General features: G+C 32.1%; 3 protein-coding genes across 11 annotated transcripts; 2 read left to right on the plus strand and 1 right to left on the minus strand.

Moving 5' to 3' along the window:
- Nucleotides 1–4,754: 4,754 nt before the first annotated feature.
- On the minus strand, nt 4,755–85,309 carry 14-3-3zeta (tyrosine 3-monooxygenase/tryptophan 5-monooxygenase activation protein zeta). 8 transcript variants are annotated; one of them, XM_075382047.1, is made up of 6 exons: nt 85,157–85,262; nt 52,516–52,565; nt 30,489–30,811; nt 18,222–18,345; nt 13,436–13,599; nt 4,755–7,328 (listed from the first exon to the last, which is right to left on the minus strand). In XM_075382047.1, exons 3-6 carry the CDS (start codon nt 30,786–30,788, stop codon nt 7,173–7,175), a joined length of 744 nt encoding a protein of 247 aa, XP_075238162.1. In that variant the 5' UTR covers nt 30,789–30,811; nt 52,516–52,565; nt 85,157–85,262; the 3' UTR covers nt 4,755–7,172. The 8 variants fall into 8 exon arrangements, with proteins under 8 accessions (XP_075238162.1, XP_075238172.1, XP_075238136.1 ...); XM_075382057.1 differs by having other exon boundaries at nt 85,152–85,252; XM_075382021.1 differs by lacking the exon at nt 52,516–52,565 and having other exon boundaries at nt 85,157–85,309.
- Nucleotides 85,310–85,766: 457 nt separating this feature from the next.
- RpLP0-like (ribosomal protein LP0-like) lies at nt 85,767–111,692 on the plus strand. 2 transcript variants are annotated; one of them, XM_075382095.1, is made up of 5 exons: nt 85,767–85,924; nt 95,499–95,661; nt 97,245–97,394; nt 105,460–105,688; nt 111,427–111,692. In XM_075382095.1, the coding sequence occupies exons 2-5, from the start codon at nt 95,612–95,614 to the stop codon at nt 111,583–111,585; spliced, it is 588 nt and encodes a 195-aa protein (XP_075238210.1). In that variant the 5' UTR covers nt 85,767–85,924; nt 95,499–95,611; the 3' UTR covers nt 111,586–111,692. The 2 variants fall into 2 exon arrangements, with proteins under 2 accessions (XP_075238210.1, XP_075238200.1); XM_075382085.1 differs by lacking the exon at nt 85,767–85,924 and adding an exon at nt 86,199–86,390.
- A 1,022-nt stretch (nt 111,693–112,714) lies between these two features.
- Nucleotides 112,715–113,218, plus strand: LOC142317454 (zinc finger BED domain-containing protein 5-like). The gene has a single exon (XM_075354020.1). It carries the CDS (start codon nt 112,715–112,717, stop codon nt 113,216–113,218), a length of 504 nt encoding a protein of 167 aa, XP_075210135.1.
- Nucleotides 113,219–144,179: the final 30,961 nt, after the last annotated feature.

Genomic DNA, 144,179 nt, shown 5'->3' on the forward strand with positions numbered 1-144,179 from the left:
ATGACATCACTCCTTGCCATAATATATGAGAAACAATATCAGGGCCACAAAAATATCATTGATGCATACCATTACTTGAGGCAAAACCAAATAAAGAAATTTTTTTTTAATCTCTAGTTGAAGTTTAGAAAAACCAGGAAAAGGTATGGCCTGTATTTCTGATTACAGTCAGTTAAATGTAAATGGATTCAACCCAGATGAAATTGATCTGGATCTTATTTCTTAATCCACATTTTTTTGGATTTGTATACCCAAACTTGGAAAAACTATTACAGCTAAAGTTCAATTCAATTTTGTTGCAGAATTACCAAAACCTTCATGTCATGAGTCAATACATTTATCAATATTAACACTTAATAAATGCGTTTTCAAATTCATTTTTTACATACAGTTCTAAAAAAATTGTTTTATTTCAAATGTTAAAGCAAAAATAAAAGATGTGAACACAACATTTTTAACAGCAACACTAATATCTACAATATTCTTAAGTCATTCATTTCAATTAAAAAAAAATTAATGCTACCCAATTTTAGAGAACACTTCTCAAAAGATAACAATTCACTTTCTTAATTTTCTAATCAGCCTAGATACAATTTATGCTTGAACTGATTGGTTCCACAAAAAATTATCGACTTTTCTTACAAGAAAAGAAAGCAAAATGAGTTGAATTTCCTGGTGATTAAAGAATACACAAAACTATAGTTGAAGATTTATTCTGAACAAATTTTGAGAAAATTTACAGCTTGTATAACAGACAGTATAATCAGATCTCTCGATTTCAGAGCCACAATTATTTCTTCTAAACTTCTCTTATAAAACAAATTCTTTTCCAGAAAAAATGCGCCCACATTAAACAAAAAACAACCCACCCAGTAATGCAAAAGTTACTTTTCATATGCAGGCAAAATGAATAAATTCAAAAATTTTAAATTACAAATTCATTTTGCAGTTCAACAATAGAAAATTTAAAATTACCTTACAGATACTTCAGAGGACATGCAAGTGTATAGTCTCAGTTCAACCATTCCTGGTTGTGTGGTAAATTGAAACCCAACCACTAAGGAACACCAGTACAATCTAGTATTCAGACCCGTGTAAGAATAACATGTTACACATAGTGTTGCCAAATGGCATTCACACAATTCTGTTCTTTACAAGCCTTAATTTCAGATGTGCTGTTAAGATTTTGTTTTGCAACAGAGGGTACAACTGTTACAATTTTGAATACACCAGTACACCAAATAAAATTTCAGTCAATTTTTTTTCCACCCCAATGTCTTACCTTTGTTAGTGATCCTAAAAATCATTTTCACAAAATGGTGGTTCAGGTCTCTGTGAATGAAATATTGATGATACGGGAAGATGAAGTTCTTATTCATTATTTATTGAACCACCTGTTCCAACAGTATATTCAGATGAAGACAATGAGGGACTGATTAACTTTAGCAAACATCAGCTACTCATTGAAGCTGAAGTAGTTTTTGATTCACAAAGAATTGGAGCCAATTAGTCTTTGTGCTTACAAATTTTAAAATGATGCATTATCCTGCCTTCCTAGTACGCCATATAGCACAAACAAAAAATGCTTCGAACATTGAAAATGACAATCAGAGCACAACATAAGGTTTTTCACAAATTACATGAAACACCTGTGCGATATTTTCAAAATGTATTTGTAACGTGTGCAATACAGTAATTTCAGCTCATTACACAGTAGGTAAAATGATGTCAAGTAGAATCTGCTTGTCATCAATTTTCATGCTAATTTTTACATACAGCTTTAATAAATGTGGCATTATTTTTGTAGTAAAAATAAAAAAAAGTTCTGGGATAAATGGCAGTACAACAGTAAAACTCATTTATTCCATTTTGCTCAAAGCCTAGCTTTTATTTTCCATTACGCATTATGGCACACAGGGATTAACCAAAAACAATCTGTCATTAATGGTCTTCTTCTAAGGGAAATAAAATGAATTCATTAGTAAATGAGATAAAATTTATTAAACTTCTGTTACGTCACTTCAATTCAAGCAATCTTGTTACACACTTACATTCCATATACTTACAAAGGTCAGATTTGGATTTCTTTTATAATGCTAAAAGTGCCTATTGTTGTCGCCGAACAAATTGTCCAAAGGGCAAAAGCTGAACTTTGTGAAAGCAATTTCATGTTTAAGCATCTATAGCCTAAGGCTGACATGGTAAACACAATCAACAATGAAATATTTCCCATGGCAATTTGAATACTTCGGCAGTAAACTTATGAATAACCAACATTTCCCAAACTGTATTAATTTAGCAAAGACACCAGATATGCTTATGCTGCAAACAAAATACACAAAGAATATTTCTGTTCTGTGCTGAGAAGCAAAGTGTTAGGTTTCATCCTTTTTGAAATTGGCAAGCAAAGTATTTTTTTTACAAACTTTAAAAGCATTAAAACTTTTAAATATATAGTTGTACAAATTCAAATTTCACTAATTTTAAGCACCTTTCTACCACTAAAAGGACTAAATTTTGACTCTAGGATTATATATAGATAGTTCAACCATTGAACTTCTGTGCTTCCCAAAATTGATTTTGTAATATATGCGTTTTAGTCACCAAAATTTAATTTAAATGTGTAACACTTCCAATAACGCTACTGTTCCATTAGTTTTATTCTTTTTCTATCAACATTACTGTATATTCAAAACTAATAACATTTCAGTTATGAAATATGAAATAAAAAACCATGTCATTGAACACTAGGTCAAAACAAAACAGTTGTCCCACTACTTTGCATACAGGCACAGTATTTTAAAAAATCTACATATTGATGTATATATTAAGCAATCATTTCTTTTCGTCAACAATTTGAGACAAACTTTTTTATTAATCATGAAGTATAAACAAAATTTACAATGAAATTTTTCAGTCAATTTTTAGACTCCTTTAGATATCCTTTCACAACAACTAAGCAGACTGAAAAACTGATTTGACAACTTAAAATTTTTATTTTATGCCAGAATTAAAGTACTACCATTAATAAAACTTCAGGAAAGTTGGTCAGAACTTATCAATTTATCTTCCTTTTACGACAAAGTATCAAAATCCAAATATAGAAAACAATGCTGCTGAATCTGATTTGAAAACTCTGAAAAGCCACTAAAGAAAACCATGTTTCCATTTTTTTGTATTTTATTTCATTTTATCTAAAATTAGAAAACTCATATTTCTAAAACTAAGATCCCAAATTTATTGTACCTCCTTTACTTTACTTGAAAATTAAAAGTGTAACACCAGCTAAGACACATTCAGCTCAAAATAACTGCTAATAGATCAGACAGACTGTATTACTAATGTAAATCCTTGATTAAAATTTTTTCCAAAACAGATATGGCCTCCAATCTCTGGACCCCAGGATAGTTTAGATATGATGTGTAAGTGTAATTACATAGGATTGCAAATATACTTTTATAGCATGCCTTCAATATTATCCATTTGGATAGAATCCCTCCCTTCTTTCACACTTGATATTAACAGTACTTGTCATAAAAGTTTGCTAAACACCAGCAAAGACAACGTCAAACTTTTAACATATAACATTTTCTAATATCAATGCATGCCAACAAGCCAAATGTTGCCAGTAATGCACACATCATAAATTTTTAATATGAAGTCTGATGGATGTTACCAGTACACAAGAAAGTACCAGTAGTACAAGAAAACAAAAGAGCTAATGCCATGACAACTAGTTGAAATGTTACTGCTGTGAAAGATTAACAAGCAAAATACTTTTAGAAAAATGACATATAGGGTAGAGGTTTTTATAATGCTGATGTAAAGGGTCACTTAGAAAATAGTAAATAATAAAGAGAAACAGCTTCCAGTGAAACAAACACTAGACCAGGTGCAGAACCCAAGAAGCTCTATGGCAAAAGAACTCACATTCCACCAGTGATCTGACAACAGCAAGGAATAAAATTGTGTAAAGATTGAGTTAGTAAGAGTCCAGAGATTTGTTAAACAGATGTGCTTAAATGCACAAATTGATATGGTGATAATAAACAAAAATTTTGTGAATTTGATTTATAAACCAAAATATATACACCAGAAAAAATAAAATTTAAACAAGCATTACTGCTATTTTGTTTTCTACAAAATATTTAAAAAAAAGAAACTTGAGTATACCTTCAATACTTTAAAAACATTTTAAACCATCTGGGATCAATATTTAGACAGTGATTAAAAAATTAATTGCTGCATAGCAAACAGAAAACGTGTAATAAACAAGGATTCCTGAAAAATGTATGGTTCAATTTTTTTTTCAATTTCAACTAAGTAACTTCCTAGATAAAGGAATTAACAACCATTTAATTTAAGTTTCAGAAACTTTTACGTAAACAAATTAACTTATTATAACAATCTCTTTCATAATGAAAATGTTAACAGTTTCACACTATATTCAATTTAGTGTGAACATTAACACATAATCAGTGTATTTTATTATAAGAAAAACAAATTTTAAAAAGACCCACTCAAGTATTCCAGCAGTGATTTATATCAAATTAGTTTAAAGATATACATACACATAATTAATATGCAAATTATTGAAATTGAAATCCAATTCACATATCGTTTTCTCTGTTTTTTAACTACATAAATGGAAATGTACAAAGTAAATGGCAATTACCAATAGATACTTCTTATTTAATTTTTTTTTAAACATGCAAAAAAATTGAAGGAGTAGTTCAGTAAATGTAAATAGAAAATACAAAAACCAATATTGGAAAGCAAGCTTCCCATTTACTTGTTAAACAGATAGATTACATCATTCTGTTATGAATTTTTTAAAAAACTTACACAAGCCGTAACGTTTTGCTATTAACATTTTTACGAGTATTTGGCATTTAAACAATACATTTTTTAAATTCATTATACGGTATATAAACAGTAATAATAATAATGGATGTCAAAAAAATTACATTAGTTAGATGACACGTCTTCATAACAACTGTTAATAACAGTCACGATGTTTTTATCATAATACTTTATTATATAAATACATGATCAATGTTTTTTTTGTTGTTTTTTTTTCTTTTTTTAATTTACCTTATTTATGTCAATTAATTTATATATAAAAAAGTGAAGGAGACAGTATAGAAGAAAATTTATGTAATTAATTATAAAAAAATTAAAAACAAATTTGTAATATGGATTTTTTTAAAGAAGAATTTCTTTTAACAGCGTTACAAAACATTTAATAATCTGATTTTGAGCAACATGCATTTAATGACTGTGGCATACAAACAGTGTTTCTTGTTCAAAGATAATCAAAATTTAAAGAATGCTAATCCTTGGAAAAAAATTATAAGCTTTACATTTATAAAAAAGAAATACTTCTTTAAAAAGACAAAATAATTCCATACATATTTAAAAATAGATAGCAAGTTGAGAGTAGGACAGTGACAAGGAAACAAATATATTATATCCATGTCCACAACAATTAAATATGAGAACAATTCACATTTGGCGTACCACGTAATAGTTATTACAACAACAATCGGTTGAGGACTGAAACACCGATCATATATTTTGGTGGTTTTGTTCTTTTTTTATAATAATTATAAATATATACATCAAACAATCAAATAGTAGTTACATATCATGCTGAGATCCAAAATTGGTTTAATGAAGTTGTTAACATAAATGTGATTTTAAGATTAACTGTTGTTAGATGAGAACAAAACCAGTTCACGTTGTCATCGTTAACGTACGGCAGCACAGTACGTAATGTACTGTTTGTTACATGCTTAACTGCATGAACACAAATTAGTAGAAAGCGTCTACTGGTCATTCACATCTTTTGGTTATAAATTTTTAACATATTTCTGCATCATATATATATAAAAATTAAATACTCTAAAATATTTATATTAATACAATTTTCATTTAAATATATTTTTTTTTTATAAAAAAAAGAAAAAAAGTTATGTACAAAAGATACATAATACAATAAGATCAAATTTGGTTGCATCAATGACTACAATAAAAATGGTTCTCCCTAACGAAATCAGAAAACAAAGCTAATAAGTTTTGCTTTTAATACTTAAAATTTTCTTATAAATTAGAAAAAAGACACTGTTTGGAAAATAACCTTTTAAAAATATATAAGTTAATAAATGAAGCTGTTATTTCTATGGATTAATTTTTTTTTAAATTATAGAACATAGTTTTAACAGTCATAAGAAGCAACATCAAAATAAATTATAAACATGACATATATTACATATGACATGACTTAACATACATCGCGAATATTTTTGCTCATACATTCTTGACAACCTGTTAGTTTTAATTAACAGGATTATTAATTTTTTTTTTTTAAATTAATATACAAATTCACAAAAATATAATAAAAAGAGCCACTGAGAAACACCCTGATGAAGTTCCATATTCACAACACAACCACTTTAAACATTTACCAATTGTTCCGTCATAAATATGTCATAATACGTAATTATCAAAGACTATAATAATAATAATAATAATAATATAATTAATCATAATTACAAAGTGTACGTACGTGTGTGTACTCTCGCGCAAAGTGAATTGGTTTGTGTTAAAAATTCAGTTTTGTTTTGTTTGTGTACGAGACAAATATTTTAATATTAATCAATAAGTTTTAAATAATTTCAATTACCGATGGCAAGCTGGAACATTGGGAGATAGTATTCAATTATAACAGGCGTTTTTTTCTTCAAGCAAGTATTAACAAAGCTATGCCATATTAAAGGGTCTCTGGAAATAATGCAACAACTTTTTATTAATAAAACACTTTATTATTTCATATTTAGACATTATCAATAAATAAATTTTTGATCAACATTATAATAGTAAATGTTCATTTCTTTAAACAAAACAGTAAAAATATATTTTGTACAATAATAATATAATTAGGTGTTAGAAGATTACTTCAAACATAAAAATAACATAAAAGTAAACAAAGAGAAAGTAATCTAAAAGTTTTATATAATTACGTTTTGATGGCATAGCTTTGGATAATTGCTAACATTTATGTGTGTAAGTAGAACGGTGTATGCAAGTGAGTACAAGATTTTTACAAGGGAGGGTAAAAGAAGGAAGGGGAAGGAAGAGGGAAGGGTGGTCGGAGAAGGAACAGGAGGAAATCAGTTGTCGCCACCCTCCTGTGGCTCGTCTCCGTCGCCTTGTGTGTCTGAAGTCCACAGCGTGAGGTTATCTCGCAGCAACTGCATAATTAATGTAGAGTCTTTATAGCTGTCTTCATTTAATGTGTCAAGCTCTGCTATTGCATCATCGAATGCCTATAAACAAACAAATTATAATTATTTGATTTCTTACCAATTTGAGTTTATGTAATACTGTAAACTAAAACTGAATTGAATTGCATGTGATTGACAGCAATCTTCATTATCACAATACAGGACAAATGTCTTAATATCTACATCATTGACAAAAATTAAGATAAATCAAAGCTAATAAAAATATGATTATACAGTATAATAAAAAAATGTTTATAGTATACAGATAAAATTAATTTACAGATTAGAAGAATGGCTTGCACATCTGCTTTTTACTTGTTGTCTAACAAAATCATATAAGCTGTGACATCCAATCTACCTACACACATAATTGCAGGTTAGGTTCAGATCAGGATCTTGAAATATCAATGTTTTCACATGTAATTTCCTTTACAAAAAAGTATGCCAGCTTTACATATAACTATACTAAAAGTAGGAAGCAATGTATGATAGATATACATGTACTCTTTGAAATTGTATTAAAAAAGAAGTTATATTAATTTAAAAAAAAACCAATGATTTTTACATTTTACGGGCATGAACTTTTTTTAAGAATTCATGCTTAAATTTTTATTTCTTATAATGAGTATCTACGATTTCCTTTACACATGAAAACAGTTTCTCTGGATTCAAAATAAAATTAAAGATTTATACAAATACAGAAATCTGTATTATTAAATAGTCCAGGTGTAAAGTGAATAACATACACTTGTGAATGTGTACAGAAAATCCAAACATAAAAATAATTTCAAAATGTTTACTTTCTCTCTTTCTGTTTTGGCCTCTGGAACCACTGGATTATTATATTATTACTTCAGAGGATAAGTGAGGATTATATGTATCAATGTAAATGAAGTGGTCTCAGGTTGACCATTCCTAATGTGTGGTTAATTAAAACCAAACCACCAGAAAACTCCAGTATCCATAATCTAGAGTATTTAAATCCTTATAAAAGTAACTAAACATCTAATTTAAGTATACTGTTAGCACCTAAGTTTCTATAATCATTTTAGTAAAGGAACAAAATTCTTATTTTCATATAAAATAATGCTAAACTACTCAGGAAATTTTATTATCAAACATATAACCACCATCAATGGATCATAACAGAAGCTTTAAAACAAGGAATTATAATTTTAATTACAAGCTTAATAGTTTTAAATATACGTTATATATATATATATATATATATAAACAAGAATTTTTATATAATAAGAATTTGGTACTTATGAAAATAAAATATTCATTAAAGAAATCAACAAGGAACATGCATTATCTTCATTAACAATAAAAAAAAATAGTCAAAAACATGTTTTTTACACATCATTAATAAAGGAAAACATTCCTGGAAAAATATACTATTATTGACACATTACTTTGTAAGAAAAAAACTACAAAAGATGAGTTGTTGGCGAGTGACTTGTCCTGAGGGTCTTCCAACACAGAATATTTAAATGCTAGTAACAAACAAAACACATATATGTAGCTTTTAGCAGAAGTAAAAAAAAAAGGTTGTTCATAACACACAGCAATTTTACATCATACATTTGTTTAAACACATAAAATTCATGGTGTAAATAATAGCAAACCAAATTCTTTGAAGATATTTTGTTACACTATACAAAAAAAAAAATTTAGGCAATTTTATCTATGCGACAGCAAGTAATGATATTGCATTTAAACGCAACAAAATGTCAGTAATACAAAATAAGTATTCTTATAAAATGAAGTTCAAACAAAAGAATCTTTTGCTTTTTTACATAAAATTTATACTCATTTTAATTCTTGAATTCACCTCAATTTTTTTCTGCTCATAATTTCATGCACATTATAATTTACTTCTTATTACGCTACAAGCGAAATCACTATAATAACAAAAGTTAATGATTTTTGCAATATAATAGCATGTTTGTAAAAATGTTATTTAGGTTTATATTACAAATCTAGAATTAATATTGCAATTAATCAATTAATAGTGAAGAGGCATAATCCCCAATGAATAAGTAGTACTATTGGTATGGTTAACTTGAAAGCTAGAAACTTTTATTGCTTATTAAAAAAATATGAGGAGTTTCTAAAGATAATACAGTTTTGAAATTTCACTGCTGCTATGCTGTGGTTGGCAAGCACATGCGTAATGTGTACCTACATCTGTTGGCAAGCTACAAATGCCATAATGGAAATATTTGACTGTTTACGTTTGTTTGCGAGTAATTAAAATGCCTCCGCTGAATCCTGCAGACTGTAAAATACATGATGCGATTCATTTGCTCAGTGCTAAAGGCATTATAGCCACTGAAATTCATTGTGAGATCAGTAAAATGTATGGGGAAACATTATGAGTGATGTAATGGTAAGAAAAAATAAGACGACCTTCCGTCATTACTGAAGATTTGGTGCAGAAAGTTGACAAAAAAGTGACAGAACAACGCTTAAAATTTCTTCACTATCTGAAGTGTTTTAAGTTGTCTATGAAATTGTGACCAAATGCTTTAATTTTTTGACGATAGTGTCGAAGCAACTGTGTTGCACGATATGAAAAGTGCCTTAACACTGGTAGCAATTATGTAGAAAAGTACAAAGTACAATAAACTAAGTGTACTTTTTTTTTAATTTCAAACTTTAAAAAACATGCATCATATTTTTAATACTTTGGAAATAATGAATATTCTAAAAAAAAATCAATGTACATCACAATCAAAACTTTGAATCCTTATATATCACTTGTATGATATGAGTTTTTAATGTGTCGAATTTTAGTTTAAAAAGTTTTAGGCCAAGGAATAACTTTAGATAATTTATCACAGCATATTTCTACTGTTTATTTTGTATATCATTTATTCACCAAAATTGTTTTACTTCTCTTGTGTACACAAATTGATATTAATGTATAATAATTGTATAAATATAAGAGTGGTGTGTATTTAATATTTTTAAGCAAAATCTAATTTACTAAACAAATTAACAAAATTGTACAATAAGGGAAAAGAAAACTTGGCAAAAACACATCATGAGCAGGTCATGTGATATAATTTAGGTAGGATTTGGCAAAAAGTTCATCTAAACTTCGCTAATACTTGATGAGGCATCAAAAACGTACTTTAATATTTATGACGCGAACTGGGAGTGAATAAAATTGTGAAACATCTTGTAAACAAAAAAAGTGGCATAAAATATTAACATTGTGACAGTTGCAATGCTACAATCTCTATTATCTAGCCTCATTGTGAAGAATTATAATAGCACTGTTGATAATAAAATTACCTTGCACATGTTTACTAAAATAAAATATTAATCGCTCTTTCAAACAAAAAGAAAGTCAACAATAACCTACTAACTGCATTCCTTCAGTTTGATATAACAGAAAGACTGCACTTTCATATTAGTATGTAACAAATTAAGATTGTCATCACTGAAATTTGTCAAATCTGAAATTTCTGTATGATGTAGACAAAGATATAGCTTTATTATTTTTGACATGGAAAGGGCATATATATAATTTATAACAAAAATATAAGGAAAAAATTTATGTAATTGTTCACCTTTATATTTAAAAAAAAAAAGAATTTTTGTCCCATATGTGTTCCTATACCATTCATCCAATTGCAATGAAACTTTGGTAATTTGTTGAGCGCACATCCATGAAGGTTTCTGAATTATTTTACTGAGATACCCCTGGGGGTATCTCTGCAGCAATAGTCCGATTTTCACGATTATTCAAAAATGAATGCGTGTTAAGTTTGTTTATTATCGCATCATGCAGCAAAAACTAGCAAACAGATTACTTTCAGATTAGCATGATAAATCCACGTTATCCCAGGGAAGGTTAAAGCAATCAACTGAGGCCCTAGCTCCCTTTGTAGGTTAAGATATTAAAGAAAAATGTTCAATATTTCTTTGCTCCCAAGAAGGGTGAAGTTGTGAAAAATATTCATTAAGGAAATAATTAACACTTTACTTCAATGTTATAATTTCCTTCTGCCACCATGGGAAAGAAATAAGTTACAAATTTTTCATCAAAGGATTGTGTACTTTCATTACCATACTACCAACCTATCTTTTGTAATCAAGTTTCTTTTTCAGATTTCTATAAAGCCTGATCTCACAACCATGAAGATAATGTACGTGGGGTCCTCTGGGCAGATGGGAATGGCGAGTGAAGAGAGCTCAGCAGCCAGGAGTTAAGCCCTTTGGCCCTTAGGAGCCAGGTTATGGCTAGACAGCTAGTACGTACGTATGTATATATATATATATATATATATATATATATATATATATATATAAAATTTACTATTCCATAATGCTATCTAATTTTACAAAATTACAATCAATTAATTTAGGATTAATACACTGACTTCAACCATACAATGTTTGTCAACACTTCCAATTGAGCAATCAAATTTTAATGGTTGAAAAATTAATCACCTCTTATTTTATTTATTAACAATGAGAAAAGGAAGAACAGTTTGTGTAACTTGACCAGTAGTAATATTTTTTAACTCTGATGTAGGTTACATAATAAACTGAACGTTACAAAAATAAAACAATTTGCGTGATAAGGATTTTAATCTATGTAAAAATATAATTAACTTTGTAAATAAATTGAATGATGCTATCTATTTCCACCAAACAAGAAAATAGTATTGAAATCAAAATTTTCATCAAAATTATAAGAATTAAAAAATGGTGAATAAGAAGTACAGAGTTAACAGAAAATTACACCTTTTTGTTGCTTATTGAAGAGTGAACAAATATTTGAATTAATTTTTTGGGAAATAAAGCCATTTTTCTTTTAAGAAACTACCTTATATATTATTGAAGCGCTGAAGCAAGTTTTGTGTAAGATAAAGTTTTAATCATTTTCAATAATAAAAGAAATTTCAAGTTTGGAAAATTTATAAATAAAATAGTCACTACAATATTCTCATAATCTGAGAATGATGCTTAAGTATGATTAAAAACTATATGAAACTACATTTTCCATATATAGATTCTAATGACAGGAACAAATTGCACATAAAATGCATAGTACAATGTATAACTGAAGGAGAAGTCAGTGTATATATAGAATGACCAAACTGTGGCATACATAAGGATGAAGCACAAGTTAGTTTTCAGCACAATAACAGATAAAAATTAGACTGGGTAGATACTGCTGCATACAAATGTTAGAATAATTTAAAAATGATGGTTAATAACAGCTACAACATGTTTTAAAAAAAGGAATATGTGGGAGTGGTGGTTCATTACATTTCTTTGTAGTATCTAAATAAGATTATTTTATTTTAATGGAACACAAATTTGTAATTGGATGTAGAAATTTATTATTCAACCAAGATTTCTCTTTAAATAGAAATAAATCTTTTAAGAAAGCCTGCAGTTCATCAGTTGTTCCTACTTCCCTTCCCCAGCAGCAGGCTACAATACAATATAGTTTATTATTTTTATTCACAAGAAAAAGTACTAAAAAGCAGAAATAAGCAATTTCACAAACTAACTTTTCTTCAATTCTAAAGTTATGCACTAACAATGGTTTATTTTTAAGGAAAACATTAGTTATCAGGCAAGATGTACAAGAATCACATTTTCAATAGTTACTTAGTTGAAATTTAACAATACTACAAACATTTCAACACTCTTCAGTAAGCCAAACAAACAAGATAACATTAAATTTTTAAAATTTACACACAAATGAATCAACTTGGAGCAATGTTAGTTAATAACAAACGCACACAACAGACCAAGGAGAACATGTCTAGGCATGGTATGGCATCTGTTACATGACATTACCTGCTTGGCCAGGTGGCAAGCCCTCGCGGGGGAATTTATTATCTCATAATAGAAGACAGAGAAGTTCAGCGCTAATCCCAACCGGATCGGATGTGTTGGTTGCATTTTTGATTTAGCTATGTCAAATGCTTCCTGGTAAGCTTTTTGCGAATCATCCACTACAGCTATATAAAAATCAAAATAACCATTTAAATAGATCCAGAGACCAATTAAGAAAAGAAAGGTGTATGCGTAAAGATCACTCGCCAACACAGCTCATCTCCAATTAATGAAGATTCATACCTGAAATAGAATTTAGTACAGTATGTATTGCATTATACCTGTTTAGCCAATTGACACGCCTTATCTGGCGAATTGAGGATTTCATAGTAGAAAACTGAAAAGTTGAGCGCTAGGCCCAACCTGATTGGATGCGTTGGTTGCATCTTTGCTTTGCTGATTTCAAACGCATCCTGGTAGGCTTTCTGTGAGTCATCCACCACAGCTAAAAATACAAATGAATTATGTAGAGCACACTGAAATTCTATCTTATAACAAAATTTTAATTTTTGTACCATTATAAGCAATTAATATGCACATGCTTAACTTGAATTTTCCTCCTGGAATCTACAATGCAAGTGATGTTTTTATAAACACCACAATAATAAACAAAGCTAGCAACAGACTGCATTTTAATTCATTAAAAATTATACATTTTTACTGAAGAAAAATAACTGACTAAACTCAGGATCTTGGAAAATGATTTTTGAGTAAAACAATATCTTCTAAAATTCATTGTCGTTGAAAAACAACAGAATTCCATTAACAAATATTTTTGTTTGTTTGGGGTGCATAGAATCAAGTAAAATTAGGTTACACACTATTATACAATTTAAGAACCAATTAAGCAAAATTCTATACAGTGAAATTTATAAGTCAGTTAAACACAGTTTAACCATACTTAAAAAGGCTATAATGTATAATTTTCCTGCATTGTAATGCATTGTTTAGGGCATAAATGAGCACTAGGCCCAACTTGATTTGGATGTGTTTGTTGCATCTTAGTTTTGCTGATTTCAAACACATCTTGATAGTCTTTCTGTAAGATGTCCACCAAACCTAAAAATACAAATGTTGCTTTACTGTGTTAAGCAACAGAATAACATCTGGTCTTATTAATAACTCAGTTCTGGTCAATGTAAAGGATTTTTTTAAATTTTTACTATCTAGCCACTGTGGTATATAGACCAACACTGAATACTCAGGCAACTCCACAGATATAACTCGGAAACATAAGTAACAAAATCACTATACGTCAAACCATTGAAAACATTTACAAAAATCATCAGAAAGGCAGGAAAAATATAAATTATATTGTAATAAATATAGAATATCTTTTACATCCAATAATTTTATTAAACTGAATGCACAGGTAAAACTTACTGATGCTATGGTTTTCTACATTACTTAAAAGATTTTTTGCATTTTCAATTTCTTAAATTTTGAATATCTGTTTTTAATTAATATAACTAGAGTATTAATAATTGATAATAGAATTATAATTTGCTGATACTGATGCAAAGCCCCGTGGGTTGTCTGGAAAAAGGGAAAATATTTCAGTTTTCAAGTATAATTAACATTAATTTTGCCAATAAAACTGTCAAAAATCTAACTATTAAAGAAGTATGATACTACTAGAGCTAGTGTAAGCTAACTATTACCTCCTTAAAACATGGATGTTTTTACTTTTATTTTCAATAACAAACAATTATTACAGAAAAAAAATGAATCTAGATTGGGCAGAATAAACTTTTTTTTTCCAATAGAGAAAAGGAAGAATATAAATCTGTTACAGTAGTGACGAATAATTGTTAATTTACTTTTTAAACAAGTTTCATTATCATTCTATTTATCAATTTTTGACAAAATAATTTTTAATTAAACATTTTTATTTAATGGAGTAGAACACAAAAAATATTGCTTTTCATAATTCTATTAAAACCAATCCCAACAGCATCTGCTTCTTTTTATACTAATTACTTTTAACACACTGATTCTTGGCCTACATTTCATTATTTGCTTTCGTTTGTGGAAGATGCTTTATACAGTAATTTAATATTTACTTATTAAAGGTCCACTTTTTTTTTAATCAAGTTTTTCATTCCGCAATGTCTTAAGTGAAAAAATCATGTTTCACCTATATCTGAAACATAAACAATGCCATTTAATAATAGCCACATAAAAGCAGGCCTCTAAAAGGTTGCTGCTTAACTATACAATCACGGTAAAGGGATAATTTACAAATCCTGACTATATATACAAGCATAAAAAATGTGGCACAATTCTTTTATAGAACCGTACTAAAAAACTAAAAATTCCTACAAATAATCAAAATAACAGAGCACATTACATGTCAACAACAATCATTTTTAATAGAAAGACAAATAACAAAAATGGAAAGGTCTAAAACCTCAGCACAGTTAATATATTTTCTATTTTATTACCATTATTAAATACTGGGAATAGTATCAAATATTTTTTTTTAGAAATTTCAATACCTTTGTGACTGTTTTTTATCATATAAAGCATTAGGGCAATACAATTGAAACCTTTAAAATGTGTGCTCTATAGCATTGTCCACATGTCAGAATACAGACAAATGTCTGATGTGCTAGATAAGAAATGGAATTTGTATTCCTGTTTGAAGAATGCTTTTTGGTAGAGATATGTAAATATAACTAGAAAAGACAATATAATTAAGAACTTATGTATATTTTAAACAAATTAATAACATAATCACAAATAATTTTAAACCATCAAAATTCATGATGTCAATCAGATCATTAAAAAATTAAACAATTACAGCAAACATGCAAAAATTCTACTTCCTAAAGACATTAGTCTGTCCACTGGATAATTTAGAAAATAATTTAATCTTTTTTCACATAGTGGAATAACTAGGGTCTAAGAACAGTTTAGTATGTAATATAATTTGTTTCCATTCCATGCAGAACAATGTGCGATTAATGTTCCAAAAAACTTTCACACAATTTCAGAAATAAAAAAAAAGTTACAGTATCTTTCATAAGTTTAAGGACAAGTTAAAAATAACCGAAAAATCAGTATTTCATGACAAAATATTTTATACAAGTAAAAATTAAAAATAAAAATAACAGAGATAAGGCTACATCATTTTTTAAACGTTTAGTATTTTGTATGACCTCCATACGATTTTAGGCATGCTGCTACTTTATCAGGCATTGATTCAATCAATTCCAGACATTTTTGTTTCGTCACAAGTTGCCACAGACTTGCGATTTGAAGTGGTAACTCAGCCTATTTTTAGGTTTTCTTTTAGCAAGTAGCGGTGCCATCCAATTCCACAAATTCTCAACTGGATTTAGGTCAGGACTACAAGCAGGCCAGTCCGAAAGTTCCACATCATTTGCATCAAACCATGCCTTGGTAACTCGTGATCAAAAAAGTGCGTTGTCTTGCTGCAAGATGAAATTCTCACCCAACAGGTTATAGACACTAGGAAGCATGAATATGAATTCTTCCATTGTTTTTATGTACTGTATGCTGTTCATTGTCCCATCCATTATTCTAAGGTGTCCAGCGCCCTCTGAAGTTATGCAACCCCACACCTAGACAGCATCTTCACCTTGCAACTTCGCCAAGCTTCTTTCAACCAGTTCTTCGTTTGCTTACAACTGGCATTTTGACTTGTGGACAGCATTTAAAAGAGGTTTTCCTAATGCGAAATGCGATTCCATTCCAGATGCTTTTAAACGTCTAGAAGAGTGGCCGCACTAACCTGAATTCCATGATTTTGTACTACTTCTGTCGCTATATCAGGCAAACTAGCAGACCGATTAAGTTTTGATACCTTTATAATTGCTGTCTTGCCTCATTGACGTTTTTCGTGGTCGACCAGATCATGGAAGATCAACGACAGTTTCTTGATCACGATATTTTTTAACAACTTGCTGTACACATGTTTTTGATATTTTTAATTGTTCAGCAATGTCTCTGTATGTTTTATTTGCTTTCCAGAGACCGATTACTTGCCATTTTACTTCTACACTAACACTTTTCTTACACATTGTTAATAAAAAACTTTTCACCAACCTAACCTCAAAGAAAGAAATTCTAATTCATCACAATTTTGGTGGGAAACAGCTGATAATAGTGCAAACTTGACATTTTTAATTACTGTTGGTATGCCTGACACTTTAGTGATTTGTACATTTTTGAACATTTCTCTCTTAAAAACAAAAATTTCATGAAAATTTTAAAATCACTTAAGCCCTTTTAACTCAAAAAATAATTTTTTTAGAATTTCTTATTACTCTATTGAAAAACTCAAACAGCTTTAAAATGATATCACACTCATTAGCCTATGTTACATATTTTACGAGAAATAGTAATTTCTTTTAACAAAAAAAAAATGGACTAATTTTAGCTCATTTAAAATATTTAAATGACTCCATAAAATTTGAAGCATCTAACTTAGAAGTTTGCGGTTTTCACCAAAAGATGTATTTTTTAAAGCTGTTTCTCACAGACATATACGATTTGTATGTAGTTCATAAGCTTAAAGACAAACAGTTTTGCTAAGGTGTCCTTAAACTTATGAAAGATACTGTATATATCCAATCAGATTTTTGCAATTTTTTTACAGATGCATACAAAAATGAACCTGCGTCTGTCTAATCTTCTCTAATCAATAACACTGCCTTTTATTGATTATTCAATTTGGAAAAACACTTTTTTTTTAATTACTTCAAACTGCAATGCAGATATTGTCCAATATCCACAAAAAACTTCAGAAAATAAAATAAAACATATGTTCTGCATACATCAGCCAAACCTCTAAATTAAAATAATTCTTTTTTTTTAACTTTCAGAAAAATTCTCCACAACAAATTGCTTAACAAAAGCAGGAGTAATTATCATTTAAAAGAAATCAAAGTTAAAGGAATGGAGATAAAACCACATCTGATTGCCTGCATAATGGCAATAATGATGAATATTACTTAACTCTTAATTACTGGAAAATCCTATCAAATAAATTTCTGATAAGATAGTTTCATTTGTCATACTTCAAGTTCTAACTGCACATACCGTTTCTTGTATCACCAGTGGCTACCTCTGCTAGGTACCTGTAGTAATCACCCTTCATTTTCAGGTAGAAAACTTTACTTTCTGGATTGCTTGCCTTTGGAATAAGGTACCTGTCTAATAAACCCTGTTAACATAAATAATATTATGTAATATTCTCTCATAAATTTGCAAATGTAAAATAGCTTAACATAAACACCAATTAAAGTTGTTTGTACAACTCTTTTTAATTAAAATCTAACCATAACCTGACATACATTAATAATAATCAGTAAACTAAAATGCTGCATTAATAATGTCAATGTCTACATCTACATGGCAAATACAATAAAGGCAAACTAACAATTACTAAGTTTAGGAATGAGATCTACATTTTATATTTGAAGTTGCACGTTAAGAAATTTATTTTATCACAAATCATTTTCCTTTATGGACAGTTGTCACCTGCCATTATTATTATCACACCACAAACCACAGAAAACTAGGTTCAATCAAGATATAATTTCCTGTCTCTAGGAACCTACATAAATCATGTATACAGCAGTAACTACTGCCACCTTGTAACTGAAAGGTTTGTCATGTTAATTAATTAACAGAATACAATCATAAGCTATTTTTCAAATACTGGTTTACAGCTTTTATTTTTCTGAAGAATTCTAGCAGCATACTTACAAGAATAAAATACTACAAAGAAGAATTTTGTACATTTTTGTTTTACATTAATGAATTCAAAATAATTTATAAAATAGGAAAATTTATATACATAGAAGAAAAAACCTCTGAAAATTAAAAGCGATTTTTGTTAAATGCTAAATCTGAAGAAGAAAATAGTATTAAGCTATATTAAAAACTGTTTCAGTTCCTGATATCACTTGTACCAAAAAAAATAGCAGAGCATAACAAAATATAGAAAAGATACTTTATTATTAAGTAATACTGTTTACAGTTTCAGTCACATAAAGCAAAACATGAATTTAAATAATATGCACTGTTAACTAAACAGTATCACATAAAAACATTTACTTAATGGTAAAGAAAAATTATGTATTTTTTTTTAATACACACAGCTAACAGATTCTCAGGAACTTTATGTGCAGATTCATGACATCATTTTCAACATTAAGACATCAACATGCACACAATGACTTTACATTACAAATAAAATAGAACATGAATCTACAAGATATTACTCCAATTACAAAATACTGCACTAACATTTCCTACTTCTGTTTAGTAAATTTGGGATAATTATTGCATAAGACTCGAACAACTTTGAAAATAATGCTGCAATAAAATATGGCAATACACCAAGTTTAACCTTTTAATAGTTACCTACTGTACATTTCAGAAAATAAATAAAAATGATAAACATTAGCGACTACACAAGAGTACCTGCTCTACACTACATTAATGAAAATTTATCATCACATATATTTGTATTACAGTTTTATCCATAACTTAACATTTCTTAGTTCATTAAAAAAATTACGCAGATGGGAAAAGAACCAGAAAAATTAAGTTGCTACTGTAAAACAACACCACTTGTCACAACACGTGTATTTCGCACACAATTCAACAATATAATTGTTGTTTTATACATTTTGTAAATGCTTAATTATTTAACATATTCCAAGTGAACATTGGATCAGAAAAACAGGAAAAAATAACTTGTAAGTAAAATTGTTAATATGCTTTTGACATCTATAACTTCTGCTTGTGAAAAGAATATTTTATGTTTGTTTTCTACATAAAGCAGAAGATAAATATTAAAAGTTAAAAAATATACTGCCCAAAAAACATTGCTGATAAATATGAGTGTGTGCAGGTGACACAATTCTGTATACAGTATAACTTTTTCTAATTTTTTCAAATTATTTAAACATATATATATATTATATATATATTTCTCATAGTCTATAAGACTCCAGGTAACGTAAGGATTACAACACTGATTCTTACATCTAAATAGGTTCAGCTGTTGAGCTGCTACAATGAACCTACTACATACACTCTAGATCCTTTTTTGGTACTAGTTAATGACGGACTTCACACATATGATATGAGGTTATTCAAAAACAACTCATCTAAAAAGGTTTTCAATTTTTTTTGAATTTATATATGTATATACATGAAGCCAATGACAATCCAGTTGACGTAAGGATTCCAACATGGGGTTATACACCTAAATTGGTTCAGGCAATGAGCTACTACAGTGGAATATACATACACCCTAAATACATTACACTCCTTTATGGACAGCCATGTAATAAGGTAATATGAATAATATAATAAAGGCATAAAGTTTTGTTATTATCTTTAAGCATAAGTGTGTCAAAATATATAGTTAGTAACTCTAAAAAAAAAAATTATATTATAAAACAGTAATTCTATAAATCGATGAAAAATTACAAATAAAACAATAAAGTACTAAAATCTGACAGCAACCTAAATAAAACATCTGATGTGGACAACAAATAACTTTCTTATATGCCTATTAAATTACATACACATTTTTTAAAAACAAAAAGTACATAAAATTTTATTTCATTAATATCTTCTGATGTCACTGAGAAGAAAAAAAATTTTTTAATGCTTCTGTTAAGTGTCATAATTTCTTGAATTACTTTTTCAATCAGTAAATACAATTTTTTTATCACCCTCAGTTTTAAATAAACTGAGCTTTAAAAAAAAATTAAGGGAAAATATAGTAGAATCTGTAAAATAATTTTGCATGGCCACGCCTTTAGAATGATTTCGCTGATGCTTTTCTTTTATAAACATCCTGAATTAATGTCAAACAGCAATTGGCTAGCATGTTAGTATTCAATTTCCCTTTATAGCGCCTTTCCATCACCAAAATGTCCTGGTGGTAACATTCACAGTGTTCGTCTCTTACATATCCAAGGTTATCCAGGAAAAAATCCAGATGCGAGTGGAGGAAATGTATTTTCAATGACATATTACATCCCATAAGCTCTGTATGAAGTAAGAGAAGTTGATTAACAATATCCTGGTAATTGTCGGTTTTGGTTTGCCAAAAACATGTTTGCAAACTTCTTTAAATGAAGTCCCAAGCTACACTTTCTACATTATTTAACATCAAGTTAAATACATCATCTTATATAAATTCTCTTATTTGAGAACCAACAAATATTCCTTCTTTAATTTTTCCTTCATTTACATTCAGAAATTTCTGCCTGATGTACAAAAATCCAGGGGCAATGAAGAAGGATACTTCATTGCTTTTACATAATTTTTCATTAGTCTTTGAGTTCACTAAGTGCTCATGAATATAACATTTTTTCCATTTTGAATCATCAAGTTGTCTAGTTTCTTCCATTCTTTGGTAACACATGTTCATCCCTAGCTCGGCTGTCCCATTCGCAAAGAAAACACATGTACTTAGTACATCCTAACCGCATGCCTAACAAAATAGCTGCAACTTTCAAATCACCACATATGTTCCAGCTATGTTTTTTATAATTTATTTTTTCAAGAACATCTTTCATCACATTGTATGTCTCAAATTAATACCGAAACAGATTTGTATTGAAGGATATTTGTTACAATATGATAGTACCACTTTTAAACTATACTTTCACAAACATTCACAGTGGCTCAGGAACTGGAATAATTTCACTGAGGTACAGGCCTGATTGCTGATTGCAATGAAGGATATTTTATAACACTGCAACTTAAGACAGCAATAAGACTGAAAAAAATTAATTCATTCCTAAATCCAGCGCTACATTAATCCATACCCAAATCCTAAAATAGCTGTTTTCAGCTTCATGTTTTGACCTGCACAGACATGATTAATCTTGTCCATGAAGGCTCACTCTGTAGTAGTATTGCACGATGTTGTAATATGCTAATATAGTATTGTTTATAGCTTACAAATTAAATTAACCAGGTTAAACAATAAAAAATGAGCTAACAAACAAAATACAATATAAGGAGCTTAATATGCTAACTATATGTTGAAAAATTAAAGATTTTTAAAAAACGAGTTCATATTCGTTTTCTGCATAAAAAAGGATTAAAATCATGTATTGCATGTTAGGAAACAAAAATTATATTAATCTGTGTATTTTTCATATTTGTTTTATCATTATTAATATTGAATAATTATTATTTACCATAAAACTTTTTACAATCAGAGGTTAATAATTATTAATAAATCATATATATATATAAAAAAAAAGTGCAGTCTGATTCGAACTGATGTGTCTTCCCTTCCCTTTGTACGATACAAATATTTAATTAAAAAATTTATTTGGTTATAACTCCAGAACCAATGAAAATAAGTACCACTATGACATATCATTGAAAAGCTCTCCATCGCTCTTGGAAAAAGTCCAAAATCCAATTTTGTTTTGGAGATTTTGGGCTTTTTTGATCTGGTCGATTGCAATCAATAGGGGAAGTGCACAACTAGATGTTACAACAGTCCTAAATCCAATATGTCCAATACGAGATACATATGTCCACACACACACACAAACTAGTCATAATGGATACAGGAATGATGTTAAAATGGATTTTCCGTTGAAATCTAAAAACCAAAATTTTTCGCGTTCACAATACTTCCTTTACTTCATACAAGGAAGTAAAAAGAGAAATTCAAAATTTACACAATCAAATAATAACATAATTGGTTTTATATAATAATAACATAATTGGTTTTATGTAATGACTGGGAGGGAGACAAAAGTTTTTTTAACTATGTTTTCAACAAATAGATATAATTTTTCAAAGCATTCACGAATATATGAAAAAGAAATGAAAAAAACAGCAAGTGCATCCGACAGATTCATATGCTAGGATTCCTTATCATGTAACATTTTGCTCATTAACATGCAATGATAAAATCTTCTTCACCAAATATATCAAATATTGAATTACCTACTAAAAAAATATAACAAACCATCTTGAGCAGCTGTTAGAACTAATGCATATGTAGATTTTATAGGATATACAATAAACACTCATTTTTAACACCATTTGAAAACTATAGACTAAGAGTAATTTAACACTCCTAGTATCAACAACAAAATTAACAATTTAACTCCATATTGTTAACTATTTTCATACCGTATTAATTTACATATATTGATTTTATCACATATTACAAACATTATTGGGTTCTGTAGCAGTGAAGCTTCTTCTACAAAGTTTTTTTACTGACAAAATTGACTTAATATAATAGAACAATTTATAAAAACTAAAAGCATAAATCAATTTAATTGATTAAATGCAGTGTGTACACACAGGTGGTAAACTGTGCCCTAGTTTATTTTGATAACAGAGTGCCCTCTGCTATCATACATCCTTGTGCACATATTAACAAGGAGAATGATATAATGAAATGAAAGAGAACATGAAATAATTTGAAATGAAAACGTCTGTTCATCATTGCTGGACATCAATCAAACCCCCAAGACCAGCATGGGTACACTAAACCCAATGGCCAAATAATTTCTGCACCAAGTGATCAGCAATAGCAGCGAGTTTCACTGCATTTGATCCGTGAACAGTTAAAATCAGTTTTTTAAATAAAACAATGCAGAGCAAATCCAGATGATATAGATATGATCACAGATCTATATTTTACAATTAAAGGGTTAAATACTAAATAAAATGTTCAACACAAATATTTTAAACCAACCAGTAGTTTAGTTACATGTTACTGGCTACAATGCATTATGCAATTTATTTTAAGTAAGTACGGTGGATTGGATTTTATTTTATTTCAAGAAATCGGAATATGTAGATATCACCGCAGTGAAATCAATCAATCTTTTAAGAAGGTACCAAACGAAATTATTCAAAAGGGGTGAACAGTAAAGCACCAGCAATCACAAAACTGAAGCCGCGATGGCAGCGCACCCACATTGCGCAGACAGCAGTTGCAGCAGACGGACCGATCATACAAACTAAACTTATTACGACGCAATACAGGCGGAGCGCTTCCCCCACCATACGAATATTTCTCCGACGCTCTAACCAGCAAACCTCCCCACCACAACAACTCCAAGACACGTCAGTTACGCATGTGCGTCATCAATCACCGGTATCCAGGTTGCTTAACACGCCAGGAATTCCCTACATCCGGTCTATTCCTTATTCGTCACATTGTTCATTCCGTTAACATTACCTTTTGCGGAAAATATCTCTTCTATAATTCAAGCAAACTACTGAAGGAAATTAAAAGTGTAAAACAACGGAAGACTAATTTCACAAAAGAAAATCAAGATTACTACTAGTAACACGGTAAAGATTCTAAACTTAACGGTTTAATGTTGTGCCAGAAAAAACTACTTATGTTAACGTTCACTATTTAATTGACATTTATCTTCCATCAATATTAATCTACACATGGGCGATTAATGCTAATTTTGTTGATTATAGCGACAGTTAATTCTAAAATGTTTATATTCATTGAACAAATTTGTTAAAGAAAGTTAAGTTGATCAGTAATTAATATATTAATCGTTCAGCATGAAGTTTATGATGGTTACCCTAAAGATTTCTTTTAACCGTACACGTGTTTATCGACATGTCAAATTGCTGTCAGCAATTAGCGCAAATGTAGCATTAACGTAATTTTCACAAGCAAAAGCTTGAAGGGCAATTTCTGTTAACATTTTCAAAAGAACACTGAAATTACAGAAACTGCATTGAATAGTTTTTTAATAAACAGGGCTGGTAATTTTTTAACGATACGAAGAGTAAAGAGTTTTCTATTCTTGCTATACACGTTTACTAATAAAATACGATACATGTTATTTAATAAAATATTTTCACTCGTCTTATTTATTCTTCCAACCTAGTAGTTGCGGTATACAATAAAGACTGAAGCTTGAGCACTATTTAATAGCACCATATAAGTACAGAATGTATCTAGCATGCGTGCAAAGGGCGCGCACTAACCGAATGATTCCTACATGCATAGCGCGTTAAGATCAAGGGCGGGTCAATCTACCAGCCTACCTTCATACGTAGTACGTAGAAAACTTAACATTTCACTAATACCAAATAGTTGTCATGCACTCGCATTTACTAAAAAGATTTCTGTATATTCTATATACCATATTCCAAGGTATGTATATGTATATACCATATTCTTTTTTTTTAGACAGTTTAACAATTACAAAGTAACAAAAATACTGTCAAAGATTGAATCGAGTAACATTTACGAACACATTCACACAGTTTAACAATAAAACTATTAATTTTAATGAATTTTCCAAATTGAAAAAAATAATCATTTTGTTGAATTTAAAAAATCTTCATAGATTATCTATTACTCATCCTTTGTTGGGTGTCGCCAATTAAGATACTATCTAAAATAAAAAATATCGATCAACACAACCCCCATTTCTCTTCACAGCAGTTTAACCTTTTCCAATCACAATGATCCGCGGTTGATTAGCACTCCGCGAAAATATGTTGGTATCTGATTGCCTTCCTTCATAGTCTTATGCTACTCTCTTGTGAAAAAAATTACAATATATTTAACAGATTTTGACCAAAAAAAAAACCAGTTACGATTGGATATTTTTTATGCCTGTAACCTGTAACAACAAAAAAATTTAAACAGTACAAAAATTACGATAATTGCACATTTTTTGCGCATTTGTACCGCGTTTTATATTAGCGAAACTTTTTTTTTTTTGCTGTGTTTATGAAACATAGTTTGCAGATTTTAAAAATAATACTTTCAAGCAAATCGGTTGAAAATTGAGCAAAATATGATGAAAAACACATGCCATAAATCGCAGATTAGTAACATATGTTAGTAGAAGTGAGAGATTCAGAAAACTACGTTTTATAAAAATTCCCACCACTCAAACAAAAGGTTATTCAGATTGACAAAAAACAATTTTTACTGTATTCATTATATGTTACATGTTTACCGATATCATTTGTCTGAAAAGATATTTATAGACCACAAGTAAAAGTGACATTTATGACCACAAATACCTTCTTTTTTTTGTGTGCCGTATATCATAATTTATTATGCGTTTCAATATATGTTGCTAGTAAGATAAGCTATTTTTGTAAATAATAAATAAATCCGTAACCCTCATAGCAATTATAATACACAAGTCACACACACACACAAGCACATTTCTGAGAAAAAAATGGTCATATTCTTTCTAGTCTACATAAAACATTTTACATAGTATAAACATCGTTCAAATTGTGTAATAAAACTGATTCCTTTGTGAATACAAAACAAAAAACCGACTTAGATGCCATATAAAATGATTTTGTAACAGCGTTTTAAAACTGACGCCGTACACAGCCGTAGTGGCTACATGATCTGAAAAGGTTTAAAAAATGATATTTTATACCTACACTGTTTTCCTACGTAATTGTTTATTGGATCCCCATTTTATCCCCATTATTATTTATACAAAGTTGCTGCCTGTAATCCTAACTACGAATTAATGGTCTTTTTGACGAGAAGACACAAAAGGATTTAAGATAAAACTGATAAAAATCCCTTTGGTGCGTAGTATAAGCTTAAAGGGAGAGAAGATCGTAGGAGCGTTGCGGCGGCGCATGTGACCAGGGGTGAATTTATACTCATGTATAAATTCAACGTCCCCATGGTATACACCATGCCACTCTTTTTGGTTCGCACAGAACAATCAGTTATAGATGTCTCGCAATATTTCCGCACCGATTGTGGAGCTTAGAAGCAAAAAATCGACAAAACTACTTCTGTTTCAAAAGTTATCTTCTTTGCTGTTTAAATGCGCCTCTTCTCATTAATCTACGAGAACTGTAGGGATGCATGCAACATCCACTAGTTCGGGTTGAATTTACGACTCGCTTTGACAAAGTCTACGCATTGCATTGCTGTTTTCCCCCCCTAACAGTTGTCTGGAACTAAGCACGCGCATAATTTCAGATTGCTCATGCCCTCATTTAAAATTTCGTAAGGTGAACGTGAAATTTATGGAAAAGGAGTAAGAGTAAAACCATATTTACGCTAAATTTGTCATTACTGTCCACACTTTCGCGGCTTTATTATAAAAGTCAGCAATTTTACGGTTAATTTCGAATAATTCATTTATGCTTTTCTGATTCACAAGCAACGAATCAGACGCAGTTTCACAATCGATGTCGGTGTAAATCTGCTAAGAAATTATAGATACACTATGAAGCATAAGTTCTGCAACAAATGAAAACTACAAAAAATCATATTCCGCATACGTGCTGTGGAAATATTAAAAATTTAATCTCTGGATACCTATTGCACTTTATTTATAGCTTTCCGACATTTTATGGTATGACGAAATTGGAACATAGGGAGTAGCACATAATATAGACGTACGAAAAACAACCAGAACACGGTGAAAAGTACTGCAAAGTTATTTACCTGAATTTATACTCCCAAACCCAGTACAAACAACTATGTGTAATTTACCGTAATTATACGACGCTTGCTTAAAATGTGAAGAAACTTTTATTATCTAAATGAAACGTTGAGAGAAAAACCAATCCATTATTTGTGTAAGAACCGTAATATATGTTTCAATTAAATTGAGAAAAAAAAGGATATTTATAAAAATAACTACAGATGATTGAGAACGTTACATTTTTCTGATACAGTAACGAATTTAAATTACTTACAAAATTACATTCTTGATAAATCTTAGGGAAAAAACTTGCAGGAAATCTTATATGCTTTAGAAAAAGTTTGAATAATTTATGGAAAATATAAAAAGAAATAAGGGATAAGTCTTATTTAACCTGTTAATTACTGCATTTAATGCAGTGATCAATTACAAAGACCTCTGTGGCTGACATTTTACCTAGTTCTGATAAAATTCTGTACTATAAATTTGTTTCTCAGACGTAGTAGTTGATAAATTAAATATTTTTTCCAATTTTTTGCTGTACATGTGCAGCAACACAAAGTTTGAAGTACAAAAAATATTTCAGAATAGAGTTATTAAAAACTGTACTTTCATAAATCTTCATTCATTCCTTACATATTTTTCTAAAATTCATATAAATGGGAAGGGAATGAAACGTTTATAATTTAAAGCTATTAATTCTTTTAGAAAAAAATAAATTAAGAATCAAGAATTGTATGGATAGGGCTGCAAATGGAAGAGATTAAATTTCTTAACGGTGAAAGATTACACGAGGTGATGAATTACGTAATGTGATCTACAATGATAGGAGGAAGATTGTGTGGTTCTAATCTCCAAAACATTAAAGTCCAGTACATTGCAAAGATTACATGACGGTTATTTCATCACTCAAAAATTTGTTTGTTTGTTTTAATCGATGTGAATTAAGGGAAACATAGTCTTAATTAAGGGATTTGGCTGGTCTTATGTGATCTATTGACAACAGTAAAACAACTATTAGGCAAACATTACACATTATCTAAAAAAAAAAAGTAAATTAAAAAAATAATACTGACATATAGTTATTCCCAACCTTTATTTAACAACCGTGTTTAATATTTGACTGGAATTGTAAATAAATTGTACAATGCATTCAGAAACTTGCTGTACAGTATGCTTTAGAATTATGGGGTGCATTCTTTTCTTGTAGAGTTATGTTAGCAGCCCAGCGGGTTCATTGAACATTGCTCAGTATTAAAACAAAAGACATTGGTTGAGTTGCAATTGAACATCCGTAGTTTCATTTATTGGAATCGTAGTTTCTTGAAACATAATGGTTCTTATAGTAGAGGAACAAGGAGGATTTTCTCGTTGAACAAGTGTTTCGTTTCATGAATGTAATAAGTACACTGATTTAGTGAAGCACAAGTTTTATGAAAATTTCCCCAATACTCCCTGTTCCTGATCGATGCAGTTTTAACTCTTTCCAGCAACAGGCTCTGTTGAAGTACCGATTCAAAATGGAAGACCACCTAAGCTTTTAACAGAAGTTGCTTGATATTTTGGATGCTAGGGCTGAGAGTCCAGCAAAGTCAATGTGTAAATTAATTAGCACAGCAAGATATTGGACTTGCTACCGCACAAAGTTGTAAGAAAAGAACTAAAACTTTTCCCCCTACAAAGTAATGTTTATTCAAGAACTGAAAAACTTACAAATCATTGCCAAAAGACTAAATTATTGTTAATGGTTTAAATGATTTATTGACAAAAATTCCATAGGTATCTTTGACATTACATTTTTTACAGATTAAGCATGGTTTCATATGGAGGGGGTATATTAATTCACAAAATAGACGTCTCTGGTCAACAAGTAACCCCCCCAAGTGAAAATTGGAATCTGGGTCAGTGCGAATAGAATACACATTGTGGATCCAATTTTTTATGAAAATACAGCTAGTTAATTATTGTGCTGTTTTAAAAAACTTCAATAGTGGAATTCAATCACAGTTAGTTCAAACAAGATGGCGCCAGCACACATTGCTAACTTTTTTATAAACGTCTCTGTTGAATAAATCACTTTGAGGGTTTGTGACCAGCATAATGACTCCCCCCTCAAACTAGTTCCAATAGGGGACATCAGTGTATCAAACAGATCATGCATGAGTGACTAAAAAGCATTACCATACGAGACATTTCAGTACATCAGCTGGTCTAAGTGTTTGAAAACAAATTAAAAGTTATGCAGTGTTATATTGATGTTTTATACACTATTTCCAGTTATTGTAATATCTATTTCTATAAAATAATTAAGTTAAAATAACATAATTAAAGACTTATTACACTTTCATTATGTATAATTTCAGTGCAAAGCAACTTTGCAAACGCCTGTGTACGGTTTGTAAATGATTATTAAGGAAACAAAACAGAGAATATTCAACAGCTAAGCTAAAAGTTAAAGAAATTAAAAAATCATGTGAAATGAAAAAAAAAATAATATGGAGTTTTAAGAAATAAAACAACACTGGGATACATCCATGAATCAGAAAAAAAATGGATGAAATAAAAATATAAAACCCAAAATTTTGAATTACACATACATATATATATATATATATACACACACACACACACACACACCCTACATGCTCATTGAACAAAGAAAAAAAAAATATATATATAAAAACTATTTTAATCTAAGTGTATTACATATGGAAACTGCATAGAGATTGTGTCACTTAAAAAGCTATTAGCAAAACATACACAACTTATGAACAGGAGCGTATTTTATAACAAAATTACATACAAGCCGCACAAATTCACACTACGAAGAAGGGGACAGAAATATCAAGAAAACATTATCAATTTGTCATATATAAAAAAAAATTATATAACTTACCAGAACATCATGGCATATATCTCTGAGCTCTTTTTCTACTTTTTCTCTATATTCTCGGGCCATTTGTTGCTTTCTCTCTGAACCCTCTGTTTTTTGCTCGATGGAGGAAATTACTCTCCAGGATGATCGTCTGGCACCGACGACATTCTTGTAGGCTACGGATAGAAGATTTCTTTCCTCATTAGACAGTTCAACGCCAGTCTCTGTGACAGCTTTCATTGCAGCTGCCATGTCGTCATACCGCTCAGCCTGTTCCGCGAGCTTCGCCCGCTGCACTAATTCTTCTTTGTCTACTGACATTTGTCTTGGTTCTCACTCTTTTTCTGCAAAATAAAATTAGAAAAAAAATTGAACTAACAAACTTAATTCAATGTAGCATATTGAATAATCTTAATAATCCAAATTTTTAATAATAAAAATGAAATTCAGCTATTTCTACAATTAAATACACCATATTTAACTCAAGCAATAACCATGTGTGAACATTTTTTGTTACCATTTAACCGATGATTAAGGTTTTATAAGGTACTGCAGAAGAATTTTTTATTATTAGGTACTAAGTTAATCCATAGCTTATGCATTCTGAAAAGTAATTCTTCATACCAGCCTATCAAGTACAGAAAATCTGAAGAGAAAAATATGATAGCTATTACTTTAAAAAAGCGATAAAATTATTGTTTACAATGAATCAAGATTACAATACCAGTCTGATTTTAGGAGTGGAGATTTTAGTCCGATTTTACAGAGAAACTGGGAAACTTCCAAACCACCTGAAAAGACCTTGTGCACAAACACCAAATTGCATTGAGTACCCTTGATAATGGTTTAATCAATATCAGCAACATGGGCAGAACAGTCGTGGTGAGTACTAATGCTGGAAAGTGTGCCCAGTTTCTCGCAAGTTACGAAAACTTCCATTGTTATTTTGCAGCAGCATTTCCATCATTCATCCCCTAAGTAAATAACATGTCAGCATAATCCTCAGTTGTAAATAAGGGAATAATTGCTGCAACATGACACCAATAAAAAAAACCCACACAAACTACACTCTACTGAACACAATTCAGAGTAGTAACACAGAACACGCAATGCACTCATAACATGAAATTAAAATGCATTGTTGGCATTTTACTGACAAAATCATAACATCTCAAATTAAATGTTCAATTTTACAGTGAATTCGAGAAAAATACATAAACTTTATTATGCGAATAAATTTTAATACAATACTATTTTTTGTAACATTCTTTGTATGAATCATGATCCCTTACCTAATTTTTATACAGTAAACATTCACAATAAAATCAAATTTCTTCAACTTGTTTTTTATTGGGCTGTATTACATCAATTTCTCAGAAATAAAATTCTTTACAAGTTGTGATAATAAATTTTATGCATTTATCAGTATTTTATCAAAGTTTTCATTACAATCATGAAAACTATTTGACATTTTTTTGTTTTATATCAGATTATAAAAACTACTGGAAATATGTTTCAGCAACTTGTTTTATTCAATTTGTCGGTCAAAAACATTAAAAAAACCATTAGGTTTACCTCCTCCTTTATTTGAGTTCCTAGATTTCAGTATGGTATTATTTTAATCTTTGCCCAGGAATCAAGATAAAACTCACGCTAATGAAGCTTTTCTGGACCTATGTTTATTTAACAATTTCATATAAACATAGGTCCAGAAAAGCTTCATAATTGTTTCATTTTTTCACAAATGAGCTTTGAGAGCACTATATGAACCACCCATACAACAAAGATGAAGAATTTACTTGAGTGTTCATAGCTACTTGATCTTGATTATAAAAGCAGGATACTTTCAAATATAGTTAATTAAAAAATGACAGACAAAAGAAATAATTCCAATATAAAATGTAAAACATATAAAGAAGCAACTGAAATAATAACTGCCTAAAAAGTTTAAGGCAGTCATCTTCTTCAACCATTAAGTTTTATTGCATGTGCATACATGTGTGTAAACACAGCTATCACTTTGTTGTTTTGCAGAAGAAATGAATTATGTATTTTGACTTGACTGATAACTTTGAAATTCTTTGGTCAAAACAACTGTGTGTATTTATCACATTACCCTTACAAGAAAAAAAAAACTAAAACAAATATATCTAGTTTTCATATTTAATTCGTATAACAACCCCGGAATAGTTTCAAGAAACTTTTTTTCATGGAAGATGAAAATATGCAACTGTAGTTGCATATTGTATAACACATGTACGTTGCTTATAAGATTACTTTTTAAAAAAAACAATAGCCATTAACTTGTTAACAAGCAAATCTGTTACCTAATTAGTGGGATCTTCAAAAGAAAACCGTTACCTTAAGGAAGCTCTTTCATCAGAAAATGCAAATACAATCTCAACTAAAGATACAAAAAATCACCACTACTGATCATGTACTCCTTAAAGTTACTTAAAAATTGACTAAAAAAGAAAAAATGTGTTTTTACCCTTGAATTAAAAAATGAACAAAGTTTTTCTATCGCCTTTAGTTTTTCAAGTTACACCCTGTTCAATATTATATACAACATGGAAATTATGCATTTATGTTATGGTATTACACATTATAATATATAAACAAAAGTTTGTTAAGAAAGAAGATCTGCAACGGCATAGAACACAGTACAGTCCTATAACTGTTAGATGATGCAATTCTAAATTGAGTCAGAAGATTGCTTTCTTACAGACTTAGTCATCATTTTTTAGTCAAAGGAATGTCAAAAGCAACGTCTGTTTTGATTATAATGTCTGACTTACTACTGGTTCAAGCTACAGCCAGTGATTGTTCACTCTGTCCACATCTTTCATGTGCATGTGCCGATATAATATAGTTCAGTGTAAACACTTATCAGTTATGGCTGACGTATTCTAAATTTTATTTCATTCTTGAATTCAAGAATATTTTTAGCAACTGAAACTCCCCAGACAGCTTTTGCTACATTTGTGGTGAGGTAACATGAATTTCAGAAATGTAGTTTTACTCCTCTCATCAAAAAATGTTATGAGCTCTATTTTAGCTGTAAAGTTTGTGACACAAACAAACATTGGGCCTCCTCACACTTTTTGTGCTACTTGTGTAAGAATCCTTAAAAGCTTTTCATAGGGTTCTAGACACATGAACTTTGCTTGTTTCAATGACTTGACAGGAACCAAAAGATTGTCACAGATTGTTACTTTTGTCGAACTAAAACTGCTAGCATTAGTTCAAAATGAAGCACTCTTATTTCATACTCTTTTACCATCTACCATGAGATCTGCCTCATCACCAAAAAGATGATTGTAAGGGTTCATCCAAATTATGATGCTTCATGTTTGTCTGGTGAACTACATTTGTGTTAATGCTAGGAGACCTAAATGATCTTGCATGAAATCTGAATTTATATAAAAAAAGGAGGCAGCACTTTCAGGCTCATGATTATAAGGTTGGAAGGACCTCCTCCAACAAGAAATAAAGTATTTATTTTAAGAAATAAGTATAATGACCAAGAATTTCTTTGAATTAGGACTTGTTTTTTGTCCTGGGCTGTAATGGAATCATTTGGTTCAGAGTATAAAACAGAAGAATGAAGTTTGTTTATTAAAAACTGTTTTTATTTACCTCCACTCCACATAAAGCTGAAAGTTATGAAAAACTTTTTAAAAGCAATGGTTCAAAGTGAGCTTGTATTTGCTTGTTTAAAAAATACAATTCCAAAGTTCAGTGAAGCAAAACTCAAAAGAATCTTTGAATGACCTCAAATTAGAGATTTATGTAAAGATAACTTCAAAACTACATTAAATAAGGAGAAAAAGGTTCCATGGAAGTCAAAGATCATTTGCCAGAACTTCTTAGGAAACCATAAATTTGAAAATTACAAAGTAATACTGGATGATCTCATATAAGCATGGGATGCAACATTTCATTGAAGATTCACTTCCTGGACTTGCACTTGAATTTTTTCCTACCAAATCTAGCAGTCTGCAATGAAAATGATGAATATAATGGTTCCTCAGGATATTTCCAATGGAAAAACAGTGCCAGGACAAGAGGGGGGTCTGAGCATGCTAGCTGACGAATGTTGGACCTACAGAGAGATGTTCATGATGCAAATGATCATTGAAAATCAAACATTTCTACTCTTTAGGCAAAATATATATTATACTAGAAATGCACATTAAATATGTAATTCTGTAAAATTAAAATAGTTTTTGTAAAACTATTCTATTTTTACTGAAATCCTTAAAAGATAAGACTAATTCTGAAACTATATTTGAATTATGCATGAAAAATTGCTACTAGGTTCACAGATTTTCGGACAAAAAAAAATAAATTTTGTATATAATCACGTCAAACAATCTATACAGTCTCATCAAGAAAAAATACACTTTCTCCTTAAACACTCCAGTTGAAACCAATCTATGTAATTTTTTTACTTTCTTGGCATGCAATTAAAAAATTATGGTAATCAGTTAGAAAATGGAGTTTGGATTTTTCCATTTCAGTTTTTGTAACCCAAAATCCCTAAAAAAAGGGGGGGGAGAGAATTTGATGTTAAACTTTTGACTGGATAAACAGATTGATGAAATTTGGCACAGACTCTTGAATATAATAAGGCAATTTGTTGATACAATTTGGGGGATTAACAACATTTCCAAGGGGTGTGAGTAGTTATCTTTTGGGTCAATTTTCTCCAAATTTTGCAAACATAATACCACTTTATATTAAAAAAATATATATTTATTGCACATTTTTTAATCCAATCATATTTTGTCTTCCTATACACAGTAATAGTTGTAAGTGCACCAAAAAGAATACTTGGGGGTGGGGAGGTCCAACACAGTTTATTTATAGACTGAACTTTTCTTCATGCATCATTATTTTCCTATAAAGGGGAAAAATAAACCTACACCAGAGGAAAGTAACTTTAGTCAGCTTTTCTTTTTTAAAATCAGTATTTTTTTTAAATGAAACAAATCAACAAAAATGAATCTGAATTACCAAAAATTGTAAAACCCTGCTTCACCTCCAAATAACTAATGTCTATTTGTTATCCCATAAAGATATATATATATATATAACCAAAAAAACTACTATCAGTAGTACTTAGTAGCCACTTGTGCTTCACATTTGTGAACAATTTAAAGAAATTATTCCAGACATTAATATGTCTAATGTACATAACTCATTATAAAAAAAGTCTCTCCAACTAAAAATAATCATGAGAAAACAATTATCCCAACCAGAGGCAACCCCAACAGATTGTCTATCTCTTATCACTCATCTTTTCTAAGTTGAAAAAATATTTCAGAAGTCATTCTCCACCAACCATCAGTGGTTTAACTTTTAAAAGGTTTTCACATTTCTTTGAAAAATTATTTGCCTGCATGCTGCAGCAACTTCCAAATGATCATGAACATGTAATTTTTCCTGAAACAACACTACAGGTTTAGATATTTTTTAATATAATTTTCAAGTGATATTTCACTCCATTGCAGGAGTTCTCAATCGCATTAGTGTCAAGTCACCTTCACATATCATGCCTTCATCGTATACCCTGATGTATTACCCATATTTGTTGTATTTTAATTTGATTGTTTCATTATATATATTTTTATTTATTTGATTTGACAATAAAGTCAAACATACACACAATGGTGTAATCAAATTGTTAACCTAGGCTTAAGCAGTCAAGGTACATGTAAAATTATACGATTTATTTAGTTTAGTATAATTAAAAAAAAATAATAAAGGAACTGAACAGGACTCTATGCTGAGTTTTTGGTTTCTGTATAACAAAACACTTTCTTACATAACATGGATGCGATAAAAAAAAGTATATTCATTACATGGGCCTGAAAAATATATAACACTTGAAAAAATGTATTAGTGTATCAGGTATGAAATCGTGAAGAGCTGTATGAGGTTTTATGCTACAGAAATTTGTAATTGTTGAATCTTACAAACAAACCCTTCTAAAGAATATTTTTAAATTTAAGGCAACCCCAGTAAGCATTAATTATAATCACGGTTGCAGCAAACGTTTTTGAAGTTACTGAAACATACTCCCACAAAGTATACTGATTAATTACACTACAGATTAGGTTACAGTATTCAAATTACACTACTTAACATTAACTTAGAAGTGTTCCAAAGTGCTGTAATAAAAATGCACATTTCTCACAAAAAGATAAAAACTTCACCATATGCTTACACTATTAGTTCTATAACAATGCTGACAAAATGAGAACCTGAATTATACAGGCAGGAAAAACGTTACCCCCTTCCTATCTTTCCCCATAATCGTAAAAGAAAAAATATTAAGCCGCCATATTAAAAAAAAATGCACCACTCAACTCAAGTGAAAGCCATCCCCCCTAAAGAAAGAATAAAATTTTACTAAGAACAAAAAAATCCTATCTGTGAGCCAATAAAATATTACAATGAATTATAACCAATTAGTCACAAAACAAATGAAATCGGTTAATAATCAAAATTGTGTAAAATATTTCATTGGTGTTCTAGCAAAAGAACCTTACTGCAACGGTAATTAATTACACAAGAGATAATTTAATAATAAACAAGATAATTAAGATCATTAATTACACAATGCTGGAAAAATATAAATAAACATGAAATCACTGAAAACATTAGTGATCAACTCTAAGTTATAACGCCTAGTAAAAAAACCATGGCCTGAAATCACTACAAATAAAACAATTAAGTTCACAACCAGTTAACATGCACATGTAAAATTCATTATATATGCGCGCGCGCGCACACGTCTTATCCTACTGATAAAATCGCAATTATATTGCAGTAACAGCAACGTAGTTTCTAAATCAGACGTGTCGACTGCAAAAAGTAACGAAATAAAATAAGGCAGACACAAACCTTAAAACGAGTTACAAAAATATCATAGAAAAAAATAGTTAATAATCTTAACAATGCACTATGGACCAATGTATAGTGTGCGGATGAGCTACACACCACGCCCACTGCTCATGAACGTAACTCCATGATGTCACCATCCGTCGGTCAAACTTCCCACGAATAACAAAACATTTTTAAATTATCAGGATGTAAAAAATAAACTTATGTATATAATACCAATAATCTTATCGGATAACATTACAAAAAAAAAACTAATGGCTACGTCATTATATTCATTAGCTTAACCGTGCATAATGAATATATTAAATTATCGCGATTAAAAAAAAAAACGTGGTTCATACTAATACCATCATTTAAGCATACTTGATATAAAATACTTAAAAACATTTAAACTATCTGCTGTATAAACTAATGGTCACAAATTATTACTGTTCGATTCGGCAATATTTAACTTCTACTATTAATTAGATTTTATGTACGGTATAAAATCAACGGTTAAAATGAGGGACTACAGAGAAGTCTGCTGTTAAATCTGAAAAATAACTGGATAGAAGTATTTTTTTTACATAAGTGGAAATTATTAACTGGAAAGTGAAAAAAAGAAATCATGGCGACATACTTATCTACAGATGGCGGCGGCTTGACGCCCGACGCCCAGGCACAATTTCAATAAAAACTAATCCAACAAACGTATAAAAGTAAAAAGTCCGACTAGTTTAGTAACAATCACTAATCCAGGGCACAAATACCGCGGCGGAACGACTCTTTTCTAAGACATTGTCGTTATCGCGCACAAAGTAACAGCAGAGGATCGGTAAGTTGTACCCAAAGCTGCAGCGTGAAGCAGACCTGTGCAGGAGGCGAGAGACGAGGCTTCACAGCTAGAGCCCTGAGCTCGGATCGATTCGGCCTTGGCAACCAACGCACTGCGCCGCGCGCACTCTCTCCCTCCATCGCCCTCACACCACAGAGCCTGCCGCAGGCCATTGACGTAGGTCAATTCTACTCCCCCTCTTAAGATACTTCTCCTTCTTATCTACTTAACCTATTTAAAACTTACGCCACGAGACGACACCGCTAACCAAATGATCAAGTATACGCCGGAAAAGCAGCGCCATCTCAAAGGAAAATGCTCCTTACAGATAAAAACCATAAAAGATTATAGAGAAGCAAAGTAACCAAAGAGACATCAGAAAGATTAATCGTTAAAAAAATAAACTAAGAACCTTCAACAGTATGCGCATTACTAATTAGAATAATAACATTACATCAGCAATTAAACCAAAGGAAATCAATCGTTAGTTGTTTCGGACAAGATCGGCTAAGTTACACACACTACAGCTACCTAAATTATAAATGAAATTCCTTGATCGCAAATAGTGAAGCAGCGTCTGCGAACATTATGAGAGATGTATCATGTATAACATCTATCAGTTGGATGTTTATTCCATTAATGTTAAGGATATTTCGTTGCAAGTACAAGCTTGGACTTGTACAAACAAAGCAACTTAAACTTGCTTATTATTCTAAAATCACTTACAGATTATACAATTATTCACTATTTCAACAAAGCTTGTTGTACTCAGAAATACCAGTATAATTTTTCTCTGGAAATAACAGTACACTACTGTTTTTGGTTGTAGCTTATTCACGTATTATTTAAACTCATCAATTACTACTAATTACACACCGAGTAACATTTATTAATAATTTAAGTTTACAAGCAAATCTACATAATCAACAGAGATAGAAGAAGCTTAAATTCTTTGAAGTGGCCAGTAATGAGATTCTTCATAGTGTAAAAGCGGTATTTCTTGTCACGCTCTCGATAGCAAGTATAAGACGTTTTCAGAATATTTACCCATAAAATTGTTTAATAGAAAAATCAAAAACTCTAGCATATTTCTCGAAAAAGGAGTAAAGTAAAAACAAATTTGGACGTTTAACGATATAGCAGCAACTGTTAACCGTATGGCAAAGTAAAAGTACAAATTACATTACACAAATCTAACTAAAAGCAAACCACACAATTGTTTTCAAGTTTTGGCAACGAGACAGTTTAGTACTGCCGTAATCATGCCAGCAATACAGATGACACAGCCTCTACGACTGCTGAGTCATAAGCACATAGTTGTGCGCGCGAGTACTTTACATTCCCATTCAGAATAAACGGCATTTAACACAGCGCTTCCTTTAACCATAATTAATTCCCCGACTGAACTCGCGAAACAAAAGCAATCATGGCAAACCACTTTTACAATAAATTTTGACGGTTGACAAAGAAATGAATCATATAAATAAATATCAAACCATAATTACGAAAACAATTTATTAATTCCTAAGCTATTAGTAGAACTACGATAAAAGGATGAATCATATCTATAAACACTAGATATGAATTTTTATTTCTTTACACATACCAATCTACTTCTTAAATTATTTAAGAAATTATTTTTATTATTACATTATATTCAACGATTTTATAACTTATAAATTCACTTTTTTTTATCTTTTTAATATTTAACATTTTTATCTCAGGTTTAGGATTATATTTAAAATGGTAACAAGCTATAAAAAAATTATAAATTGAAATGAATGTAATAGAGGATGTAATATACAGATTACTAGTAAATTCTTGCTACAAGAAAAACACGCGCGATGCCATTTTATTAATGAGTAATTCAGACTTTCTTAAAACAGATTAACCTCTACATAAAAACAACCAACAATATTGATAAAAATTTATATAAACATATTTATATTGACGATATTATGAAGTACAAGCACTAAGGTGGTGTGCACAAGGAATTTATTTAGTCTCAGTTTTCGTTCAAGTAATAGCGAAGTATTATCTTAATTGTAGACAGGTTAACAATCGAAATGAACCTAGATTAAACCTGAGAAAAACAGTATAATCCCATACACAATATCATTCAGCCGGATTGGTTAAATAATCAGCCTGCTGTCGTTAATTGAACTGAAAGTAAAGAAATTTCAACGCAAACGTAGTTTTCCAATAGGGTTTCAATTAATGGCACTGTCTAAGAACTGGTCAACTCTGACTAGAAAAAGGATATTTGGAACTCAAACTACCGCTTTCTATGAATTACAATTTAGCAGACCCGGCAATGCTTCACTATTGCTAGATATATATATAAATGAACACAATTGAAAAGTGTTTGATAAAACATTATTAACAAAATGAACATTACGGAACTTAGCCAAAATTTAACCTTTCCTTTTACATTTTCCAATTTTCATTTTTACTATATTCCCTTTTCCCCCATTTCCCTTTCCATTTCCTCGTTTTTCGATTTTTCCCTTTCTCTCCTCACGTAAATCGGTACAGTAGTTTTTTTAGTCTATAGCGGACACACATCGCAAATATTGAAATGGAATCGTAAAATATTTAGTATAGGGTGTGTTGCTTTAACGTCCCAACAGAAAACGCTGTTTTAAAAACAAAAAAAAATGTTTTTACCTGTCACAGGTGTGGCATCTTAAATATATAAAAATTTCAACGCAACCGGTGAAGACCTTTCGGAGATTTAACTTTTTTATTTATATAATGTATTTAGAACGACTGCGTTTGTATGAGGCCAGAGGTTCAATTAAAATCCAGGAACGATAACGATCCGATCCTTTTGTATACACCAAAACAGTATTTATAACAGTCACTTTTATAACAGTATTTATTTTGTATTTGTAACAGTCACGTTTCGTGTAGCAATACGATCAAGTTAAATCGTACTTTCAAGGTGAATTATACGGCTCCAGCAAATGAAATTATAAAATAGGTAATTTTATCCAGATATTTCAGTCACATGGTTATCATTAATCAACTGTTCTTGAGAAACCGGTGACTTATTGAAAACTGTTTACTTCACTATTTTGATAGTAAAGCAAGTGGCGTAGTTCTCGTAGGCATTAAGACATACTGCATAAAGTAGTCTTGTAAATTGTTAAATAATGCGTTTTATTCGCACGTTTTTTGAGTTTCATAACAAAAATCCAAACCACTATTTCAATTTGACTCCCATTATATTACAAATTACGTCGTATATCCTATTTCCTGGACTTGCTACCTTTTTCTGATTGTATGCAATTATTCCTACCGGCAATGAACAACGAATGGTAATGAAACAAGCGTAATTTCGTTATTTAACTACACGGGAACAACACGGTTATTATCAGCAATAGTATTAAAATGATATTTACATTCAAGGAAGATTATAGTTTCCTTCGAAGTTTTAATTTCATTACGAACGATTATTGAGGAAGAGAAATTAAAAAAATTCTTCGGTAAAATTCTTTTTAATCAACAAGCCAAGGTTCTTTTCTGCGAAAAAAAGCAAACTTCAATTTGTGAAGTAAGTTATTTTTATTTGAGAAACTAATTGTGTTTTTTCCTCACATGTTGCAAGAGGTTTTTTTGTGCTATACTCTTAGTGATAAATTTTTATTTAAAGATTTCAAAGAAACAAAAATTAAGTACGAAACAGTTTTTAAATGTCGAATGAGGTCACTGGTATATCTGGAGGAACGCACAGAATGTCTCAGCAGCTTGTGTAGACTTACCATAAATCAAAATAACTAAGTTTAGAATTTTTCGCAGCTTGAATTTTAATACTACTTTGAAAGCTATTTGGGCATTAACAAAACTTAAGTTGATTGGATAACTTAAAAACAAAAGCATAAGTACGTTTTGCCCCGCGTAATACAAACGCGGTTAATCATTCTCTATAACCCAACTACGAAAGAGAGCGAATCCTAATTTAAATTATTCGAGTTTTTAAATTATGCTTAAAGTTGGCACCAAATCTATGCTTAATATTGGCAATTACAAATAAAATTTCGAACGTTCAAATTTAAGGTGTCTACTTTTTAAAGGCGATTCCTATCGCAAAAATGTAAATTTAATAGAATTAAATAATAAATAATAATTAAATAGAATTAAATAAGGAAGATTTTATGGAAAAAGGACACGTTATACGAAACAAATTTTTATAAATCGCTTATCAAAGTATATTTATTTTAATACGGAACTTTTTAGTCCTTCCCATTTTGAAAATAAGTCCTCCCAATCCGTTATTGTATTTTTTAAATTTATTAATATCATTATTCAAACCGATTTTAAGCGTGCGTGCGAGCCAACTACACATTTGCACAGATCCTGGGAAAAATAAAGAATGGAGAACAAAACAGTTTACAGAAAATCCAAAAATTATATTTATGAAAAACAGTCAATCCAGACTTCAGTATTAACATTTTATTATGCCTGTCCCTGTAAAAACTGCAATAGCTTCACCAAAACGTAACCTATAAGCGAACAATGAAACCAAGACGTTTCTAGAACATTTTACACTTTAAATTACAGATCGGTTACATTTTTTTCTACTTAACGGTCTACGTAAATAAATCATAAATAATCGGCAAATTATTTAATGATAATTTATTTACGTAGAAAAATGTAACCCATCTGTGACTTAAAAGTATAATGTTCTAGAAATATTTTGGTTTCATTGTTCGATTTGCCAAACAGATAATTTTAAAACGCAGCATTACTATATTTATGGGCAAAGTGGCCGGACTTCTGAAGAATTGCACATTTTGCTGGAGACGTACAGATTTTCATGAAATACCACTTAAGAATACAGCCGATCTAATAGATTTCGAGTTTTTTTCTATCCATGATTAGTTCCCATTATTAAAATCTACCCACAATATTAGGAGCTCAGTCAAACATATAGGGGCGTCATCGCTTTTAAGTGATCTTCTGGAAAGGCCTATCTTAAAAGAAGTAAAAAAAAAAGAACTATTAACAAGATCCCTCAGAAATTGAAAAATTTCGAAGAATAAATTCACAAATAGCCATTAACGTTAAATAGCTTCGAATTTATGATTTTACAATAAAACTTTCGAAAATTAAATAAAAAGATTCGTCTACTGTGGGTATCACATATTATGTCAAATTAATCGCGAAATTCTGAAGTTTAAAAAGATTGTTTTAAAAAACTACATCCCTTTATGGAGAAATTTAATTCTGTATAAGATTGTAAAGTGGTGCACTTAACGCAAACGCAACATTTTTTATATATTGCATGGCTTTATAAATGTAGACTGCTAATAAATATATATAAAATAAAACACGATTTCGATGAATCTCTGAACATCATACGGTAAGGGTAAACTGAGGAACCTATTTTTTTCATTTTTGAAATAGTATATTTAATAATATATTAGGTACAGCAAAATAATAAAGGCATAATCGACAGTACTACACAACTGAATTCATTTGATAGATTTTAAAATAAATGAATAGAATCAGAACAGGTAATTGCAAATCACTAATCGATACGATCATCGAAATAATAAAATCATGCAAAAACAAATCCGATTATAAATTTTTTTATTCTTTTTTTACAAACTTCTTAATTAGTAATTACAACCAAAAAAATAAGTCGACAAAATTTAATTTATAAAATTTTCTTAAAAATTTGGAGAAGGAAATCCTATAAAACAGATTAAAAAAGTAATACAATAATAAAGAAGTATAATTATTTAGAACAAATAATGCAAGCAAATATTCCAGGCATAACTGCAATGCAGCAAACTAAAAAGGCCCGTCCTCTTCGCTTTAATTTTTCCGACGCCGTCTCGTCTGCTCACAGCGATTTATCAAGTCAATAAGCTCTCCTCACCACCGTACAAAATAAAAATTGTTAGAAATGTAATCACACAAATAAGGAACCGATAAAAATTTTAATGCTTACAAAATAAAAGAAAAAAATCATACATACTTTTTTTTAACATTCACGAAAGCTGTGTTTTACATCAACATTCTATACGTACCATTTATATCAAAATTAATTTATACATAATCACAATAATTTTTCTATTGTTGGAAAACATTTAAATCATTACAATACAAGGGGCCGGCAAGAGACAACGAAGAAAACCTACCTCAATCATTTTGGGATTCCAATTTTGGTTTTCCTTCCAATCAATAGCAGTAACATTTTAGAAATTTTTTTTATAGTAACTTTTTTTTATAGTAATTCTAATCGATCTGAAGAGCTGCAATTACTTATTTAATTTTCTTAAATTGTTAGTAACTATTAAATATCATTCAGCGAGACAAAAAGGAAAAACATGACAAAACTAGCTGCATCAACCACTTATATACCCTTTAAGTCCTAACATAATCACAATCATTAGGATTCACACAAATGATTACGTCATACTGGTTGTTTTAATAAACAAGAAAAATGATTGCTATATCACAACGCAAAATAAAAGATTAAAAAGAGAAAATTCAACCTATTAAAAAAATACTTAATTCCGTAAATTAAATATCAAACCGCAATTAACTGAAGTGAAGTAATAATTCGAAAAGCATGTAACATCATTCATTCATAAAATAATGAATACTACAAAAAAGCGAATTAGTAGTAAATGTTTCCCTTTAGTATTTTAACAAGAAAATCTAACCAAATGAAATTTTTTGAAACATCATTCGTTAAAAAAAAATTAATAACGTCCTAAAATAAATTACCTTCACCTACAGCACATTATTGAGCGCTATTATTCTCAATATTCTATACAAAGAAAAAATTTTCACAATATCTTATAAAGATTTTATTTGTAAGTCACACATTAATTAGAAATTAATGAACCCCACAGAACACTAACTAATGAACCCCTCTTGGGTAGGGAGGTGTGGTAACTGTATTACGCCCCCGGCAGAATGAATATACTTTTAACATATGGATACCTTACCAGTAAAAACGGGATGCTTAGATTTTACACTATTCTCAAAGAAGGAAGCGTTTTGCAGAAATTGCGGAAAAGCACTGAAACCACCCCGATACTAAACTGTGTTTATGTGAGAAAGCAAAAATATTTTCCAAGTGTAACTTTAAAACATAAATCAATAAAACCTTTCCTTTAATAAAATGTACCTTAGCCCGATCGATTCATACACCCTTCCTGATTTCAGTTCACAGGTACTTTACAAATGTACAAGGCATAAGAAAAACTGGGAACGAATAGTGTAAAGCAGCGTTTCTCAACCTTTCAGTATTTGCGACCCAATTCTCAATCATAATTTTCATCGCGTCCCCCTTCTCGTACAATAACTATGTATTTTGACGCTAAAGCTACACCTACGACCTTAATTAAGACCTTACAAATTACAAAGAATAAATTTATTGATATTTGGTTAACCACCGATCGCTGCATTAACAAAACCAGAATCGATGCCTCTCTATTGCTCTCAGTCTTACGTCCACCAATATCGGATATTCTCGCAGTTTCGCGAGAAGTTCCGATTTGTCTCCCATCATTCTGGAACGTCTGCGCAAACATGTATATAAATGTTGCACCTCTGTTCAATTCCGGCCAGTCTCAGTCGAGTCTATCCTCCTTCTATCGCTACCGAATCTATCGTGAATGTGTACGTTGTAATTTGCGTGTTAATTGCACTCACGGAATTAAATATTTCCGGCGGTAGATTTACACAGAATCAAGGATAAATTAAGTGGGCGTAAGCGAGCATTAAACGATAGTAAAGTATTAACAAGTGCACAGACGAGCGTGGTTCGGATAATAAGAAAATATTTTTATACTTAAATTTTGGGTTTACCAGTACATAAGTAAATGAAGAAAGGCCTCTGTGTGTCATTTGGTCAAAATTTTGGCAGCAGACAGCATGAAACCTAATAAACTTAAACCATCGGTGAAAAGCGTATTTTGCCAGCTGCAACTGAGCTTGCAGAAATTATGTTTGGAAATAATTTTGCCAAACAATTGCAGTCCAAACCTCTATCAAATAACTTTGGAGGGCGAAAAACGACTACGTGTATCATCGCCCGGAAATGATACTGTTGCCCGTTGAATTGATATAGCTGAAAATGAACAGCATCAACTTCTTGTTTTCAAGTGTTGACAAATTGTTTTCAATTCAGCTTGATGAAGCAACAGACAGCAATAAAAATTCTCATCTCATTTCATTTCCTATGTTCGGTTGTGATTGTATGTCAGCAGCAGAACTTTTCTGCAAACTATTAAAAACACAAAGCAACAGCACTCGCTTTATTTGCTACCTTAAATAATTTAAAAGAGGCAAAATATAGTGGAAAAATTGCGTAGCAATAATGCACCGATGGTGCTCCTTCAATGTGTGGAAGATTCAAAAGTATACAAGCACTTGTGAAATAAAAATCTTCAGTGCGTCTGGACACATTGCCTGATCCACAAAGACGCTCGGCTTCCAAAGAAATGAAAAAGTCTGAATAAACGACGGTTGTAACCGTAGTAAATTATATAAAAATGAGAACCCTAAAATCAAGAATCTTTTCTTCACTTTGTAAAGACAAAAAATCAGTAAAGTACATTATTATGTTTTCAGCATTACTCTATTTTATTGCGAGGCAAGATGGTTTATCACGTGGGAAATTTTGTAACACGTTTATGAATGAAGAAGAAATCGCCATTTTTCTAGAAGAGGAAAACCGACCGGAAATCGAGGAGTCTCAACGTGGTTTACTTGATCGACAAATTCGAGAAATTTGAATCTGGAAAACTCCAAGGAGCAAATACACATATGTTGGACATGAGCGATAAAGTTAAATGCTTTTTGTAGAAAATTGGTGAAGTAGATATTTAAAGCAAACCCTAGAAATGTTTGCAAATGAGGATGAATGTGTTAAAACTTACAAGGTTGAAGAACATGTGAAGTTTTTTTTTTGTAATTGTTGAAAATCATTTACCCATCCTGGCAAAGAATTTTAAAATGCATTTTTTTGCTGACAACTTGGTAGCAAGTTCCGAGTGGGTTAGGGACAAAATATTTTCATGAAATGGGCCAATTCAAATCTAAGTTCTAACCGACAATGTTTCATTTCAATATTTCTTGTATGTTGTTAAATTTAATTTGCTTATAAGTATCAAAGTGATAATCTTGCAAGATGGTTGGTGCAGATTAAGCATGAAGTTTTTTTTAATGGAATAAGTTCCACGGAATTAAGTACACATGGAAATAGTTGCCGAATGACATCTAGTTAAAGATAACTATCTGATATTGGATATTACAAAGTAGCTTTAATTCAGTTGTAATTTTATATTTTAGGTCACTCGAATTCATCTCCCGGCCATGTCTGAAAATATTGGAAAACAATCACTAACCAAACGAATACAGAGATTACCTGAAGTAAAACTATTAGGGTATTGAAAATCCCGTCTACAATTGAGAAAATCCTGATAACAATACGGTAAAAGTTCCTCGTCAACTCTTAATATAAACAATATTCATTATAAAAAAAGAAGAAATATTTAGTAAACACATTTTTCTAAAGGAAGAACACCTTCGTTCAATTGCTCTTTCTTGTATTTCTGAACCAAGAAATAACCTTGCTGATACGCACCAAGAAATTTGGCCTTACAAAAAAAAGTTTTCGTAAAAAAAGCCAAACTCAATAATGAAAAGAATTTCTTGCTCTGTATTTTGGTGGCAACTGGAAACCGGAGAGCAGCTGAATTACAACAAGGCTTATTTCAATATTTATTTCAAATAAATTATGTACATAATTTTCACTTAAAAGTAATTAAGCAACAATAAATTTTACTGTTTTAACAAAGTATGAGAAAGACAATTTGTTTAATGTTATCATATGTTAATAAACAATTTCCTCTTTTAGTAAAAATCGTATCTTTTTTTTGATAAAGTCTACCATCTTTTTCACTACCAAAATATAAACTGAAAAATTTATGAAAGATTTAACAATCGCCAACTGGTAACGCAAGCAATCCAAGATATTGACAAAAAAAAGAGAAATCTGCTGTGGCAGAAACAGCAGCCTATCTATCAATTATCAACGCTTTTCTAGCTACGGTACTTATACCTGTAAACGGGGAGACCGTACTGTAACCACCATTGAGTAATCCTTCACGCAGACATGATACCGATAAAAGACAAAAGAACAAATGTCACTTAAGTGTCTGGTGTTAACGCTTCACAACAGAACGTTTCGGTTTAAAGCGCGTGACGTAAAAGGTGGCCTCCTGCCCAGTGGGCACAACACACATGTCGCAATTTCAATTCACTACAACACAGCAAAACCGTCTTTCAAACTGCACTGTATGTACGAGGGTTTTTTTTAACAGTAAAAAGCAAACTTAAAAAAAATTTCATTGAAATAAGTTCGCTGCTCTCTGAGCAAAATAACTCAACATTCGATACTCCCATTAATTCAATAATTATTTAGCAAATAGAAACAACGACAAAATTAAAATTCACACTTAATTTTTTTTTACCAAGTATCGAGTTTTGTCATGTAAAAGGGGCACCGCCGGTAAATGTATTAAATAGCCTCATATTTTTTATCTTTATCTCCACACAGACACAGGTAACATATAGCTTTTAAATACTATTAATGATAAACTCATGTAATACCAAATACAACTGCCAGTTAACCGATAAAAACAAAATTTATTTTAGAACAAAACAATACTAGTAGTATAACCAAGCAAGCGAGTTATCACAGACGGCATAAAATTCTGTTCAACGAAGCTTGCGTTTGGTAAAATCAAGGTAACGAAATAGTAGTTTTCAAATCAAGTCCAGATCTCGATACTATTAGGTGGATTGCACTGCCCGTAAACAAAATAAAATTATTAACCAATTCATACTACTTGTCGTAAAAAATAAAACTAGTTCAACAAACGTTTCTTGGTTGTAAAAAATCTGTGTACGGGAGTATGACATCAGAATTCTTTAAAAACAAAAACATTTGTCATCATACAATCTGTAATCCAGCTTCACGTATATGCTCGAAAGATTGCCTATTCCTTATTTGGTTTCTATTCATATAAAAACTACTATCACCATGTAAAGAATAAAATGCAGTAATTCTATTTACTCGTTAACAATTAACTACTACTCCAAGCGGTAAAACTTTACATTCTATAAAAACACACACACACCTGGTAAAAAAAACTATTCAATGATAAATTTCATTCAGTTTTTTTTTAAATATTAAACAGTAAGCAAAACAATTACAAATTTTCGCCTTTTTCCGTTCTATTCTAGTTTTATTTTTTGGAAGGAGGGCGGACCCGGAAGGGAATTGTTTTGATTATAAAAACTTTACAAAACTTCAGTTACAAATTTTTCAAATATTAACATCAATGCCCCATACACACGTTCATGAATAGCAAACCCAAACTCAAAGATTATATTTTCACCTACTCGCAGATATTCGGTAAAAAAAAAATGCATACGCAAATACACACGAGCGTTTAAAAGTAAGGGCGTTTTAAGGTAAATAACCTTTTTCTGTTAATTGAATAATAAACTAACTGTTAATTTCATTAAAATAAACTAACCGTTGCAAAAATATTAACAAAAGATTTACAAGGCCGCCATTTGAAAAGATTGAGGTCAGATTTATTATTTTTAAACTAATAAACCTATAGATACCCTAGCAGTACACAAAATCTGAGCTGGGTACGATTAACCCATTCCTAATAAATAAAGTTTTTTATGTTAAAAATACAAAACAGCGGATAATTTGTTTACTAACAATTTCCAGACATATGTTGATATAATTTTTTTCTTTACGTCCATATAGGGGGGGGGGGGGGGGGGGCATATAGAAATTTATACATCGACTTACAGTAATTAATATACAGTACAGGTGAAATTAAGTTTTATTTGAGGCTGAGAAATAGTTATTTGTAGACTGAGCATATAAAACCGCAATAGTACTACTAGTTGAATACCCTACACTAATTTTTGCATATAGAAATGCCAAGCATTATATCAGAGGGACAATTCTTGTTTCAAATTTACTTTCGAAAGAATAGCTGTTCCGAGATCGCTAATGAAGTTTACAAAACACTAATTATTACTTATTACAACTCCGATACATATGTATTTCAACGAGGAATGCAATAAGGAAATGATAATTGACTGCAGAAAGTTAACCCCAAAATAGCTATGAAATATGTCGGTAAGCCAACCTACAAACCGACGTAATTCAGAGAGAATACGAGAACGTTCAATAATTAACGAGACAAATTGATGTAGAGAAAAACTGTTCAATCAGTGACAACGGAACGTTTTGAGGGTCAAGTTGGCAACCTTGGGAACATTTTATCAGGTGTTCGATAATAATCTAAACATAACCACTTGTTAATTTTAGAATGTTAGCTCTGCCAAGAATGTCAGAGCAACATTCAGTGACAAGATGTTTGCTATCAGAAAGTGTGAAACCGGCGGAAATTTACTCAAAAATGTTGTAACAGTATAGTGAAGTTTTCAAACCGCAGTAACGTGTTTAAGTGGGTGGAACAGTTTAATTCGGGCAGAACAAGTGTGGCTAATCTCCATCGCTCTGGAAGACCAGTTGAGGTTAAATTTCCCAAATTGATAGTATATGTAACGTTAGAGTTGGAACTGCGCATTCCCTCATTCATCGCAAAACGTGCTCGAGATGGGTAAAAACCAGTTGACTCGAGCCCATAAAAACACCCGGATTCGCATTTGTTCTGAGGTCAAAGAACGGTTTTAAGTGAAAGGTAATGGCTTTTCTAGCTCGTGCAATATGGAGACGAGACGTGGATACATCTTTTCGAGACCAAATCAAAACGGCAAAGCCTTGAGTGGAAACATCCGGATTCGTCCACTAAAAAAATTTTAATTCACGCGTCAGCCGGTAAAATGATGTTGATTGTCTTCTGGGATTCACTTGCAGATTTTTGGTGTCTATTTAGAATAACAACGTACCGTGAACAGTGATACTATTCTATTAACGTGCTCAAACAAAGTGAGACTCATGATAAGGCGAAAACGTCAGGGAACTCTCTCAAAAGGCGTGATTCTCTTGCATGATAACGCGCGCCCCTACATCGTTCAGAAAACGGGAGAAAAGCTCGAAAGTTGGGTTAGGAGTTGTTACCACATCCTCTTTATACCACAGAGCTCGCCACGTCCAATTTTCATTTGTTCGACCCGCTCCAAGACGTTTTATGCGGCAAGAAGTTCGACAACGAAGCGGTCATAAAAACCGTACAAGAATGGTAAAAAACAGCAAGGTAAAGATCTCTACGCTACGGGAATCAGAAAGCTCACAGAACGGTGGGACGTCTAAAAGTACCTTGAGACATATGTTGAAAAATTTCAGTCATTGAATTAGTCGTTTTTCCCCCTACAATTTGTCTCGTTTAATTATTTAACGTCTCTCGTACTTTAATTTACGTTAACCTACTGAAACTTTAGAAAAGCTCCTAAGATTTAGAGCGCCAAAAAATCCCTCAGACATCGCATCCTTACAGTTTAATTTCCAGTGTAAATTATTTTTTCTTATAACTCCCCCAAACACATTACAGACGGTCTCAAAAATTCCAGTACTGAAAAATCGTTAAAAAGGTATTATAACCCCCTTACTTTCCAATTTTAATTTAAAAGTAATTAAGTAAAACAGTAATGTGCGCCGACAATTACAGCATAGCGGACAAGATGTATATCTCGACCGTGAGGACATCTCGTACAACCGTAAATCCCAATGTGAACAGAAGACTATCCGTACATACTTGTTACACTAAGATGTCTCTTTAAAGTCAACCTCAGGTGTCGATTATTTGTTTTGTCATCTGATCTAGAGGATATAGACAGCCACAGGAAAATTTTAAAGCAAATGCTTAACTTTCTTTTGTTCCCTCGCTAAAGCGCAGTAACTCCTATTTACATACATATTAAGCTATGGATCGAATATAAACGATTTATTTTAATTTAAATATGAGCAATACTATTTTGTAAAGGCTATAGAAAAAGCCCCGTTCAACACACCGGTTGCATCTCATATCATTGGCCACCACCGACGAATAATCAGTTTTTTTTTTTTCAATCAGTAGATTGAATAGGTAATATCATAATACGTTTAAAATTTACGGCTTGATATCATTATCAATGTCGCGATCGACAAATTATGCGAGATGACAAATTTACAGCATATTATTAGAACTATTAATACGAGAGTTAATCTGTATAAAAATTAAGATTATCTCGCTTTTAGGTTTTAGTATCAGACTGAATTCAAACAAAAATATATTAACTAAACTTTGTCACCTTACTCACCTATTTATTGTTAACGGGAAGAGTAATTTACAGACCAAAAGTACACTCACCTGAAAAGAAAAAGATAAATATTATTATACTACACAAACTAAATTTTAAAACAGTTAAGTGTGAAAGTTATTCATTCGGGTTTTTAATCGCCTCCACCGCATTAACAGCACATGATGAACTTTTGTTTTACTACAGAAACAACAAACATACACTTTTTTCCTGTTTACCCTCCAGTTCACCGTAAGGTATACTTCAGAGGATATGTATGAATGTAAATGAAGTGTAGTTTTGTACAGTCTCAGATCGACTATTTCTGAGATTGTGATAAATTGAAAAAACCCAACCGCCAAAAAACATCAGTATCCACGATCTAGTAGTATTCATATCCGTATAAAAGTAACTGCCTTTACTAGGATTTGAAGACTGGAACTCTCGACTTCTAAATCAGCTGATTTGCGAAGACGCATTCACCACTAGACCAACCCGGTGGGTAACTAACACATACTACAGAAACAATATCCTTTACTTTACTAAAACATGAAATTATAAAAATCAACATCACAGAAGATTTTTCCAATATAAACTAATGATCAGGTTATAACTTACGGAAATAAGGCTGTCAAAAAAAAAATACAATCAATTTTATTTTTAAGGAAGGCAAAAAAAATAATAAACATAGCAAAACAAAAAAATACATGTACACCATTAAATCTGTGTACTAAGAGATACACACGTTTCATCTTATAAAACAACTGATTTATATTTAATATTCATGTTAAGTTTCAGTAAGTCGAAAAGCAACAAAATCAATTATGGCTTCAAGCGAATTGTATATCAGAATAAAAAACGAAATAGGTAAATGGGATTCTTTTTAAACAAAAAATAGGATGGAAGGCGGGTAAACGAGCATTCAGACTTATCTCTAATTGAAATCCACTTGCAAATATTGTTTTATTATATACTCTCTACATCTGTGATGAGTTTGGATCTATTGGTACAATATAAATCGAACAAATAATGCGAACTGTGAGACAAATATTCAACATAACTAAAACAGAGAATGACAGATGATATTCAGTTTAGGTATACTGTTTTTACCATTTACGGATCCTGAATTCATTTGAATCAGATAATCTATTCCCGGTTATTATGAACTGTTACATATACAGATCTTCTTTACAAAGGATTTTGGGCCTTCTCCACCTCCACCCGTCTACATCATCATTATACTACTACTTTTAACAAAAATTAACACTACGTCGTTAAGTTTTGGGACCCTTTTTCTTTATTTCTTTAAGAAATATAAATGTTTGGATTGTAACATTTAATTTTATTGTTTTTACTACATGCAATCAAATATGTTATATTCCATACCCTCTCGACCGTTTTATTAACAAAAATCAAAAGTGTGATAAATCGTCCAAACACGTCGATTAAATGTCCAAACACGCGCGCGACATAAAACTCACAAGAAATATAAATTTTGGAATTCCTTGCCGCCTCTCCAAGAAATTAACTGCCATGACTCTTATAATTATTATCAAAATATATATTGGAAATTTATAAAACTCTCAATAATGATTGTCAAAAAAACTTCTTCCCCACCGAACAGGCAAATCGTGAAAATTTTAAGAGCTTAGATTAATCTTTTACATGAAGATTAATGCCCATTTATTCTAATCGAATTTTCTAATGCTTCATTTAAAACATTTAATTATGATGTAAAAAAGCGGCACAGATTTTAATAATTATACTTAACGTAATTAACGTTATTTTGCAGATTTAAACCTCTTTTGTAAATGTAAAAATATTTCGTGCTCTTTGGTATGCGGTCTGCAATTAACGAAATCTACCACCAGTACAGTACACACGGTCTACCGTGCCAGCCATTAATTTAATTTTAATCAAGCGTTAAATCTGGTTAGGTTTTGGTGACAATGTCGCCCTTGATGTGATTAGATTTGCTGATACGAGCTGTAATGGGGACGTGGAGGACAAGTGAAATTCCGGTTTTGGTTAAGTTTGGATGTAAGGAACACTTTCAACTGTCTCCCGTGACAGAGTTGTTGCGGAGGCTTTGGAGGTGTTCAGTGTGGATGCACAGATGAGTCTCCCAAGGGACTATTTTAGTGACCCGCCGGTCAAAATACTGACGGAATCTGATGAATTTGTTTTCCGTGTGATGGCGGGAATACCTGAGGGACCTGTCCTAGAACCTATCCTCTGCAAAATCGCGTATGATTGTGTCCTCAGTCTGCGGTTTCTGGAGGGGGATAGAGGTCGTCCGTTTTACCGATGATCAGGCCCTATTGATCAGAGGGGCTGATGAAGAAAAGGGTAATGCGGCGCTGGATGTTGTTTTTGATTGGATGTCCGTTCGGGGACTGTATTTGGCTCCGGGGAAGTCAACATTCTTGGTTTTATCTGGTAGAAGACCGCTTCGTCGGGTACCGCTTGAACAAGGGGAGTCATAGCCACAACAGTTGCCTCGGTGTTGTTATACGCCGTACCTATGTGGGAGAGGGTTTGGCATCCGGAAATATAGTAAACAAGATGGTGTCGTTGCACAAGAGACTGCTCCTGCGCGTTAACATGTGCATATAGGATAGTCTCCTATGACGCAGTGTTATAGCCAGCACCCCACTGACTGATCTCCTGGCTGACGAGAGGGACTTGAGGTTCAGATGCACACCTAAAGACGAGGCTAGGGCTAGAATAATGATCTCCTGGCAAAAACTATGGACAGCGTTCGATAAAAGTGGATAAACGAGATAACTTATTCCTGAGGTGGAAAGCTGGATGGGACGGCGTCATGGCGAGGTCGGTTACAGTCTTACCCTGTTCTTGTCAGTACATGGCGATTTCGCTGAGTACCTGCAAAGATTCAAGCTACGAAAATCTGCTGTCTGCAAGTACGGTGACGAAGTCACTGTCTTTAGATGCGACTGATGGATTAACACCAGGAGGAGGTCTACAATGGTCATAACACCAGGTACTGTAGTAAAGGTCATGTTGAAGGATAAGGATACATGGATGGAAGTATCTAACTTCTTGATTGGGGTAATATTGAAAACCGAATTTGAGGATGAAACCCCCTGAAAAATATTATACAAAATTAAAGAAATTTAAAAAAATAAAATGGGACGAATCATGGTGGCGTTCAGGAACAGGGACGTAGCCCCCATGACTAGGACGCCTGGGCATGTCCACACGCAAGAGTGGGCGAGTCCGGGTGCTTCTGATGATGTTATGGGGGACCCACATGGTATGAGTGGGTGGGCGTGTTGCGAAGGACATATGAAACATATGTCCGGAGCATTAGGTTAGAGCCGGGAAGGGCAGCTCCCCCATGAAGGGGTGCTTGGGTTTCTTGAACAGGAAATTCTGGTATTCCGATGATACGTGGGAGGCCCCGAAGGACGAGTCCATAAGTGGATTCAGGCAGGATGGGAGGGTAGTCATCCGCCACGACATGCGAGGCTAACTAAAGAGATGCTTCACGGCGATTCCTGGTTGCTCCGTACGTTAAAAGATGGGATAAAAAAAACGTTTTGCTGATAAACCCACCGGGTTGGTCTAGTAGTGAACACGTCTTCCCAAATCAGCCGATTTCGAAGTCGAGAGTTCCAGTGTTGTTTGGCGGTTGGGTTCAATCATTTCACATCTCAGGAATTATCTAACAACTGTATAAGACTACACCACTTCATTTACACTCATGCATATCATCCTCATTCATCCTCTGAAGGAATAACTCACATGTAATTCTCGGACGCTAAACAGGAAAAAGAAAGAAGAGCTAATGATGACACCAGACCGCATACTAAAGTAGCACCGAAATACATTTTTAAATATATTAACTAGACGCGGTATACTATTACAATCATCTACTTAGGGATAAGATGTAAATATGATAATATATAACAACACAATGGTCAGCGCCGGTCCCGGTAGTTCATTTAAACGTTTCCAATTTTTTACGATCATAACATATTTGGCACTTTTATTTTTTTTAAATGCCAACAACAGACACGATAGTTTTAAAAACGTGACTAGTACAATGCATAAAACCTTGCATTTCAGTTTTAATACAAAAATTTTCAACTGCTATTAAACATTTAAATACTTTTGTGTTATCCCCCCCCCCAATCTTTGTTAATATTTTTAATATTATGAATCGTTGGGAAAATGATTAAAATTGATATTTACTTCATTCTGGGATTGAGAAACAATTTTTATATTTGAAGGAATCATAGAAAACACCACCCCCGCAATGTTTAGAAATACGGGTTACTGTATAGTTACGATTCGAAATATTACAACATCGATTACTTATATCAGGTCGATTAGTCCACATGTCTCAAGTGACTTTCATTTCTCTTATTATATCCGTTGATACGAAAGAAAAAGCGATCCGGTTTCTGCACATTCCGTATTGAAAATCCTCGCAAAATAAGCAGTTAAGGAAAAACGGTGGAAATTGATGAATCGTGTTTTTCGAGAAGAAAATTAATCATGGAAGGTTGTATCCTCACCAGTGGATTTTCAGAGGAATTTGTCGCGAAGGTAAAGAGTGCTTTTTGTATGCAGTGCCAAATTGGAAAAAATAAATTAAATATAATTACCGCATGCAAGTTATACGATGATATACCGAAAATAGAAGGCATGAACTTTAAAATTTCACTCTGGATCATAGCCGGAATTTCGTCGATCCGGATATTGGTGCTCATACCAAGCTGATTTGAAAGCCTTTGGAGAAACGCAACAAATGAATCGGTACTCACCATACTATCTCTGATTGATTCATATTTGTGTGAATTCATGTAACGTCGTAGATACCGGAATGAGGACTATTTCGCCCAAATTTTGAAAGACATTGTTCGTTTTATCCATTAAGCGGCTGAGTTGTTTTTGAAAATGAATTATTTGCTTAAGTTTTTTCCCTTGCTACTAAAAGTTTGCTTTTTTATTTCTTTATTATTGAGATTAATAAAGAAAGAATGTTTATATTTTGTGTTTACCTCAGTAACTATTGCAATTATTTATTATTTAAATAATCAAAATATTACTGTTAATAAGTCAAGGTTAGCGAGCAAAGCGGGCGTAGGTAAAATTTGGTTAATTATATTTATACAATAAATAAATGGTTACGAAAATGGTAGTAGTATAAATGGTTATATCGGATTATTGGGTTTTCTCCAACCTGGTTATTATTATCAATATTTCCTGCTACTTCGAGTTACTTCCAGGCAAACTTGCAAACTTTAGGAAGGAGAAACAAAAATGTACCTGTTTTTCTGACCCAAAGTTGATTTCTACAATTAAAAATTCGTTTTTCGATCGAAACTGACATTGATAATTAAACTTTATGCAAATATGAGTGAATTAGATTAAAAAAAAGGGGGTAGATTAAAAGGGGGTAATCACAGAAAAGACTCAACATTTATCGACTAACAACTAAACTACATTTAAAAACAATGTAAAATACTGTACAGCAAAATAATAATAAAGTCTGTTCAGATATTTCCCTTTAACATTTATCAATAATTAGCGAACTACGTGAAAGAAAATCTTAAGCCGCACAACCACAGGAAGAGCGGGAGTAAGTAACAGAGGTCCATCTCAACAAACGGTACTGCAAATACAGGGCGTCCCATATAAAACGCAACCCACCAATCACTTATCCATGAAATTTCAAAAGTCAAGCTTACTCCCTTACTCGTTACTGAAATGGACTCGTCCAACATCTGAACATCGCGACGACGCAGTACAACACTACCGATAGTAACACAACAATGCAATCATAAAGTTCAGTGTATTGCTAGAGACAAGATGGTGTTTTTGCTAGATGAACGTGTTTTCATTGTTGAGTCGTAATTCAGTACGAAATCAGTGGTTGCAGTGCAAGATTTGTTCGCCATAAGTACCCAGATAAACCAGCTCCTAACAAAACATCATTATTAAGGTTAGTTGCAAAATTTAGAGAGACCGGTTCTGTTAATAACAAGGAACACAAAAGATCTGCGTCAGTGTTGAATGCAGATTCAGTCGCTGAAATCAAAGACCGATTACTCGCCTCGCCAAATAAATCGATCAGACGTTTGTCTGCTGAAATTAATTTGTCTAAATCAACTGTTCATCGGACGACCAAACGATTACAATTAGGACCTTATCGCATTCAAACGGTTCATAGACTTCTTGAGCCCGACAAAGAAAAACGGCTACAATTATTGTCAACGGTTCCGTCGATTTCTGCGTGAGGGAATTTAATGTTATGGATTAGTTATTTTTCACAGATGAAGCACGGTTTCATTTGGATGGCTACGTAAACAGCCAAAACAGTAGAATTTGGAGTGCTGAAAATCCCCACGTTCATCACGAAAAACAATTACACCCGCAGAAGTTGGGCGCGTGGGGTGCGCGATATCGCGGAAGAAAACAATCATCGGTCCTATTTTTTTCGAGTACACCATTAATGCAGAACGATATCAGGATATTTTATTTCAGTTCATCGCACTCTTGGAAGAGGAAGACAGACACTGCTGGCTACAACATGATGGTGCGACATCGCACTACGCAGGTTCAACTTCTGATTTCGTTGAGGAATTCTTTAGTAATCGTGTTATCGGTCGAGGCTTGTGGCCACCAAGATCTCCAGATTTGACTGCGGCGGATTTTTTTCTACGGGGTTACCTCAAAGAAAAAGCCTACAGCAACAAAACACTAACACTTGAAAGTCAATATTGGACAAGCTGTATTAAATATCCAGCCACAAACTTTGAAAAAAGTTGCAAGAAACGCTGTAAAAAGAATCGAAGCTTGTATTCAAGAAGATGGCGGCCACTTCCAACATTTACTCTAAATGTAAGGTAATGGATGGTAATAATAAAAATTACATTTACATATGCCTTTTTATTATTTTAATACCTACCAATATAAGGTTGGGTTGCGTTTTATATGAGACACCCTGTATGCGTTATAACAGTAGTTCGGATTAATCATTCAGTCACTCTCAAGCTCAAGGGCAATATTGCTTTACGCGTCTAACAATGTACTGTTTAAGCTAACTTGTCTGGCGACGTGAAATCCCGATGATAAGCAATTAAACATTTTGTTGAGTCTGTTTGATATTTAATAGGGAAAATTATTCAATTCAGTGAAAGAATGTTACATCAATATTATCCTGTGTTACTCTGTACGGTACTATAAGTTTTATTCAGTGATATTTTCGTTCATTTTTATTCACATTGGGCATTTGTGTCAACCTGGCTTAACAAATGAGTGATTCTATCGAGAAATATAAACCGTGAAAACCATTAAAAGCAGCTCCGAAAAAAAATCAGTAACGTATATGTAAAACCTTAAAATAAGATAAATCGTGTACGTGCAGTCAAAACATTACTCGGAAAGTAAATTGTGCAACAATAGTTGAGCGAAAAAATAATTTTTATTACAATAAAGAAATACACAAAATTGATAGTAATCATGTTAACCTTGTTAGACTCAAGACTCCAAAGCGTCTGAAAACGATTGAAAAAGTTTAAACGCTTTAAATACAAATTCTGAACTGCCGAATTTTTCTAGAAGTACACACTACTACATCATGCTTTAAAATCAATGAATTTTTGTTTAAATCCAGAAAAAATAATTCTTTATTGATTGAACGTGAAAATTTCATGGTGTAGGGAATGCGTGACATGTACAGGAAAAGTTACGGGTGGAATATCACGATGAAATGAATGGTGACAAATCCAAGCAGCGATTTAAAAAAATAGTTGAAATTGTTCCTGAAGGATCCTTCATGGTAATTGATAATGCGCCGTGCGCCGTACCATTGTAAAGCTTCGACCTGAAAATCGGAAATTGCCGAACAGTTATAATCGAAAAAAATCGCGTTCACCGAAGACATGAAAGTATATATATATATATATATATATATATATATATATATATATATAAAGTGAATGAAATTGCAAAATCAAAAAATCCCTTTCGGCACGCCGGAAGGCGGAGGTAGATTTCATCGGTGCTAAGTAGGGGATAAAAGAATATCGGAATTATTAGAAAATGTATGCAGACTTACTGGGTCAAGGGAAGGTCCGGGTAAGCGTCCTAAGAGTCTACTGGTGGTCCTCTATCTTAGCCAAAAGGAGCTGCAACACTTGCCTCAAGGAAGAGGCTGCAGCGAGATACTAGGAGGGATGGCAGGGTTGACGACGGGCTAAGAATATCACTGCAGTGACAGCAAGGCATTAACAAATGCAATAAAGGACGGCAAGGTCAGAGCACGGCACGAACTGCTGGAAAATCTTAAGTAACCCCCTGTTGGGGGGTGGGGGTGCTTACAAACTGATCATGGACCGATTTGAACTATCAGGCCCCTCCCCTCTTTATAGTGAGATGTCGCTGCAAATTGTAGAGGAACTGTTTCCCAGTTCGAGTCAGAATGGAGAGAGATAACAATTGAACACAACGCCAGGTTCACGATCGGGAGCTCAAGAGTGCTGTGGTGACACTGTACCCCAACAAGAGTCCAAGACCATTTTTGGTTCCATGTAAACTAGTCAAGGAAATGGTGGTCAGACACCCCTCGATTATGTTACGCTTTTAATCAGGCCCTACAGGGCTTTCGTTTCCCGGCGTGCTGAAAGAGGCAGGACTGGTTCTGGTACCTAAGAGGGATACAGAGATGGAAGGCGTCACGTATCGACCAAACTGGCTGTTGAACACGATGGATAAACTGTCAAAGACCGATTGTTGATCGTATGTTGACGGAATTAGAAATGACGGGTGGAAGCTCCCCTACACAATACGGTTTTGTGAAGGGGAGATCCACGGTAGATGCGTTACAATACGTAACTAACTAGTCTGCAGACAGAGCGGGTGGCACTTGGCGTCGCAATTAACGGTCCTCCTAGACGTCATGAACGCTTTCGGCAGTCTCCCCTGACCAACGAAGCATTACGAGAAAGGAATATTAGTTAACATTCAGTGGGAAAATAAACCGTTATCTACACCAAAGAAAAATACAAGTATGTAACGAAAATGGCGAAATTCAGATAGATATTCGGGGGGGGGGATCCACAGGGGCCAACCCTCGAACCACTTCTGTGCAATTTGGCTTTCGACGGAGTATTGTGAACTGATAGCTTATACCGACGACCCGATAGCTTATACCTTTCGTCGCCAGCAAGACGAAACAAAGATTGTGAGGACGTAGAGGATTGTGCAGCAGCCGCGGTCGATAGTATACAAAAGTGGCTTGAAAGGAGAGCACTGACATTAGCGCCTAATAAGTCATCGGCGGTCGCCTTAACAGGCCGAAGAATCAGAATACGAGTCAAGAGTAGGTAACAAGATAATCTCCACGTCTAGATGTATTAAATATCTAGGCGTGTGGTTGCAAACCTGTAGGTTATATACGGAAACATACCGCGTTAATCTAGTGGTGAACGCGTCTTCCCAAATTTGCTGATTTGGAATTCGAGAGTTCCAGCATTCAAGTTCTAGAAAAGTCAGTAACTTTTATACGAATTTGAATACTGGATTGTGGATACGAGTGTTCTTTGGTGGTTGGGTTTCAATTAACCACACATCTAAGTAGTGGTCCAACTGAGACTGTACAAGACTACACTTCATTTACACTCATACATATCCTCAACCTAAACGGTAATTACCGGAGGCTAAACGTGAAAAAGAAAGGCTATATAAGGAGCACTTGAACAGGGTAACGTAGCGATCCAAGGCTGTAATCGGTAACCTGAGCAGGCTCATGACCAGACACAGGGGTCTATGTTCGTCGAAAAGGTGAGAGTCAGTTGAATGACAATTTTTATATGCTGTCCCGCACGAGCGGAGGCCTTTGATAAGAAGAACCTAAATAAGGTATCTGCCCTACAGAGGAGAGCTGCGATACGAATTGTGTCTGCAAATAAGACGGAATCAAAAATGCAGTAGAATTCAGCGGGAATACCCCTGCCGGGATTAAAGTTCTGATGCTACGACGAGTTCACTGTGGGATACCTAGAAGTGAAGCTAAAAGACAGATGCTTGAAGGATGGCAGGCGCGTGGGAAACATCAGACACTGGAGGCTGGACCAGAAGAATAATTCTCCAAGTCAGCATATGGATCAACAGGAGGTACGGGGAGGTAGGCTTCCATATCACACAATGTTAACTGGGCAATGTGAGTTTGTAGCCTACCTCCATCGTTTTGGTAGGTGGATGACTCCAGGCTGCTGACACTGTAACGAAATTGACTCACTGGAGGTAGGGAAATACAAGGGCAGCCCTGTTCATGAGAGGGCGGTTCTCTGAGGTGGGCCGCTCTCTATGAGTGACTGTAGACCCCCTTGAGTTCAGGGGGGGGGGGAATGAAAAGACTGTAGACCCGGCTAGATCCTCTCCTTGGAGGGAAACTGGTTTGAGGTATGGCACAAAGGTAAGACAGTCTCGGCCTACTGAATGAGAGATCGGCGCAGGGGACGGTATCGCCAGATCCTATGGGATCCCGAGATGTTAGAGGCCAGGCAACTAGTGAGGATGCGTGGCTGGACCATCCTCTGTGGTATTTAGGGGATAAAAAAGATTTCAACCTTAAAGAAAAACTTGCATGTTACTCAATACGACAATGGTTGCACGTGAAAAAAGTTTTACATGTTTGGCACGACAAGCCCCATCGTCTTACAATTCCAGCACCATTTGGGTCATCCCTTGCCGTAAGGGTTGGTCATAACAAAAATTGTTTCAAAAAGGTTTTAAGTAATGTTTAGAGGACTAACGACCACTTTTAAACAGATACTGTGCCTATTAAAAGGTACGATTTTTTGTCTTCGAAACCCCATTTCCACCCCTCGGACCAATAGTTGGATATCAACAAAAAAACTTTAAAAATATATAATTTTTAGGCCCTTATCCAAAGAATAGTATAAACTTTAAATAAATTCGGTATTTTACTTAATAAGAAAATGTTATAGCGATATTTTGTTTTCTCGAGAAAAAAAACCGTTTTCACTCACATGGTCCGATTTTTTCCATTAACGAACTCTACAAAGATTTTAGTCGATATATTTTGTTTATCAATTTGAAAATGATTGGTGAAAAATTACACTATATTTAACCTGTATATATAGTCTCAACAAGAAAGCAAAATATTAACTTTTGAACTGACTGTGGTTTTGGGGTCTGGGGGATGTGAAACGCGAAGATATGTCGAAATTTTCCGCAAGTCGAATCATGTTACCCATTACAATAGGTAGCCGTCTTATGAAATTACCTAAAAATTGTGTCGTGTTGCGACTTCCTCTACATCACTGCAACGTTAACCCGGTAGAATTGATATGGTCACAATTCAAAGGCTACATTTGGGTAAAAACAATACAATAAGTCATATAAAAAATTTATTGATAGTGTTAACATAGCATATATTTAAATGCTTGGAAAAATTATAATTGAAGAAAACATCATGGGAAGCGGACAGTTTGTGTTCGTTTCCCTTGATTTACTGAATATGTGCCCGCTTCCCATGAAAAAGATGATAGTTTGACAATACAGTTCAAAGTTTTTTCGTAAAAACTTTATTTTTAAGGTAAATAACAATTTTCTAATTTTTCATTACAAGTATTTTTACTTCATTTTTGTTACAATTATAAAGGAAGTGCTTTTTTTATGAATTGAGCTAAATTAAATTAGAATCATCATAATGCTGTTTTAGTTTTGGTATATAAATGATTCGATACCGGTAAACCGGCTGAACAGTCCCGCCTTTACAATCATAGGCCTTAAAACGTAAGGAAGCAGAATATAATCATCTCTTAAAATAAAAAAATGAACATGATGTATTCCAATTTTATTGTTACTTCTAATAGAATACGTACTGTACTGTTAAGTAAAACAGAAGTTGTTTAAATGGTAAAATAATAATGTAACTAGCACTCGTCAACATAAATTTTCAACAGTTGAAATAAATAACTAACTAGAAGACGTAGAAAGCTGAATTTTTTCTATTCAGAACTACTTTTTTAAATTTATTTACACATACATATACACACACACGATATAAACGTAAGAGTAAATTTATACGAATGACTTTATATGTTATGACTTGGAAGAGAAAATCCTCCACTTGTATTTTCGTTTACAATGGATTCAGTAAACGACATAACTGGAGACAAAAATCTATACACGTAGTTAACACGTTGCCTCCGTTCGGTTCACTGGTGATCCGATATATTGCCTAATGATTATAAAACAATTTTGAAAAATCTTCCATCGGACGGTTTGCTGTTTATTATAAGTGGCATTCAAATGCAATTTTAGTAAGTATATTGACATTTTATAGAACATATCGAAAAAAAATGGCTGGCAGTTTTCGGCACACGGTTATACAGCTCCGACTGATATTATCAACACTTCGACTCACCGGTGTACCGCTCCGTGTATAATTTTCTCACCAGTGGTCCGCACTGAAACAGGAAAGTAACAAAACGGTAATAATACCTCGAATGGAGCTAGCGGCTGAAGAAAGCTTGATATCTTGGAGGTAGCGGCTTATTTTCAGTCCATCTTAAGTCGCATAAATATAGATATATACATAGTTTTACAGTGTATAGATGTATAGGTTTACAGATTTATAGATATTTCCACTAGTCGAACATACTTATCACATACTGATTACAGCTAAAGCGGAAGGTATTGAACTAGTTTTGTCTTTCGGCACACCAGAGGCAGCGGTACGTAGGTGTAACGAACCGTCTAAAATGAAACCAGATACTCCATACCGCAATGGGGGTTATCGTATAAAAAAGTAAGTTAATCTGCGGTTTAAAATTTCTAACTCAACCGGAATAAAACTGTCATTTTGTATCTATCAGTGTAATGGTGATGCATTATGCAAAAATTAAAGATTACGGGGAAAAACATTTTTAGGATTAGCAACTTTATGATCCAAATAAAAATCGTGCAGGAAAGAAGTTCTGGGGTAACTCGAAGGAATATTTAACAGCAATAATTGCATTCAACAAACCTACAATGACGGCTGCTGCAACTGAACAGTAAAAATGGATAAAAAAAAATTTTGTTTCGCTTCTGCGTTTGATTCTCTTTAACAGTATTAAAAGATAAAGTAACTACATTGCACGTGTGCTATTAAAGAATTAAACACTATATAAAAACAGCTATTACTTTTAAATAGTTTATTCAAATGAGAAGTGTGTATGAAGCGCAGATCCCTGGGAGAAGATGCACTAAATGGTTTAAATCTAATCTTTAATGGCAAATAATAAAAACTAAGGTATGGTGAGGTGATCGAATCATAACGGTACGTACTCAACTGGCGAAAAAACTCACCGTACCCGCTTCTCAATACTAAAATTCTCAAAGCTACCCTTACATATTATTAAACATTTTAAAATTAAATTCAGTTCGGCCTTAATAGTAAGAAATACGATAGCAGATTTCATCACTTTTCTTAATCCTAATATATTTGCTCAATGTTTTACCCTAATAGATCTAAAAATCTCGCCTGTCAAATGCAAATTTTTGGAGCAATTTCCCCCTTAAATTAAAAAAAAATCTTAAGCAAAGGAAGGAGAGAATCCAGATTCTTGGACAAGAAAAACGAATGACGTAAAGAGACTTACAAGGCGTGAGTTTTAACATCTCTTGATTAGATTATGCAATTAGTTTAGGAAACAAATTCTAAAAAAAATCATTCCGGTTTAAGAAATTAAGATTTTCAACGTTTCTTTAATTTTGTGCATAAATACGGTGAATAACAGCATAGCACTAGGTCACAAATTATGCTAATAATATACACTATAAACATCAAAAAAATTAAATATGATTAAATTACAAATGTAATTTTTTCATTCAAACAATTTCAGCTTAATAATTTAACAACACTATTAACGGAACCAGCATAAAAAACTTCGTCCTCGTTAAAATGTGTACTAGATTCAAAGAAAGGCTTCAATATACATAGCAAAAAAATTAGCATTACTCGGATTGAAACCTTTTTTAACCAAATAGATTCATCAAAATTTATGTATGCTACGTGAACAAAACTTTATACAAAAAAATGTAAAGTACAAAAAAGGTCAAATATAGAACACCTCCAGCTTTTCCATTAATTTAAAAAAGTTAACAATTCCGGAATAGTTAAGGCAAATTATGGAATTCAACAAATTGTGTGTTTAACAACTCAATTTCTCAATAGAACCGTACCTTTACAATAAACCAGCTAAATTACCCGGCAACGATTCAACCAGTTCAGTTGATGTACATCACCAAGGCAGAAAAATTTAATTAATATAACAAAAATTTAATGTAAAAAAATGTTCTTGTTAACTATCCTCCAATTTTTTTAACATCTTATGCAAGTACAGGTCATAAAATATAAAAATATTTATAAAGACGGAGCTGGATCTTTTCAACAGTCAAGGCAAAAACTAATTTAGTGCGCCAGATACCATAATGTTTAACATATATGTAGATAAAACAAACCGGTTTAGCTCTTTTAGAATAAGTAGACACCCAATTAATAAGCTTAATTTAAGGTAAAAATACTCAGAAATTGTGTACTTCGAATAACATGTTAAGAAAAAGAATCCGGTTTTATTAAATGCTCTTAAGAATGCAACAACCGATAAAAATTTATACGTGAACAGGTGCTAAATAAATATATGGAAATAAAACTGTCTACATACACCAACAGTGAACTACTTGATAGGTAAGAGATTTAAAGAAGGAATGGAAAGCCAATGACTAACGTCGCAAAACAGTAGAGCACTGCTTTCTAAAGAAGTGAAGTTTCATTATGTCCACGCCACATCAAGGACGATGAGGTCACGGCACCAGCACGCCACCTGGGCTGTAACACCGTCGCGCCAATATTAGTCGTACGACCTTCTGTTTAATTCTATTGTCGGTTTTAGAATCGTCCCACTGCATATTAACCTGCCACGCCCACAATAGCAAATGATTTCACGCATAAATCGTTTAATTACAGGACAACGTATAACCGTTAAAGCGAAATAAGTCGCTACGAAAATAAATCTGTGCATTCTATACAGGAAAATGTTAAATACAATCCTTATAAGCAGTCTGTATTTAGCTTGAATAAAAATATATTCTTTACGTACACCGATCTGTAATGTCATACCTGAAAATAATGTCTCTGAGAAATATTCCCAATTTAATATTAACGCACACCTTAAGTTGCTATCGACAGAACCAAAAAAAATTGTAAAACGAATTACCTGGATGCGAATTAAGGCACAGTGTCAGAAGTGTATTGATCATGTCACACTGGGCAAAACAAGTTTTTGGAAATTGACGCGTGCAACTGCATTTACCACTCCTTTCACCGCCGTACTTATTTGCTATGTTCTTTGAATCGTTTTAATTAATGCTAAGGGAGGAAAAATTAGAGAAAACAAGCGGGTAAAATAGAGAAGGTAAAACTACGCCACTATGACATTCCCAAAACAGATAAAAAAAAGATGAAAAAGCAGAACCTTAACACCAATGTTCGCAGATACGTCCATAACAAATGATACTATATCAAAAAATGTATATGAATAATACAAAATCCTGTCTTAAGGAATCATTTTGGAATATCACTACTTTTCCGATATGCAGTTATGAAAGAAAATTACTTTTCAACGCTTGTTAATAGCAGGGAGTAATTTAAACTCTGCGTAAGAATAAGCACAACCCCCTCTCATCTAGAAAAATATTCAGTGTTATTTAAGACGTTCTTTTTATCGGTAAATATGAAATCTGAAAAAATCTTAATGATTCACTCATAATTCTTTAATTTACTGAAAGTCTGGCAATTTTAATTAGTGTAGTTATTCTAAGGGGACGAAAACATTTCATTAACAAACCGGAGATTAAACGAAAAGGAAAGTAAAGACGGCAACTTAACGTAGTACACCAAACAGACTTTTTTCAAAATTAGTGCACCTTCCTCCAATATTCTCTTAAAATTAAAGGATAAATTAAGATAAATACTTCATTTATACTTCTCATATACTTTAGTAAAAATTTGATATAAAAATTTTATTACAGCATGTATTATTATAAAAATTGCGCTTCCTTTTTAACCACTAAAATGATGACACAGGAGTAATCATGGACTAAGTTGAGATCGATGAAAATAACTGAATAAAACAGAGAATCTTTTATGACAAATGATTATCCTAACTCCCTCACTATTTTACACCTCACATATGTTGTTACAGAGGAATAAGGGCAACGGTTTTTTAACGAACACCAAACTTCTTCATCACTCGTGTGGAAAATAGTTTTAAAGCTACAGATACAAATCGTTTTGGGAAGTAGAGCCCCAACTAGCCGCTACAATTCAGTTTGGCAATAGTAAAGTACACCAAACGACCAAAAGTCTATTCATACTCAAATTCTCCGATCGAAACCACACATCTTATCTTCATTTAACGGAAATTATGTATGTTATATTTATCCTTCCGCTAGCAAAACAAATATCAATAAAAATATTAGAATAACACGTATTAAACTCAAAATTAAGTTTCACAATTTCGGCAGGTTAATTTAGGAGGCTATTTTTAATCTGTAAAAACAATACATTTGAATTAAAATTTAGCAGCAGATAAACACGAATTAGGAGCAAGATTTCAACAAAAACAAATTACTGTTAGCTTTCATTAGTAAAATTCATACATTTTTTTGCAGTATTAAGAATATTTTTAAATATAAATCCTTTCGGACACAGAACTGCAATATCTTTCTTCTTTCAGTCAATCTAATCATTCCTTAAAATTCCTCTTTCATCATTCCGCAGAAAATCTCTCAGCTTCAACCTTCTCAAAAAGGTCAATGAATTTGTCTGAACTAATTTTCAAGTTTATACGGCAAAAAACCGTCATGTGACAAGACGGAAAGCTAACTTATGTTAAATCGCAGAAGGAAAACTAATAACTTTCATCTAAAATATAACGATTGTCGACAGTTAAAATTTAATAGAATCCACAAGCCAATAGTGTACATTTAGATCAACAAGGCCTGTAGAATAAGGTAATGCAAACGACGACAAATAGGCGGTAAGATAGCTGTAGTGTACAAAACTGATGATAGGACGGCGGGTTTCTGTCTAAATGCAGCCAACCAAAGGAGGAAAAAATTCTAAGAATATTTTAAGTAAACCACACGCATCTAACCTATTATTTTAACAATGCCAAATTAAAAGGGGTGAAGTTATAAAAGTCTAAGCGAAGGAGGGGTCACAGAATTCAAGCGACTATGAAAAGAATATAAGTAATAATTCGAAATATAAAAGCTTCACGGAATAATTTCTTTAAAGGTAGCATGTAAACACCGACCTTCGCAATACCTACTAATTTTATAACCTAAATTTTACAAATTTGGTCCGAGATAAGATTACATCGAATTTACTATTCAAAAGAATTTTAAATTTACATTTGATCGATATATATCTGTTTATATCACCAGGATTTTTAAAAAAATCCCTTAACCTCTGTTAAAATTATTACTAAATAAGGCAAACAAAATTTAAATATTTTTAAATTTGAATTAATTATTGAACTAGTCGAATATCAACAGACTTTACATTAATAAGAAAATATGGTTATATGCTTCCCACAGGTTATATAAAATACAAAAATACTACTACATACTACTACTATTTATTATATTTTGATGGCAGAAAATGATTTAAGTACATCAGATATTTGATAATAAAATGGTGATCATGTGCTTTATTACAAAGATAAACGTAAAATATGGAGTTTTAAAGAAATTTTTATTTGCAGTGCTTTAAAATGTCTATCTTCCTCAATAAAAAGTAGCTTTTTAGTAAAAAAAAAAAAAAAAAACAATCATTAGCCTTTAAGAATCATACATGAATACTGTCTATCTAAATATTTACCTACTCCATAAAAATTAACTCCCGAAGGCTGGTTTGTTTCTTCCACTACAAGTTTTCTTAGTACTTTCTTAATCATTAGAATCAATTTCATTTTCAAAATCTAGTATCCGTAAACCAGGATCATCTTAATTCATTTTTGATCAATTTGATTTCTTAATCTTTCACCCCTTTTTAAATCTGGTTTATGCTTAAAACTAATAATTATCAGTGTGACTTTTCAATATATATTGCTTTTAGTTGATTCATGTGAAGTTTTTCCGAAATTCTTTTCAGATTTTAATTTATGCAGTGTTCCAAACATCTAAAACATTTACAACATTAGCAAAAGTCTTTGGATCCTTATGCATTAACTATACAAACGGCTGCCAGAGAAACTATGAAACATGATGCATTTTGTGGAGACACTTTTGAAATGATCACCGGGAGAACATATTCTCTTTGCTAATGCTAATAAAAATACAAGATCAATTTTTATTTTCTTCTTTCCTCTGAAGTAATACAATCAACATTTCAACTATATAACATTATTAAATCATTAAATTTCTCATGTCCATGCAAGTAATTCCTTGAGACAAATCAAGTAGTTATTCTTGAAACAAGGTTTCCAGTATAAGCCTTAGTCTCAACTCGCTCCAAAACTTCAGGTTAAGCAAATTAATTAAAATTAGCAGCCCTTTAAAAGAAAATGCGAATAGAAATATATTCACTAATATCTCATGTAGATATATAAACCTAAATTTGTATTTTTGTACTCAACCTGTTTTAGCTTTAAAATGTAATCACAGGTTTTTATTTATTGCATCCTTTTTCCTAAATAGATCGGTTCTTTACCTCTGCTTTTTTCTCTACAAAGAAAAAAGTATCTTCTAAACTGGTGATAGCATTAAGTCCAGTTAATGCTGGACATTAATGTTTAATAACAGTTTTACAAAAGTAAAATAAGTACTAGCGTCTTCCCTTTCTTTAGTAATCTATAATTTTATTGACAGCGCTACACATTTTTCCTATTAGAAATCACTGTATTAAAATAATATACATATTTGTAAACCACACAAGTACGTATAAAAGAAAAGAAATAATAGATATATAAGGGCGTTGAAGGAAAATAAAAATAGGTTTAACATAATGTGAAACAGATCTCCCAAAGTATAATGTTTTATTCCAAGGAAATCAAGCAGTCTCATTCACAAATAATGACGCCATTTTACTTTTACATTAATATGCAAATTAATCCAAAATGTTGTTTGATAAAAACTTTATTTAGAAAAGAAATTCATACCAGTACAATTTGTAAATACCTGGTTATGTATGGCTTTACTCTTAATTGCTTCACATACACAATTTGACCAATTCAACAAGTGTACACATCTCTTTTTTTTTTATCATGAAACCATACCGATATTGCTTTAATAAGGTCAATTTTTTTTTAGCAATAAATTGCAATATATTTTTGAGTCGCTTTTGACTACTGCCCAGAGATTTTCAACTTTAAGTCTGAGGAGTTGCTGGCCACAGGAACATTTTGTTTTTCAAAAAAATTGCTCTGTCAAGGCAATGACCTTGTGCAAATTTGTTTTGAAGATATGTCACAACATTTTCCTTCGGAATCTGATATATCATCTATCATATCTCAACAAACCATCTACTGGAAGTAATGAAGGACTGCTTTCAATGTGAAACATTCCCAAAAACGTTTTTCTTTTTCTTTAGATGTTTAATCAATTGTTGGATACGAGTTGATGTATTTTCATCTGATATATGGTACTCTTTGCCCTTGAACATAATGTGACTTGTCAGAAAACAACATTGTCTTCTTTAGTCCAGTTAACATGTGCTTTGGCCCACAACAGCAGTCCAGTCCAGTTTTTGGCCGACAAGCTTTCCATCCAGCTGCCATGAAGTTGGCATCTAACTGTTGTGACTTCTAAGTTCAATGCAGATAATTTTGGATCAAGTTTTCTTTTTCTGACAAAAAAACAGTTTTAAAATAGCATTCACTCAATCGCTATTGACAAAATAAGAATAGCTAAATAACCCAAGAAAAGCAACCTCACATTACACAGACAACTTAAAGAATGGGTATTGACCATACCCGTTCACTGCTTGACTAGCAGGGTATCCACAACGTAGAAATAAACAAAAAAATTCCCTTTGTTCAGTATATTTACACACTACTGCACAATTAATCAAATTTTTCATTCATGCACTGCATTACAGTTAATTTTGATAGTAAAGTTACTTCAGTTCAGTTAACAGATCATTTTGATTGATAAATTTTCAGATAATTATTTATTGTTCACATCAGCTCATGCTCACAAAAGTTACTATCAACTGACTTAGTATCTTATTGAGAAACATTCAATTTTATTATTAAGGGTTGAGTTTTGATACTTCTTTTCTTTTGTCAACCTTTAGTCTCATTAGCTAAGTCCAAAATAGCTTCATAATTTTCATAAAATGGCTAACAAAACGATTAACCTTAACCATTTAGAAACTGAGGTAAATTTTCCTGTTTGTTGCTTATGCAGATTTCAGTCCACAATCACAATTTCATTCAGCTTTGATTTATTAGCCACACAGTTTAGTGTGTGCTGCACTCTTTGTCGATACATCTAGAAGCCATACTCTAGTCCCACCCCCTTATCAGCTGACCATTTATTATTTTTATTGTTCTATGCACAATTTTAAAACATGATCTGGTAAAATTATCTGTTTAAAATGATATTTTATCGTTTAATCAAAATTTTAAAACAGATCGTATAAACTTGAAAACAATTTATTAAACTGATCTAACCTTGTATATAGACCAAAGTAATTATATAATAAAAATTATATTTTTTAACTTTATTTTGTTAGTTTTCAATAATGGATTACACATTTATTTTATAAAAACCTGATGTGGACACCACATGACTTCCTTGTATGCCTTTTAAATTGCATATACACATTTTTGCTGCACTTCATTTTAACTTATTTCATTTGAGTTACACAATTGCTTACTGAAATATTAGGATGAGTAGAAGTCCCTTTATTATTCGAATTACTTTCAGTATTATTCGTACCTTCATGAGTTGCTGTTAAAAGTTTCAGATTTAAATTACTCCATTTAGTGAACTCCTGTATACCGGTTACAAACGTTAATTTCAATGTGGTGGTATAAAATATTCAGTTTTTATTATTGGATTATTTGGTGAATAATCAAAAATAAAAAAGAACTCAAAAAACTTGTCTGTTTTTTGAGATGAAATACATCTCAAAAATACAGACAGCTAGATAAATATGAAGAGGATGAAAATGTTAAAAACAAACGAAAAACAGAAAAAATGAGATAAATATAAAGAGGAAGAAAACATTAAGACCAAGGAAAGAATAAAAAGATTAAGAGAGGATGAAAACCGGAGAATGTGTATAAATGATCAGAATTAAATGATTAACAACAAAATACAAATGAAATAATGTTCAACTTTAGCTTTGGGAGAATATTGTTCAACAATATCAGATAACTAATGAACCAAAAATAAAAGAATTTTTTGCGATTTATAAAGAACGGGTATGTATACCTCAATGTATGTTGTTCTTGTGAGGGGGTCTATTTTTCAGCCACTCTGTAATTAACTCTAATGTAGATAAAAATTAAACAGAAATTCCACAATAATTAAAAAAATAAAACAGAAATTAAACTGGAAAATCCTAAAATAATACGATTCTATTATAATTTTAAATGATCAGATGTTTCACCAAATCTTATTACATATACACTAATAATGTCTAATAAATTACATACACATTTTCAAAAGTACATAAAATCATATTTCACTAATTTTTTCATATTTTTTTTTATTGTTATTGAATTATTAATAATTGTAATTTTTTTACAATCGCCAGTTAATAATCATTAACATATCAATATATTTTAATTTAAAAAAAAGTTAAAAAAAAAAGTTAAAAAAAAGAGAAGTCCAATTTGAACCGATGTTACCTTCCCTTGTTAAGATCTAAACATTTCATTAATTAAAATTTTATTTGGCTATAACTCTGGAACAAATGAAAATAAGTACCACTTATGTGATTTATCTCTGAAAAGCTCCCAATGACGGCTTATTACTGCAGTTAAGAAAAGCAAAAAATCCAATTTTTTGGGATTTTGGGCTTTTATTTGGACATTTTTGGTTGAGTCGATTGCAATCAAAAGGGGAGGTGCACAACTAGATGTTACAACAGTCCTAAACCCAATATTTCACCATTCATTTTAGGCACATCGTATAACAACGATGCGCACATTGCACATAATACTTCCTTACTTTATACAAAGTAGTAAATATAGCTGCAAATAATGTAATAAGGGAATTTTTCATTTTTTTTTTTTGCTTACCACTAATGCGCAGAATCTTAGGAATAATGCAACCGCTATGCATAATCAATTATTTTTATTCATAACAAAAAACTGCTAAAAATAATATTTTGAACAATAATTGTAAACTTTTATCAAAAATTTACAATTACAATAAAACAATTTTAAGTTGAAAACAAATAAATTTAAGTATACAGAATTTATCTTCTTTTTTATCTAGATGTTGAATACAAGAAGAAACAGAGGTACCTGTGAACTGGATGAACTGTATAAAAAAATGGATGAAATATCACAAAATTGATTATGCAGAAATATTTTGGAATTAAAAAATTTACTCTTACAAGCAAAAAGGAAGGGAAAATAGTTAGAAATTTCATGTTAAAATTTAAATTTTACAGAATAGAAAATGGCAAAATATATAAATAAGCACACACTGGAAAAGTTAACTGCTATGGTTCTTAGCATGACTACTAGAAAGAAAAGGAAATGACACTGTACAAGCTACAATCTTTATTTAAGGAGTTTAAAATTCATAAATGGGGCGTCAAGCAAGAGGAATTTTTGGAAAGAAAAATAAACAGATTTACAAAAATCACATAAATTTCAGAAGTTTAGTTTTATTTCCATGTTACAATTTTATCACCTCTGAGAAATTATTATTACTATTGATAGGAATGCAGCATGAGAGGGGCTCAAAGAAATATGAGGCAATGTGAAATTGGACAAGCATTTTTTTGAACAAAAATCGTTCTCATAACTCTAACAACAAACCACCACCACCACCACATTATTGACATTATTTACAAATATTAATAGTCTTCAAGTTACTGTTTGGTGATCAGCAGTGTTGACAAATAAAAATACTAGACATTTGTGCAATGGTATAATAAGTACACAAATCTTTCAAATGGCTTACCACAACGACAAAGCAGTCTGGAAAATTTCCATCGTTGACTGAGAAGTGACATTTAACAAATAAAATCCAACAACCATAAAAGACTATCTCTAACTGATTGCTTTCAAAGTTTCCAAGCAACAAACTATGATAACTGGTACAAATGAAATATGTTTTTATTTACGAAACAGGAAAACTTGGAACATTCACAAATATCTGAACTCACATGCTAGACAAATAGAACTACATTAACTGAAGAATAATAACAATATCCAGAAATATATGACAGTCCCCATCCTACATTGTTATCAGTCGACAAACACCAATCAGGCTGAATTTTTTTCACCATCCTTTAACTAAGCTAGAAACTAATGAAAATTATCAAAAAAATTTCCACATTTTGAATTTTAAGAGATTCATTTCAAACTCCTCATAATGAAATTAAAAATTTTGTGTATTGACCCTACTCTAAAACTGCTAACTGACAGTACTTGCAACATTTAGCGTAAATCTAATCTACTGGAAGTTAGTTAACCAAACACCAGGTTACAATTATTTTCCAAATGCTTTTTTATCAAAATCCGTTGTTAATCCAAAAATCTAGGTTTAGTAAGATTTTCAAATCAGTTACCTAATAAATATTTATTATTCAGATTTCAGAGGAAAATTATAGTTTCATAGTAATGAAAAATAACATTATATATTGTTCAACAAAAACAATTCTGAAAAAAAAAATTTTTAATATTAGATAAAATCTTATATTTTTAACAGAAAAATAATTAAAAATTGATTTGGTTCAGAAAAGAAAACAGCTTTTAACAGACTGAATAAGATGGTATTTTAGTTTTGATCGACAGAATTTTCGGGAATATAAGGTAAGTTTTCTTGAATCTTGTCTTAAGCAAGATCGAGTAGATGACTGCTAGAAGAAAATCTCTGCCAGATGTTATTTTAAAATTAATCTCCTATTTTTGGTCTAAAGAATAAATTATAAGAAAAAAGTTCTTCTTTCAAAAGTTAATTAACACCAAAAAGAATCTATTGCCATTATATTACAATACCGGCCTGAAGTAAAAATTTCTATCTAAAAATGTCTACATTTTTAAATTTACAAACTGTGTACTTCATTTCACTGAAATTATCTTTCTATAATATAAGAGCTTGTACTAGTACTTCAAAATATACATAAATATACTAAAGTTTTTTCATGTCCTTGAATGAAAATAATTAAAAACTGGTCACAATTTATCAATTAATTATAAAATATTACCTTTTTGTTTTTCTTTTATGTTCACTTTTCTTTTACCCAGTAATGATCATGTTTTCTCATTTGCACATTTAGACATATCTAATAAATTTTTATTACAGCCCCTAAAACTAATTTCCCAACTAAATTTAATAAATAAATATTAAAATAAATACAATTTTAATGCAGTTCAATATCCTTATTATACTTCACAGAGGAACAACCTTACTATATAAAGTAATTCAAGTTACAAACATTAAATTAACAATTTTATGAAACTATATTCCTCTAAAAATAAATATTTAAAAAAACACTGCATAACAAAATGTTTACATTGCAGTTCTCAAAGTGTGTCCACTTTAGTGACATAGGAGAGCCACAACTTCCTCACAATTTCACATCCACTTTTTTCAATTCTAAGTCACAGGACATGCAATTTAGTGAGCTGATGCAAACCACTTATTTAATACTTGTGAAAACCTCTGTAAATATTATTAAATCATCTGACACTAACTATTGTTTTATTACTTTCTTAAAAATGTTCTAGTACAGTAATATCTCCTTATTCGCAGGAGTTAAGAGATGGTAAAAATGTCGCGAATACAGAACGGAACTAATAATCATTTAAGAAAGACTGGTTAGACTATGTAAAATGGAAAAAAATTATGCGTACTTACTTAGGGCGATGTTATTGATGAAAAAAAGAATGCAACATTAATTATAAGCACTGGTTTAGAACAGTAAATAGCTTCACTACACAAACATTTTTAACAAAATGTAGTACATTTCCGAATTTACTTGTAAGCACTTGCCGAACTGTTTGATTTAAACTCACTATAGCATGCACTGTACTAGAAAATGGTATTATGTATTCAAATTGTTCTAGGTAATAGTCTTAAAATCAGGAATGCAGTACTATGTAAACTAAAACTAAAATTACTGTAAAGGAAATTTACAAAATTAAACTAAAGTATTTTGGATTGCATTTACAATAATTTGTAAATTTTCCTTGTCTCTCTTGTTTTTAAATCAGCGTGATGTTCTGTAATTCTTGCATGGCATCTTAAATTCTGCACTTTAAGATTAAGCTTCTATTCAGTGATGGATCAGTATCTATAAAAAAACTGGATAAGATAATGGGCTAATTTAATACCTATACTCACAAAAAAGTAGGAGTTTTGACATTTAATTGTTTTCCAGGGATCATATCTTCTACCTCTTCACATTCATTCTCTACCTGCACCACTAGATCTTTTTAATATTTTTATTTTTTGTCACTACATAATGTAATGTACGTGAATACAGAAAATTTTAACCGCAAACATACAAAAGACATCACAAAATATTGCCCCACGAATACATAAAGCACAAATAAGATTTCACTGTATATATAAATTTATACAGGTGATAATTTAAATATGGCAACCTGTTTTGGAAGCAGAAAGATATGGGATTCTACAGTTTTTTAAAATCTGCATTACGGTGTGGTTTTTTAATTTTTGTTTGCCATATTGAAACAAACTTAATTTTTAAAATAGGAAGATCGGCCATTGGCAAATGATGGATTTAAAATTTTATAAGAAAAACAATAGTGTAACCTGTTTTACTATTAATGCCTTCGTTATAAAGTTATAAGCATGCAAAGTTGCAATGATGGAAAAATGGTATAATGATAAAACAAGGTAAAATGTGCTGCATAAAATTTACATTTTATTGTATTTTACATTCATAATGCATACAATAACAAACTTTAAACGATGCAATAATATTAATAATAACCAATTTTTACCACAAAAACAAATTAAACAGCTGTATTAACCAATATTTAGTTTAATAAAGTAATATATATATATTTTAAAATTTTAAATAAATGTTTTCGATTGTAAATTACTAATAAAATAAATTTTGAAAGCACACCGTTCTACAATAAATGTTCAAAATGTTTTCCTTGTACAGCTTGGCAGTGCACTAACCTCAAGTATTTGTTGCATCATGTCTGGTGGTACATGACCAGATTCCTCAATTATTCTTTTCAATTCATCAAGTCTCCAGGTTTTATTTAGTAAACATTGTTTCGGGTAACCCCAAAAAAAGTAGTCAAGAGACAGGTCTGGGGACCTGACAGGCCATACTACGGCTCCTCTACGAACTTTCCAGCGATTCGGACACAGTTCATTTAAAATTTGCTGTGCCGTTAGATGAGGTGAGCCCCATCTCGCTGAAACCATGCATTGTTTAATTCTCATACAACATTTTCCCAGATATTTGGTAAAAATCCTATTGGCTAGCAAGTTGCAGTAAGCATCTCCTGTAAGATTGTCATCTAAAATAAAAGGCTCTACAATACAATGAACTTTCTGAGGGTGCCGTGTATGAACTTTCAGCATCCATCTGTTATTATTATTGCTCCAATAGACAGTTTTTCTTATGGACAGATGGTGATTTAACATCAGATACTTCATCAGTAAATATTGAATCAGAAAAAATTTGTCTATGTATAATTTTTGCATTATAAAATCACAATATTAAAACTCAGCGGTCAAAATTATCTTACTAAAGTTCTTAAACTAGGTGTAGCTTATGAGAGTGAAATCTATTTTTTAAACTGAAAGAATTTGAATTGAAAAAACTGGTTTCACCATAGATAACTTTCCGAATCTATGAATGAGGGTTCAACAATGGTTTGTAATACATCTAATGACTTTACATCATGTGTGACAGTTCTTGGTCAAGCAGTGAAATGTCTGTAAGGAATTGTCCATTCCTTACAGTACTGGTTTCTTGACATAGCTGTACTGTCTTGATAACAGTTTGTTATTGGTTCACTGTTTGGAAATCTGTTATTAGATAAATCACATACTCTTGTAAAGGCCGAACTCTGACACCATACCCATATCATCATCAACAATTAATCATTCTAGTTTCACTTAAAGAAGGCATTGTTATTTGAAGATTTAATATTTAGTAAAAATAAGTTAAATTAACAAGGAAACTAATAATAAAATTTTCACAAAAAAATTAATTTGAACTACTAGACCAACAAATTAATTTTTACTAGTACTATCAAATTTTACCATTACAAGTGTATTGAAATAAAAAGGTGAAACGAAGAGTTAATAAGTTGCATTGTTTCAACTTTATTAACACAATTTTTCCATCATTGCAACTTCGAATGCTTATAACTCGATAATGAAAACATTAACAGAAAGGCGTTCACTACTGTTTTCCTTGTAAAATTTTAAATCAAAATTGTGTCATATATCCACATAACCATTTTAAAAAATTAAGTTTTATTCAATATGACGGGCAAAAATTACAAAAACACCATAATCCAGATATTTTTTAACTATGTAGAACATTAATTTCTTTCTACTTTTATATACCTCTAAGGTATGCAGTATGAATATAAATTTGTTTCCATAATTAAAATAACTGCTGTGTAAAACCACATTTTATAGAACACTTACATATATGTACACATTATGTACATATACATACATAATGTTTGTACATATATGTACAAACATTTATTATTTATAAGTGTCAGTTTTTCACAGTTAACTGTTAGTTTTCAGATATTATATCAACTGCAAATTGTGATCAAGTCAATTAAAATTTTTGAAGTAATTTTTCACATACGCATTTTTAGAAATGGACTGGTTTTACTATCGGCAATAAGCATTGCGAGAGTAAAAATGAAGATTTTGCACATTGCCAACCAGCAGGAAGGATAGCTGTAAAAATCAAAAATATCACAGCTCTTGGCCTTTGGTTTTGCATCAACAGAAATAAAAATAATGGCAAAGAAAAATGCCACAATATGGTCAAATTATGAAAGTTTTGGCCCCAGTATATTTCTATAATCCAAGCAATCCTTTACTGTACAAACTATAAAATTAAAAAGCCTAGCAAGCTGCTGAGGCTTTATATCACTGCTGTAGATATGATTAACATTGTGATCAGGGGAGTCTGCTAGGAAGGTATTCTCAAAAACTTATATGGAAAAGAAAAATGAAATTCTCCTTGTTATAAACAATTTTTGACCTGCAAAAGAATTTCTCTCTCAAGGTATGAAACCCATTTTTGAAGAACATTATAAATTTATATAGATTCAAGACTTATTTAATGCCACACTCTGTCTCCCTGCTGAAGAGAATCTCATAGAAATGTCTTGTAATAAGTTGAAAAAAATTAGCAGTATGGTAACACATGAAAATCAATATGGAAAGGAAAAGGCTGTGACCAGTTTAATTCCAAAGTTTCAAAAATATGAGGCAATAAACTTGGTTCATCCATCCTACTAATTATTGAAATTAATTAAATCTAAAATGCATTTTATTTGGTTATTTCACAAAGTGTACTAGTTAGAATTCTACAGACATCTTCGGAAAATCTGGATTTAGCAAGGCCATCGAAAAGTTTTGGGAACCACTGTTCAATATAAAATTTATTTCATTAGTAAAAACAAAGAGGGGCAGCTGTATCCAGCTTGGAGTTGCTGATGTGAATATGCAGTATATGTATTAAACATATATAAATATAATTTATGCTTAACTGGGTATACCTTGGGTTAATTGATCTGATCCCTCAACCAATCTATTAATATTTGTGGATGTAAAAGATTCATTCATGTTTCAATCATTCACAGTGTGAGCTTTTGTAGCAATTATATGAACAAATTAATCCTCACTTATTTAAAAAAGTAAAATCAAAAGAAATAAATCCCATGAGTTTTTACTGTTATATTAAAATCAATTTCAAAATATGTTTCTGAAAAGTAATTTCCAATGAAATAAAAATCTGCTAACACAAGCCAATTTTTTCAAGCAATACATAAAACACAAAGGAAATGAACCAAACATATATTTTTTTAATAAATTAAAGACTTACTGTTTATTTCAAAACTTTCAGTGAATAACAGATATTACAGTAAAAAGGGTCACAAAGTACCAGTATTCTTCCTTGGAAGTTATTAAATTGCAACCATACCTGCACACCCTAAGTCCTACTATATGGTTACAAAAATGTTAAGTTAAAATCTAAATCATATTTTTTAGGAATTAAATTTAAATTAATTTCTTAAAAAATGTGATTTAGATTTTTCCCCAAATAATAAAATATATATATTCTGGTTATTTTAATTAAAAATAAAATTCAGTCCAATAACAAATAAGTACCCTCCTGCCTTTATCTTAACATCAGTTTTAGACTGTAGAACGTTTATAAAAAAAAACAATTACTATTAAATAATTCTGTCATCTTTATATTTGCAAACTAAAAGATTTAATCAAGAAATCCCCCAGAAGAAAAATTAAATCGATGATGTCTGAAGTTATGTTAACTAAAAAATTAGGTCTGAAGTTATGTTAACTAAAAAAATTAAGTCATATTCATCAAATAGAAATAAATTGGTAGAAATTAATTGGAATTTTCCATGATCGTCATAATGCAAATACACTGACAAGACACTACAAGCTGTCATCTCAACACAGGAAGCCATAAAAGGAGTTTCATTTAATAATTTGCAGAATTATAAGCTTAGAAATGTGAAAAAAGTATAAAAACACGATTACAATTAAGTTAACAATCAATTTCCCAGTTATAAATGTCACATTGTTTTGTGACAGCAAGAAAAAGCATAATGCAGAAGCAATTAGTACAAAAATTGAGAGAATACTTTATAATGCAAATATATTCTTTTCCTACTAAACTGCACATTTACATCTTAAAAACAAACAGGATTTCTACAAGAACTAGAAATGAATCTCAAAAAAAAAACCACGGTATGATACTTAGGCAAAATATTAAACAGAACAAGTGCATACAAAACCACACTGACCACAGGTAAAAGAGAATTAGTTCAACACATTTTTTAAAATAATTTGCATTAAATACCTCTACACATTTTATGTGTTAATGAAACTGGAAGTAATTTATAATAAATTAAAAATAAATAGTTGTTGATAAGTCTTTAAACAAGATCAAAATAACGAAGTCATGTGAACACAAATATAAATAAGTGTAAAACTTTTATGTTTTGATTAGTAAGTTAACTTGTCCAACAATTGAGAATACACCTCTCAAAAGTTGAAACTTGCCAAAATTTTTTTTCAAAAATCAAAATGTCCAGGATTAATATCAATGAGATCCAGACCAATAATGTTATAGAATTTAACTAATATTTTTACTTCATTGAGCTTATCAGGAAACTGCTAAGAAAGTAAACAGTCAACTGTTCATGCAAACTGTTGTCAAAACTCTGCAAATGTAAGACAAAAAAAAAATTGAAAAAATTATTTTTTTTTTTAATTTCAAATGAAAAAGTGCTCAGTAAAAAAAATACATCTCTAAATATACTTAACAAAATAAAAGGTCAAACGAAGGTCAATATCTAACAAGTCTCTTCACAAATTGTGTCTGGAAAATATAGCAAATAATCCAGATGCTATCATACAAATATGTAATGTGAGGAATTATATTTTTCTTAGAAATTATGTAAAAAATGGTACATCACATGTTAAAATTATATATAAAATATTATTCCTATCATTAGAAACACACTAATTTTGGCACTGCCAAGTACCATGTTAACCTTGAGAAAATGAAAACTGTAAAATTTAAATTAAGATCACATTTTAGTTTGCTAACAGGATCATAGAAAGAGAAGTGAATTGGATAACAATGTTGTTAAAATATCTTTAACAAGATTAAAAAGCATATCACAACAAAATAACTGGTGAACATTTTAAAGGTTCCTATCAGCAAAATAGTACTAGTGTCCCAATATGAAGAAATACCAAAATATAGAGTTAACAGTACACATACTAGATATGGATGAGAAGCAAAAATAAAAATCACACCTAAATGAATGGTTATAACCACTAATTTACTAAATAAGACAATATAAAAGCAAAATAAATATACTACACTACAGAAAAATAGAACCTCTACACAAATAAAACTTTAGAATCAAGTGGATAAGACAAAGAAAAAGATATATAATCTATAAACACAAACATATCTAACACTATTTTAACAGTGTGAGGTAATTTTACATATTTAAATGTTGTAATTTTACAGCACAGGATATTACAGTTAATTCCATTCAAAATGCTTCAACCTGCTTACAAACATTAATTGGATGAGTTAACATGTGCTACAATTCAAGATAAAATATTTCATTTAACACATGTTAAAAAAACAGTAACAATAAAAATCAAGAAATATATATGTAGAACATAGATTAAATCAAGTCTTTTAGAAACGTCCAATATTTTAAAAATAAAAATACCAAGCATTTAACAAAAACTAATGTTAAATAGACTGCTTCTCACCACAACTCATTACTGAATCTTAATAATTATAATAAAATTAATTAGGTCATTCACAGTGGGAAGATTCGCTTTAAGATACATCTGCTACACTGTAAGTAATTATCCCACAGACAACATAATTCCTTAAAAAGTAAAACTTTTTTTATATTGGCATTTCAACAAACTGCAAAGAAATTCAGTAACCAGATTTAAAAGATGTTAAACAAAGACGTTGCAGTTTACTGGTTTTTTTCTAATTAAGAGAAAACTGATCCAAACTTAATTTTTAAGGGGAAAACGAAAGCTTCTTTTCAGTTTTTATTACGAGGAATGACAAACTTGTTTTACGTTAGTGCTTTCAAATAAGATAATTTAATAAGAATAGCTTAAAACAATATTTCAAATTACCAAGTAGTAAAATGTAAACTGCACTACATCAACTGATGACATAAGTAGATTACAGTAAACCACTAAAAAATAATAAAATTTAAGTTAAAATAAAATATAAGATCATTAACAATAAATTTCGTTGTGAAATTCCGTACATTACCAGTAAAAAATGAGGCCAAGCCCTAATGCCCACACAAGACTATTACAGGAAACGTAGCAGCAATTTAAAGTGCCTATCCAAAAATGGGCGTGTACAATAACCGCCAAAAAGTCAATACAAAATAGTGCAACAGTTCAAAGAATGAATTTATACACTACACAATTTAATAAAAGACACTTTATCCATAAAAACTATTTGCCTATTCCTACCTCTGGCTAGCCGGTAGACTAGTAAAACCAAAATGGCGAAAACAACAGCAACGGACACTCCTTGTAATGCGTTACAGGAAATGAATCACAAAACTATCACTTTTCTACTTAAATGAAAAAAATGAATAATTACATAAGTAATATAACACAAAATTTACCTTACACTTTTTACTGGATATCCCAATGGCTGGAGTACTATAATCTATAACCGTCTAACACTTCCACAATCTCGCCAGGATCCAGTCGACTTCTTTCCTCGGCCTTACAGCAAAGAACGGGGTTCACATAACCGGAACTTAAAAATTCAATATGGTATCTCAAATTAAGTATATTTTTTTAAAATCTTGAATTCATGGGATTAAAATACCGAAAAATTCTACAGTGGTATTAAAAATATTAATGTAAAATTTAAACCATAAATAATCTTACAAATAAATTTGTCATTTAAGAATTATATATTTTTAGCATAAATATGCCACATTTATGTTCACAGAAATATTTAAAATAAAATATTTTAAAACGAAATAAAAAAATTAAAATAGTATTTTTCGAACTAAAATTCGTACTTCAAATATAATGCGTGATTGACAAGGAAGACATTTTTTGAGGTATTATTGTCAAAATTACTATTTACACAGAGATAGTATTATCTACATTCACAGTTTAGTGATTTTATATACAGAGGAAAGTATGCACAAAAATGCATTAAACAAAACAGAATAAAGACTAACTGAAAAACTGAAATTTTTCTTTTATTCAGCAACGCCGAGGCTAACGGCTGTACGAATGCTGTGTTGATTACGCTGTGACAAGAATCTTTCAAAATCTAATTTTTTTTTACAAGTCGTGTTTCAGGGAGTGATAAAAACGAATAACTCGCTTTAACTCATTATGAAGTTAGTAAGCTACTGTTCGCACTCTGTACGATGAGGTAAATTGTCAATATATTTTTATTACAGCCTACTCAGTAAAAGCAGATTTAAACACATTACATAAACTTGATTTATAACCAAGGAACATTGCAGTAGAACGATAAAGTAATAAGTAAAAATATAATTATACTAAGAACAGTCATTAAACTATATAATAAGTAAAATAAATTAAAATCAAATGTCGTATGAATGTGAAAATGAAAATGACTACCTGTAAATTTAGTTCTTTTTTGAAATAATATTTAGTCGAGAATTTGACATATCACCAAACACCCGCCGACTGTTAATCCTCTATGCTAAAAAAATATGGCGTTTGTTTGTTGAAAGCATGTCTAACCTCAATTGTTTTGTATTCACAGGTTAGAAGTATTTGTAGGAATTTTTTGTTTGAAACGTAATTATTTTTCTTAAACTGTGAAGAAGAAGAAGTGGTAATTATGCCTCGCTCTAAAAGAGATAAGAAAAGTAAGTTTTTTCCCCTTAAAAGAGCTTTTATCTAATTTGTATGTTGTTTATAGTTTGCAGAGGAAATTTATTTCTGTATTTTATAAGATTCTACAGACTGTCTTGATAGACACATTTGTTTGTTAAAGATTGTAGAGATCTTTTGTTGTACGCCTTTTTTATCTTACAGTTATGATGTATAATTTTTATTTTGTCCAATTGTTTATCCCGACCACCTTGATTAATTATGCAAGATTATTTTCGTGCATTTAGTAGTAAACTAATAACAATTAAAATTAATCACTGCCTTTTGTTGTTTAAATTATTTTATTTTTTAATATGCAGTTTGTGGTATGGTAATAAAATGTAGCCGTAGAAAATTGAATCGCTACTGATAATAAAATCTGAAATTATTACCATACAAGAAGTATTTTATAATACAAGAACCAGTAACAAATATTGATTAAGCAATGCTGCCTCCAACTTGTGAAGTACAACTATCTGACTATTGGCACCTAAGATTTTTAATTAACTGTTGCTGAGCCTGAAATATGTAAAATTAGATTATTTTTAAAACGTATTTCAGATATTAACTGCCAACTTGTTTGTTTACAAAGTTGATTAGTTGTAACAAGTTTATTTTTTACAATGGATTATTAATAATTATCAATTAAGTAATTGCTCAGACGGTACTGGGTACTTGTCGGTTAGTGTCCCACCCAATTTGTTCATCTTCTGTGACTCCATTTTTTTTTCTCAAAAAGTGCCCTTACAAATGTATATAAACTTAAAGAAAACCTCAATTTTTTAAATTGCTTAATCTTTATTACACAAGATTAGTAAGCGTTATTGAGAGATTGTTATGTTGATATTGTATGAAATTCATTACACAGAATTATTAGTTTGGTTATAACGTAACATAACACTTGCTTTGCTCACTAACCTCATCTAATTAACATTAAGTATACAATTTATATATGGTACTTGGGAGAGAAATAATAAGTTTCAAACATTTTCGTATTTTTTTTATCAGTATTAAATAATAAATTAGGCAAGACACTAACAGACAAAAATACATCTTTATGATTGTAGATTGTTTATCAACAAGAATAGATGAAATGGTTCAAGCTGGATTAATATTTTTTGCTGCATTTACATTTCCGTTAACTACTGCACTGTCAGAGTTTAAATTAATTTTATCCAAAGTTGATAAACGCTGTATTTTATAAACAGAAGATGTTTCAATGAACTATATCATTCTGGAGAACATTTTGTATTATAAAAATGGGGTTGTACTTTACAGCAGATCTACTTATTTATTTTGTACTCCTCTAAATTTATTGATAAAAAAATAAAATTTCTCCATTTCATACCTGGTTTTTTTTATTGTTTATAATGTACTTATCAATGTATATATTTCACTCAGTAGAAATATTTTCTGTATTAAAAAATGCAGAATGTTGAAGGTTTTGCATGTTCTTTGGGTTTATAGAGTATAGATACAAAGATTTTACGAAAGCAGAAAGAGAAGAGATTTGCTAGGCTTCAAAAGTGAAGTAGCAAAGCCAGGGCAACAGATGCTGCTTACCAAAAATGAATTACTAGAAGAATAAAATTATATATGTTATACATGGATCTGCAAAACACACAGATTATTGTTTTAAATAAAGAAATTATGATTTTATGGACAAAGTAAATAAAATAAGCCCCCCAAGGGCTGGCCTTCCACCCTTGCTCTCCGGCAGAACACTACCCTATTGGTTGTCTTCCTCATTTTCTGTGAAAGGACTTCTCAAAACCACCTGGAACACCGATCCCAGCCATCCTTAAAGAGAGCACAAATCTCATCATGTCTTCCAGCCTCATGTCTTCCACGCTTGCTCACATCATCTGTTAGATTACATATTACCATCTCAGACTCACCTGTGTTACCTTCCAGCATCCCCCAGGGCACCCAGCAGTAGTGATCCAATAGAAGCCCCACTACCCACTCCCAAGAGCTAACCTTGCCTCATTGCTCATTGGCAGAACACTACCCAATCAATTCTCTTCCTCCATCATCTTCTGAGAAAGAACTTCTCGAAGCAACCTGGAACACAGGTTCCAGCTTTCCCTGGAAGAGAACATAATCTATCTCATTTCGTCTTCTGGGGTGATGTCTTCCCCGAATGGCCTCATAGCTTCCCAACATGGGCAAGCTAGAAATGTGTGCTCCACATCATCCAGAAGATCACAATAGTGACATCTCGAGGTCGATCTTCTCCCTCTAGTTCAGAGATATTTGTTGAACAGTCCACAACCCACATGTCATTGGACCGTCCAGAAATCTGTCTCTCCATACTTCCTATCAATCCATGTCTTGATGTCAGGATCAATCTATGAGTCCAGCGACCAGTTGACGCACCATTCTATCCCTCTTGCCAGCGCATTACCAACTGTGCTAATAACAAGTTATTTAGCTCTTCTCATGGAGAACATCTCCGTACTATCCAATTCAATAGAAAAGCGCAGGATCTGCCTCCGGCCTGTGATGTGCACCATAACTGTCTTTTCGGCTGAGACTGTCAGGCCCCTAGCCTTCATTCACCATACTATACAATTCAGCGCTTCATTGGCATGAATCCTCAGCTCGTGAATATCTCTCCCTGTCACCACAAGAGCGAGATCGTACGTGTTAACGATTAGCTCAACCCCGGAAAGAACATTAATCTCTGAGAGGCTGTCATAGGCCACATTCCACAGCAGGGGGACCAGTAATGATCCCTGGGGCACCCCCTCTCCATAATCACAATGACCTCTTTTTCCATCCTGAGCCATAATCCTCATCTCCATACCTGTCAGGTATTACTGAATCATTCTGACCAAGTAGGGAGGCACTTCCTTGTCAATTAGGCTGTCCAAAATCGTATCCCACATTATAGAATTAAACGTATTTTGGACGTCAGCCAAAATCATTACCAGTATCTGTCTAACGTATCTTATTCCCTCTACCACAGAATTGACTATTTCCATAACTTTTCCAGTCGTTTCCACAGTGGATCAATCCTTCTTGAATTCATACTGTCTCCAGGATAGCCCACCTATTCACTCCAGCGTCCTGGCCAGGAGAGCCTTGAACAACTTGCCCAATGAATTGATTAGAGAAATCAGCCAAAAACCCCTCCCGCCTTCGTAACCGTGATCAGTTTAGCCTCCTTCCATGTCGTAAGAATTTTCTCACTGGCCTGATAGAACAGTTCCAACAACGACAGGGGGGACGCATCCACTACAACTCGCATGATCCCATCAAGTCCCTGGCTTTTGTGTGGCCTGAGTTTACACACAACATATTCCAGCAGCTCCAACATAAAACGAGGGATCTCCTCCACAATCATCTAACATCACCTCCAATTTCCATCCTTTGGAAGTAGATCTTGTAGAACCTCTACCAGTTGTGCCATGGGCAGTCTTCTTTTTTTTTTGGAGGTGGAGGAACCTCATCTAGGGACGCCTAAGCAGGGTTGGGATCGCAAACAGATTCTGCAGGATGTTATTAAGTGCATATGTACACCTGCACACTACCGACTAAAGCTCCACCCCTGGCAATCCTCCCCCATGGAACAGCTACTAGAGCATTACTTCAGGGGGGGTTAATGCCGCCACACACACAATTGGTCACCACAAGGAAACATCAAAGCCATATCATCATGCGCATCACAGAACACAGCACATCACAAAAAGATATCAAACACAGTTCCAACCAAGCACAAACACTTCCACAGGCATACGAGACCTCCTCAAACACACACATACACACGGGTACAGATTCTGCTAACGCAGACACAGACATTGCAAGAACTCAAGTGGAGAGAAACACCAAGCATGAAGGAACTCTCAAAAGAGGCGCCCATCAACCACACATGCACTCGCCATCTACATACACATACACACGCCTAGCAAACATGGACTCAACTCACATACTTACCCATAACAGCCATCAGTCATTGGGCAACACGCTCGAGCACCGGGAATGGAGATTCCACAGCCTCAATGCACCAAGGCGACCCCCACACACTTGCAGGAACCCGCCAGGCACTCAGCTGCAGACCTCTCCAGCCCGGCATCCCCAATGTCTTCTTCTCTGCCAGAACTGCTCCCATAGATGGAGCTTGTCTGTCACCTTCCTAGCATATCGATCCACTGCAGTCCACTCTTTCTCTCCGCTGATTAATATTCACTGATTGTCTTGCGGCTGGAACATATTTCCATAGCCCAGGGTATCTAATAATTACTTTTGCTCTTCCCTGAAACACCATAGGCAGTCTGGGCAAAGCCTTCCCAAACTTATCCATAACTATCTTGTATCTATCATGCATCATGATATCTATCTTGCACTATATGCATCTCCAAAGAGATTTTTGTTTAGCTTATTACATAAATCTAACCACGTTTCTCTTTTAGACCTATGAATGGCCTTCCTCAGAGATTTTCTAGTTTGTCTCAAGCTAGATGCCACCCTCTCACTCACTACTGATACGCCCCATCTCCTGGTATGTATCAGTCTCCTTCTGCATCCTATACATACTTTCCTCAGCTCCTCTATTTCAGTGTTCCACCAGTACACCCTCCTACTTCTTGTTTTGTTACCACTGTTCTCTAGGACGTCAGAACAGGCTTCTATTATAGCACTATGTATTGAATTCTTGTCCATCTTATTCTGATCCAAGATCCTAGTCAGAAATGTCTTCCTGAGCCTCAGTATTTGGGCCTGACTCAGCAGCCATCACCCCCCTTGATCTACATGTACTCTTCCACATCGTTCTGCCTCTGTATGTGTCCTTCAAGAGCACCCAATGTCCACTTCTATACAGCTATGATTGCTGAGCATTTCATTCTCTAAAAGGCGCCACTGAGTCTCACCAGCATAGCACTCTAACAAATGTCAAATCCAATCTGGTCCCATGATCCCCCTGCGGAATTTATACACGCCAAACTCATTGATGCATACCATCCCCAGAGAGGCCATCATCTCATCCAACTGTCTGCCCCACTCACTGCCATCTCCACACCCAGCGTGTGGCTCTTAGCATTAAATTCCCTGCCGATTATAATTGGGCCTCTTGTTTCTAGCTTCTAATGCTCGCCCTTCCAGCATTTCTGAAAACTCCATTAGTGGTATATTAGGGGAAATATAGCTGCCAAAAAGATACCATCCTGCCGCCTCCCCTCAGATGTATCCCCTACCGCCTCCCCAACTGGTGTCAGAGCGCCTTCTATTGACCATTGCAATCGCACAGACCCTACCAGGATCTGTCACTCATATATTATTTTCAACTACTCATTGATTGGGCTCCAAGACTGTCATCACATCTGCATCAGCATACTTGGCAATTGCCCATAACAGATGATGGGACTGCCTTGATCTGTTCGTGTTTACTTGGAACATTCTCAATGTCTGCATTGCGGACTTCCATATCAATGGCCCTTTGCTCCACACTTAAAGGAAGTCGCAGGCTCCCTACAGCCTGCCTTGAAATGTCCCTCTTCTCCACAATTGAAGCAGCTCTTAATCGTGTCGAGACCCTGGCACTTCAAGGCCTTGTGACCAAGGTCCCGACATCAGAAACATCTCTCTAATTCCATATCAAGTCTTGGTAACATATAATATGTAGAGGTTCCATATCTACATGACACTACTCCAACATGCAGGCATTCCTTCCAAACCAACTTCTCCGCCTCTTCCCTATTAATTTGCAGTGAGGCCACCTGCGTACCAGTGTGCAGATCTCAGCCTAAGAGTCTGCTCCACCTCCTCTACATCCAAATTTTCTCTTACGGCCTTGAACATCTCTTCTTTTGTCATGAGGACATTATTATCTCTAATAAAGATTCTCCTAAAGTTTCCTCATGTTATGCCTCAAGGCAATACTGACTCCTTGCACTCCCTCCTGTAACTTTTTCATCATTTTCTCAGGGCCCTCATCCTTTTCATTAACTCTGATCCATAAATTCTCTCCTGGCTCCTTCCTGACCAAGAGGATCTCTCTCTTGCACACCTCCTTGAGTAGCTCCACAAAGGTTTTCTTTCCTTGTTCTGCCACTCTGACCACAAGGGTTTTGGCCGTCTCCGCAGAAGCCTCTAATGGGATCTATCCCATTTGGCTTTCTTTATCACCACTTTCTTCACATAAATACCAGTAGTTCAGTTGGTCCGCCCGCCAGCATATTCCACGATCTTCCTGGTTACTCCTGCCTCCACACCAAAGACAACATACATTGTGGCGTTGAGAAAGATTTCTACTATATTCTTTCTTAACTGGGTAATGTTCCCTACTCCAGTCGTGGAGTCTATCACCAATATGAATATTCTTCTTTCATAGTCCTCCAGTTCTTCTCCCTGGAGAACAGTTGCAGTCTCTCTGCATGCTAATAGCTGGCTCGTTCTCAACTGGCCCACATCAGATGTTTAACCCTCAGAACCATTCTAAAAACTGATTCCGAGAACGTGCTACTAGTCATGCTCAAATCCAAAATGAAGACAACATCCTTCTCATGCTCTCCAAAGATCGAGTCTCCCAATTCAACTGTCCTGATAAACTATTCTTTCTTTCACTTGCCTGCCACGAGAGTATCAATATATTCATTCTTGACCCCCTCTTCCAGCTGGCAAAGCAGTTCATTTCCACTCAAATCAGTCATGGTTTGGCATGCCACCTTTTTGATCTGCTCTATTATCAAAAGGGTTCGTCTCAACAAATGCTCAAAAGGCAGTCACAACTTTAGCCATGTCATCCGCTAACTCCTTCAGTTGTCTCGCCGTATAGCTTTTTTCAGATGCTTAGACAGGGTACCACTTACACTGATAAGTTCTCTAACATACTTTATCAGTTCCCCTTGCGGGATACCTTCTAGTACGTCTTCCGTCCTCAGCCCGACTTTCACGAAAACTGATCTACAGATCAGCTACTCTTCCGACATTCTTTTCTCATCTCGCTAGATGATCCACCCCATCTGTCGCCTTGCTTGCATTCAATTTCCGAGAGCTGTGTGCGATCTTTAGCACCTGCTGCTGCCGGCTACGGCTTCTTTTGCTTATTGTGCTAGCCAGTCACCTCTTATCAATATTCAAACAATAGATTTAGCTCTCTGACCAAAACCCTGTTGTTTGACACCCCACACGCTATATTTTTATACCCGGAAGGAAACAGTCAGGAATGAAAGCGTTTAGGAGATATGCGAAACAGAAAAATCCCCCTTATAATAGTTCCTAAGGACTTAGAATAATTCCACCTACCAAGCAGCAATGAAAAATATTCCAAGTCCTTGTTTACAATATTTGACGATGATGTCACCTTCCTGTTCAAACCAGGCTACGAACTTAGAATAATTTACCTATGTTATGTATGTTAAATCCATCCAACTCCCTATTAAATACTATAGTAAAAAACTAAAAATCATAATAACTCAGTAATCCATTATTCAAAACTCACCAGATTTGATACACATCCATAATAATCCAGTCAACAAAACGGTTCAACAAATCTAAAAACACCAAAAACCAATCCAAAACTTCAAAAATTGAGTGATATGCAACAGAGCAGTATGCAACAAATTTGTGTAGACGTATGATATTTTATTACCGTAAGAAAAAAAAATAGTGTTCAGTCTGTAGCATCCAGACCCCCTTAAATTAAAAAATTTTAAATATTGTGACATTTCTTTTCTTTTTGTGAACCATTCTTTTCATACTTTGTACTACCTTTAATATTCAAAAGGACCTACTTTTAAATATTCGAAAAGACCAGACCTTTTGCAGTATTTATAATATTTAAATTGTTAAAATAAAATATTATTGCTGTATAGATTTGGGATTTCTTGACTTAATGATTACTACCTTATATCCTATTTAAAGTATTTTTTGTTTACATTATTATTCATTATTTTTCAAGTACACTTGAAAATCTCAGTAATGTCAAGAAATCAGGACCAAGCCTTCAATTAATTAAATTGAAATTTATTTACCCTCGTCAAATTTGGAAATAAGTTTAATGTACATTTTTTTCACAACTTTTATATTGATCACAAAAAAAACTCAGTTGTGTAGATCAGCTTTAGTCCCTACTTGTCCCCCCTCAGTATCTTTCAATTTTAAAACTCTGATGGGACTATCATCATCTTCCTCATAAAAAACTGAACATCATCTAACCTTGTATCTTCATATGGTTCAGTTAGCATACTTTGCTAATCTGTCTCACTTAATTGCTTCCAATTCTGATATACAGACATTACACTATTATTTACAATTTATTTTTATAAAAAACAAGCAGTCAGTAAATATAATTTCTCAAAAAGTATTTGATACACTACTCTGGAAATAATTATTTTGGATTCTTTATGTAAATTACACGTAAAATCATAAATTCAAATTTATAAATTGTATTCATGTAAGTTATTAACATATCTTTAAGTGCAGAAAGTGGAAAAAATGTTGAATGGCTGTAACTCAAAAACAAAGTTTTCTGAGCCCTTGTGGGTGAGGTTTTTTCCATGACTTTAATTAGAAGGATATGCCTGTAAAGTTGAGTGAGAATTTTCTGGAAAATAGATAACTGGGGATGCAAGATATAGTAAATGTATTCATATAAAAAGTTTAACACAGAAGAGAAGGAAACTTAAACCATTCAAAGAAAAAGGATTACAGCATGGACAATTCCTGTTTAGCAAATACTTGCTTTATTATTAAACAATACTTGCTAATACTTAGCAAGTATTTGCTAAACAGGCCAAACATCCAATATGTATGTTCTACTTTTATGGAGTGTCCCCCCCCCCTAAAGTTAAATGCATGTAGTTCATCCTGCTTTTTGAGTGTAAAAATCAAGTATTCATTGAGAAAAATTGGTGAAATTTTTTTCCCAAATTCTACTCTCAAAGATAGTGGCCAGTTTTTCTTTACTTAGTCCATTTTTCACAATCATTTTGGTTGTGTAGGTTACTGAAGTACTGCTAAATTAAAAGTTTTTTAAAAAATTTTACCTTCTTAAATAAATACATAACGATTTAAAGTGTTTGCAATTACAGTATTTACGATAAATGTAGTATCATAATTGCCTTGGAATAAATGTTTTGTTTTTTTATTTTATTTTTTAGTTTCACTAACAAAAACAACAAAAAAAGGACTTGGTTTAAAACAGCACTTAATTGAATTAATTAGAAAAGATGTAGAAAGATTTTCACATATATTTGTTTTTGATATTCAAAACATGAGGAATTCTAAGTTAAAAGATGTTAGAGGTTACTGGAAAGATAGCAGGTAATCAAAACATTTTTATTTTTATTTTTTTTAATAATTAAATTTATATTATAGATAGCATTGTTAATATTCAAAAATATTCATAACTCTTGGCTTTAAGGATATTCAAACTTTTAAAGTACTATCAGAAAAATTTCTGTACGTGCTCTCTCCACACTGTCATTGTTTTTGTAAAACGCTTTGATAGCAAATGCACGTTACGCACCACTCCAAGGATCCATGACAACTAAATGGCAGGTTAGGTTAGAGAGTCTGGCGCCACTTATCAAGTGTTACCATTCGCCCACGGCTACCAACACAACTTTCAAAATTTCCCGTTTCTTTGAATCACCTGTACATGTGTGTCTTGAAATAAATTTTTAAAAATTGGAAAAAATTATATACAAAAATATGTAAAAACTTTTCACCCACACATTCTTTAATTATTCTATATTTGTAATTATCCTATATTAAAGATCAGTGTTAGTTAGGAATGTTGTTTTTTTTGGTAGTCATATGTTTTAATATTTATCTCTTGTTCTACAGTTGTTTATTATATCACATTTTGCAGCATTCAAAAACCCATTAAATCACATTTGTTACTGTAATTTATTTTTATTTAATGGATATTGTAATATTTTTTCAAATTTCCAAATAAATCTGCAAGCTTATTAGTATTCAGGTATCATGCCTGTTTATATTTGTTTAATATTTGCTAAAACTAAAAATTAGAACACTTATAAAAAAAAATGATAATATTTTACTATACATATCAAAAAAGGAATAATTTACCTTTGAAAAGTTGTACTTATGAACCACTTGACTGAAAAGTTTAGGTTTTATTCTTATCAAAGCTTGTATTTGTCTTGTCACTTCATTTTTTTGGAAAAAGCATTAAAAATTATAGCAAGTTATGAAAAGAGGTACCCTTTTTATTGGTAGTGTACATTCAGTGTTACCAGTTAGTGAATTGCTGATAATTCAATCCTAAACACTTAGTGAAAATGATTGCTGAAACCTTAACTGCATAATGACATGAGGATTTTTTGTGCCTAATGATTGGTATTGTGAAAATTTGTGATTCAGTTAAAACAGTTTGATCAATGATCATTATTATTACAGTGATAAATTGCAGATTTGATATCAGCTTTTGCAAAATTGACTCATTTAATAAGACACTCATGTTAAAAGATGGTCATTTTTATTAATTGCATTTGCTCTTTGTTCATAATATGGATATAATAGCTATTGGATTCTTAGAATTCTCTAAACACTCTGATAACTTGTTCACGTAATGCAATTCATCTTGTAATAAAATTCTTGCTCTCTAGATTTTCCTTAATATGTTCCAGTATCCTTTCTTGCAACAATAGCATTCTTGTGCTTTGTGGCCTTCCTTGATCATTAGCTTTAGGAAAATTGCTGTCAGAAGGAAAATGAAGAGAAAATCACAACTTTTTTTCATATAACATTTTTTGTTCACTGTGATAAGTAAAATCCAAAAGTGAATAGCCAGGTATACTTTTTTTATACTCTGTGTAATACTTAAGCTAATTTAATATATCTTGGGATTTATGAAATTTTACTTTGTTTATTCTGTTCAGGTTTTTCTTTGGTAAAAACAAAGTGATGGCTCTTGCACTTGGGAAATCACCTGAAGATGAGATTATGGATCAACTATCTCAGTTAACTGTAGAGTTAAAAGGACAATGTGGCCTCCTGTTCACATCAAAACCAAAAGAAGAAGTTATAAAGTCAGTAATTTTTCTTTTTGGAGTACTTCTATTCATAAAAAGTAACCATAACAATTACAAGAAAGTTAGGAAAAATTATTTATTATTACAAAAGGTTTTCTTTTGTTCTCTATGAAGTTATATAGGAAAGGAAAACTAATTAAAACCTTGAACCTTAACGAAACTAAATTTCAACTACTCAGTTTTTAATCATTTGATTTAATTAATGTGAATTTATTGTGTGAATTAAATCAGTCCATTATGTGTTACCTTATCATTAGTTATTCATGCTTAGCATTAATCTTTCCATTAATGAGATACTTTTTTATTATCATTAACTTCATAATATTTGCTTCTTAGATTATGTTAATGTTAAGATTGTATACTGATTTGGATAAGAAAAGTAAAAAATTTGTGAGTAGATGTCTTGCTGCGGGTTTTGTTTTGAGTTTTCGACTGCTTTATTGGGTTATATTTTTGGTTAGTAGGACTGTAACTGTTGGCAAGTGTTTTCCTGAAGTCTTTTTAGTTTTTATGAATTTTGGATATCAGACTTCCTTTTTATGGTGAGTTTTATGTTTTTTAGCCTTCTTGCCAGTTGGCAGTAAGGTTCATTTTCACTTATTATTGATTGTAATAATTATTTACTTGTCTGGAAGGAAAGCAGTTGGCTTAGTTGATAACATTATTATACTGCTGTCTGAACTTTGATAATAGTTTAATTTAATTTTATTTTATGTTGTTTATTTATAAGATACTTGGTATTTATTTTATTATGTGCCAAGATACGCTTGTATCTTGACACCAGAGTCAAGATAAGTAAAGAAGAAGCATTTAAGAAAAGCTCTGAAACAGCTAGATCTCCTTGGGTCACATCGATCTACAAGTCTCATTGATGTCTCGGCGATGGAAATGGAGACTGGAGAGGCGGGGACAGAACGTGGGAAGAAAAGAAGGAGAATACCAAGCTCTGAATTGGAAGGTGAGGAGACTTTGGACATGGTGGTCTTATTAAATGAGGTCAGCACTTTAGTCGAACTCTGTAAAGCCCTTCCTAATGGTAGGAAGAACATAAAGGATGCAGCCTAGAAGGTTTTTCTGCTAACTAAGGATGTAGTAGTGGAAATGAAGGAACTGCATCAGAAGGTGCTTGCAGAGGATAAATGTATACACAAACAGTTAAAGTAGATCTGGAACTGTTGCAGAAGACACCACCAGTACGATGGAGAACTTTCTTGTAGTAGCCTAGCCAGGTATTTACTAAATAAAAGAGGAAGCTGGTCTGCCTGAGGATAGAGGTGAGAGGTAAAAGTGTTCATTTTGAACACTTCATGTGATAGGAAAAGCCCATTCGTTTACCACGTTTGTGCTGTGTCGCCTGGTATAAGGAGGACACTGAATGAGGATAAGTTCCAAGCAGGGGACTTGATTAGAGAGGTCTCAGCGGTGTCTATCCTACATGATGAGGAAGAAATGGAATCAAGAGGCATTAGGTATATCATTCTTGTAAAGGGCTAAGGCTGGGCGATGGTGGAGGTAGTTGTGAAAGGCCTGAACCAGATTGCAAACATAGAGGAGAATAGAATTCTCCTCTGGTAGCCATACCAGGGGGCAGTAGGGCCTCTCGGTAAAAAAGGCACTTGAATTCTGGGCCAGGCAATGTGAAACAGATGTCTCACTATTTTTGTCTGAGGAAGGAGATGGGCATGTATGCAGAGACACAACAAAATCTACTATCGTGGTTTGCTAGCAAGACACCACATTTGCAGACTTGCTGAACGATGTGAAGAAATCTGTTGGAGGGGACTTAGCGGGCAATATATTATCAGTTAGAAAGGGTAGAGGGGATGATTTGGAGATCCACCTCGGCAAAGGACATAAAGCCCTCCAGACACTAAGACAGAAGATCTTGGCATTGTATCATGAGGCTATGGTAGCTGAGAAGAGTACATTGAGAACAGTTGCTGTCCACATAAAAGATATGGACGCAGAAGTCACAGGGGAGGAAGTGCTCGCTGCAGTTAAGAGGACCCTTGGAAATGCTGCACCTGCCAGGCTAACGTTGCTGCGACCTGCTTATGGTCAAATGCAGAATGCAACTGAGATGATGTCATCAAGGGATGCCAACCACCTGACATTGAACAAAAGAAGTTTGATAGGCTGGCAATCATCCTGGATCGAGCTGAGAAAGCCGAACGTGAATTGCCTTTGATGTTGGGAGGCAGGTCACACGGCTGAGCAATGTTAAGATCCAGATAGGTCTAATATTTGTTATAACTGTGGTGGGCTGGGCCACAAGCAAGCTGAGTGTTGAGAACAACAGAAATGTATCACCTTTGGTACATTGGACCATTGGATGGGAGCTCGAGATTGTGGGCCGAACAAGAAATGAAATTCATTCAGCTGAACTCTTAACAGGTGTGCCGCTGCACACAACCTGGTGCTGGGAACCGCTGCAGCCATGAGGAGGATTTTCTCTTGCTTGCTGAACCAAACCGGCGCAAGGTATCAACAGAGGCCTGGATTTTTTATGACAACAGGGATGCCATAATTCGCAATATTTCTGGGCATTGAGCAATATTGGAAATAACCAAGGGGTCTGGTTACATAGCGGTGGAACTGTCAAAAATATTGTCTGCATATTTCTCTCCAAACTGTGGAGATGAAATATTCTATCGGTTCATAAATGACATCAAGAAGTTAGTAAGGAACTCTGCAAGACCAGTTCCATTAGCTGATCTCAATGTGGAATGCATTGAGTCAGTTGGCATCAGATCAACCAGAAGGGAATACACATTGGCCTCCATGTTGGGAGCTATGGTCGTTCTCAATCGTCAGACAGCTTCCACGTATGTCAGTAGGGGAGCCAGTTCTGCAGTAGATATAATAGCCATATTGGAGAGTCTTTGCCAAAGAATACAACACTGGAGAATGAATTTATTTCAAATCATAAGGCTTAAGGTGAAGATTACCTTCACCTTTTCCAAGCAGTTAATCAGGTGGAACCCCCAGGGTAGGACAGTGGAGACCTACGGTCACTCAAACAACAAGAGTCGTGGATGCGGCATTCACTGTGTTGACCTCACTTCAAGAAGCACGTACAGCAGGAAACCACAGGGGAATCGTTTACACAAAAGCATCCATTGGTGGTCTGCTCCCATCGCTAGCTTAAGAGCCAAGGTTAATTTCGCAAAAAGACGCCTCCTAATAGCTAGGCGCCAACAAGATGGACAGATTGGAATATTGAATGATTGCTACTGCTCTGCAAAGAAACAATTTAATGCAACAATAAAGAAGGCAAAAAAGGATGCCTGGGTCAAGATCCTAGATGAACTTGAAAATGATCCATGGGGAGGGCCTATCAGTTGGTGAGAAAGCGTTTTGGTAGATCTTTTTCCCGTCTGTCCAGGGGGCAGGCCGTCCGGGCTGTTAAGGAACTATTCCCATGCCAGCAGGAGGCTTGGGATTGAAGAACATGTGTTCTCCAGAATAGATTTGTTGTTGGGGAGCTGAGTTGGTTGGCAAAGTGAATTAACGGTAAAAAAAGTCCAGGACCTAACGCTATCCCAGCTGCAATTGTCAAGAGCTTTATGGAGGTGCACCCTTGGATGGTGTTAGATGTGATGAATAGCGTACTTCATGGGTGCAACTTTCCAGAATGTTGTAAACAGGCAAGGACTGTGCTCATTCCCAAGCCAGGTGCAAAAGTTACAGAGAGTAACAAGTTTAGGCCAATCTGCCTTTTAAACATATTTGGCAAATTTTATGAGAGTTTTCTGGCAGAGCATTTACGTGCTGAGGTTGAGACTTCTGGAGACTTCTCCCCCAATCAGTTTAGTCTTGTGCGGGTGGGGATCAATACAGATGCCATTAGAAACGTTTCTGGATTGGGTGCGAAATTGTTCTCCGAACTCCTGGCGCATGAGGAGGATACCTTTAATCATCCTCCTTAATGTCAGGGACGCTTTTAATAGCCTTCCTTGGTCTGCGGCGATTGAGGCACTAAGGACATGTGGAATTAGTGAGTATCTTGTAGCTTCCATTAACAACTGTCTGCATGACAGACAACTGGAGCTGGACACGGAAGAGGGGATTATGCAGTTTGAGACATATGGAAGTGTTCCACAGGGCTCTGTTCTGGGACTAGTATTTGAGGGCTAGTATTCTGGGAACTTCTCATTTGAGGGCCTCTTGCGCACTGAATTTCATGGCAATGTTCGATTAAAGGCCTGTGTGGATGATCAAGCCGTGCTGATAACAAAAAGCAGAAGAGCAGAAGAGGAGGTTGAAGTACTAGTGAACCAAGCTGTAGAACAAATCAGTGACTAGCTCCTTGCAAGAAAACTATCGCTTGCCCCTGAAAAAATCATCATTGGTGATGACTGGAAGATGGAGACTGCGGGATATTGTTATCTCAATAGATGGAGTCAGGATGGCCACAAAAAGGTATGTTAAGTACCTTGGCATATGGCTGGAAAAGAGCGATACCTTTAATGCCCATGAGAGGAAGGTAACATTGAAAGTGGAGTCCATCTTGATTTGCTTGAGCAGACTTCTAAAGAGCAGGACTGGCCCCAAGCAAAACAAAAGGAGGTCAATATTGTCAGTGATTACATCCATACTCCTGTACGCGGTGCCACCCTGGAGGGAGGCCTTCACTAAAAAGAAAATAGTGAAGAGACTCACTGCCCTGCAACAAAGGGCAGCTGTCAAGATAGTCTCTGCATACCACACGGTATCCAACATGGTTATTGCAAGCATCTACCTTGTCCACCTTCGGGTTACTCAGCTGATAAGAAGATATGAAGGTATGGCCGCATCGGAAGCCAAACGACTCACCATTGAGGAATGGTAACTGGAGTGGGAGGGAATGCCCCAACCAAGAGAAGCATGGACTAGGCACCTAATACAGAGGATGGATCTGGAGAGGGTAATGGCGAGGAAGATTTCTATCTCACTCAGTTCGTTTCTGGACATGGAGCATTTGCAGCATATCTACCTCGGTTCTACATGAGAAGATCTTCCCAATGCTTCTACTGCAGTCACATTGATACCATGGAGCACACATTTTTTAACTGTTGTAGGTGGATACATGTCAGGATGCAATTCATCCTGGAGGGGTTGACTCCAGATAACAACATTGATTACATGCTTAAAGGTTCTATGGAGTGGAATACCATGGCGAAGTTTGTAGTGGTGGTATTAAGAAGAAAGGAATCTGACCTTAGACAGTGGGGCGATTTCTAACAGCATCTAAAGATAGCGGAGTACTACAGGATATGAACTTCCATGTAAAGTCCTGAGTATCAGGTGGATCGGTAGGCGTGGGAGGAAGGACAGCCCCCTACAGAGCTGTTGTTTGTCCACGCTTGAAGGGATAGGTGATGGGGACTGGCTTCCTCAAGCCTGCAGGCACCCCCCTGGACTGAGCTGCAAAATGATTAATTGCAGTACCAGCCTCAGGAGGGGGGAGTACAGCGAGAAGGGTGTTTTAGTCAGTAGAGTGCAGGAATACCCAGGCTCTTAACATCATCCAGCCGAACCTGTGTGATTCAGACACTGCCTAAGTCTGCTCAGGTATGCGTAAATGGCATTTTTTCATCCGTTACACACAAAAAAAAGATTGTATACTGAGTGATCCATATCTGGGCTCAAAGCATATTTTTTTATTTACTATATATTGTTCAATGGAAATTTTAGTTACTGTTACAAATAATGCTAAAATTGTCCTCCATTTCTTAATTGTTGAAAAATCTACTTGACACATATTTGCAGTTATTTACTTCTTAGCATTAGTTGAGAATCGTTTACATCAATTATGTCTTTTTATAAGTCTTGGATTACTGCAGTACACCTTATTCTTAGATTGCATCTCAAAAGAAATTTGGGGAAGGCAAACATGAAATTAGATTAGATCGATTTTCTGTGATCTCTGAAATTTTGAACATTGTTCATTGAATATGTTGTATATTCCATGTCTTGTTGAAACCAGCAATAGTTTCAGATACTAGTTAATAATTTATTAACATGAAGTATGGTTATAATTTTATTTAAAGTCCCTCTATGTATATATGCAACAGTTTTGTAAAAAGAAAAACTTGGTCTAACAATTCACTGTAAATTGGCATACCACTTTTCAACTTCTACCAGGTGTTGCAATGTGTATCCTGGTAAAAGCAGCAGTCATGGTGCAGGTGTAAAAAAAATTGAATAACTATTAACATATCCATTTAAATAAAATCAATTGATATCACACAAAAAAAAACAGTAATATTAAGTTCATGAATTATATTGCAAGTAAATTTCTTTCTACTCACAGTTGATGAAATACTTTTCTTAATTCAAAGGTAATAATAGTTCTTTATGTAAAGAACTTCAATGAAGTCATTTATGGAAGCAGTAAGCTACATTACTCAGCAAGCTGTGTTATTTTTATAACTAACATTTAAAACTTTACAATCCAGGGAATTGTTAAATTCCTGAAGTTATCTGAATCATTATGTAGCAGTAATGCAAAATTTTTTATAACAGTTTTTTTGAGTATATTGTGAATAGCGTATGTTAAGTCAGTCTTAAAACTGAATATTTTTATTATTTTTACTATTAGCTCAATAATAATTGATTGTTTTTTCTGGAGGTTTAAGTTAAATGAGTAGAAAATTATTTCTTTATCAGCTAGGTTCATTTACAAGATCTGTTCAGTCAATAACCAAACATTTTTAATTACACACCAACAGAGATATTTAGTGACATGCAATTGGTAGCATTGTGTTCCACATAGCCTCCTCTATAACCACATGTTCTTGGATTGTTAATATCTCCGTTAGTTTTTATGTTGTTGAATTCAACATGCAGTGAGTGCAACATGTTTAAGTGTTAGTAGTGATTTTTATAATGTGCCATTTTCAGAAGCAACAATACAACATAAAATTTTGTGTGAAATGGGAAAAGTTTGGCAGAAACATTACCACTTTTGAAACAGCTTATGGAGATGATGCTCTGGGTCCTATACAATGTTATGAATAGTTTTCATTTCAATGTAGAAGTTCTCATTAGTCAAATGAAGATGACCCTTGACCAGCAAGGCCTTCAGTTTCAACTAATGACACCCACGTTCAGAAAATTAATGATCTGATATGTGCAAATCACCGATTGACTGACAGAGAACTTGCAGAAGTGGTAATATGGCACAATTGGATTGTGCCATAATATTTTTACTGAAAAATTGAATGTGCATCGAGTTGCAGCAAAGTTTGTTCCTCATTTGATGACCAACAGCATAAAGAACAAGTGGACGTTTGTGGGCAACTTCTTGAACAAGCCAATGACGATGAAACATTCATGCAAAAGATCATAACTGGAAATAAAAGTTGGGTTTACTGCTATGACATTGAGACAAAACTTCAATCATCACAATGGATTGGCAAAGGATCTCCATGCCCTAAGAAAGCACGTACGTCAGTCTCGGTTAAATGTCAAAATTATATGCTCTCTGTTTTTTTTTTTTTTTATTTTAATGGAATTGTATATTTTGAATTCTTGCCTCAAGGTGAAACATGAACCATGCGTACTATCAAGGTGTTTTACAACAGTTACATGAAAAATTCCGTAAAAATAGAGCAGAATTGTGGTGAAGCAATTCGTTCCTTTTCAGAGTGGGCGTGACAATGTGCCCATGCACTGAGCTTTGTCAATTCATCAGTTTTGTGCCAAAAATCAGGTGACTGCCCTCCTTCAACCTCCCTACTCGCTAGACCTGGCTCCTTGTGATTTTTTCTTATTTCCAAAATTAAAATCTGTGATGAAAGGACACCATTTTGATAACATTGAAACAAATGCGTCACAGACCTTTCAAGGCCTTTCAAATGAAGCTATCCAGGACGGTTTTACAAAGAGAAAACATCACTGGGAAAAGTGTGTGAATGGGGAGGGGACAAGGACAAATAAATCTGTAAAATTAATAATAAAGATTAAAAAAATTAAGTTTGGTTAGTTTCTGAACAGACCTTGTATGTAAATTAGAACATTTTTATTAGTATTTTACTCTTAGGATAACAAATGATAATGAAGTTTCCATCCTTGTTAGGTGGTTTAAACAATATGAAGAAAGAGACTATGCAAAATCAGGTTTTATTGCTACAGATACTGTTCATCTTGATGAAGGTCCATTACCTGATTTTCCTCATTCAATAGAACCACATTTAAGGCAGCTTGGATTGCCAACAAGTTTACAACGTGGTGTAGTCACTCTTGTGAAAGAACATACTGTTTGTAATGTAGGTGATATTCTTACTCCAGAGCAAGCAAGAATATTGGTGAGTAATCATAATCATATTGAACATTGCAAGAGTGGTTTGTTTTCTAAAAGAAATCAAACCACTCATTCATTCAGTTAGAATTATGTTTATTTTTTAATATATTTTTTTACGCCATTGATGTTCACGGGTCATTATAACACTTTTATAGAATGAGTTCAAAATAGCCATGTACAACAGCATCAACCTCTTCACTGTCACCAGGAATGTTTTTTCTCTTAGGTATTTTTTTTTGTGTTCAGTAAGAGATGAAAATCACAGGGACTCAAATTTACTAAGTGGGACAGATGTGGATTCAATTTAAATCTCAATTTACCCATTACAGTTACTGAAATGTAAACTTTGTATTACCTTGGTGAATGAGCACTCTCTTCTTGGTCAGTTAAGATCTTGTTTACTTGATTGTACAGGGACTAGCAGAAAAACCAAATGGTTTTGAATCAGACTGTACATCTTGCCTATTGAGTGGGGAACATCAGACCAATTGCATTGTACACCTTGCTCCATACCATTTCAGTAGCAATGGATTCCTGAAACAAACAACATCGCGCATTTGTTATAAAAATATATTTTAACTTGGGCTGTTCTTTAGTCAAAACTCAGCATTTGTTTCATACAAAGTTTGGGGTTGGTAGGCACACAATTTTAGAGAAACATTTTTTTCATATTTAAAAAGGAAACCCGCAGTTCATCCATGCACTATTTGTACTCTTAAATATTGAAGCTTTGCATAATCAGGAGTCCATGTCGCCCTGCCACAACGCGTCATTTTGCTTCGCATATCAGATCATAGAGTTTATAGGATGCTGCTTATGGATCTTCATTTTCATCCAAATAAGATTGTAGCAGTTCAAGAATTAAGTGAACATGATTTTCAAAACCGAAAAGACTGTGCCAGTTTAATTATGAATATTCTTCCTAATGACACAATCATCATAATATCAGATGAGAACTTTCACCTTTCTGGTTGTGTGAACAAACAAAATTTCTGGTATTGGGTAGCAGAAAATCTTCATAAGCTTCATGATTGGCCACTTCATTGTAAATGTGTAACAGTGGTTAAATTCGGATTGATATGTTCATATTTTTATGAAAAGAATGGTCGAGCAGATTCGGTTACTTCAGTTTGTTACGCGTAAATGCTGAAATCAATGGAAATTAGAAGAATAGGTTTGCTGTGAAAACTTTGTATAACATTAATGTAGGCTACCTGAAAAATGTAATAGAATAATAGCTTTTCAGGATTTCAATGTAGATAGTAAAAATACTATTCTATCCACTTTAAAAATTATGGTTTATTTATTTCGGTTTTAAGCAACTACAGGCTAACTATCAGTTGCAGCCACAAATGAGAAACAAATTTTTGCACTGTTTGAAAAATACCAAGCTGACAGGATTCTTGTAAAGATTCTTTGAAACTATTATTCTATTACATTTTTCAGATAGCCTATATTGTTACTCAAAGTTTTCAGTAAACCTATACCAATCTCAGTTTTGGAGAGCAATTTGTCCTCCATAGTTTGTAATAACACTTTGTTTTTAGATGTATCTTGTAACATAAGAAGTTTGTATGTTTAACAAATTTAGTTGACCATTAAGATCATATACAAAACAATGAGTCACATTTATAATCACGTCATGGATATTAAATAAAAACTTGTTATCTATAAGATGTTGGAATTAGAATTCAGAGAACTATAAAAAAAATTGCAAATTTTTTTATTGCTCTGGTTGTTTCAGCTTAGCAGTTTTAACAAAATTAAAACAGGTGGAATATAATCTGTTAGTACGATCAAAAGAAAATGAGTCTTATTTCAAATAAAATTACGTAGGCTTGCTTATTATAATACAGTAATTTGTCCTGTTAGGAAAAACCAGCTTAAAAACAAGAATCCAAGAAATGAATGGCTATCTGCAGTTTCTGAATGTAAGAGAAAACAGAAAAAGAAGATAATATTTAATGAAAATAAATGTGAACCGCTGAGGATAAAAAAAAATTTTTTTAAAGAAAGTAAAAAGAATAAAAATCAAAAGATTTAAAAACAATGCCAGTTCGTAAATAAGTAATGCAGTAAGTAATAATTAAGAAAGTGTTGTCAATTGAGGAAACTAGAAGTTAAAAGTGAATGGTGTTTAATTTAATATTTCGTTTTTCAAATTATTCTACAAATCAAGTCACATAAAGTACATTCAGTAGTTAGTTCCAAAATATTAACTTGTGTAGATGAAATGTTAATTATGGTCCTAAATTTTCCAAAATAAAATTATAAACATGAACAAGTAATTCTGAATACAGATGTTACAACATAAGATCCAGTAATATAAATTTGTTAGAGGTGGTATTTTTGTAGAAACATACAATTAATTATTCAACATCTCATTCACTGTTATTTATAACCTATTATTCACTATAACAAATTAGTATAAAATTAATATTTATTTCTTAGTATTAATACATTTTGTGTGCTAGTGATATTTATAAATCTGACTTTGTAATCTTTTTAAAAGTAAATGTGACACAACAAAATAATATCGCCATCGATCATGATAGGTAATAATGCAGTACCAAAGACATCACTAATTCTTAGATGATGTGATTGATCATAATCTATCATTGTAGATTACATCTGTAAAATAATTAGTAAGATGTCGGTTGGGCAATGATAAAATTATGACAGTAACATATTGTTGCATGTTCATAGCTCGATCAGGATACTGAGAGATTGGCAATTGAAAATGTTATATAATTACAATTTATTAGTTTAAAAACATAAGTAAAAAAAAAGAAAAATCAATAACAATAATATTGACAGTAGTAATAATAATAGTAAACAACAGTAATAAAACAAATAATAAAAATAATCATAACCACAATAAAAGCAATAATAATAACAATAACAAACACTGATTACATACAAAACAGAATTTAAAGTAATCCTCAGGATTTATTCACGGGTAGATAAATAATGAAAATCAGAATTCACTCCCATTTACAAAAGACATTGGCATGACCATTAATCTTAACACTTTTAACAACACTAATCTTGTATTAACAACAATGTTCCAATAGTTAAGACAAGTATAAAGTTCTTTACTGCAAATACATTTGCTGTTCACAAATAAATCTACCCTAACAATCTATGAATGAAATTTAGTACATTATCTCTTTCACTTATAGTCTAACAGTAACTCAAAGAACCATTTTTTGTTTTCATGTACTGGAATTACTTGTAACGCATCAAAGTAAATTCGCTCCTTCACTGACTGACATCTCACAGAACTCTCCTGGCAGACTCACATCATTACGTCTCACTTACACTGATCTCAACTGGTCTCCCCTGGAGTATTTATACTCCTATCCTCTTTACCTGTTGAACTGGACCCAACTCGAAGCATGAGAATGATCATCTACCCTCACAAATTCCCATGAAATTTCTACCCTGGTCCAGTAACTCTTCTCACAGAACAATATCTGTTTAGATGTGTCAGTGGACAGTATTACAAAAGACAGTTGTTAAACGGACCTGTTACCTTTACTAAAAGGTTTTCTTTTAGCCCCTTTCTGGATTCTTCCCATTATTATATTTTCTACTACTTTCTTCTTAATTGGTTGGAATGTGTTACTCGATTTACTCTATTATGCCAGTCTTGTTACAGTATTATAGACTTATAACATCATGTTCAGTACATAACTACTTTTTTTTTTTAACCGCTTTCTAAAAATATTTTTTTACTAAAGAAGAAAGGGAAAAATGAAATGTGAAACCTATATACAGTCTTTAAAAGACATGCAATTTAAGGATATTCCTTCATTATTTTTTTATTAAGTAGTAATCTCTAATAGGTAAAGAGATTTGTGCACTCAAAAATTATGAAAAAAGAGATTGAACAAGTTTCTGTAAATTTATAGAACCACTTTAAATGAATGTAGGCCATCTTATATAGGGTCAAAGTTGATGGAGAAGTTAGCCTACGATATAAACTAATGTTAATACAAAAATTCTTTTAAAAATAAAGCAGTTTTTAGTCCAGAAATACTTATTTTCTATTGAAGAATCCTTTTCCCTTCCCCACCCCCCAATACTGAGTAGTGTGTAGTATATTTGTAGGTTTGGATTACGTTTTAAGTAACTTCTGAGTCACAAAGTGTCCCATCCACTCGCCCTGGCTGCTATTTCAGTGGATGATTTGTTTTTCAGTGTAGTTATAGATGAAACCATTTTGTTTTCTAACCGACTGATAATTTTTAAAAAGGCTGTTGTCACTTAACCTGTTTTCCTTAGCTCAATAATGTCGCATCTGATGCTTTCTGAAGAATGTACATGGTTTATTTGGTCAAAGTTTTGTCTAAACATTGTATTGCATAAGATTACACTTTCAATGAATGAACAGCTTGTTAATTCAATATTTATGTGTGTGAACACTTTTGGTTTCAGATTTTGATTTTGTATTCAAATTAATCATGTTAGAGGATTACAGAAATACACAAATGGCCGTGACAACTGTCAGGTTCATGTTATGGTCAAAAAAATTAAAATTTTGTAAACATTACGCAATAATGGTGTAAGCTATCAAGTTGGTTCAAATGCACTAATGTAAGGTTTACTAAAATGCATAAAAAATATAATTATCAATTGTGTAAATCAAGTTTAAGACTCCAAAGTGGCAGGAAAAGTAACTTTTTAATCATTTTAAAAAAAATTGCCATAAAACTGCCAAAACACAAGATAAATAAATTACATTAATTTAGCATGTGAAGTGTAATTAGAAGTTAAAGATAATAACTTAGAAATGAATTGATAATTGAAAGAATGGTAATAATAATTAGAATGTTCTTTTGGGAAAGTCTTACTAGACTTTTTGTCGATAACTGGTTACATTTGAGTTTCTCAAGCTACTCACTTTTTAATTTAATTAGATTTTATTTGTCCCTGTGCTCAGCTTGTGACTAACTTACCTTGAATTGAGGAGTGATATTTATCCCTTGCAATGTGTAGAATAACATTTTTGTGTGCATGGTTAATTAAATCAGTTTTTAGTCTTCATTTTTGTCATTAAAAGAAGAGGAAAGAACAAAAAATAGCAATAAATATATAATTTATAGCTATTCTCCATGGTAGAGTGATACAATCAATCATTGTGAAAGAGAGAATGAGTGAGCCAAGACAGCTGCTGCATGTTGTAGGTATTAGGATATACCTACTACAGAAATTAGATATGTATGATTGTGCCACACATTGAGTAAGACTGTTCACATTGCTCATGAATATCGTGTTTTTGATCAAGGAACTCCATACCGATACTGAACAGAAAGTTTCTGTTCACCTCCTAATTATGTAATGAAACTATATTAGATTAGTGTTATCTGGACAAAATAAAGATCATTGAATTTTTTGGTACATTCTTAAGCAATACACTAATACTGTATTTAGTAATAATTAAAGTTTAATTAGTATAAATGAGTATTATATCTGTTAATCTTACTTTATTATGCTAATTATTATTCAAATAGGTTATTTTAAAATTATTATTCAAATAGACTATTTTAATTTTGCATGGTCTGTGTGCGCGTTTGTTTCAATAATATTTACTAATAGGATAAGTTGGTTAAAATGCAGGTAACTGAAATGCAATGCTTAAATATTTAATGGTGATCTGATGTGATGTCCATTCATTTTTTTGGCATAGGGTTTGTAATATATATTAATATTTTGTAATTTGCATTACATTTGTTTCAGAAATTGTTAGGAAATCAAATGGCAGTGTTTAAATTAAAATTACGATGTATGTGGTCAAATGGAACTTTTGAAAAATTCAAAGTAAAGAAATTAAGTAAAAAGAAGACTATTAAAACAAAAAGTGAGGGTGTTGAAGATGTAGAAATGGCTGTAGTGTGAATATTTTTATAAATATTAAGTTATTTATACCACACAATGTTTTAATTGTTGTCATGTATACATTCTGTTACATTGTAAATTATGAAAAATAAATATTTTAATTTGTATATTTGTGTGGTTTGTTTTGTTAAAACAAGTTTCTGTTCTAATTAATTTCATTATTGTTTATCATTTTGTAATTCAGAGTTTATTTGTCCGTTTTTATTATATACACCAGGGGTGGCCAACAAGTCGATCGCGAGGCCAATTTTGGTCGATCGTCGATCACTCACAATGTCTGGGGTGGAATTCCATGTACCACGGACATTGAAGCGATTTTAGAAGACAAAACTTTCTAGCAATAGTTTAATGCATTCTGGGAATTTGCCAAGGTCATAAATTCCTAGAATTTTGACAGCCTGACACTCTGATCGCCCATCCAGCACAATACATTTTGACTTATGTGTTACACTTGTCACCGGACGCAACGCGTGAACGCAACAGTTATGACTCGACTCATCGAAGAACACAGTCAGTTAGCTTGAATATTTGGTAGTGTCGTATAGTTGCTTCTTTTCTTTTGTATTAACAGTATTATTAATGAATATTATTTATCCTCAGTGACCATGTTGAGTTTCAATTTCTCTTCTGTTTAAAATGTAAGTACCTTTTCTTTGTTTTAAATTAAATTGCTTTTCTTACCTATCTATTTACTTGATAAGTGAGCATTCTCGGCAACAGATCTCTAAACTGCAGTCATTACACTGAGAGAAAAATAAGGGACAGTATTACAAATATATTAGGAATAACAATAATTCTGTTTAAATTAAGAAGTCAGTATTGTAAACTGTAATAAATATATTGTAACTTTAACATACTTCTTGTAAATTTGCATATATCTGCATTAGATTTTAATATACTTGTATGCTGTCCCCGATAGTAATATGCAGTATTGTTATTATTTCTCTCAATGTAACGGAGATAATTGCCGCAGTTCATGAGTTTTTCAATTTTCTAGGAAAATATTTAATTAAATATTTATTCTTTAAATTGTCATATTTCTTTGCATTCTAGTATACCCATGGACATGAGTAGTAAATCGAAAACTTATCACTTCAATGAAGAATGGAAACTCGATTACTATTTTACAATGGTGAATGATAAATGTTGTTGTTTAATATGCCTTACCTTTTTAGCCATTGGTAAAAAGGGTAATCTGGAGAGACATTTTTTAGCTTTACATAACAAGTATCAAACAGATTATCCACCAAATTCTGAACTGAGAAAACATAAAGTTAGGGATCTTAAAACTCAATTAACAAATCAACAAAGCGTTTTTAAAAAGCCAAGGTTGAAGTCACAAGCAGTAACTACTGCATCATTCAAAGTAAGCTATCTCTTAGAAAAAAAATGTAAGCCATTTTCCGACGGTGAATTTGTAAAGGAAATTTTTTTGGAAATGTCAGATTCACTTTTTAACGGTTTTAAGAACAAGAGTGAAATTGTTGCTGCAATTCAAGATCTACAATTGTCTCGAAACACAGTGATGCGACGAATTGAAAGGATGAGTGGGAATGTAAGAGAGCAGTTACATAATAATATTAATAGATGTTCTTGTTTTTCCCTTCAGTGTGATGAATCGACAGATAAGTGATACAGCATAATTACTTGTTTTCGTTCGTATGGTTTTTAAGGATTTTACATCTAAAGAAGAATTGTTGGGTATGATTTCTTTGAAGGAAAGAACTAGAGATGTAGACATATTCAAAGCCTTCAAAAACTTGCTCAATGATTTGAAAGTACCACTTTTTAAATTAGTCTCAATAACAACAGATGGTGCAGTTGCAATGATAGGTTGCAGAAATGGATTTATAGCCCTATGTCAAAATGAAGATGAATTCCCAGCCTTTTTGAGCTATCCCTGCATAATTCACCTGCAAGTGTTAGCTAGCAAGAGACTAAACACATAAGAGGTAATGGACATTGCATTTAAAATTGTTAATTCAATTTGAGGAAATTCTCTCAGTCTCTTCCAACTGCAGCTCGATGAAGGCCAATCTGAATTATTACTACATACCGATGTCAGATGGCTAAGCAGAGGTAAATTTCTGCAGCGATTTCGTGATTTATTGTCTGAAATTATAGATTTTCTTCACGAACAAGATGGAAACTGAGAAAATTTAAATGATGAAACTTGGCTTAGTGACTTAGCATTTCTTACCGATTTTACTTCAATGACTTAATAGTCATTTAAATTTAGAATTAAAAGGTAAAAATAAAAATTGATATGATCAGCTGCATAGACGCATATAAAACAAAATTTATTTTGCTAATAGAAGATCTGCAACAAAATGATCTGAATCATTTTCCAAGCATGACAGATAACCTACAAAAACATAAAAACATTAATTATAAGATCGAAAAATACATCGCGGAAATCCAAAAAGTAATTGAAGATTTTGAGGTAAGATTCCAGGATTTTGAAAAAATTAAAGAAATTGTGGAATTTATATCTTTTCCTTTTACAAAAGATTTAAGTGTGAAATGCATTAGCAAAAAAATTTAAGACATATTTCATATGGATCAAAGGGCATTAGAAAATGAAATTATAATTTTACAAACTGACTTAATCTTACAAGCCAGAAAATTTGAAGAAGATTTTTGGAAATATGTCAACCGAGAAAAATATCCCTGTATCATCAAATATAGTGAATATATCTATTCTTGTTTCGGATCTACATATCTATGCGAATCAGCATTTTCATACTTGAAGCTAACAAAAACTAAACAACGTTCTGTCCTGACTGATTCCTGTACTGAAGACTCTTATTATTATCTTTGTCAGGATATACACCTAATTATGATTCCTTGGTTAGAGACATGCAAACTCAGTCTTCCCATTAATGTTAAGGCAACAAAGTAAATTCTAAATCTGTCTTTATCTGTAGCTACTTTGAATTAATAAATATTCATGTTCTTTTAATTCCCCTGGACGTGAGTTTTTGGCCCTTTAAATAATTATTTTTGTTTTTTTTTATGCAGATAGATAAGCTGTATATGTATATTTCAGTACGAGGTGGACTCGGTGAGCAATTGATAGATTAGCAAAAAGTAAGTCATATTATTCTTTCATTATAAATTTTCCTGGCCCAAAAAACGCGAAAGTGAAATATTGAAATCAAATTATCAGCCATACTGTGCATTTTTATAACAACTTTTTCATATTTATGAACAAATATTACAACAACTTATATATTGCAGTTGATAAAAAAATTAAATTGCATTTTAAGTTAGTAAAAATCTATCTTGAAAAAGTGTCAGAAAATCGAATTTTTTAGGTACTGCATGTATGGAATGCTGCTATCAAAAGTTGGGTCTGGAAATTTATTTTCTTCATGAGCCTATATCTCGAAAACTTAATAAGTAAATTAAAAAATAATATATTTTACTTATCTACCCATACCTCGCTGGAATGCACCTTATACTGAAACACAGTGTATAAACATAGTATGCATTTCATACCCCTTCTTCACCCTTATACTACGCCTATGACAACAAGTCGATCGCGACACACTTTTAAGATAAAAAATTGATCTTGTATACAGAAAAGTTGGTCACCCCTGATATACACAATTCAGTTGTGAAAGAGACTGGTAAAAGATTTTTTTTTTACCTTTATTTCTGTGAAAAAATAGTAGTTCTGTAATTATATGCCTTTTAAAATCCATTATTTTCCAACATTACTTTTTCCAGAGAGCTGCATTAAGTGTACTGTATTATTGAATGTAAATCTGTGATTGAGTTAACTTTTACTACTTTATTTCAATATTGATACAAAACCATTTATAGATAATATATTACAACAAATAATGTAAATAGGGTATTCCATTTTAATTCTACAAATTTTCAGAAATTTTATTGCATCACTATTTTTGAATATGATATTTGGTATATGATAATTACTCACCTTATAGTGGCCAAAAAATATTTTTTTTGTTTTTTAAGAAATCTTTTAGACTATTTTCTAACTTGCCAACAGGTAAAAACAGCCATTCTTGTCACTTTTTCCATGAGCTAAATAAATAAGAATGCTACAGCATTCTTATTTTACATCATGCAGTGGTCAAAAAGGGCTTTTTGGAAAGAGTAAAGATGGAACTTCATCTTAGTGTACCAAAATTTCATTTTGTTACATAACCAAATCTTGTAATGTTTACTGAAATTAGATTTACAAATTGTTTTTTTTTTCAATTTTGGGCCCAAAATAATAATGAAGGACTTAGGGTAACAGACCTGTTTTTTATCTTTTAACTCTTAGGTACTAGTAGTACTTATAAAAAAAAGCCTGAACTGTTACTGAGTGTCCTTCATTAAAAAAATGGCCGCCAAATCGTAAGATTTTGGAAATGTCTCACTTTTGGGACCCAAACACCACATGTGGGGCAGATGCCAAAAATCTGACTTTTTACAGCAGTATGTACTTTAAAATCATATAAGATTTATTTTGTTACTCAAAGGGGTTGACGAGTAATGAAGTCATCAAAACCGCTAAAAAGCACTGTTCCTTCTAACCATGAACAGTGTATCCAAAAAAATTCACAGGGTGTATTTTTTCAGATAATAATGTAGGCCTACTGTACAAAATATTTTAATATGTCTATAATGAGATAGCTTAAATTCTAGATAGTTTATTTAAAGTATGACTCATACACACAAACTCATGTTTAAACACGAAAGTGTATGAACATGAATGTTTGCATAATCCTGAATGTAAACATTGTAGAAGGGTGTTACTGTTTTGATTTCAATATGATATGTTGTATTGTTGCTAGTGTTCATACTGTGCTTAGGTAATGTACACTTGTTTATAAAGTAACTTTATTAACAGGAACTTTTCTTTTATGTGGTTTCTTTTATTTTTAATTTTATTAATTTGAGAAATTCTAATTTTAGCTGTAGAGAAACTGGGATAAGACAAAGTGAGGTTCAGCTGGTAGTTTTATAATTTATACTCTGTTGTTATTGCAAGAACCCTTGTATTTTATAAAAACAGATTATGGAGTGTTCAATTGGCGTTCACATTGAAACAGTATGTCACAAATTGACTTATCTTCAGTATTGCACAATATTTTAGAGTTTATTGAACAGCAAATAACTTGATATTTTTAAGTGGATGTACTGAAATAAAAAATATCTGTACTTTTCATAAAACCAAATATTTTCATATTTTTGGGAAAAGTTGCCCTGACCCATTTAGCTGTCACACTAAATGGTTAAGAAATATCTTTGACACTTTCAACAAGCAATGCAAATTTAAAATTAATTCCAAGCAGAGCACTGTATACAAAATGCTTAAACAAAATACAAAAACCACAAGATGATTCAGAAAGCGAACCGTAATGTAAAGATATATTTGAGCCTCAATGTGTTATAGTTGAATGTGTAAATAAAGCTTGTTCAGCACTTGGCATTTCCATCGTTAAAGTTCAAAAATTATCGTGCAGTGCAGAGGAACTAGTTTTAAAAAATAAAGTTATAAAAATAGCCAAGTCAGTTACCAGTAAATTAAACAGTTCTTTGATTTAAATATTTCTACAGAAGAAACCAGTGTAGTACCACAAAATTATGCTGCTTTAGGTAGGGAATATGAAGAATTAATCATTAAAATCAATTCAAATAATTAAATAAAACAAGTGGAATTTTGCCACCGAATTGGCAAAAAGAAACCCAGTCACATAATTGATGAAAATGTTATTAAATGTGTCCAAGATTTTTATTAGAATGATGAGCACAGTCAAATGATGCCAGCAAGAAGGATTGTGTCTCTGTAAGAAAAGCCAACGGGAAGAAAATTAATATTCAAAAAGGCTTATCTTATGTAACTTAAAAGAATTGTGCACAGCCTTCAAAGAAAAGCATAATTTCAAAATTTGCTGATTTAAGATCTAAATTTTGTGTTCTGGTTGGTGGGTCAGGTACTCATTCTCATTCTCAGGTACTCATTCTGTGTGAATGTGTGTGTCACCCACCAAAAATTCATGTTATCTGCTCTAAAAATGAAATTTGATTATAAAATTCTCCTTTCAGCCATGGTATGTTATATAGAAAATGAAATGTGCATGCTGTCAGTGTGAAAAATGTCCAGGCACTAATGAAGTGCTCAGATTACTGCAAGAGAGCTGGTATGATTATAATTCTGAAATTAACTTCAAACAGTGGGTTTCTGTTGATCGTTGTAAATTAACTACTCAAATTCATCCCATTTCAAGAGTACTTAAATAAACTTTCTGAAAATTTAGATAATCTAAAAAGGCATCATTTTATTGCAAAGAAACAAGCTAATTCCTCCAACATTAAAAAGGAAAACTTGTCGGAGAGTGAATGTATTGTAATGGGAGACTTCATTCAAAATTTTCCTTTTATGATACAGGATGAAGTTCAGTCATATCCCTGGTCAAAAACTTATGCCACAGTATATACATATCTCATTTTAAAAAAGAAGGAAAATTACAAAGCCAAAGCTACTGTGTGATTGGTGAGTATTTGAAACACAATAATACTTCATTCTTCTGCTTCCAAAAGCAAGTTATAAATAAAGTAAAAACACTGTTACCACAAGTTAAACATTTTTTTTCTGATGTCTTCTCAGCCCAGTATAAAAACAAACAAAAATTCATAAATTTGTCCTACCATCAAGATTTTGAAATTGTGGCTGAATGGCATTTTTTTGCCTCACAGCATGGAAAAGGACAATTTGATGGTATTGGTAGAACTGTAAAAAGGACTGTGACTAAAGCAAGCCTTCAAAGGACAGTCAACATTCAAAGTGTTACACCTTCCGAAATGTACAATTACTGTAAAGACAATATTAAAAATATAACATTTATTTTCTGCTCTAATAAAGATGTTCAAGAGACTGAAGAATACCTCAGTTCTCATTATCAGGTAATTGCAACAGTCCCAGAAACAAGAACCTTTCAGTTATGTTCTAACCAAGTCAGAAATGTATTCTGAAAGTCCAGGTGATCTCTGAATCAGAAACATTTACATTAGTATCAGTACGCAAGGACATTAGTGTTTCTGATTGCTTTATAGGTTTACCAAAGCCAAAATGTAAAAATTATGTCTGCTGCACATACAATGGCAAGTGGTGGTTAGATGAAGTCAAAATACATGAAAATGAAGAGGAATATCAAATACACTTTTTCCATCCATGGGGTCCTGGTACTTCATTCAAGAAATCATTGAGGGATAATCAAACATGAGCTCAACTGGAAAATATTTTTAAAGATTATCACACCTTCAGAGCTTTTTCTATCGACTGGAAGAGGACACAACATTAGACCAAAGATGAATGAGGACTTATCAGTTCTACCCAATAAAAAAATGGCAGGAGTGCTAAGTTATATTAAGTTTGTTGTCAAAAAGTGTGAGATTTATTCATGACTTCTATTAGCAAGGAGTAAATTAAGGTAAAAAAGGATTGAACTTGTTAATGTATTTGAATTATCATTTTGTAATTATTATTTATCATTCTGTAATTGACTATTTATTAATTAGTTTATTCATTCTAATGAGTTTAGTTGTAATTTTTATAATCTGAAAAATACATTTCAATATTTTCAGATTTGTTGTTTACAGTTAGTAGGAACAGTGTTTTTAGCGGTTTTGTTGGCTTCATTACTCTTCAACCCCTTCGAGTAATAAAATAAATTTTATATGGTTTTAAAGTACATAAAAATTACTTACTGCTGTAAACATTTCAGAATTTTGCCACCTGTTCCACAAGTGAATTTTGGGCTCATAAAATGAGACATTTTCAAAATCGTACGATTTTTAAAATGAATGGCCATATGTTTTAATGAAGGACACTCAGTAACAGTCCAATTTTTTTTTTTATAAATATTACTAGTATCTAAGAGTTATAAGGTTAAAAACAGGCCTGTTACAGTAAGCCCTTCATTATTTTATTTTGGGCCCAAAATTTGAAAAAAAAAAATAAATTTAAAAAAAAATAAAAATAAATAAATAAAGATGAAGTTCCATCTTTACTCTTTCCAAAAAGCACTTTTTGACCTCTGTAAAATGGAAAATAAAAATGCTACAGCTCATGGAAAAAGAAATGAAAATGGCTGTTTTTGCCTGTTGGTGAGTTAGAAAATAGCCTATTACTCAAGAAAAAATATTTTTGGGCCATTACAAGGTGAGTAGTTATCATATACCAAATATCTTCAAAATCAATTAACAGTGATGCTCTGATCATTTGTTGAATTAAAATGTAATACCCCAAACAGAAAAACCTGAACTTTTGAGAAAAGAGAATGATGCACTCCTTAGCATTAAAACTAAAAACTAAATGCATTTATGAGTCTATTTTTACTTACAGTTATTTGAATACCCAATACAACATGCAGTTCAGTAGTAGTTAAAATGATGTCTAACTATGCACACACTTTTTACTCAATATTTTCTAAATATAGAAATGTATTGATGATAATCTAGATTATTTTGTTTATTGCCTGCTACTCAAAAATAATTAAAACTATTTCTTTTTTCCTAGCATTATCCAATTGTTTAAAGATTTTTTTATAACAGATATAATAAATAGAAAAGTATAGTAAAGTACAGTCGGTACTATATTTAAACATTTCAAATGTGATATACAAGAGATATATAAAATAATAAACATTTGTTCTTATTAGTAGTGATTTTTAGTATTCATATTATATGCTGCTTGAGATTAGTATGGGTAGTATAAAATGCAACAAGAAAATAATATCAAGGTGACTCAAAAGTGGATGATAAGATTGTAGAAAATTAGTGTTGATTCATTTAATAAATTAAGTCTTATGTAGTTGCGATTATAATTATTATTATTATTGTGAATTGTAAATATTATTCATATACATGTGAATCTTTATATAAGTTATTGTATCCATAGATGTAATGATAAGTTATTGTACTAAACATTGAAATGATTAAAATAAGTCTTAAAGATTGCAGTAGACTAGTCAGAGACTGGAACAGGACTGCCAGAATGAAATGAGTAGCTTACTTACATCATTTATGTGAAGCTGCTGAATCATCAGGAGGCGAGAGCATTCGAAAGGAGCTGTGTGAACTGAAAAGAGTCAAGTGATGCTGACAGGAGCCAAGTGAACTGTCAGAAGCTGTCTCAACATACACCTGCAAAAAATTGTATGATGGTTTTTTTGTAATAGTAAAATAAAATGTTACAATTATAGTATGAAAATGATAATAATGCTATAATTGTAAATGAATTTATTATATATTATTTTTATCAATGTAAATGAAATTACCACCAATATATTACAAATAACATTATTAGAAATTACAAATAAGTTATATACATAAATATAATGCATAATGTAAGTTTGAAAAACAAATATAAAAATTAAATTATGAATGTTAATACAATATTTATGAGTATGTTGACAATCATATTATAAAATGTAATTCAAATGAAATTACAATAACATAGAATGAAAATTATTATATCAATAAAAATTATTATTTAAATCGACCAGTTGAGATTATTAACAGGCTTAATTTATGCAGGTCTTAGACCTCTGCCCGACATGACAAACAATCGGATGAGATTGAAAGAATTTGTTTGCGGTAGTGGTAGTACATCATTAAAACCAATATAGCTCTGTTCTTTGTTTGATTGTGGCATTACATCTTGATAAAGGTTATGTTTATTATTACTATCAATATTATTATCGTTTGTAATTTTACTATTATTTTGATAATCAGAATTCTGTTTTCCTTGTCAATAAGGTAACACTTTTAAATTTGTATTAATGTTAAGATTAGTTTTTGGTACATGCAGTTTTTGTTGTGAATTGACAGTTTTCGATGGCATCTGTAGGTCTTTTGTAAAGTCAAAATGGTTGTTTTTTTTAGGGTTTATAAAAGAGTCTTCCCTTTTCAGATACCATATATGTTTATGCTTTGATTGAGGAATAATTTTCTTGAGATAATTTATACGATCTATTTTGATAAATACTGTCACCTCGTTGTGACAGATAATTATGATCATCATTGATAGTTGAATGATCTAGTTTATTCTTTGAATACTGTGAATTTTATTCATTATTATTGTAAAACTGATCGACACTAGGTTGTGGTTTCTTGGTAACAAAATGTTTTTCGACGTTCAACCTTTGTTATCTCACCTGGATTTGTTGATGCCCAGAATAGCATGAATCAGGTTCCTTTAATTTTCCTTCTATTATTTTTTTCTTCAGTACATTGCCAACATATAATATCTATTCAATATACTTATGCCAACTGGCCATACTTAACAAAATTATTATAAATTATAACCAAAAACCTATGGCGTTAAAATTTTTCAACCTAGAACTAAAACTTCACAAAATTATAGCTAATATTAGATTTAATAAAATTGTTTAGTTAATAAAATAACCAAAATACATAAATATGAAAATTAAAAATAACACCAAATTCACTAAAATTACTAAAAAGATGTGTGAAATATTGTGGTTAAAAAATGAAATTAAAACATTATACAACAAAAAGAATAATTAAAATACACAACTATATATTATGCATTTGGATTTGATTTTTGAATTGGGATACATAATTTTTCATGAAATATATGATATTTTCAATTATAAAATTAATAGAATTATAAATAATAAATATGTTAATATGAATAGGAAACTCAATAGTCTAATGGATGAAAACGTAAGGCATAATAATGATTAATTTACAATAATACAATAGTTTAGGAACATATATTCGGAGCACACATGGTCAAGAGTACTAATATAAAATTTAGTGATAATGAAATGAACATAATTAAACATGAATATAAATCTAATTTACCAACTTTAGATAAAAACAAAATTATCAAAAATACAATTATAGATGTATAAAAAATATATTCAAAATTGACTACATAAATAATCAAAATAAATTGACGTATCAGTTTGTAAATGTTATTGATAATATTAAAAATAATAAAATAAATTATCAATATAAACTTATAAATAATTATCGTATATATGAGAACATAAGTAATAAATTAAAAGAAAATGACGCATTAGTTAAATCCAACAAGAGTAACATGCTGGTGATACTCACCGGGTTGGTCTAGTGGTGAACACGTCTTCCCAAATCAGCTGATTTGGAAGTCGAGAGTTCCAGCATTCAAGTCCTAGTAAAGTCAGTTATTTTTACACGGATTTGAATACTAGATCGTGGATACCGGTGTTCTTTGGTGGTTGGATTTCAATTAACCACACATCTCAGGAGTGGTCGAACTGAGAATGTACAATACTACACTTCATTTACACTCATACATATCATCCTCATTCATCCTCTGAAGAATTATCTAAACGGTAGTTACCAGATGCTAAACAGGAAAATGAAAAAGAACGAACATGCTGGTGATAATTAATATAAATATTGAAAAAACCAATAATTTTATAGAAAAAATGAATTTAAAGAAATTAAGGATCCTACTAGAAAAATTAAAAGAGATATTATTTACAACATTAAAAAATGCGAATATATTTTTAAAGATGAACATATTAAACAAAACTTAAATTAATTAATACAAAGGCTCCTGCTTTAAAAGCATTACCTAAAATCCACAAAACAGATATGCCCATTAGATCTTTAATAAACTGTATTAACTCGCCAACTTACTCACTAAGTAAATTTTTAGCCAATACTCTTAAGGAATATATTTAAATCAAATATAAATATAATTTAAAAAATGGATTCGAATTAGTAGATATAATTAATGACATAAATATAAACAACACAACAAAACTCATAACATTGGTATTGAAAGATACGTATACTAATATCGATACCAACAGAACCATCAATATAATTAAAAACACCTTAACAGAATTAAAAAGAGATAGCAATATAATATAATGTAGCAATATAACATTGATAGCGACCATAATTTGGTGATAATGAAATGTAGATTGGGGTTTAAAAACCTGAAGAAAAGGTGTCAGATGAATCGGTGGAATTTAGAGAAGCTTGAGGAAGAGGAGGTAAAGAAGATTTTTGAGGAGGACATCGCAAGAGGTCTGAGTAAAAAAGATAAAGTAGAAAATGCAGAAGAAAAATGGGAGAATGCTAAAAAGGAAATTCTTAAATCAGCAGAAGCAAACTTAGGCGGAATAAAAAGAACTGGTAGAAAACCTTGGGTTTCAGACGATATATTGCAGATGATGGATGAACGTAGAAAATATAAGAATGCTAGTGATGAAGAAAGTAAAAGGAACTATAGACAATTAAGAAATACTATAAACAGGAAGTGCAAACCAGCGAAAGAATAGTAGATTAAAGAAAAGTGTTCAGCAGTGGAATGCGAGATGAACATTGGTAAAATAGACGAAGCATACAGGAAAGTTAAGGAAAATTTTGGGGTACATAAATTAAAATCTAATAATGTGTTAAACAGAGATGGTACACCAATATATTATACGAAAGGTAAAGTCGATAGATGGGTGGAATATATTGAAGAGTTATACGGAGGAAATGAATTAGAAAATGGTGTTATAGAGGAAGAAGAGGAAGTTGAGGAGGATGAAATGGGAGAAACAATACTGAGATCTGAATTTAAGAGAGCATTAAAAGATTTAAATGGCAGAAAGGCTCTTGGAATAGGCGGAATACCTGTAGAATTACTGCGCAGTTCAGGTGAGGGAGCAATTGATAGATTATACAAACTGGTGTGTAATATTTATGAAAAAGGGGAATTCCCGTCAGACTTCAAAAAAAGTGTTATAGTAATGATACCAAAGAAAGCAGGGGCAGATAAATGTGAAGAATACAGAACAATTAGTTTAACTAGTCATGCATCAAAAATCTTAACTAGAATTCTATACAGAAGAATTGAGAGGAGAGTGGAGGAAGTGTTAGGAGAAGACCAATTTGGTTTCAGGAAAAGTATAGGGACAAGGGAAGCAATTTTAGGCCTCAGATTAATAGTAGAAGGAAGATTAAAGAAAAACAAACCAACATACTTGGCGTTTATAGACCTAGAATAGGGATTCGATAACGTAGACTGGAATAAAATGTTCATCATTTAAAAAAAATTAGGGTTCAAATACAGAGATAGAAGAACAATTGCTAACATGTACAGGAACCAAACAGCAACAGTAACAATTGAAGAACATAAGAAAGAAGGCGTAATAAGAAAGGGAGTCCGACAAGGATATTCCCTATCTCCGTTACTTTTTAATCTTTACATGGAACTAGCAATTAATGATGTTAAAGAACAATTTAGATTCGGAGTAACAGTACAAGGTGAAAAGATAAAGGTGCTACGATTTGCTGATGATATAGTAATTCTAGCCGAGAGTAAAAAAGATTTAGAAGAAACAATGAACGGCATAGATGAAGTCCTACGCAAGAACTATCGCATGAAAATAAACAAGAACAAAATTAAAGTAATGAAATGTATTAGAAATAACAAAGATGGACCACTGAATGTGAAAATAGGAGGAGAAAAGATTATGGAGGTAGAAGAATTTTGTTATTTAGGAAGTAGAATTACTAAAGATGGACGAAGCAGTAGCGATATAAAATGCCGAATAGCACAAGCTAAACGAGCCTTCAGTAAGAAATATAATTTGTTTACATCAAAAATTAATTTAAATGTCAGGAAAAGATTTTTGAAAGTGTATGTTTGGAGTGTCGCTTTATATAGAAATGAAACTTGGGCAATCGGAGTATCTGAGAAGAAAAGATTAAAAGCTTTTGAAATGTGGTGCTATAGGAGAATGTTAAAAATGAGATGGGTGGATAAAGTGACAAATGAAGAGGTATTGCGGCAAATAGATGAAGAAAGAAGCATTTGGAAAAATATAGTTAAAAGAAGAGACAGACTTATAGGCCACATACTAAGGCATCCTGGAATAGTCGCTTTAATGTTGGAGGGACAGGTAGAGGGGAAAAATTGTGTAGGCAGGCCACGTTTGGAATATGTAAAACAAATTGTTAGGGATGTAGGATGTAGAGGGTATACTGAAATGAAACGACTAGCACTAGATAGGGAATCTTGGAGAGCTGCATCAAACCAGTCAAATGACTCAAGACAAAAAAAAAAGCAATATAATAAATGAAATAATAATATTACTAAATGTATGCATTAAATATAATTATTTTGAATTTAATGATAAATATTACATGCAAGAAAAAGGTCTTACTGTGGGTTCACCACTTTTAGGAATATTAGCTAATATTATGTACGATTTAGAGAATAATAAATTACATAACATTTTTAAGGATCATTACATATTATTATATAAAAGATACATGGGTGACATATTGATTATTTATTATGAACAATACAATGATGAGGAAAAACATATATTCAATGCAATGAATTCTATAAACAACATCAAATTTACTTTATCCCGTGAAAATAATAATAGCATAAAGTTTTTTGGACTTAAAAATTAACAGAAATTATGATGATAATAAGTTAGAAATTGACATTTTTAGGAAAACCACCAAGCAAGACACAGTAATCCATTGCAGTTCGTTTCATTCTTGGAACCAAAAAATGGCTACATTTAATGCTCTAATATATAGAGCACTAAAATATTTAAAAAATGATAATATAAAATTAAAGAATGAATTAAATATATCGCCATATCCAATGGTTATAATAAAAACTTAATAGATAAATTACATAATAAAATAAAACACAAAATAAAATTAACTAATGATAATAATTATGCTAAAATCAAATGTAATATAAATTATACAAAATTCAACAAAAATATTTAAATCATTTGGGCTAAGAACTGCATACATCTAATAACAAAATAGTAAAATATATACATAATGTGGATCCTACAAAAACAATAAAAAATAATAACAGTCAATTTAGAAACTCATGGAATATATAGTTTGAAGTGCACAGATCACAATTAAAAATATATTGGCATGACCAATAGATCATTTTCAATAAGAATAAAAGAGCATCTAAATTGTTATAAGCAAAGGTCATACAGACAAATCAAATTTTGCTAAACATGTTATAAATAATAACCATAATTATGACCCAGACAAATTTCTTAACATACTCGAATACTCTAATAACATATATAATTATAATATTTTAGAAAAATACCGTATATATTTAAATAATAATAAATTAGTAAACGAACAGATAAAATTTGATAATGGCATTTTATACAAGCAGGTATTAAATAGTAGTAATAGATTATGCTGGCCAAACTGATTCACACCCATTTTAACACACAGTTGACACCACCAAATTGACAGAATGTTTATGTTGACATAATTTTATAGCATATGATAACCAATGTTATGTTTAAACAAATAACACAACTTTTTATAATTTAAATATGAAGTTTTAATTAATATTACAAATAGGAAGAATATGAGAGTTCCTGAAAATGGAATTTAATTCCAAAAGCGTTTGAATGTTTCAAATTCAATTGTTGGTAAGTGGTTTTTTTTATATTAACTTTAATTCAAAAATTCAAAGTTATTACTTTCTAATTTAGAATCATTAAATTTGTCCATATGGATGAGTATATTGTATTTCTTATATTGATTTTTTGAAAAACATTGATTAGACAATAACATTTGGCAGAAAATTAGAACTTTTTTTTTTTTTGTCTTGAGTCATTTGACTGGTTTGATGCAGCTCTCCAAGATTCCCTATCTAGTGCTAGTCGTTTCATTTCAGTATACCCTCTACATCCTACATCCCTAACAATTTGTTTTACATATTCCAAACGTGGCCTGCCTACACAATTTTTCCCCTCTACCTGTCCCTCCAACATTAAAGCGACTATTCCAGGATGCCTTAGTATGTGGCCTATAAGTCTGTCTCTTCTTTTAACTATATTTTTCCAAATGCTTCTTTCTTCATCTATTTGCCGCAATACCTCTTCATTTGTCACTTTATCCACCCATCTCATTTTTAACATTCTCCTATAGCACCACATTTCAAAAGCTTTTAATCTTTTCTTCTCAGATACTCCGATTGCCCAAGTTTCATTTCTATATAAAGCGACACTCCAAACATACACTTTCAAAAATCTTTTCCTGACATTTAAATTAATTTTTGATGTAAACAAATTATATTTCTTACTGAAGGCTCGTTTAGCTTGTGCTATTCGGCATTTTATATCGCTACTGCTTCGTCCATCTTTAGTAATTCTACTTCCTAAATAACAAAATTCTTCTACCTCCATAATCTTTTCTCCTCCTATTTTCACATTCAGTGGTCCATCTTTGTTATTTCTAATACATTTCATTACTTTAATTTTGTTCTTGTTTATTTTCATGCGATAGTTCTTGCGTAGGACTTCATCTATGCCGTTCATTGTTTCTTCTAAATCTTTTTTACTCTCGGCTAGAATTACTATATCATCAGCAAATCGTAGCACCTTTATCTTTTCACCTTGTACTGTTACTCCGAATCTAAATTGTTCTTTAACATCATTAATTGCTAGTTCCATGTAAAGATTAAAAAGTAACGGAGATAGGGAATATCCTTGTCGGACTCCCTTTCTTATTACGCCTTCTTTCTTATGTTCTTCAATTGTTACTGTTGCTGTTTGGTTCCTGTACATGTTAGCAATTGTTCTTCTATCTCTGTATTTGAACCCTAATTTTTTTTAAATGATGAACATTTTATTCCAGTCTACGTTATCGAATCCCTATTCTAGGTCTATAAACGCCAAGTATGTTGGTTTGTTTTTCTTTAATCTTCCTTCTACTATTAATCTGAGGCCTAAAATTGCTTCCCTTGTCCCTATACTTTTCCTGAAACCAAATTGGTCTTCTCCTAACACTTCCTCCACTCTCCTCTCAATTCTTCTGTATAGAATTCTAGTTAAGATTTTTGATGCATGACTAGTTAAACTAATTGTTCTGTATTCTTCACATTTATCTGCCCCTGCTTTCTTTGGTATCATTACTATAACACTTTTTTTGAAGTCTGACGGGAATTCCCCTTTTTCATAAATATTACACACCAGTTTGTATAATCTATCAATTGCTCCCTCACCTGAACTGCGCAGTAATTCTACAGGTATTCCGCCTATTCCAAGAGCCTTTCTGCCATTTAAATCTTTTAATGCTCTCTTAAATTCAGATCTCAGTATTGTTTCTCCCATTTCATCCTCCTCAACTTCCTCTTCTTCCTCTATAACACCATTTTCTAATTCATTTCCTCCGTATAACTCTTCAATATATTCCACCCATCTATCGACTTTACCTTTCGTATAATATATTGGTGTACCATCTCTGTTTAACACATTATTAGATTTTAATTTATGTACCCCAAAATTTTCCTTAACTTTCCTGTATGCTTCGTCTATTTTACCAATGTTCATCTCGCATTCCACTGCTGAACACTTTTCTTTAATCTACTATTCTTTCGCTGGTTTGCACTTCCTGTTTATAGTATTTCTTAATTGTCTATAGTTCCTTTTACTTTCTTCATCACTAGCATTCTTATATTTTCTACGTTCATCCATCATCTGCAATATATCGTCTGAAACCCAAGGTTTTCTACCAGTTCTTTTTATTCCGCCTAAGTTTGCTTCTGCTGATTTAAGAATTTCCTTTTTAGCATTCTCCCATTTTTCTTCTGCATTTTCTACTTTATCTTTTTTACTCAGACCTCTTGCGATGTCCTCCTCAAAAATCTTCTTTACCTCCTCTTCCTCAAGCTTCTCTAAATTCCACCGATTCATCTGACACCTTTTCTTCAGGTTTTTAAACCCCAATCTACATTTCATTATCACCAAATTATGGTCGCTATCAATGTCTGCTCCAGGGTAAGTTTTGCAGTCAACGAGTTGATTTCTAAATCTTTGCTTAACCATGATATAATCTATCTGATACCTTGCAGTATCGCCTGGCTTTTTCCAAGTGTATATTCTTCTATTATGATTTTTAAAATTAGGTGTTGGCAATTACTAAATTATACTTCGTGCAAAACTCTATAAGTCGGTCCCCTCTTTCATTCCTTTTGCCCAGCCCGTATTCACCCACTATATTTCCTTCCTTGCCTTTTCCAATGCTTGCATTCCAATCTCCAACTATTATTAAATTTTCATCTCCTTTTACGTGTTTAATTGCTTCATCAATCTCTTCGTATACACACTCTACCTCATCATCATCATGGACGCTTGTAGGCATATAGACGTTAACAATCGTTGTCGGTTTAGGTTTTGATTTTATCCTTATTACAATGATTCTATCGCTATGCGTCTTGAAATACTCCACTCTCTTCCCTATCTTCTTGTTCATCACGAAACCTACTCCTGCCTGCCCATTATTTGACGCTGAATTAATTACTCTAAAATCACCTGACCAAAAGTCGCCTTCCTCTTCCCACCGAACCTCACTAATTCCTACTATATCCACATTTACCCTATCTATTTCCCTTTTTAAATTTTCTACCCTACCAACCTTTTTTAAGCTTCTAACATTCCACGCTCCGACTCTTAGAATGTTATTTTTTACTTTTCTGGTGACCCCTTCCTTAGTAGTCCCCACCCGGAGATCCGAACGGGGGACTATTTTACCTCTGGAATATTTTACCAAGGAAGGCACCTCCATTATTGTTATGTGAAAATGCAGAGAGCCACATTTTCTTGGAAAAAAAAACAGCTGTAGTTTTCCATTGCTTTCAGCTGCGCAGTACTCAGAGGACTGAGTGATGTTGATATGGCCGTTTAAGTCATTGTGACTCACGCCCCTAACAACTACTGAAAGAGCTGCTGCCCTCTTTCAGGAATCATTCCTTAGTCTGGCTCTCAACAGATACCTCTCCGATATGGTTGCACCTTCGGTCCAGCTACTCTGTATCCCTGAGCACTCACGCCCCCTCACCAACGGCAAGGTCTCATGATTCATAGAGGAGGAATTAGAACTACAATTATTATTTTCCAAAAAGGCTTTAGGATCATCAATGGACAAGTTTAAAAATCCCTTACATTTATATAAGTAATGATTTGAATTACCAAATGAACATTGGTTAAAGTTAAATTTTGAATAAAAACTGACATTTTTTCTTTTATATTGTTTGTTATGATTTAAAGTAAAGCATTTGGTAAAAGCTTTAGTTGAATTATTGTAGCTATTTACATTGTTTTCTGTATTCATATTTGCAATGACTATGCAAATATATATTAAAGTATATATTTGAAGTGTTGTAGAAATTGTCTTCTTGTGTTGAGATTTTCTATAAAATCTTTAAAGTTGGGAAACCTTTGATTTGACGATTTCTCATTCTGTAATCTTAAATGTTATAATCAAATTTAGATGTTAGAAGTTGGAGTACAATAAATTCATATGTATTGACAGGAAGTTGCATTGATTCAAGTGAATTTACATGTGAGGATATTTTGTTAATAAAATTGGACAAAGTATGTACAGATTCTCTTTTTATGGAATCTGAACTTACATTGCAATTACTATTATGAGATGCGATTAAATATTTGTTGTCAAATCGTACCTTTAAAAATTCTAAAGAAATAATATAATTTTCATTTGTTATTGGTTGATCTTTAATAATAACTAGAGCTTCATTCTTTAAAAAAAGTTAGATAGTGTAGTTTTTGAATGTTAGTTAAGTCATCTCTGTTATGAAATAAATCAATAAATATATTAAAATAGTGTTGACACTTTAACACATTACCTCTACATACAGATATATTAATGGGTTATATTTGAGTTTGTTAAATGTTATATTTTAATTAATTTCTTTATTAGATGATTTTTTATCATTATTAGTATCATTTTTTAAATGTTGTAATTTGCGTTCTGTAATACACAAGTTTTGTTCAACTTGTTCACGATCTAAAAATAAATTATCATCAAATTCTGTTTCAAGTTTTGATTGAATGATGAAAATAATGATTTGTCTTGCAAATTAAGAAAATTCCTTAATTTAATTTTTAAGCCAATTCTATCATCTTGTGAGGGATCAAAGTTATTAGTAAAGTTGCAAATTCTCATTATAGAGACCTTTACTGACCCTCTTCGTCTAATTAACTGTTCCCTATCCAGATGATAATAATGTAAATATTAAAATGTGAAATGAATTAAATGGTATTACAATAACAATGATACAATGTAAATTAAATTAAAGTAATTTAAGAAAGGTGTTACATAAATGTTGTAGATTTAGATGCTGTGAGTCCCTTTTAAGCAGTAGATTGATGAATATGAAGATTCTTGAATGATGTTTTTTCAAATTGTAGATATATCTGCAGTTCTGGTAGTTTAAAAAATGTAGAATTCTTGAAAATGTTGATTATGATGTATATCTGTGGTGCTGATTCATTTAATAAATTAAATCCTATGTAGTTGCAATTATAATTATTTTTATTGTGAATTGTAAATATTATTCATATACATGTGAATCTTTATATAAGTTATTGTATCCATAAATGTAATGATAAGTTATTATATTAGTAATTGAAATAAGTCTTAAAGATTGTAGTAGACTAGTCAGAGACTAGAACAGTACTGCCAGAATGAAATGAATAGCTTACTTACATAATGTATGTGGAGGCGCTGAATCGTCAGGAGCCGAGTGCATCCAAAAGGAGCTGGTGATGCCGATTGGAGCTGAGTGAACTGTTAGGGGCTGTGTGAATTGTTGGAGCTGTGCCTTAACAAGGATTACTGACCTAAATTGTGCAGACCACTGGAAAATACAAGGTGTGGTTATTAAATAAGACTAACGCTGCTACAGAAGAACTGGACATGCACCAAATTCATACAACCAACAGCTGTGTTGCGTGAAGCCTTCTCTTTTGATTGTTGCCACTACAGTTTCTGTAGACTTATTAGTCTGGCCGTGGCCTTTGTTTGGACAACATCTGTTTTTTTGTTTTGCCAAAAAAATTATGTGTTTTATCAGAGCAAAAAATAGACGTGAAATTTCATATGAAACTTGGAAAAACTGCTACTGAAACTTATCTTTTATTAAAAAAGTATATAGCAATGAATGTTTATCACATGTGTTGGTTTTTGAGCGGTTTAAACATTTCCAAGGTGGCTGAGAAGACATTGAAGATGATATTTGTCCCAGATGCCCTTCCACATCAAAAACGAATAAAAATATTGAAAAAATTGGTAAACTGATTCAATCTTACTGTTGGTTAACTATTCATGCGATTTTACATAAAGCAAATACAGGGAAACATTTATTTGTCTTTCTTGCCCATTTTATTTGGAATGTGGGTCAAATATAATCCACTTAAAGCTGATATGATGTCCTTTCATATACAATACTGAATTTTTGTTGGTAGATATTTGATTGTGGGAAAAAAATTTTAAGTAGACATTTATTTCTATTGCAATATAACTCACATTGATGTCATCAGGCAGCATAGTTGTAGTAAATTTAAATTTAAAACTACTCAAATCTGTTCCGAATACTACAGTAATTAAATATTGTTTGATATATTACATAGATACTGATGGGGCCTAGTAAGTGTGCCTCAGCAAGGGGTGATGTGAAAGAAAAAACAATGTGGTTTGTCATGCTGGTAACTATGTTTATCTTGCCATAGCAATGCTTACTAGTACTACTGTAGTTGAAAAATTCAGCACTAATCATTTATATAATCTAGTAAATGTAGTGATTGTTCATAAACCAGCTTTTTGTAGTTTTCCTTTCTGTCACCAAAATAGCTTTTATTTCTTTGTCACAAATTATCATTTCTTCCTTTTAGTTCATGTCGGTGAATTAATCGTGAAATAATAAATGTGTTATTTGTGCTGGGTAAATTATGCTTTGTTAAATGTGGATGTATACACGTTTTAGTATTTTCTGTTAGGTCAAGTCAAATATGGCTCAAACAGGGGTAAATAAAAGGAAAACAAAGTAATTCACAGTGAAGGATGGGAATTAATTAAACACATTATTGAAAAGCAACTTTGTAGTAAGATCAGACATTTATGCCTATTCTGTGTCAAAAGTTACTAAAAAAGCCGCTTACTTCTCTAGAAAATCAGAGAGGTTTATTGTGAAAATTCAACAAGAAGTGGTGTATGAGAAGGAAATCTGGGGACTTCACAACAAAGATTACACGTGGAAAAAAGTGTAAAGCGAAAAGTGGTTAAATGTAAACTTAAAAATGTAGTATTACGAATTATCCAAGAAATTTATGCCAATAAACAAATTGTTCCAACCATTCCAAAGTTACTACCCGTACTGAAACAAAGAATACACTTTCTGGTGGCCAAAAATCAGTCGCTGTTGAGACTGATAAAAGAAATGGGATTTAAATGGATGAAATGCCAAAGTAAAAGAAGATATTAGTGGAAAGTCCAAATAATGTTTTCTTGAGTTACACAAATTTGGTGAAGATGAAAATCTTGAGAAAAGCCGGGCAAAAGAGTTTTATTTGGATGTGACGTGGACTGATAGCAATTTAACATTTCAAAAATGTTTACAGTCTGACAATGTTTTTGGAGTTGCAGACAAATGGAACATGGTTAATCATTTAATAATATTAGATGCAGAAAGGATTTGTTGCTGGCACCAAACAGGTATTTAAATCTTGAACAACTAGTGGAGACTAACATCGGCAAATGAATTATAATATCTTTGAGAAATGGTTGAAGGAAAAATTTTTACCTAATATGGTTACCAACTGATCAGTTGATCATTATAATGGATAATGTTCCTTACCATTCTTTCTTGGCAGAAAAAGTAGTAAGAGTAGTACCTCCAGTCTCTGGAGGTACAACTTCAAAGAATTACTTAAGAATTATTTAAGTCTTACAACATAAGTTGAACTTATTCCAACTTATTGGATTAAGTTCATATTTATGTGAACTTAATCCAGTTCAACTGTCTTGCGCTTTCTGAGAGAAAATAATTATGGCGACTTAAACCTGGTAAATTTAAAGAAACTAACCGACATGGGCATCAAAACAGTTACTCTGAGCGACTGGAAACCTTACCATTCAAAAGTAGCAATACTGAGCTAAAGACAGAATTGTTTCGGATGTCTTTGATAAATTTATTATATCCATTAGCGAGGTAGACTATGCATCTGAAGTGATGATACAGATAGTGGTGAAGAACTGGCCAGAGATCTTTTTAGGAGTAAGAACAAAAATTATTTATATATTAGTAAAAATATTTATTACTGTTTTACTAAATATGTGAAGTAGTTTAATTTAAATTTAAAACATTAATCTTTAATTATTCAAAAGTGATATTATTAGAGAAAACTTTTTGTCATTACATTCAGGAAGTAGTTCAATAAAATATAAATAATTAATTTTGTTAGAAGAACAAATTTTGCAATTAAGAGAGCACACAGCTTGCATATTGGTAGTATGAGTATCACTACTTATTGAATAACACTTTGGTACTGCCATCTGTCGCTCTCTCTTAGATAACAATTCCTTACAGAGGCACACTTACAATTCCAGTACATCCCAACCCCACAGGTAAAGACAGCTTGTGGTGATTCTGGTTGCCATATTACCTCCTTCATTACTAGCCCTGATGGGCTTTACCAGAAGTCGACTTATTGACCTTCTTCACAGTCAATGTTTTGTCATATTGATCTTTGTCAATAAGAGGCTCAATTACAGTCATCAGCTAGGCCACAGTTGGGATTCCACGGATGTAAATGCGTCAGTAGACATTTACATCAATGATTTATTTCTCAGCCTTGGCCTTCACTGCAGGCTTCTTTCAGGAATCTTCACTCTTCTGTCATACTTCATTCCCCTCAGAACTAGCTAACCAAACTTGCAGACTCATGAACCCTGCACCTATTTAAAATACTTACATTACCCAAAGCGAAGAATGACTGTAAATTTCACAACATTCATCTAATGAGTCTAATTCAATCCAAACCTCATACCACACGAAATTGTTGATTGCAACAATGGTAGTTTAGACCTAATTTTGCCTTTAGGTAAATAAATTAGTAATGGAATTAAATGAACTGTAATTGGACTTCTTATCTAGCCCACTGGTTGTTCGTCAAATAACAAAACCAACCACTCTGGTTCCATTATGCTAATATTAACTTGCTGGTTCAAACACTAATAAGAAAGACATTGTTCAATTTATCTTTAGTTTGGTCTTTAGTATTTATGTGAATAGTACATTGTTAATAATTTTATGAAAGTGTACATAACTGTGAAAACTAAATTTAGACTGAACAGTACAAGAATTAATAGTAATTTTCTAAATTTCAGCTGGTGAACTGAATGTAACAACTTTATATACTTTTACATAAATAAGAAGAAAAGTTAGTTTCTTTATTTACAATTATTAAAGAGAGAGGATACATGAATCTTGACATATCTGCTCATCAAAAAATCAGATGATTTTTTCCTTTTTTAATATTGTAATGAAAATGTAATAGTAATAACATGAAAACAATATTAGTAATGTTTGATTTGCAATCTCTAAGTTATATAACAATATAATTATAAATAAATGTATTATACAATGTAGACAATAAATAAATAATGTAATTACAATGCTGCATAGATTAAGTCATATAACACAACAACAAACAAAGTTTAAATCTGCATATCGATTAAATACAATTAAATTGCTAAATCTATACTTAACTTAAAATTGTACTCACTTATTTCACATATTGTACAATAATAATTATATAAGTACATAATGCATAATAGTCATAAAGCTCATGTATATCTTTAATTGGGTTACTAACCATATTTTCCGTGTATATCTATAAGTGAATATATTACTTGATCAACCAATGATCTGAGTATTTCAGTAAGTTTGTACCTACAATCAGATAGATTTAGGATTTCTTCTTGTGTGTTTGTGGGTGCATTGGGAAGGTGTATTCATTGGCAAGCAACTCATTACAATGACAGATTAATGTGCACAATTATCTCATATAGATAAGTTAAATAATCTCTTGTACCTATAATCATATAGATCTAGGATTTCTTCTAATATGTTGCTCATGGGTCCACTGGAAGGTGTGTCAAATGGCTGGTATATAACTCATGCCACTGACTGATTTACATGTACGTAATCCATAAATAATACTTATGTTTATTTATATATGTGTATATTATATATATATATATATATATATGTGTGTGTGTGTGTGTGTGTGTGTGTGTGTGTGTGTGTGTGTGTATGTGTGTAATGTATGTAGTATAGTAACTACTAGACTGTCTAGGAGTGTAAGACCATATAAACATGATGTTACAATTAGTTAATAAGAATATTCATATAATAGTAATACTTCATCAATAATCATATTTTTGAGAGAACAAATCAATGAAATTACAATAACAATACAGTATATAAATATTAAATCACTCAAATATTATTTTTTAAAATGTAATTATTGTTTTAAAAATATTATTCAGGTTAATCATCAGAGATTGGTAGCAAACATAATTTATGCGCAGATTTTTGACCATTAGCTATATTCACATCAATAACCTTACTAGGTTGTCAGAACTCAGATAAACTTGGGCGATAACTTCATGTTTCCGTTGCATGGGTGAAGAATCCTTGTTGGTGATCAACACCAAATTTCCAACAGAAAGGTTACATGAAGGAAAACGGTTATAAGTAAATGGCGTTGCTGTAAACAGATTGCATAAATTTTTTAGTAGTTGCCAACAGCCTAAGCGGTTAATTGGAATTTTTTGTTATTGGGTTCAGGCAGAGACATGAATGGACATCCAATGAAAAAGTGTCCTGGTGATAGAAGTTCTAAATTTAAAAGATGATTCAAATTATGAATGATATTTTTGTAGCAACGGAAGTTGGAACCGTTGTTAAAATAACTTGAGTAGGTATACCCCTACTTGTTATGCATCTTTTAAAGGTTGCGATAAATGACTGTTAAGTCAGGTCAGATATTAATTCTAGATGAATAGCTTTGGTAGCAAGACATATAGAAAGCATGAGATAAATCTTACTCAAAGTTTTAGACCTCTGCCCGCCTTGACGAATCATAATTGGACAGCCTGAACAACAGTACCATTTATAAATGAGAAATAAATAGGTTCATTGTTGTAAGTACCTAGTAGATCTCCAGTTTTACCAAAATACCAACCATTCAATTTAATTTTACACACAAGAATCATATTGCAGTTTATACTGAAATATAATAATATTTATAATAATAGTTTTATTATTAAACTGTAGCTATCTATATATATTATTAAAGATTCTTTGATCATTTTTCACAATTCAGTTGTTTATTATCAATGATTAGCTCTAATCTAAAATATACAATTATCTGATGTTCTATTAATGTAGTCAATGAATCTTTAACATGTTCACCATTATTTTTTGTTTTTATATGTATCTGATGTAGTTGTATAATCTTTAAAAGCAGTGAAAGAAACAGTCAGGTAGTTGATCAAAATTAGAAAAGCTGTTAAATGAATTTCAATCTATAGTCAACTCTTGAGTGAATTGAATAGAAGTATAATCTGGTTATATTTGAAAAGATGATTCTTCTATGTTATTTATAGACATTACAAAAATTTTATTATTAATGTCATCAAACAACTGGTGTAAGCTTTCTCTCAATATTTATGATATGCCAGAATTATTACATAACCATTTTGTCTTGTAATAAATGTTACAATTGGAAATTATATTAATAGATTTTTTGATAGCATTTATTGCAGTAGGATGGCTTTCAATGCATCATAGTTGCCATTAACAACAAATGGTGTAGCATTAAGAAACTGTTTATATTCATCAGACTGCAACTGGACATTTTCAGTAATTATTCTGTTACATCTACTCTTAACAGTTTAAATTGATTGATGTAGTCACTCAGCCTTTGGTTTTTAAGCCAATCAAATATAGAGCTAAAAGTTTTATTAATGATTCCAATTCATGTATTGCTGATGGTTTGTTTATTTATCCTGCTTGTGCTGTTAGCGAATCTATTTGAGTATTAACATTAAAAATGTAGTACAAATGATTAATATATAAATTCAACCTGATGTTTCTACTATATTATTTTTGTAATTCAACTTATCTCTTTCATTGTTATTATTATCAGAGGTACTATTATAATTCTCCCAAAGAGATTCTGTATAATTAATTTCACGAGTTTTTTTTATCATAAGTAATAGAATAATTTTTTTATTAATTAATTATGATATAATCAAATTTGATAACCAATTTTCATCTCTGATATCTAACAATGCATTTGGATTTATATTTTTACTGGTATTTGAAATAAAATGACCTTTATTAAAATGACCATTTTCTTTTGGATCTAAATAATTTTGTGTAGATTTCTTTCTATAATCAACTTGTATATTATTGCCAGTTTCAAAAATCATAATTTTTATTTATTATTCTCAATTTCTGAAAAAGTATTAAATTTACATTGCTTAATAGATGGAAAAATATTCTTTATAAATTTAGATCTATTATCTTGTATATTTTTATTGGTATTATTAACAACTGCATTGTTTGTTTTAACTTCATCCATTTTTCATCTAATAATGTCTTATTTGTTTTAAAATAAAGCACTGGTTTTGGAACTGTTGTTTTAATTTTTAACTCGTTTAAACTCCCATTTGGGATTGATTTAAAGTTCATTTTTCCTGAAAAATCATCAAATTGTATTCCAAGTTGTGTTTGAATAACATCATGTCTTCAAACACAGTACCTATTTCAAATTTGAAATCTTACATTGATGTGAACAACACCTTTATCTTTACATTGTCATTTGAAATACTTTCAATAAAATTATTATTATAAATCTCTGCTGAATACTGAAAATAACCTGACAAAAATCTTATAATATTCATTAGCATATTTGTAGTTAGATCATTTATCAGATCTTCAACCCATACAGTGAATGTGATAATTCAGATTTTAACAAATGATTATTTGGCATACCAGTGTACAAATGATACCTTTCACTCAAATCATAAATAATTTTATTTCTTGATCAGGATTATACCTGTTCAGACCCATTTCTACTCTTAATGATCTTTTATCATTAATTGTTGACCTTATTGTTAATTCATTATAACTGTCTTCTTTTGCCCACATTGAACCTCCAAAAGAATGTTTTTTTCTTTGTTGTTATCTAAATAGATAAGTAGACCTATATTGATACTCCTATCATTCATAAATATTTCATAACCAAAACATAGATAATTTTTATAATTAAATTTTAAAGCAGATAAAAAATTATTTTCTTTAATATTTATTTATATCATTCTTCATAATCATTTCAAAATGATGTGGATTCAAACAAAATGGTAAATTCAATAAAAACCTTACATTAATATTTGTTACATTACTGTAAATACATAAGGACTCAAACAAAAGTAACACTTTCATCATAAAAAGGTATTTGTAAATTTAATAAAATAGATTTTTGTTTTGTGTTCTCAAAAGAAAAATCTAGTTTATATTTATTGTTAATAAATAGAACGCATTTAAAATCTCCATAATAGTTTTTCTTTAAACCAATAGAATTCGATAAAGTCATTTCACCCATTTTTTGCCATTTCTGTCAATATCAAATACATGGTTATGTCACTACCCAGTTTAGACAATTTATATGTATAGATCAATGAATCAACATTAGCATTTTTAGTTATCTTGTTTTGATTGACAGCTTATATTATTTTCTTTATATTGCTTATTAGTACTTAAGTTAAAGCGTTTTGAAGGATTTGGTTGGATTGTAGTAATCTGTCCTTTAGCATTATTTCCTATATTGTCTTGAGGGTTTGACCTGTTTGCATTGGTACTCTCAAGAATCAGTCGTCTTGATTCAAGAAATTCTATAAAATCTTGAAAAGCGAGAAACCTTTGGTTTAAAAGTCTTTCCTTCTATCATCTGGAGGTGAGCAGTCCAAACTTGATGTTAAAAATTGAACAATAAATTCATATGTGTTGACTGGAATTTGCATTGCATCAAGAGTACTCACTATGAAGATACTTCATTGATAAATTTGGATATTTTCCAATGATTCTCTTTTTATAGAATTTAATTTTAAAATTCAATCGGCATTATGAAATGCAATTATATAGTTATTATAAAATTGCGTTTTAATAAATCTAATGCAATTATTTAGTTTTCATTCATTATTGGCAAATTCTTAATAATGGCTAATGCTTCATCCCTCAGAAAAGAATGTAAATAATTTAATTTTTGTAAATTAGTTAAATCACTTCTATTATGTACTAAATCATTAAATATGTTGTAATAATGTTGCCAGTCTAAGACATTACCTTTGAATAATGGTAAGTTAATCAATTGTAACTGTATTTGCTTAATTATTACGTTTACACTGACTTCTTGATTTATTATCTTTTGATTATGGTTATTGTTTATCAGGTGATGCAATTTACATTTTATACTACACAAGTTCTCTTCGACTTGAACATGATCTGATCAACAAACATAATCATCAAATTTCAAGTTGTGTTTGTATAATGCCATATTTGCCTTGCAAACCAATAAGACTCCTTAATTCAATTTGCAAGGCATGACTATCACTTTGTGAGACATTATATTTGTCAATGAATGTACCAGTTCTTGTGATAGAGGCCTTAACTGACCTCTGTTTCAACAATTGTTCTTTGTCCATAATAAATTAAATAACACTAATTAATAATGTGAATCCTTATAATATAAATTGAATAGAAAATAAATTAAAAATGATATTAAATTAATGACACTGAAGAAATAAATTGTTGTGAACTCTTTTTCCAGTTGTTAAATTGGCAACTTCATTAATTCCTTTTTTTATATTGACCATAAATTAAAATATTGACAGTTGAAAAATATAACTTGCAGTTTATATAATTTTGAAGTTTGAAGAATATCACAAACATTTTTGGTACTCGCAGCTGGAGAACCAAAAATGTTCGTTGAATAACAAAACCGCCCTGGTTCCATTATTCTAATATTAACTCTCTGGTTCAAACACTAATAAATAGACTTACTTACTTAGTTACTAGCCAATGCCCATCCTTGGCTGTAGAGCCATTTGGCAATGTGCTGACCAATAAAGACGGGCTTCTGTGAACTCCGGACTCTCATCAGCTGGGTGTGGTCCAGGGCTGGACAATCTCTCAGGTGATCAGCATCCATTGTCCCGCAACCACACAGCGGACACTCAGGAAACGGCAGCACATGGATGTGGTGAAGGTGACATGCAAAATAGTTGTGGCCAGTTTTAAGCAGGAAGACAGCTACGCTGTTCGCACGTGGGAAGCCGGGTTGATAGGACCGTCAGTGACCAAAGTCTTCCATATTCTACCAGCAGCCGTTTTGGAGAGGCGCTGTTCGTTCCATCTACAACTCTGGTCTCCTTGAGTGCATCCAGAGGACTGTGGATTCTGTCTACTATCATCATTTGTAGCCAAAAAAAGGCAATTTTTTTGGCTACTGGTCGAGTGTCTACCTTCCAGGGATATCAAGTCTTTTCTGATTTTCAGACTGCGACTACAGTTAGCACGTTTCAGTTTAGACTCATTATATACAGCTTTTTGCGGTGTTATGAGGTGTATTTTTATACGACGCATACCCGCGTCATCGCGGCTGAAAGGTGGCAACGACTTCTGGTCGCAAGACCCTGTAACAAGCTAGTCCTGCATGCGTTTTTTTCAGAACGAGGGCAGTAATATGTGCTTTTCGAACAGATCCAGTAGCAGCCAAGAAGTACAAAGAGTGACAGGGGAATACAGAAGGTCCCCAGCTGCCCGTACTCGCTGCGGGCAGTAGTCACATCGTGGGTTCGCCCAACCAGATAGTAGGAGGAAGACAGTGAGAGTTAGTAGTCACATTAAGTGAAATTGATAGGGTATCTCCGGGCATGGAAGGTGCTAGGACCTGGAGGGGGGGGTGACTGGAAGCGTCACAAGGCTGGTATCTTTCCCTCGTCCCCTACGGAGTTGGGTGGGATGGTCTTCACCAGAAATTTGTGTCTGAGGGTAGAATTTTCGCATCGATTTCGCATCCCGCCGCGTCAAGGAATACCTTGACGTGCAGCGATGTTTTAAGTGTTGCCATTTCGGCCATAGAAAAAAATTCTGTAAGTACGCGTCAGTCTGCGCGCACTGTGGTAAGGAGAGCCACAAATGCGAGGACTGTCTACGTAAGAAGGAGGCTCCGTCTTGCGTCAACTATAAAAGGTTGCGTAAAAGTCATAGGCACTCGGTCAATATTAAGGAGTGCAGTTACTACTTAAGAGCTATTGAAATCTACTTCAGCTCTCTTGATGGTTGATGGCGAACTTATTGAAGGTTTCATCGCGCAGCATAATTTTGAGGTCTTCAACGTGGCCGACGAGCTATACTACCTTCGCTGGCGCGGTCGAATTGCGGAGGGCCTTCCATGGTACCAACATTGAAGTTGCCATTAGTAAGGATATCCCTGGTATGATTCAGAACTGGTCGATAGTTAATGATTGCACGAGCAATCATCGGCTAATAGTTTTCGAGTTGGTTAGCGGGCTGCGCGATGTCTATAGAGGGAACATCCCTGTTCAACAGAGGCGCTTCCTGTACAGGCAGGTGGATTAGCCTAGGTTTTCTAATATTGTTGCGGCCAGACTTTGATCCTCACTCGTAGGCTTGAAAATTTCTCTTCTGCGGAAGTTGAAGCAGCTGGCCAGTTAAACCCTAGGAGTACAGGTCGGGAGAGAGTTGCTGGATGGTGGACTTGACTGCCATGAAGCGGACTCTGGGCCGGCTCAGGAGAGCTGCACAGCGTGCGGTTGACTCTGATCGGCGTGCAGCTCTGCTTGGGGACTATCGTCGGAAAAGGACCGAGTATCTTCATAAAGTTAGGTCTTCAAAGCCTGATTCCTAGCGCTCTTTTGTATAATAGCAGGGAAATAAAGACCCATGGGATGTCGTTTATAGAGTACTCGGACACAAGAAAAAAAAGACATTCTTCTGTCGGCTCTTTCCACCCAGGATGGTGTTGTGATTGAAAAAGATCGTGTCGTCACTCTTCTGATAGACGATCTGCTTCCGGATGATACCGAGGTAGGTGAAACCTTGCATCTATGTGTTTGAAGGAAAGTTGTAGGCTTTTGCTCTGAAGATTTATCTTCTGGGATTACTGAAGCGGAAGTCCGCCAAGTAATCTGTAGCCTGGCTAGAAATAAAGCCCCCGGATATGATTATATCACGGTGGAACACCTTGTTCGCACATTGTCCGTGATTTTTGGTCCCTTGACAAGGTATTCAATAGGTTGCTCTCCGCTGGACATTTCCCAGCATATTGAAAACGTGGTGAACTGAAGTTGCTTCAAAGGTGATGACAAGGACCACACCGTGAGCTCTTCTTGCCGTCTTCTGACGCTCTTGCCTGTAGTGGGTAAAGTTTTCGAGAAGGTTTTGTACCTCCAAATTAATAGCAGGCTGACTTCCAATTGTATGCTGATGGATAGCTAGTATCGTTTCCGTCCCGGCAAGGACACAGAAATCGCTATTCTTGGGTTGTTGGATCTGGCTTCTAGCAGCGAGTGCAAGTGTACTCAGCGGTTTTGTGGATATATCCGGGGTCTTCAATAACTTTTGGTGGCCTTCTGCCTTATTCTGATAACAGAAG

This window comes from Lycorma delicatula, chromosome 1, assembly GCF_047948215.1.
Source record: "Lycorma delicatula isolate Av1 chromosome 1, ASM4794821v1, whole genome shotgun sequence".
NCBI classification, from domain to species: Eukaryota; Metazoa; Arthropoda; class Insecta; order Hemiptera; family Fulgoridae; genus Lycorma; species Lycorma delicatula.

What these genes read in the sequence shown, in the direction of transcription:
- RpLP0-like (XM_075382085.1), top strand. Translation starts at nt 86,363, where the DNA reads ATGCCTCGCTCTAAAAGAGATAAGAAAA. An exon ending in GGTTACTGGAAAGATAGCAG is followed by an intron (nt 95,662 to 97,244) that starts GTAATCAAAACA and finishes TATTCTGTTCAG; the next exon opens with GTTTTTCTTTGGTAAAAACA. An exon ending in CCAAAAGAAGAAGTTATAAA is followed by an intron (nt 97,395 to 105,459) that starts GTCAGTAATTTT and finishes CATCCTTGTTAG; the next exon opens with GTGGTTTAAACAATATGAAG.
- 14-3-3zeta (XM_075382021.1), bottom strand. Translation starts at nt 30,788, where the DNA reads ATGTCAGTAGACAAAGAAGAATTAGTGCAGCGGGCGAAGCTCGCGGAA. An exon ending in ATATATGCCATGATGTTCTG is followed by an intron (nt 18,346 to 30,488) that starts GTAAGTTATATA and finishes TTATGTTAACAG; the next exon opens with GGTTTATTAGACAGGTACCT. An exon ending in CGTGTCAATTGGCTAAACAG is followed by an intron (nt 7,329 to 13,435) that starts GTATAATGCAAT and finishes GTTTGTTTATAG; the next exon opens with GCATTCGATGATGCAATAGC.
- LOC142317454 (XM_075354020.1), top strand. Translation starts at nt 112,715, where the DNA reads ATGGTGAATGATAAATGTTGTTGTTTAATATGCCTTACCTTTTTAGCC.